This window comes from Sinohyriopsis cumingii, unplaced genomic scaffold (assembly GCF_028554795.1).
Source record: "Sinohyriopsis cumingii isolate HCF-2022 unplaced genomic scaffold, ASM2855479v2 utg001923l, whole genome shotgun sequence".
NCBI lineage: Eukaryota > Metazoa > Mollusca > Bivalvia > Unionida > Unionidae > Sinohyriopsis > Sinohyriopsis cumingii.
The window spans coordinates 8,978-153,156 of NW_028316083.1; the positions used below are offsets into that span (position 1 = coordinate 8,978).

Sequence of the window (144,179 nt, forward strand, 5' to 3'; positions counted from 1 at the left end):
AGATTGGTTGATAAGATCAGAGATGACACATAAAATAGTGTTAGGAACTGGCAATTAAACACCAACAATTACAGAATGGAGTCAGTTTATTATAGTCCAATTTGATATTGGAGAGGTACAGCAGCAATTACAAAATAGGAAACTCGCTGATGCACGAGCTGTAGCCATAGATTGGTTGTCATGATAGTCCAAATGGCAAATTTATCTTCTACTTCCCAAAACAATTCAACATGGATGGTTTGATGTCATCACACCAAATGAAGTTCATCAGGCAAACAGCGCACATACAAATGTGTGCTGACTGTTGTAGATGTTGCAGGTAGATACAGAGAGGCTTAACCATTATCGACTAGAACAGCAACTGAAGTCGCAGCAGTGTTTGAATGAATGTATGCACGAGGACCATTGCACTGGCCACAATTACTACCGGTTGATCCTGGCAAAGAATTTCTCGGTGCAGTAACAACAATGATGCAGCAACAACATGTTAAGATCAAATGTGAACAAACCGTGATTCATCACGATCAGGCAATCACTGAGAGATTTAATCAAACACTTGCATAACAACTCTTTGGACATCAATATGCCTAAGAATTACTGCACGTGCAGGACAGATCTTGAGAGACTACATCATGTGGTGGCTGTGTTCAACAACGAGGTCACAAGCGGAATTGACATGAAACCTGTTGATGGATATTGCAACAAAAAAAAAACATACCATAACGAAAATCACCTGATGAGCTCTAACAACCGGTGTTGGGTAGTAAAGATACAGTGAGGTATTTATATGAACATGGTGATCTTGAGGGTAGTGCAGCAAGAGTAAACAATCCCTTGTAGAGTGTAGCAACACATCCAAATTTCAGCATGGTAAGATCTACGCAGCCACGAATGTATGGATTAGATTCAACAGCCCGTCAACATGAATTTGTGTGTGAACAATTACAGTAAATACTGAAAACACCCAGTTGCAACCAGATTGGATACAAACATAAGTAGGTTATTCATTTTTCAAAGTAATTGTAATAAAAGGCCATTCATCAGGACACACTATGAATGCTCACCCTGACAAATCTAATATTTTCTTGCTTTCTTTCAGCTTTTTTCATTGTTTGAATAAGCGACATATGATTTCTCAAACTGTAAAATTCAACTATCATCTTGCGGACATACAAATAATACAATAATGATAATAATAATAATAATAATAATATAGTGATAATAATAATAATAATAATAATAATAATAACAATGACAACAACAACAACAGTAGCAACTTATTTGGAACCATGGAAAAAATAAGTTTGTTACCTCATAATCAACATTAAAAACCAACAGAACTGAATCCAAATTTGGGGTCCCTCTAAGTATAAACAATATATATGACCCCATATTAGTGTAATATTTCCTTTGGTTTGGTTTAATAGCAAAGCAATTACTGCCTTTGGGTTCATGATGCATAACCATTCATCTTGTGGAATGACTTTCGGTTGGCATAGTTTCTCTGTCACATTTGTAAATCATGGTATACAGTTATTTCATTAGGAGTATTGCAAGCTTCACTTTAAACTAGGTCACTGTGTCTATAGGCCCATCTCCATCATAAGTTATCTTTTGAAATAAGCAATTCGTTTGTGAAATACTGAAAATTGTCCATGATCTAAAGATGTGCATATTGTAGAATCTCTTTGTTCCAGTGATTTTTATACTGGCCCCAAGTGGCTAAGTGGTCTAAATTTCTTGCCGTTATTGATCACTACCATCTCACCTCTGTCTGCATGGTTTCGAGTCTCAGATTCTGCTAATGTAGGTATGTGAGAAAGCTTGCCAGTAGCTTCTCCTGAGTAGGTATTTTCTTTCCTGGGTTCTTCGTCCACCATTTATACTGGCCACCATGTATAGCCTATCATGTGCTGAAAAAATGGCCTTAAACCGTACAACAACCAATTATTTTTATAAGATTACTGCTCTTTTTTACATCCAGCTGCATATAATTTGAGAGTTTTGTGAATGCATGGTAACTACTGACAGTTTTGAGTTTCATGCTATTAAATATAGATCATATTATGGTCAGCTTGAGAAGATATGCATGATGGCCAATCACTGTGCTAGTCATCATAGTGTAGACTATTCCAGTGGCCTAAGTGGTTAGAGCATCTGCCTCAGATGCAGGAAGTCAAGATTTTTTTTTATAAGACATTTGCTCCTTATAACTTCTAGATGTTGTTCATAATATGGTCAGCTTCATGAGATGTGCATGTTGACTGGATATTATTCTAATGCTATTTATCATGGGGTGGGGGGAGGAATGAGAGTGAAGTGGGTATATTTATGTAAAAGAACGTTCGTCAATCATATTTTTCCTTTTTTCTTTTCCTTGCAGAACCAAATGAGTATGTTTGGCAGTTATAGAGGCAATAAGAACCCATTGCAGTATAATCCACGTGCCCCATTTGTATGTTTGCTTTCACTTTTAGTTTTTATCTTGGTCGTATTTTATAAATGGGTCCATAAGTGATGCCCAAGTCAATACATGTGTAGAAACCTGCTATTCTCTGTCTGATCTGTACATAACAAAATATGTTTCTTGTTGATAACTGTTGACGACTGCCTCTTTCGAAATAAAATTTGCATCATTACTCTTAAGTCTGCACGAATTGAAATTATCTTATCAGTTACTGCTTTGGATTGTTACAATTTTAGCGCAAGCGTGTTGACTCTACCAATAAATTTCAATTATTTCCTGCCTGTGTATGCTTTATGTCCTTGTTTATTACCAAAATATCCTATTTTCATTAAACTGTTCCTTGCAATAATGCCTGTCCCCGTAAAGTTCCATGTTAAGCAACGAGGTCACAAGTGGAACTGACATGAAACCTGTCGATGGAATTGCATAGCAACCACATACCAGGACGAAAATCACCTGATGAGCTCTAACAACCGGTGTTGGGTAGTAAAGACACAGTGAGGTATTTATATGAACATGGTGAACTTGAGGGTAGTGCAATAAGAGTAACCAATCCCTTGTGGAGTGTAGCAACACATACAGTTTCCTGCATGGTAATATCTATGCAACCACCAATGTATGGTTTAGATTCAATAGCCCGTCAACATGGATTTGTGTGTGAAAAATTACAGGTAATTCCTGAAAATGCCCAGTTGCGACCAGATTGGATACAAACATAAGTAGATTATTCCGTTTTCAAAATAATTGTAATAAAAGGCCATTCTTCAGGACACACTATGATAGCTCACCCTGACAAATCTAATATTTTCTTGCTTTCTTTCAGCTTTTTTCATTGCTTTGAATAAGCGACATATGATTTCTCAAACTGTAGAATTCAACTATTATCACGCAGACATCTAAATTATACAATACTACTACTACTGCTGCTAATAACAATAATAATAACAACAGCATACAGTAGCAACTTATTTGGAGCCATGGAAAAAATAAGTTTGTTACCTCATCGGCATTAAAGACCACCTGAACTGAATCCAAATTTGGTGTCCCACTAAGTATACACAATATATATGACCCCATATTAGTGTAATATTTCCTTTGGTTTGGTTTAATAGCAAAGCAATTACTGCCTTTGGGTTCATGATGCATAACCATTCATCTTGTGGAATGACTTTAGGTTGGCATAGTTTCTCTGTCACATTTGTAAATCATGGTATACAGTTATTTCATTAGCAGCATTGCAACCTTCACTTTAAACTAGGTCACTGTGTCTATAGGCTCATCTCCATCATAAGTTATCTTTTGAAATAAGCAATTCGTTTGTGAAATACTGAAAATTGTCCATGATCTAAAGATGTGCATATTGTAGAATCTCTTTGTTCCAGTGATTTTATACTGGCCCCAAGTGGCTAAGTGGTCTAAATTGTTTGCTGTTATTGATCACTACCATCTCACCTCTGTCTGCATGGTTTCGAGTCTCAGATTCTGCCAATGTAGGCATGTGAGAAATCTTGCTAGTAGCTTCTCCTGGGTTGGTGGTTCTTTCCAGGGTTTTCCTGTGTTCTTCCTCCACCATTTATACTGGCCACCATGTATAGCCTATCATGTGCTGAAAAATGGCCTTAAACCCTACAACAGCCAATTATTTTTATAAGATTATTGCTCCTTTTTACATCCAGCTGCATATAATTTGAGAGTTTTGTGAATGCATGGTAACTACTGACAGTTTTGAGTTTCATGCTATTAAATATAGAGCATATTATGGTCAGCTTGAGAAGATATGCATGATGGCCAATCACTGTGCTAGTCATCATAGTGTAGACTATTCCAGTGGCCTAAGTGATTAGCCCGTCCGCCTCAGATGCAGAAAGTCAAGATTTTTTTTTGTAAGACATTTGCTCCTTACAACCTCTTGATGTTCTTCATAATATGGTCAGCTCCATGAGATGTGCATGCTGACTGGATATTATTCTAATGCTATTTATCACGGGGTGGGGGGGAGGAATGAGAGTGAAGTGGGTTTATTTATGTAAAAGAATGTTCATCAATCATATTTTTCCTTTTTTCTTTTCCTTGCAGAACCAAATGAGTATGTTTGGTAGTTATAGAGGCAATAAGAACCCATTGCAGTATTATCCACGGGCCTCAATGGTATGTCTGCTTTCACTTTTAGTTTTTATCTTGGTCATATTTTATGAATTGGTCCATAAGTGATGCCCAAGTCGATACATGTGTAGAAACCTGCTATTCTCTGTCTGATCTGTACATAACAAAATATGTTTCTTGTTGATAACTGTTGATGACTGCCTGTTTTAAAATAAGATTTGCATCATTACTCTTAAGTCTGCACGAATTGAAATTATCTTATCAGTTACTGCTTTGGATTGTAACAATTTTAGCGCAAGCATGTTGACTCTACCAATAAATTTCAATTATTTCCTGCCTGTGTATGATTTACATCCTTGTTTATTACCAAAATATCCTATTTTCATTAAACTGTTCCTTGCAATAATGCCTGTCCCCGTAAAGTTCCGCGTTTGTACTAACCCTCTATTTTGGAAGAGTGAGCGTATTTTCCTGCCTATAAGTCGATACTTTTTGACTTAAAAGTCAGGTCTTCATCTTATACTCCAAATCGACTTATATATGGATTATGTCATTGAAATTGAATTGACTTATATATGGATTACGGTACTCGGTATGCTATTAAAATTCCTCTATATTCGGCATAATCGAAAAAAGGTCGCATAGAAATACCAGTTCTTGTTAAATTACTTTGTCAATAAATTGTTATGAACTAATATGACTCCATTTATATTTATATGTTTTGTCATTATTTGGTTTGCATCCTGCGTGTATTTTTTTATTTCTCAAACATGAAATAAAAGAAAATGGCTACCGATAAAAAATCACTGGTCCGCATAGCACACTTACGGTCTATACTCTATATTGTACTGTACTAATTAAAAGCATATCATTTGTTCTAAAATAAAAAAGATATTAAATAATTTTGTTTTATTCATCCTTTTTAACCATACCTCATTCTTCCTGATCACATTTTATCAAGTGGATTAAGAACCACAGGAAATGATGCCCAGTCCCTTCTTTGGATGTAAGTAATGAATTTAGCCATGGGCACTGTTTTCGTTGCTGTAGTACTGGCACATTTTAATGAGCTAGGCATGTTTTGATCAATCTTTTCAGTCACAATCATTCATATAAATATCCAAGTACAAATCATACAACTTGTCTCACAATGCCTCCCATCAGATTACGTAAGTCTTACATACTGGCTTTTAAGCTGGAAGTTGTAAAGTTAACACAATAGAAAGGTAGGAATATGGCTGCTCACAGGAAATATGGTGTAAGTGAAAAATGTGTCCAGGATTGGCGTAAAGCTAAGGTTGCATTATGCTCTGAAAAAAACAAAAAAAAAAACAAAGAAAGCAGATTGTGGCAGCAAAGCAAGATGGATTAATGCTTCCTTTAATTAATATTTGTGTGTGTGTGTATATATATATATATATATATATATATATATATATATATATATATATATATATATATATATATATATATATATATATATACAATAGCCCATTTAATTCATTAAATTCGTTTTCTTTTAACTTGACTTGTCACATATCAGAAAAATTTATGTGTTGGTCTTATGTCTGTGACTCAGCTGTCCATAAGCACAAGTTTGTTATTACTACTATCACTGCACCTGCTAAGCTGCATGGAGGATTGTCAGGTAACTTTGTACACATGCTGATGCTTGGACATCCATTATGGTCACAACAGACCATGTTGAAAATGTGTTTTCTTGACTCCTAAAGGGATGGTCATAACAGGTACTTTACACTAAAATACTTCGTATGATGTGTATTTCTTCCTCATTGAATGTGGTATTCTTCTGATGTCCAAGATGGACACCACCAAAGCTGTGTTCAAGATACTGTTATTGCAACTACTGCACAGCAGAAAGTCTTATTGAAGTGATGTTTTCATTAAAAGACTTGTCATGAAATAATGCTGGCACTAATTGGTGCTAATCTGATGTCCAATAGGGATGCAACAGAATGGCCATGTTGCGAATCTTGATATCACTACTGAATGCAAGGTTGTGTCATGAGATTTTTACCTAAATACATACATTATATGATGTCTAGCTGGTCCTGAACAAAAATAGTCTTTAACTAATAAACTTATTAATCATACATGAAAGTGTACCACTGATACATCCAGTATGGCTGCCATCACAGCCATCTTGAAAATATTTCTCACCATAGTCACCCTGAATGATTCTAATAAAAATGGTGCCAATTTGGCATACTAATATTTGTACCACAGCACCACAGCAGCTAATTTGAAAATCATGTTATTGCAGATGAATATCAGAGATGGTTTCCATACTCAGAAGATGAAAGGCAGAAATGTTTTTATATAGAATTTCTGTACATTCTTTTTATCCAGTAGTGCTTGAGTCCCTTCAAGGGATGGTGAAGCAGTTTGTGCTTTTGAGTAGCTAATGTATATATGCCCATTTTGTGTCAGCACGTTTATTTTTTGTTGTATGCAGTTGCAAATGTGTTATGTAAATGTGGTTTGAGGAGTCCTGAAACACTCAGTGACCTATATTGTATCTTGTGTATTCAAAGTATCTTGTATACATCACTGTGAAAATTGGTATATATTACAGCCATGATCAGAAGACACACATATTAATAGACCTCTTTATTCTCATGATTTTTTATTAGATTTAGTTTAGCTGCATGTAGAATATAAAGATTCTGCTAGGGTACTACTGGTACTTTGTACGGTCAAGGATAGAAAATGTCACGAATCAACACCAAGACAGTGGTGTAATCCCTAGTCCAAGTTCCCTCTGACCCTTTCCACCCAATTTTAGATCTTTTGACATTAATGTTGTGTGGGGTCAGAGCAATTTGCCTATCGAAAAGTTGGAATTCATCGCCACCGCATCCTGGCACTATAGGGTAGTCACTTACAAGTGAGCTTAGCAAACTTAAATAACTCTAAATTGAGACAATCCTGCATTAAATTGATAGGAAGAAGATTTGTTTTCTCAGAAATTGCAAGTATAACATTATGTCTTTAATCCTCTGACAGACAGTACAAAACTAGTGTTGATGAAATTTGACCTGGTACTCACCATTTACATGACTAAAAAAAATGTCATAATCTGTGTGTCCATGAAATCAGAGGTCGAATTGTCATGTGATATAAAAAGAAAATGTTTCCCAATGTTGTTGTAGAAAAACATTCATAAATATTATATGAAAGTTACATATTGTTTGTCAAAGAAACTAAAACATACTTAATGTTCAGCATATTTATTCTGAGAACAACAACCAGAAACCTGTTGCTGCAAGATAACTGAATTTATCCAGCAGAGAGCATATATCACTGCGGTAGTCACATGATTCCGACTAAAACATCGCTGACACATGCTCAATGCAGTTTTACATAGAATAATAATAAGAAGATAATAATAAGATGAATAAGAGGGTAATCAATATGTTAGTGATAATGGCGACAACGATTCAGGATGACATAAATCATCAAATCATGTGATATGTGTTTCAATGTTGATCAGGAGGGTGATTTTCGTGCCTTTTTGTGGACTGTGGGATACAATAAATTTCATTCCTCATAAAAGAGATGAACAATTACCTCAATGGAGTCTACCTTAGTGTGCTTCTGAGTACACAATTTGTACATGACCCCATACTAGTGCTGTATTGTCTTATAGCTTGGCTGGATAACAAAGCAATTCCTGTCTTTGGATTCATGATGCCTATTCATCCATCATATGTTAGCACTCCTAGCATAGTTTCTCAGTCATGCTTGTGCACAGTACACATCCATCCATCTTGTCTCAGCACTTTGTGTTTGCATTTAGTATAGTTACTCCGCCACATTTGTGTACATTTGCAAAACATTGCATGCACTTATCTCATGAGTATTGTAAAATTTAATTTAAACTAGTTTACTGTGGGTATAAGCTCATTAGGGTATATTGTGAATTAAGCATGGCTGTTTTGCATGACTTTGCAAATTAGTATATATATATATCATCATTGGCAGCTCATTCTCAGGAGACCATGCAAGGAGCGCCCTTCCAGTGTCGTCTGTCTCTAGGGTTTTGACATCGTCTGCTGTGGCCTTTGCACAAGTGACAGTCCCTATTGCAAGTGGTTCAGACGTACTGGGAAGTCTGAATTGCTGGGGTTACTGCCACACTCTTCTTTCTTTCACATTTTTCTGCTGCCAGCTGGCCTCTCCTCACATCAGCAAATGCTCTGCCCTTGTCGACCGTCAGTCTCAGTCCTTGGCCTGCACTTTCCAGCTGTCGGGTGAAATGTCACATGCCTTCATGGCCCTCTTGCACACATCCTTGAAATGGGGTGAGGGGTGGCTGACTCTTCTGGTGCCAGTGGCCAGCTGTCCATATAGGATGTCCTTTGGCAGCCTCTCATCCTCCATGCATTGGATGTTTCCCATCCATCGAAGGCTGAGTTTGCTCAGCAGGGAGTATATGCTGGCGATACTTGCATGCTGCATGATCACGCTGTGTGAGGGGCGTGGACTTGCGAGCTGATTTTCAGGATATATTTTAGGAACCTTACATAGAACGAGTTGAACCGGCGTTCTTTCCTCATGTAGGTGCTCCAAGTCTCACTTCCATAGAGGGTGTGGAGAACACAGGCCTGGTAGACGTGGATCTTGGTGTGCTCTTTCAGCATGTTGTTTTCCCACAGCCTCTTCATTAGTTGGGCCATGATGTTGTTTGCCTTTACAAGCCTTCTGCCCAGTTTCACATCAAGCGAGAGAGTGTTGCAGATGGTTGACTCCAGGTAAGTAAGTTGTTGACTGATTCCAGGGTGACACCATCGATTTTCTTTTGGAGGGGGTAGTGGTGGCATCTTGCATGCTGACGTTTGTCTTTTTCATGCTGATGGTGAGCCCGATCTGCTTGCAGGCATCAGCGAAACTGCCTCCCAGTCTCTGGATGGCATCCTTGGTGTGGTTCACAAGAGCTGCGTCATCAGCAAAGAGCATCTCCCTGGTAAGCACTGACCTTACTTTGGTCTTTGACCACAGCCTTGCCAGGTTGAGTAGCCTCCAATCGGACCTGGTGTGCAGATATATGCCATCAGTGGATGAGTCAAAGGTATAAGACAGGAGCAGGGAGAAGATGATCCTGAAAAGGATCAGCATCAGCATGCAGCAATGCTTCGTGGTGCTGTTGATGGGGAAGGAGACTGAGGAGGCTCCATCATACAGGACTGTTTCCCACATATCGGCATGGAAAAAATTATCATGCTGCAGAGTTTTGGGGGCAGCCAATCTTCCTGAAAAGTACAAATAGACCCTTTCTGCTGACCAGTTCAAAGACCTTGGTGAGGTCACTGAACATCATGTAGAGTGGCTGACCTTGCTCTCTGCTCTTCTCTTGGAGTTGTCAGAGACAGAAGATCATATCTGTTGTTGACCTGCCTGCTCTGAAGCTGCATTGGGATTCCAATTACACACTTTTCACCAGCAGCTGAAGCCTGTTGAGTATGATGCGGGCATACACTTTGCCAACAATGTTCAGGAGCAAGATCCCTCTGTAATTATTACAGTCACTTCGTTCGCCCTTGTTATGGTAAAGGGTCACAATGGTGGCATCGCACATGTCTTGGGGGACTGCTCATTCCTCCTAGCAGAGGTAGAGTAGCTCATGCAGTAGTTGAAGCAATGTTGGTTTCCCATGTTTGATAACTTGAGGTGAAATGCTGTCGCTACCTGGTACTTTGTCATTTGGGAGGGAGTTGATGGCTTTGCCGTGCTCCTCTAAGTTGGGCACTTTGTCAAGCTCCTCCATGGTTGGCAGTTTCTGTATACGCCTGAGAGCTGCATCGGTGACTGATGGTTCTTGGGAGTACAGCTCTGAGTAGTGCTCCACCCATCTGGCCATATGTTGCTCAAGGTCCGTGATCTTCTCTCCTGTCAGAGATTTCAGGGGGGAGACCTCTTTCACTGTAGGGCCTAGGGCCTTCTAGATGCCACTGTACATGCCTTGGATGTTTCTAGACTCAGCACTGCACTAAATTCTTTCACACAGTTGTTGCATGTACTCGTTCACACACTGTCTAGCGATGCATTGGGTGGTGCTTTGGGCACTTCTGAGGGCATCAAGCTTCCATTCTTTGAAGCAGGTTTTGTAAGTTATGAAGGCTTTTAATTTGTCCTCGATTATTGGTTCCATCCTCGACAGGTGTGTGTTGAACCAGTCCTGACTGGGCCGTTCCTTCTTGCGAAACATGGACATGACTGTGCTGTAGATGGCACCATTCATGGAGTTCTGATGTATCGTGCTCTAGCAGGTCCTGGAGAGCCTGGTCCAGGGCAGACACATACTCCTCCACCTTGGAGGGGACTGACGTCTGTGCGATGTTGCTGCGAGGGTGGCCTTTTGGTTTGGAACGGTCATGGGGGTTGGCTGTATGCATACCCTGCTGCTCACACGGGCGTGGTTGGAGTCGCAGTCTGAACTGCGGTAGCTTCTGGTGGAGAGGACACTGTTCAGAGCAGAGCTCTTAGTGATGACCAAGTCGAGCTGGTGCCAGTGATGGGAAATGGGATGTTTCCATGACACTTTGCGTTGTGGCTTACACATGAAGAAGGTGTTTGTAATGCACAAGTCATGGTAGGTGCACAGCTCCAGCAGTCTCTGACCATTTTCATAGGTCTTGCCATGATGACTGAGGAAGGTAGGCCATGACTCATGGTCTGCACCTACTTTGGCATTGAAGTTGCCGAGGAGGAATAGTGGCTTGTCTTTAGGGCATCCTTTGATCTGTTTGTGGTGGAGAAGATGTGGACAGGACCTGCAACAGTGGCAAGGTGAATGGGCAAGAGATGCTCAGTGCCCTCTGAGGGAGGCTAAACCGAGGGCAGGATGATGCTGGTGGGGCTCCTCAGGTTCTCGACCCTTCCAGAAGAATGTGTAGTTTTCCTCTTTGAGGGAGCCGCTTGAGGTGAGTCTGGTTTCCTGGAGGGCATTAATGCTGACATTTCGTCTGGTTAGCTCTCTGTCAATGATGGCAGTTCACCTCCCTGAGGTCATCAGAAATGCCTGTGCACATGGTGTGCACGTCTCACCTTGCAAATCAAAGGACTGGAGTATTTGTTGGTTTTTGTTTCTTGTGTCTGGTGTGGAGTTTCTGTCTGCTTGACAAGCTGAGCAACACACCGAGCTCCAGGCACCCATTGGAACAGGCAGAATGGGGGCAGTAGTCAGCCAGTGGGTCGCAATGATCCCTCCCACCATCAAAGCTGACAGGTGGGAATATAACCCATAGGCTGCAAGCTTCCATGTTGTTTCCTCACTCGGACTTCACTGGTTTGAGATCAGAGTTTCCTTCTCCTAGATGAACTGAATAACAAGGCTAACGAGCTCGATCTGCCTGGGTTTGGAGTCAGAGTTTTCCTTCTCTTAGAATGGCTGCCTGCCAAGGCTAATGATCCCAGTCTGCCCACCCAGTTATACTGCCAGGCACTCGGTTGCGCTACACAGCAGGCTCTGGTGGCACTCTACAGTTTCTTATTTTGCATAGGGTTAGGATTTTAAAGAAAAAGAATTTCCCCAGGTTTCCTCACTGGTTATACTGTCTGTTTAAAAAAGACCTTATATATCTTAGGTATAATGCAAAGAACCTTTAATTTCCTTTATTTTGGTGTATGATTGATCGATGTACTATGGGTTATAGAGTATACAGCTGGGCCTTACTTCAGATGTGCACCTTTCTAAAAAGTACTAGCTCTACTTGGTCATTTTCACTTCCTGAATTTCAGAGGTAAATTTAAAAACACTGCTAACTAAAATGACTGCTCCCTTGTGCTAAAAGATCAGCCTGAATTAGTCTAAAGAACACTATCCATAGCAGCTATTAAAATAGGGAAAATTAATTTTTCCAGACTAGACAATACCAGCTTCTGAAAGTGCAATGAATGAATTACCAAATATACAAAATGTAAAAAAAAGAGATCAGCTCTTTTTTTATACAATTTACCTCTGAAGTTCAGGAAGTGAAAATGACCAAGTGGAGCTAGCACTTTTTTCAAAGGTGCACATCTGGAGTAAGGCCAAGCTGTATACTCTATAACCCATATTATACCCATCAGTTATGCACCAAAATAAAGGAAATTAAAAGTTCTTTGAATTATACCTAAGATATACAAGGTCTTTTTTAAATTGCCAGTATAACCAGTGAGGAAAGCCAGGGAAATTCTTTTTCTTTAAAATCCTAACCTATGCAAAATACGAAAAGATTTGCATCATTCTTATATTTTTTCCGTAATTCTTTTAGAGCTATTGCTTTTTATGACTTGTAGTTGGGTGTAGTATATGACAGAATGTTTGGAATGCATATTATTTTAGTGGACTTAGTGGAAGTTATTGTTTGTTTTTGGTCATCTTCACAACATACACATGTTTACCAATCATTGTACTAGCACTATATTGTGGAAGAGTTGAACTATAGACTCATCTCCAGCTTAACGTATGTGGTGGGATACCAGTAAGATGGGGTATATTTTATGTCATTACATTGTATACCATTCCGCTAGCTCTTCTTTATTTGTAGAACAAGCCAAGTATGTTTGGTAATTATGGAGGTCACATTGTGAGGCCTGGTCTTCCTGGTGATAACATCCCTGGTCCAAGAAATCTGCCCCAATACAGTGTACAGACTCAAAGGGTAAGTTTGCCTTCAATTTTATCTTTGTATCTTAGCCATGTTCTGTGAACAGGGCTTGGGATTGTGTCCATAACATACATCTGTAAGTTCATGAGCCTGTCCAATTCAACATGGCATTTTTAATGTTTCCCACAGATCATTATCAGGATGGTGCTGTGTCTTTTCTTGTGCAATGTCTGGCCCTTATGTTGCACTATGCCTTTTTTCAAAGAACATGCCTTCTGTCATTTGTTAAATGTCCATTTTCATTGATCGTGTAGATAAACAGCTGCAGTTGAATTAGATTTGTTATGGTTGTAAGCAGCAATTTACCTGTCTTTGAGTAACACTGTGCTTTGCCTGAAAGGAGTTTTTTTGTTATTGGAATTGACTGCTGACTAATTGGATTTCATATCGTATGCTTATGAAAGGCAGATAGGAAAAGGTGAACATTAATAGTGGATAAATATCAAGGATAGGCAAAATTTGACTGGCTTGATTAATTTTGTTGTTTTACACCAAATCAACATAATTAGGTTCTTGTGGGGCCAAGGCAATTGGAGTAAAGCTCACCACCATGGTAGCTTACCCTGTCTAATCTTATCCACAGTGCCACCTTAACTCTGTGAACATTTATGCTTTAATTACATCACAAACATACAAGTTTAAAAAAAACAAAACAATTTCAAGTCATCTAATCCTCTTGCAGAGTTCCACAATATAAAATAACAATTACGATAACAGTAATAATAATAATAATAATAATAATAATAGTAATAATAATAATAATTATTATTAAATCATATTTGTAACAATAAGAACAACAGGAAGAGGACAAAAAATACATCTCTCTGATGGGCTGATTACACTGGTCTATAGGCTGATTATAGGTGATATGCAGGATTGATGACATATAATTATGGGAACAAATTTCACTCTGTATAACACTTTAAATACAGGCTTATGGAATAAAAGCACAAATTACATATTCAGCTTACGATTGTTTATGGTAAAAGCTATTTACTGTCTTGTCCATGTTTGTTTCGGATATGGGTTTCATATTAGATTCAGCGAAATTAGACAGGGAATCAGACAAACTTTACCAGAGTACCCCAGATGCTCTAAACAACATATTTTGTGGTGCAAAACATCTGTTTTTGCTTATTTTTTTTTACAAATGGCATGCAACCAGCAACAGGTCAGGATGAAAGGAACAATAAACTGATTAAAAACATTTAATAGTACAGACCAATAAAAGGAAATATACAGATTCTTGGGGAAGAAAGCAGAAAGGGCAGTAATTATATTTAGTGGATATGTGTTGATTTGATCATGTCACACGGTGGAAAAGATGCTTGCTGTCATGATGGATGTGATATTTTTTTGGAATTACATGATGTTAAGAGTTATGAAGAAGCTATTGAGTTCCACAGGGTTTGGAATTGCATTTTATGAAACTGTATTGGATGTAGTTAAGGTTCAATTAAACTTTAATTTTTTTTAGTTGAACACGATGTTCACTGTTGCTGCTTCTATTTTGAATCACATTTCTCTACTTTTAAATACATGTTTTCCAGCTTGACAAAAGTGGTACATATTTTGCTGCACCTTACTGAGAACTGGCCCAACTTAGGGAAAAAATTAATTGCCATGCTGAGAAGGCCTTGTTAGATTTGGCAGGTCTGGTCATAGACCAGAAAAGTTTATGTTAAGGTTTTTGTTCTATTGTCCAGTGTTGTTCTGTCCATTTATCATAGTACAAATAAAGTATATAAATAATGAGGTCAAGAAGCTTGATTATCTCTTACTTAATGTGAATTGTCTTTCCATATCTAGGATTATTGTCGTGAACTTGGTCAGAGATACTTGAAGGAAATCCGCACCTACCTAGAAGGCAAACCTACCATAGTTCACCTGGTTGATGAAGACTTTGCCATTGACAACACACTTATTGACAGCAAATTGAAGGACTTGAAAAGGAAAATTGTAGAGGTGGCTTCACAACAACCATACTGGGGAGAGCAGATACCCACTCGGTGGTTTCTACTGGAACAGCAGCTGATGAAGCTCAGGGATGCTGAAGTGAAGGTACACATTTAAATGCATGATTATCAACATCAGTGCCATTTCTGTGTAATCACTTTATTACAGATCCTTAATGCTGGACTTCAAGTTTTCTTATTGTTCAAGACAACTGAAATTGAATTTTTGCTGTTTATTATGATGATATAATTCTTTCAGTATATATATAAGGAAGATAGTTTTGATAGTAGACTGAAAAAGCACTGGGTATGAATTGCACGCAACTGCTTCGTTGATACATATAGGTATGCATAAGATGGGGTACTAATATTAGTACTAATGCTCAATAGAAAGAAAACATTGCATGCCAATCAACCCTTTTTTTGCAGCGCTGTGTTTTGCAATTAAATGTAAAAAAGTCAGAATAGAAAGCCAAATTAAAATAAAATTTGAAGTGCAATTTACGTTTGTTTCCGTCAACAGCTGAGCCCTGCAGGATCTTGTGCTACAAAACCAAATAATCCTATAAGGGTTAATGTAAATATAATAAATAAGAATTAAAAAATTAATATTAATTATTAAAGATATTTATTTGATAACAATTCATCTATCTGAACAAGCGGACTATGGCATTGATGAACTTAAAATACTAATACACCATTATTGAGCAGATAGTAAATCTAGCATGGTGATCAGTAAAGCACTGATACAAGAAAGTCAAACTTTGGCAGAGGTTATGTTAGTGAAAAATCTTATTTTGGAGCAGAATTATCCAAAGACTATACATGAGAGGTATGGTAAATTGTACATAACAACCATAAAGAACAGATAGTAAAATTGGTCTATCTGGCCTTCAGAAATGAATCACATCTGAACACTATTTTCAGCCAATTAATATCTGAAATTGTAGTTTATACCTGATTCCTTTACCTATTAATTGCAGGGCCTCCCTTGGAAATATTTTTCTTTGCCCAATGAAATTTGCCAAATTAAGAAATTTGAAGCCCCTTTTAAGCCATGGGAGCCATTTTTATGCCAAGATACACAGACTTAAATATGTGGGTAATATGATATTGGCCCTATTTTTAATCAATATAAACATGACAATAAAGCCGTATTTACATGTTTTTATTACATTTCGAATCACAGGAATAATTGTTAATAAATATAACAATACTTATATACACATGAAGTTCAGAGCATAGCATTTAAAAAACAATAAGAATAGTCTTAGTCTTTATGAACTATGTCACTGAAAATTCATCATTTTTCACCTCATTTTTCCCCCAGACCATTTTCTAAATGGTTTTCCGAAATCAAAATTCTCATAACTGTGCCCATCAATACAAATTCTCATTAAATTTTTCAGAGTAGATATACCCATAGAATTAAGCTTGTTTTGATGGTAGATTCTGGCAACTGAACTCACTCTCACAGTCTGCAGTAGAAATAGGGGCAACAAGTAACCTGGTAGCTGCCTTAGACACAGCTGGATATAAATCTTTGTTTTTCAGAGCTAGATTAACCATATTCTTTGTGCTTGATACAGATTTGTTTTATAAAGTAATCTTTTATTTTTCATTGATACAAAGGACATGATGACTAGCATCCTTGTAGCGGCATCCTGTGTTACTCAGTTAAGTTCAATCCACAAAAATGTGTTATCTAAGTAAATAATCCCGAAAAGACTAAGCAGTCCAAAGTGCGTCTCACACTCGCTGTTTGCAATAAACAAATTAACAACAGGTGCAAATGACACCGAATCATTTTGCCAACCTGTTCAACAATAAAGTATATTCCCCGGTCATTCCTTACTTCCTAATAATCACATTTAATTGCTTCTCAGAACTGACTAATAGCTTGCAGTTAGCTGCAATCATGTTCAAATAACGTCTTAGTCATCTTCTACCGACATGATACACTGACTGCCGCAGATAGTGACAACAGCTGTTAAGTGGCCTGAATTGCTTACATCAATGAAAAATTAAAAATTTAGTTACACAAATTTGACACCATCAACTTTCAACAGTCAGTAAAAAAATAGCGCCACTTTAAAAATTCTTTCGTATTTTTACGACAAATGTGAAGCCTAGCGAAGTTCCTGAATTGGTGTTGTTTAAACAGCCAAAAGGTTAGTTTTACATCAGTTCTAGTCGTGATTGTTTACCATTTATAAAGTAAAGGGCATATAGTTACATGTTTTTATCTTTCTATTTTCAAAGATTGATGAAAGGCATGTTTTTTTTTCTAAACTTGACAGTATTAAGGGTTTTGGAAGTATAAAAAATTGTCTTTTCAGCATGACAAGTTGTGTTATGTCAGGTATATCAGGAAGTTGAAAACAAATGTACGCGTTTCATAAGCACGTATGAAGGTTTCTCAGTCAAATTAGATTTTTTGCAACCATTTATAAAGTAAAGGGCATATACTGACATGTTTTTATCTTTCTGTTTTCAAAGATTGGTGAAAATCATGTTTTTTTTTTAAAACTTGACAGTATTAAGGGTTTTGGAAGTATAAAAAAATCGTCTTTATAGCATGACAAGTTGTGTTATGTCAGGTATATCAGCATGTTGAAAACAAATGTACGCGTTTCATAAGCACGTATGAAGGTTTCTCAGGCAAATTAGATTTTTTTACATGCCCCACAGGCACCTCACTTAGAATACAGAAGTGACCCTATCTAAAATTATAGGGGCACCAGGCATTGTGCCGTCAATTTTTTGGGTAGTGAAGAAAACTGAAGACAATATTGTTCTATTTTCCTCTTTTTACTTTCTACTTGGGCAGTGGCAAAAATTTGAGATGTTAAGTAACATACAATTCCCACTGTCTGTCTCAGTATTGCAGTAATTCTGATGCTGAAATGGATTTTAGCTAGGTTTGGTATTTTGGATGATTTACATTGTAAAATGCCTATTGGGAATTAAGCATGGGGTTAGGTTTCCTGCAAAAATGGGACATTTCTCACCATGCATTGGCATCACTCCCTGGGTTTTTCTTACCTATTGCTGAATGTTAAAAAATTTAAATACAGGATATTAGCATCAAAGTACTTCTGTCTCTCTTCTCACCGATACATACGGTACTGTTCTATTATCTCAAGCAGAAAAAGCATCAATTTATACTAAATATAATTGCTTTTCTTAAATTTGTAAATGCGTGCTGTTGGCATATTTTAATAGTTTCAAAAGCATAGTAATACATCATCCCATATATTTTATAAGTGAGCTGTTATTTAATACTTGAAGTTGTAAAATAGTTCCTGGCTCAGTGTGTGATATGAAATCACAGTCTAAACACCAGTAATGCATGCCAGATCATGTAAGATTAAATGGGTATGTAACAAAATTATATTTGTAATATTCACCATTAATTTGTAACATTGTCAAGTGCCTCCTATGGTGTTATTTCTAACAACGAATAAGGTGGACAAATAATATTCAAATAGCTCCAAGCCCCCAGTCAGTAATACCAATGGTCTAGTTGTCTAAATAACTCGAGGTGAAATGTATAACATTTTGATAAAATATACCAAATGTATTCAACAATTTCATCGATAAATTTCTCAATCGCAATTTCTTTGAACAATGACCTATTCACAGTTGTCAAATACTATCTCAACATGTGAATTTAAGGTCTTAATGAGAGTGTTTTCCTTCAGTGTTGATTATATTACTCATCTGTCTCTTTCTTGTTTCTCTTTTGGTACTTCCGGTATCCTTGACTGTGTGGTCTCCTGGCACTTCTGGTACTTCTGGTACTCTCTTCGTTTCCTTCTGGCACTGCACCTCCACACAAACTGCTGACATCACAATAGACCTCCCACATGCTCTCAACGTGTTTTCCCTCTCTTCGATCCTCGGGTGTCACCTCGCACCCCTACCCATAAAGCTTCCTCAAGAAGCCTTTGTCCGCAGATCCAAACTTGAATTTCACTACAATTCTTTCTCGCCTTTTAACGAGCACACAACAAATAGGAGTACAGGCTAATGCCTCTCAAATTATCCATGATCTACCCTTAGCGAGACTCACGTGTACTGACCAGAAAATGGATTTAGTCCAGACAAATTGCTTATTGAGACTCCTCCCTTGATTTGAATCTCTCCGTTTCTATTAGATACGGTCTGGTCTCTTTGAAAACTGCCTTGGGGTAATTTAGTACTACCTGTGACTTTCAGGGTTTCCGGTCCCCAAAAGCCCAAGATTGCTTCCAAGATAGTTGTAACATCATGACTTATTGCAAAACAAACAGAGGGTCTCTACCTGTTGGTAGAATTACCTTTAAATTTAACCATGAATGGGTCGTTGCATAATGGATTACAAAGGACAGGCAGTTTCTTTGTATCTAGAAACAGTCTAAAGTCTTAATCTTACATAATAATACGTATTGATATTATCCCAGGTGCTCTTAACTACAAATTAACTACAAGAAAATGGGTATATTCATGAAGCACGAAGCATTAGCAAATTTCCCCCACAACGTGACACAGCTAAAACCTTTATATAAAAAAGGTAATTTATTGAACTATTTTGTCACGAATAATGAAAACATGACATTAATATCAGTTAAGTCTTAACAAGATTCCTCTAGAATTCCTTTACATTCTTTATTGACTGAGACTACTGATCTACTGCTACAGTGAACAAGTAGCGTGGTACATAACACAAGAAAAAATACTGCAGTAAATTGGTATACACATAATACCATGCACTTGTAGTTTTTAGGTCTGGAAGACAACTTCATATATGCAATACCTGTGGCATGCACTGCTATCAAAGTTTAGAAACTGGTATTGAAATTAAACGTTCTTTGTGTGATTTTGAAATTATCATCATTTCTGGAAATTTTGATATTGTTATGCATCAAATACATCTAACAATGTGAACAGCTAAGTAAATTCTGTATATATTTTTTAATGTGAGGTTAACTAAATACATTTTACAGACCAGTAATTTACAGAGGTATTGATTGCATCTGGTGGTTTCATAAATGGCTGGACAGCACCTCAAAACTATGAAAAATTAAGACTGAACAGTGGCAAAAACATATGGTATTCACAATGAAGATGAGAAACATTTTAACTTAAGAATCATATGTCACTGATGTGAAAGAGAGAGAGAGATATATAACAACGAAGTTCTTGGTGAAGCTCTATAAGTTTCGACCATGATCAGTTGACATGAATGTATAGAGGCTGCTTGTAATAAATGTAATCTGAATTTCAGATTTTAGCCATTCACATGTCCATACAAAAACTTTTTCATTTTACTTACTTATATCCCTCCAAGTACTATATCAATCCATATGATTATATTCCTCAAAGTACTCCAATCAGTCCATCTAATCACATTTCCCTCCAAGTACTCCAATCAACCCATCTAATCACATGTCTCACCAAGTACTCCAATCAGAAGATCTAATCACATGTCCCTCCAAGTACTCCAATCAATCCATCACTATAAGCTGCCACTATGCAAACATTGAAGTGGTATGATTGAATGTTTTTTAAAGCTACATTAAAAATCCAAATCACACACACACACACACACACACATACTCCAATCAACCCATCTAATCACATGTCCCTCCAAGTACTTCAATCAATCCATCTGATTATATCCCTCCAAGAAATCCAGCCTGAACAATTTATATGTACACATGCACTCCAATCAATCCTTCTGATCATATGTTCCTTCAAGTACTTCAGTCAATCCATGTGATCACTTTTTCTCTCTCTCTCTCTCTCTCTCTCTCTCTCTCTCTCTCTCTCTATATATATATATATATATATATATATATATATATATACAATGCTCCCATCAAGCCACCTTCTGATCACAATATATCAATACAGATACTCCAATCAATCCATGTGATTACTTTATATTTCTCCAGGCACTCCAGTTAGGCAGCGTATATCCCTACAATACTATAATCAGTCCATCTGATCACTTTATATCGCTCCTATCAATCTGATCAATCAAATTGATTACTTTGTATCTCTCCAAGACTTCCATTTAATCCATCTGATTAATTTATGTCCTACTTGGTACTCAGTCTGTCTGATTATATCATCCAAGTATTCCAAGCAATCCATGTGATCTCCTTTTATCCCTTCAAGTAATTCAGTCATCCATCTGATCACAGTATGTCCCTCTAAATTATCTAATCAATCCATCTGATCCATTTATATCCCTCCAAGTACTCTAATTAATCTGTTTGATCACTTTATATCCCTCAGAATACTCCAGTCATTGCATCTGATCAATTTATATACCTCCAAGTGTTCCTATCAATCCATATAATCACTGTATATTAATCCAAAGACTCTACTCAATCCATCTGGTCACATTAATGTTTTGAGCAATCGATTTATTCCATCTGGTTATATTCCTCCAAGTACTCTAATCAATCCATCTGATCAATTATATCCTCCTATTACTCAGTAAATCCATCTTATCATCTTATCAGTTGACATCCCTCCAGGTACTCCATTCAGTCCATCTGATTATATCTTTCCAAGTACACCAGTCAATCCATTTGATCACTTTACATCCCTCCTAATACTCAAAGAAACCCATATGGTCACTTATTATCCCTCCATGTACTTCATTCAATCGATCTGATCATTTTATATCATGCAAAGACTTCCATTCAGTCCATCTGATCACTCTATATCCTACCTGGTACTCCACTCAATCCATCTGATCTGATACTCAAAGTACTCCAACCAATTGATATGATCTGGTGTTATCTCTTCAAGTATGCCAATCAATCCATCAATATGATCACATTATGTCCATCCAAGTACTCCAATCAATCCGTCTCATCACTTTATATCCCTCTAAATAATCCAGTCAATCCGTCTGATCAGTTTATATCCCTCCAAGTACTCTTATCAATTTGTTTGATCACTTTATGTCCTTCAAAATACTCCAATCAATGCATCTGATCAAAGTATATCATTCCATGCACTCCTATGAATCTCCATAATCACTGTATATTAATCTGATCCAAATAACTAAACCAGTACTGCGTGACATACCAGATGTGTCACCATCAAACTAGACCCAAATAAATTGATACAAATCAAAAGAGTAACTTTACGTAAAAGTGGCTATTAAATGATGAGTTAAGAAACACATTATACATGGGAAATACATTTGAAATGTCTACTTTAAGTTAAACATGCATTTGGGTAAGACAATGATTATGGAATTGGGAGGCAAATTATGAAACCAGTCATGTTTGTTGCTTTGTAAATGGCGAGTGAAAGTTATCAATAGGTTCCTTTTTTACTGGCAAAAATGAGTGCCTTGTCTGCAAACATCTGACACAGAAGTATTCTCATTTTAAAGGAGAAAGAGGTAAGTGGCTAATAATTATTCATGTCTGCTGAATATTATTAAATGTAATTTGGATAGGTTAAGTATCATTTTGTATTGATTTTCCTCCTCCTGTATCTATATGGATTTTAGAATGGCAAAAGTATAGATCCATCGATATGTCACTGAATCAATTCAGCCTAGCATTTAGATGTTGTTATTTCTCTAAATATTTTAGCATCTACTGGACATTAGCTAAAAGTATGATTCAGTAAAGTTTAACTTTGTGTGCTGTTTACTAATCATGGTAGGTTGATATTTACATCATGTTATATCAGATACATATAAATTATTTAAGCAATTGACTGAAGGACATATATCAAACTGTCATGAAGTATCAATGTTCTTAGCCATCTGCTGTTAAGGTAGGTTCTGGTACTGTTACACCGGCCGCCACGTAGATCATATTGTGTGTTGAAGATATTCTGACATTTCTGTTATATTATTGTAAGAAAAGAAATGGCTCTAACCCCTATAACTATGGTTATAGGGGTTATAGAACTGACAATGAATTATTTGTTTATTAATCCATGGTAAGGGATTTATAGGGTTATATGGGTGGTAGGATTAAAATTTCGCTCATAGTGGTTTCATTTCTATTTCACCTGCCCCCTTTTTTGACATTCTGACTTAGTGTGGGCACTGGTTAGTAAATGTTAGGATTGGCCAGCATGTGTGGCGTTGGTCAATATTTGTGTTCAGCTTAAATGGCAGGTTTAATATTGCCATTCCCCTCTGCTCATAGTGATATTTGTGTAATATTGAAGAAAAGAAAACAAAGAAAATAAATGCGAGCACCAACTGGAAATATCCTTGTAAGTTCATATTCAGGTTCCTTTATACTGCTACTATCAAATTTGTGTTGCTTCTTGTACCCATTCAGTCAATACTCTTAATACTATGGACAAATGCTAAGTTTCCGATGTGCTGAAACAGTTATTTTGACAAAATATTATTAACATAATGGACAGCAGGGCTGTAGAGGCCCTGTTTGGTGATTGTTAACAGACAATAAGGCAATTTATACGTAATGTGAATAATTATGTAAACTAAAACATAGCATGCATTTATGGAATACATTGCTAATTATTGCAATGTAAATTATGTAATTTATATAAAACATATTGCAAGGATGATAATATAAGATATTATGAAAATAATCATTTGTTAAATTTTTATTTATACATAAATAATAATAAAACTTTAACAAATTTTAAAAAATACAAAATTATGAGAGCCCCTTCAGACTGTGAGGCCCTAAGCTGTCGCTTATTCTAGCTTATGCCTAAATCGGGCCCTGACGGGCAGCAGTGATGATCAGTTCTGCTAGTGCCCATGATGTAATTATTTTGCCCTTATTAGCCTCCTATACCAATGACAAGTGAACATTACCTACTGCTGATGAGAGAATCTCCCCCAAATAACTGAAACAGGCTGATTCGGCCCAGACTTATTCGGTCCAAATTACAGGATGCTTCGAACCAGATTTCTGGGTAGTGCATACAATAAAGATGACAACAAGTCAGAACATCTCATTCTAAACTATTTAAAATTTCTCACATGTTGCTTTAGTAATAGGTAATGGAACACTCCTTAAAATTATAATAGACGACATAGGAATAATATACATTACGTGTAATTGGTATCCCTTTACATTCGTTTTGAGGATTGCAGTAGATGTTAACCTTGTAGGCTTTTACTAATTAGACATATATATGTTGTATTTGTTTTAACTGACGAGATATAATGCAAACTAGCTACAAGTTAAATATGTAACCTGGATGAATACATGATGATAATAATAATAATAATAACAGTATTGTTCATATTATTGTTGTCGTCGTTGCTATTTTTGATGTTAAAAGTAGTAGCAATGTATTCCATCTGAACATAACGTTCCTGATCTTTTGATGGATTAATTAATTGACATCCTGTACTCAAAGACTATCTTTCATGAACTAATATTTCGTATTAATAGTCTAGACTTGTGAAAAATAAAACTCGACACCAAAACGTTCGATGGTTCAGATGGTGGATGTCATCATCATTGGCGACTCGGTCTCGAAAGACCATGCGAATAGCGCCCTTGGGGTGTTGCCTGTCTCTGTTGGCAACGTCTGCTGTGGCTGTGCAGGCCTATACGTGAGTGACAGTCCCTACTGCAGTTGGTGCAGACATACTGGGAAGTCTGCATTACTGTGGTTGCTGTTGCGTTCTTCTTTCTCTTTCGTTTCTCTGCCACCAACTGGCCTCTCCTCGCATCAGCGACTCATATGCCATTGTTTACCACCAGTCTCCAGGTGCCTCGGTCCTCAGCCAGCTCTTCCCAGCCATCGGGTGAAATGTTGCATGCCTTCATGTCCCTCTTGCACACATCTTTGAAACGGAGTGAGTGGCGTCCGACTCTTCTCATGCCAGTGGCCAGCTGTCCATATAAGATGTCCTTTGGCAGCCTTCCATCCTCCATACGTCGGACGTGACCCAGCCATCGAAGGCGGCGTTTAATTAGCAGGGAGTACATGCTGGGGGTACTTGCACGCTGCAGGATCTTGCTGTGTGGAACACGGTCTTGCCAGCTGATTTTCAGGATGCGTTTTAGGCACCGTATATGGAAGGAGTTGAGCCGGCGTTCTTGCCTCATGTAGGTACTCCACGTCTCACTTCCATATAGAAGGGTGCTGAGAACGCAGGCATGGTAGACTCGGACCTTGGTGTGCTCTGTCAGCGCGTTGTTTTCCCAAACCCTCTTTGTTAATCGAGCCATGATGGTGTTTGCCTTTCCAAGCCTTCTGTCCAGCTCCATATCAATCGAGAGAGTGTTGCTGATGGTTGACCCTAGGTAGGTAAAGTTGTTGACTGCTTCCAGGGTGACACCGTTGATTTTGATTGAAGGGGCAATGGTGGTATCTTGCACACTGACATTTGTTTTTTCCAAGCTGATTGTGAGACCAAAGTGCGTGCAGGCAACAGCAAAACGGTCTCCCAGTCTCTGGAGGGCTTCCTCGGTGTGGGCCACAAGAGCTGCGTCATCTGCAAAAAGCATCTCCCTGATGAGCACAGCTCTCACTTTGGTCTTTGAGCGCAGTCGTGCCAGGTTGAACAGGCTCCCATCAGACCTGGTGTGTAGATATATGCCATCCGTGGACTTGTCGAAGGCGTAGGACAGGAGCAGGGAGAAGAAGATCCCAAAAAGTGTTGGTGCCAGCACGCAGCCCTGCTTCACACCACTGTTAATTGGGAAGGAAGTTGAGGATGATCCATCATACAGGACTGTTCCCTTCATATCTGCATGGAAAGAGATTATCATGCTGAGGAGTTTTGGGGGGCAACCGATCTTACTCAGAAGTTCAAAAAGGCCCTTCCTGCTGACCAAGTCAAAGGCCTTGGTGAGGTCGATGAACATCATGTAGAGTGGTTGACCTTGCTCTCTGCTCTTCTCTTGGAGTTGTCGTAGGGAGAAGATCATGTCTGTCGTCGACCTGCCTGCTCTGAAGCCGCACTGTGATTCCGGGTACACACGGTCTGCCAGCAACTGCAGCCTGTTGAGTATGATGCGGGCGTACACTTTACCAACAATACTCAAGAGCGAGATCCCTCTGTAATTATTACAGTCACTGCGGTCGCCCTTGTTTTTGTAAAGGGTCACAATTGTGGCATCACGCATGTCTTGGGGGACTACTCCTTCCTCCCAGCAGCGGCAAAGTAGCTCGTGCAGTGGTTTAATCAATGCTGGTTTTCCACGTTTGATAGCTTCGGGCGGGATGCTGTCACTACCTGGTGCTTTGTCGTTTGGAAGGCAGTCGATTGCTTTGCTGAGCTCCTCTAAGGTTGGCACTTTGTCGAGCTCTTCCATGGTGGGCAGATTCTTTATGCTGCTGAGGGCTGCATCAGTGACTGCCATTTCTCTGGAGTATAGTTCTGAGTAGTGCTCCACCCATCTGGCCATCTGTTGCCCACGGTCTGTGATCTTCTCTCCCGTCAGGGATTTCAGGGGAGCGACCCCTTTCACTGTAGGGCCTAGAGCCTTCTTGATGCCACTGTACATGCCTTGGATGTGTCCGGACTCGGCACTGCGCTGGATCCCTTCACACAGTTGTTGCCAGTACTCGTTCGCACACTGTCTAGCAATGCGTTGGGTGTTACTTCGGGCACTTCTGAGAGCAGCAAGCGTCCGTTCATTAGGGCATTTTTTGTAAGCTATGAAGGCTTTTCGTTTCTCCTCGATTTGTGGTTCCATCCTTGATAGGTGTGCATTGAACCAGTCCTGGCTGGGTCGTTCCTTCTTGCCAAACGTTGACATAGCTGTACTGTAGATGGCACCCTTCATGGCGTTCCACTTGGCTGTAGCGTCATACTCAGGCAGGTCCTGGAGAGCCTTGTTCAGGGCAGACACATACTCCTCCACCTTGGCAGGGACTGACATCTGTGCAGTGTTTATGCGAGGACATCCTTTTGGTTTTGTGCGGTGTAGCACGTGTGGCTGTAGTTGCACTCTGCTGCTCACAAGGGCATGGTCGGAGTCACAGTCTGCACTGTGGTAGATTCTGGTGGAGAGGACGCTGTTAAGGGCAGAGTGCCTGGTGATGACCAAGTCGAGTTGGTGCCAGTGATGAGATCTGGGGTGTTTCCATGACACTTTGTGTTGTGGCTTACACTTGAAGAAGGTGTTTGTGATGCACAGGCCATGGTAGGTGCATAGCTCCAGCAGTCTCTGGCCGTTTTCGTTGGTCTTTCCAGTGCCATGATATCCGAGGCAGGTAGGCCAGGACTCATGGTCCGTACCTACTCTGGCATTAAAGTCGCCGAGGAGGAATAGTGGTTCATTTTTGGGACATCCTTTGATCTGTTCGTCCAGCTGCCCATAGAACTGATCCTTCACGTCTTCTGATGACGTGAGGGTTGGGGCGTAGACACTGATGATGTTGACAGGATCTGAAGTAGTGGTGAGGCGGATGGACAAGAGACGCTCAGTGCCCCCTGTTGGAGGTTCAACCGAGGCCAGGAGATTGTTTTTGATGGCAAAGCCCACTCTGTGCTGACGGGGCTCCTCAGGTTCTCAACCCTTCCAGAAGAAGGTGTAGTTTTCCTCTCTGAGGGAGCCACTAGAGGCGAGCCTGGTTTCCTGGAGGGCAGCTATGCTGATATTTAGTCTGGTGAGTTCTCTATCGATGATGGCCGTCTTTCTGGTGTCGTCCACTTCTCTGAGGTCGTCGGAGATGCCTGTACACATGGTGCGCACATTCCAGCTTGCAAATCGAAGAGCTGGAGTCTTCTTTATTGGTTTCTTGTTTCTTTTGTCTGGTGTGGAATTACCGTCTGCTTGTCATGCTGAACAACACACTGAGCTCCAGACACCCACTGGAGCAGGCAGACGATGGCGGGTCAACACCTTATTGACCGGGGGCTGCCCGGCTTGAGGCGGGCGATAGTTGGCCAGTGGGACACGATGATCCCTCCCACCGTCAAAGCTGACCCGTGGCGCCCCTTCCCTACGCCAATCGGGTGGGACTTATAACCCGTAAACTGTCAGCTTCCGTGTTGTTTCCTCACTCAGTAGCGAGACTGGAGTGTCCTCTCCAGGGCGCAAGCCTGGGCGTGGAATATGGAGATCCTGGGCTGCCCAGACGTCAGGATCCCCCTCTCGTCCTTGCTGGTGGGGTCCAAAGGAATGCTGAGCATGACATTTGGCACCAGTTTGGATGCAGGAGCTGCCGGAAGGAGGTCGTAGTCGACCCCCAGCCGCCTTAGGGGCTCCACTCCTGATTTTCTGTCTGGGTTTACTCCCGTAGCCTTTCCTTCTCCCGAAGATATCCACAAGGCAGTGGAGCCATAATCCAATGGATGGGACTTGGTTGGTTTTGAATCAGAGTTTCCTTCTCCTAGATGAACTGCCTGACAAGGCTAACGAGCTTCATCTGCCCGGGTTTGGGGTCAGAGTTTCCCATCTCTTAGACTGGTTGCGTGCCAAGGCTAATGAGCCCAGTCTGCCCACCCAGTTATACCGCCGGGTACTCAGTCGCGCCACACAGCAGGCTCTGTTAAAACGGGGGCACCGCGTGAAGGTGCTGCTGTGGACACAATAGTGTAGGAGAGGCCATATGCAAGTAACCTCCTGCCCCGCAGAGCGAGACAGTGGTCCTGCGGCGATCACTACACCTGGGAAGGAGAGGCTATGAGAGACGCTTCACTTTCCTTTGGCAAGCGGGACGTCAGGCCCAGGCCACGCACCCCCCAGATGGTGGATGTATACTGGTGTGAATAGGCTTGCAACAGTATAGAAATAGCTCCTGTAAGGATGATAGATGGCCAGATGGGGGCTCGTCAATGAAATTGTATTAAGCTATATCACAATTTGCTTATCTCATCAGGGTACAAATATTATTTGGTAAAAGGCTGAACTGTTTCATATCTTGAATAATTTATTCTCCTTAAGCATATACAAAGAGAATTAGAAATAATGATTTTTAGTTAAATTGAGAGTTGTCTAATTATTTACATATAATTTATTCTTCAAATGACATTTGTGTGTCCGTCTGCCATACTTTACATATGCATGCATGTATCTATCTATATATCTACGTATATATGTACCGCTCCAGTGGCCTAGTGGTTAGAGCATCCGCCTTGGATGTGGGAGGTTGCGGGTTCGAACCCCGGCCGAGTCATACCAGAGACTTACAACAATTGTACTAACTGCTGTCTTGCTTGGTGCTCAGCATTAAGAGGTTAGTTTTAGGACTGGTCGGCCAGGTGTCAGGATAATGTGACTGGGTGGGACATCATGCTACATGTCTGCGGCATGATGCCCCAGTGCTAGACATCACTATAAACTGTCACACTGCAGACATCATAACAATATGACTGAAATGTTTTTAAAGCTACGTTAAAAATCTAAATCACACTCACACATATATATATGTACCTATATACCCATCTTTGTACCAGCAATTTAGGTAGGTAGGTAGGTACGTTTTTATATGTTCCATATGTTCAAAAAAATATAATATTCTTGAAATCATTGTATGGGGTGTAGTGCTGTGTGAACAGCGTTCCTTTACTTTTTTGCTTGTTGCCTTATTTTTTGTGCAAACCCCGGGAAGAACAACTGACCCACGAGAAGTTTGAATTCTTCAATTACAATTTTCAAGGAAAGTATGGTGTCAACATTAATCTTTATTTGCTTCCAGGTGGGCTTCACCCCCTTAGACCTTTTGCCTAATTTTCATATTGTGGTTTTTCCAACTTTCAACCGCGAATGCTTTTTAGTGCTGTATATACACAAAATTGCAATTCATTGTTTTGAGATTTGTGTGTGATATTTTTATAACAGATGCCTGATTCTGACATTGTTCAAATATGAGAATAGATAAGCTGATTCAGTTTTTACTGCTTGTTTCATGTTAAGGTTTTGTGTATTATTATAAACTGTCTGATGTCTTTTGAACCACCATATAATTTACTTTTCATCAAGTGTTTTAATCCCAAGATAAAGGTTGGCATGGAGCTATACTTACACAAGTATGGCCTTAGGGCAACTATCCTGAAAATTTTGATATGACTTCTTCTTGTTATGACACTTTTTAAGTAAGTTTTGGGGTATTATAAATGGAAGGTGTTACTGGCATGGGACTTTCAGCGGAAGTCTTCTAATGATGTTTAGTTTGTCCTAATTGAAAATGGTGCAGATTATGTATCCAGTATGGCCATCACAGTTGCTTATTTGAAAATCTTGTTGCTCAAAAATATCAGTTAAAAAGACGAAATGGTCTTTTCTTGAATTCCTGTAAATTGTTGTACAGTAAACTTCAGTCTCTTCCAGATAATTATGCAAAAACTATCAACTTCCTTACAAATAAGGTCGGCAGGTCTTGACAATATTAACTAATTTACTGAGAATGTCTTGTTATGGTTGGCCAGTTAAGAAAAAATTTCAGAAATTTAAAGACATGGTAAAGTGTAAACAACTTGATAAATATAATACCTGAGGTAGGCACTGCTATCAAATTTATGAACTGACATATATGACAGAGAGAGAGAGAGAACAACAAAGATCATGATGGTAAAGTACCAAAGTGTATGACCATATTTAATTTAATAATAACTGAATGTGTGTGCAAATATTCATTCAGAAATGGTTGACTAAGAATTTAAATGATGATGAGTTCATTTAGACAATTCATTTTAGTGTCGTAATGCACATGGTGCATAGAGGATTGTCTCAAAATGAAAATGATACTTTGCTCACACTTCACCTTCAGAGAGATGTTCCAAATAACAGATGGATTTCGGCAAAATGATATCTGCCATTTTTTATACTTTACTAGTGTAGAAAGATTTGATGAAAACAATGCTACCTATTATTTAATTGTTTTACTGAACCTTTAATGATTAATTTATGTCTGATGACGTGATATCACACTTGAACCTGAACATATTCAATGACCTTTAAACAGACCTTCCAACCCGTATTGGCTGCATGTCTTGCTGAAATTACCCTTTAATTATGGACTTTAAAAAACATATAAATGAACACAATAGGGTTGGTACATGAAACCCAGATATTTTAATGATAATCCGACCATGATTAACTCTAGAAATACTGCACTGTCATCAGTTATATTGTATGTGTGTGAGAAGGCATAAGCATCTCATTGCTGTTGATTCTTCGAAGGGTTTTCCTAGGTTCTTCCACTACCAGATGTGATATCACACTGTACACTGTACCAGATATACTGGCTGCCGTGTATAGCCAAGCTTGAAACTTGTTGTTAAGACCACAAACTATCACCACCTTAAATTCTGTATATCTGACACTGTAATACAGTAGAATTAGCACAATATGTCTTCCTTGTAAAGATCACAACCTAATTGTTCTGACTCTTTAGGAGCCCTTTAAAAAGACAATGATTAAGTTGATCTTAAAACTTCAACAACTTATAATGATGATAATGAAAAAGCAAATACTAATTAGGCCTAAGAAGGCCCATACAGTCTGTTGTCATAAATAACAAAACTCCCCACAACCAAATGATTGATACTAAATAAAATTAGCCATTGCAGTTACATGTCTTTACAGAAAACTTTTGTATCTGATCAGTTTATATCCCTCTAAATAATACAATCAGTCGATTACATTATGTCTCTCCAAGTATTTCAGTCAATCCATCTGATCACTTTATATCCCTTTGAGTAATTAAACCAATCAGTCTGATTATATCCCTCAAAGATATGTCCAGTCAGTCCATGTGATCAACTTGTATCCCTCCAGGTACTCCAGTCAATCCATTGCATCAATTTATATCCATCCACGTATTCAAATCAATCCATTTGATTATTTTATATCCATCCATGTACTCCATTCAGTTCGTTTGACTATTTTATATCCCACCAGGTATTCCATTCAATCCGTTTGATTATGTTATATCCCACCAGGTACCCCAATCAATCCGTTTGCTTATGTTATAGGGGGTTTCACGGTTGCAACGGAGTTACTGAGCATCTAAAATTACCTCCCTTAGCACCAATGTGAGTGCCCACAAAAAAATTTGAGTTCCGGATAGTTCACCGTTCTACACTTGGTTAGCGAAACATAAAGTCAACAAGGGAAGGTATCTTAGCTGTACTGCAGATCATTATGGTTAAACCAATGAATCAATTATATATGTCAAACATCTTCTGTTCATACTAGGAGAATAATTACAGACATTAAATCAGATAATTAGATTCAGTGTCCAAACTTACGATATATCAGATAATTAAATAATATTTACTTTCCATACTTAAATAATTTCAAATAATTAAATACACTGTCCATACCTGATAATATAAATTCATTATCCATAATTTCAGATACATTTGTAGGAACATTTCACTCTGCTCTCCGATTTTAAACATTTATTGCACATTTTTGATTATATAACTTTAACAAAAACAATCTCAACAATTTGCATTTTTCATATGCTGATATATCCTTCTTTCTCAATTTTTTTCGCAAGGCTAATAGTTCGTTTATAACACGTGTTAAGAAAGTTATAAGTTCGATAAGAAAATTATAACACGAATTCGATACGTCATCTGATTTGTAATGCTGAATATTTAAACCAGAAAAGTTTTTTTTTTTAATGGAACACAGTATTTTAATGTATTCAGAGGAACTTAACAAAGCAATAATTACATTAGCTATCATAACGATAAATGAGTGTAATTAATGCAGACGGAATATATATTCATATTTGGGTGTTAATATCGTACAATATTTAGATTAAATAACATGCCCAATGATGTTTTTTTGTTGTTTCATTTTCTTTTTGACTTTTGAAATATCAAATATTGGACAGTACCTGCAATAACTTTCAGCATGATTTTTCTTTGCTTATGCTGACACGTAATAACTCTCTAATTTGCTGGGGTCTTTAGACAACATTTCTGATTGCCACCAGCAAATTCATCTAGAACAGCCTTCTTAAAATTAGTTTAATTCTGTTTAACTTTCCTTGCATCAAATATGTAAGTTTTAAAGATCCAATTATTTCACAGATTCCGTCATGTTACTTTGGTTCGCCTTTTAAATCAAAATTGATCCACGTGACCGGATGTACAATTGCAAATAGTATGATTTAAAAAAAGAGACTGCTTATAAGAACATACTCTACAAGTCAATAATAAATGGATACTCACAAATATTCATATTTGTTGTCTTTATCTATCAGTCATTCTTTCTAACTTAGCATCATTTTATACTCGTTTTTAACCAGAGGTGTGTTTATGTAATATACGTATGCGAACACACATTCATTCGAGGATATACATACCCATGCACCAGATGAAAGAAGACAGACATACATACAGACATACAGGCAGACAGGTGAGAGCCACAAATGTCCAATACATGCATAGTGTGTCTAACATCGATATTTCTCCAAATTGTATGCTCTAAAATTTGCAACTGTTCAATGAAATAAAATTAAAATAATCATCAAGGAGACTCGTACGTGCACCTGTCTATTCAAGCGTGGTTGACATTTGTGCATTTTGAAAATACTCAAGTTATTTCATGAAAAATATAATGAACATTAATAGAAAAGCAACAGTCTAAATCAATAGTAGAAAAACTTTAAGATCTTATAATGTTTTTCTCGTCGTTCAGCCTCCATTAAATGCTCTGACTGAATCTGTACAAATAAACATATTTTCTATTTTCTTCAAGCAAGATAAATTGCAAGAACTTTTTAAGCAGCGATACACTTTCGCACAATGAAATAATACAAACTAGAGCATAGGGTAGTAATGAAGTTCTGAAATGGGCAAATAATATTTATTTGAAAGCTGGGAGCAGCGCAAGTTAGTGAAGAAAAAAAAAAGATGTAAAAATAATTGATCAAATATTGATAGAATTTCTTTTTAAGATAGTGAAATATCAATCCTGGTTGCATAATGTGAGCGGTCTGTCACATTTTCTTGATCTACATCTGCCATCTTAATTGATTGAACTATCCGGAAGTGAGTTGCACTGATATGCCCTCTAGTGTTTTCAAGGGGAGATACTAACTGTGAAACCCCCTATATCCCACCAGGTGCTCCAATCAGTCTGTTTGATCATTTTATATCCCACCAGGAACTCCAGTCAATCCGTTTGCTTATGTTATATCCCATGCATATGTTATATCCCACCAGGTACTCCAATCAATCCGTTTGATCATTTTATATCCCACCAGGTACTCCAATCAATTCGTTTATTTTATATCCCACCAGTTACTCCAGTCAATCTGTTTGATTATTTTATATTCCACCAGGTATGCCAATCAATTAATCTGATAAAGGTATATCCATCCATATACTCCAGTCAATTCAGCTGATCAATTTATATCCGTCATATCACACCAATATCCAGCTGATCAATTTACATCCCTCCATTTGCTTCAATCAGCCTATCTACTCAATATATATCCATCATGTTTTCCAGTCACTGTCTATCTAATCAATTTATATTCCTCCAAATATATCAACCAATCCATATCCTTATGGCCAATATGCATACCATTTATACTGGCTGCCATGTATAACCTATCATGTGCTGAAAAATGGTGTTAAAACCTATAACAACAACAACACACCTTAAAATGGTATTCCCATATTCCCATAGTAATATGCCAGAACTATTTGCTGTTTTATTCTCACATGTAAATGCATTAATTTATGGCATTTCACATATTCAGTGCCATTAGTTTTAAATTAATATAAATATATTTTTGTAATTGTAGTTTTTTATAGAAAGAGATGACATCCCTCAAAATAATATGCTTTCCCTTAAAAACTTCATATTAATTGATTTGTAAAAAAAATTACCTGCAAACAACCCAGTAAATTTCAGTAGGGAAATGGTGGCAATTGCACCCACATCTCTGAGCAACCATGACTACCCTTGTTGGGGATCACAGTGGTTGGAAAGTTATAACCCTAGGAGGGTAAGGATAGATTCAAGAATTCGAGGCTGAATACATGAATTAACTCCCCTTGTACTGTCAAGTAAGCGCATACTTACTTGAAGGTTGGGTTATGAACAGTTACTAAGTTGTGATAAGGGACCTAATTTCCATTGGGCAGGGAACACAAGGGCCAATGTTCATAGCATGATTAATAGCTCTTTCATGTCTTGAAAATTTTGATATAATATTTATTGCATTAAAAAATATATTTTATGACAATAAATAGTTTTGTTTTCCATCTGAAACATACAGATATTTCATTCAGCATCAAAAGACGTACAAAGTACAGGCCTTGGCAACTAATCCATTCATACATTATGATATCCCTACATCATACAGTGAAGTACAAGTACGTGTATTAAAATGCCATGTCCAGGCAAATAAACTTTTCTTAAAATAGTATGATATACATTATGTCATACGGTGAAGTACCATTATGTCTATTAAAATACTATATCGTGGCAACTACACCATACATACAACATTATAATATACATTCAGTCATACAGTAATGTATACAGAATGCCTGTTAAGATACCATGTACAGGTAACTATACCACACATACAACATTATGATATGCATTAAGTCATACAGTGGAGCACTAGTGTATATATTAAAATGAAATGTCCAGGTGCCTACACCAAACATACATTTTATGATATACATTGTCATACAGTAAAGTATCAGTATGTATGTTAAAATATCCAGGCAACTAAACCACACATGCAAGATGATACACATGAAGTTATACAGTGAAGTACCAGTATGTATATTGATGACTGTAAATTGCCACTGTTACTTGATATTTGTTTTTGTTTATTTAAATTCAGTTTGGAAGAAAATACAAGTGCATTTGAAGAAGAAAAAAATACCCTTTAAATATGAAACAACAGCATGCTTTAATGTTCCCTTTTGGTTAATACTAATTAATTAGTTAATTAATAATTCGTTATGGTAATAATAATTAATTAATAATCCACATACATCAACAACTTTAGTCCAATTTTATTCACAAAATGAAATCCATAACCTGTTTATGAGCAACGTTTAAACTAGAAATGCAAATGTTATTAAAACTTGTAACAAATTTGGCACAGAGCTTCATGTATATTAATCATCACCCTCGATTTAGAATCAGAAAAAATTACATGATTTTGGTTATGTTTCACAAATGAGTTGTGCGTATAATATGTATTTGATAACAAGGGTAGACAACAACTCAGCAATTATGCACAATTTTGTGTTCTGTTGGGGCATTCATCACTTTTCTTTTGTGAACTGTATCTAGAACAAAACAAATATCTTCTTATTGGCATATTATATGTTGCTGTTGATGGCTGTTTGATCTTTGACACCATAGCCTGTAGTGTGCACAAGCTCATCTTGATGGAAGAATTATGTTTGACACTGTAGTCTGTAGCATACACTTGCTATTATTGATGGATGTTTGATGCCAGACAGTGTTGTCTGAAACATACACATGATGTAGTTGATGGATGCCTGATGTCTGACACTGCAGTTAGTAGTCTACACAAGCTGTTGTTGATGGATGTTTGATGTCTGATAATGTAGCTTGTAGTTCACACATGCTGTTGTTGATGTTTGATGTATGACACTGTAGTGTGAAGCACACACATGTTGTTGGTGGTGGATGTATGACACTGTAGTATTTAGCATATGCATTGTCCTGTTGATGTTGGACAATGTAGTCTGTAGCATCAATGCAGGATGCATGACACATAACTTAGGTGATCAACCAAAGCTATAAGCTAGTTTTTTATATTGACAAGGTCCTCAGTGTTGGATCTGGCATATACATCCATTTGTTGAATGTTGGTAAACTCACCTGTGTAGCTTGTGACATATATGTCCAGCTGTTGATGGATACAGAATGGACAACTGAGCTGATTAAGCCTGCTCGTAAATTCCTTGAATAATGTCTACACATGCAGTGGCTGATGGATGCAGGAAGTACAACAGCTCACTTATGTGATCATGCCATGTAATAATTTCACTTGGATACTGGCAAGGTCATTAATGTAACCTCCTGCATACACATTCATTTGCTGATCATTGCAGAACTCGTTACTGATGTGATCCAGCTAAACTGTAAGCTAAGTCAGAAATCAGCAAAGTTCAGTGAATATACCTACATATATCTGAGTATTGGTAAGGTCAAATTACAATACCCATATCTAATTGAATACTGGCAAGATCAAATTAGAATGCATACATCAATGTAAATATTGACAAGGTCAATTATCATCCTATATTTTGTTAAGTGGTGGTTACATAATGTAATAACAGTGTCACAAAACGACATTTGTAAAGCAGTTGAATATTTTATTCATAAATTATGCATACTAAACAAGTGCGTTGTAAACTTGCAATTGCAGGTGATTTCTCGCAGTACCGTGGACGAGTTAAACAAGGGAGGTGCTGTCCAAATAAAAGAAAGTGAAGAATTGGATCTGTTTCTTAAATATTTGCATGAAACAGGAACAATCATCTACTTCAAGTAAGATTATAAGTCAGGTATCGGTATAATAATGGTATTAATGCTGCAAATACATGTTTGCAGTAAATTTTCTTATTAGTAGTTTAAGCCATCATTTCCAAACAGGATGCAAAATCACTGATACAGGTATTTTCATCGCACTTTATTAAAATTGTGGAGCACATTTATGAAACCTAAACACTTGCCAAAGCTGTAAACACGAACAAAATCTTTTTACAAGTATTTATTCTAGTTGCCTTCATTAGTGCACAGTATTGCTAAAGCATCGGTTGAAAACCTAACCAGGTCAGCTTAATTAATCTGCCTCAGTGTACCCATGGGAAAGGCATTTAACTTTAATTTCTTCAACATGATGTAACCAATAAAAACTGCCATTAAAATGAAGGAAAATTTGGCATATGAGTAGATAGTAATCTTTTTCATCCATACTGAGAGAAAGAGGATTGGAATCAGTGAGATAAGATAGCTCTTCCAAAATATTTAGACTTCAAAATTTCAGAAGAAACAATAAGCAAGTCTTACTAAAATTTAGTAGTTTGCAATGAAAACTTGACTAAAAAACGAGATGATTTGCTTTAGGATGAAAATTAGGGCATCAGAAACTACTGGTGTCCTAGATACAGTAAAATGAAAGTTACCAGGCCCCAACACTCCATCAGTAGCTAATATGTGAAGGGTACATAAGCATATGCTGCAGCATAGGTAGGCACAGGGTAGCGGGTTTCAGAGTGTGGTTAACAGTTGGGGTGAGGATGGGTGGCATGCTTACAACATGTTGTATACATGAGCATTCAGATCTCCTTGTCCTTCACAAACATTAATTTGATGGACTTTAATATGTATGGTTATGATGCTTGAATAAGTTAATGTCAATACCTGTGATCAATAATTGAGACCTTGAACACAGATCAAGCTACTACGCAGTACTCACAACTTTATATATAAATAGAATTAGAGTTGATCCCCTTTAAGCAAATACATTCAAATGAAAGCTTTATAATTATCATAGACTGCCAAAGCTCAACCCATCAATACTGGTTAAAGCTTTATAATTATCATAGACTGCCAAAGCTCAACCCATCAACACCAGTTAAGTTCTCAAGATCAGGACTTCACTTAATCGACCTGAAATTTTAAACAAAAGCAGCATCATTATGAAGGTTGCAGACTTTAGATACCATTCTAATGAGGGTCACTCACATTGCATCCCATTCAAATCAGGTTTGTACAAAGAGGGTTGTATACTTTATATCCCATTCTAATGAGGGCTGCACACTTTGTATCCCAATCTAATGAGGGTTCCACATTTTATGTCCCATCCTAATGAAGTTTGCACATTTTATGTCCCATTCTAATGAGGGCTGCACACTTTATATCCCATTCTAATGAGGGCTGCACACTTTATATTATACCTGTATGATGTAACTGGCAGGTGGAGGTGTTTTCAGAGTATAAGTCTTCAAACTGTTGAAGTCATTTTAGTCAAGCTTTGCACACATATCATCAGATATGGTAATTGCTACTATAAACACCAACAAAAAATTAAATGATTTTTCTGAAACTGCTGATCAGAACCAACCTTGAAAGAAAACACCTTAGGAATGAAAAAAGCAACCAAAATACCAAAAACAAATGACATCTTCTCCCAAAATAATGAATACAGTGCTCCAACCGTTGAGTGAAAACATGGTCACTGATGCAAAGAAAGAAATACTGATACCTTTCAACAACTGCTGAAAGACTCCTGAGTAGGACTGGACTATATCTGACAGAAAGCATCCTGGCATGAATACCTTTTATTTATGAAATACATCATTATAATAAATAGACAATCTTGTAACAATTTCTTGCTGAATGTCATTGAATTTAATTTGACCATACTTGATAAAAAAACATACATTAATTACCAATTTTTCTTTTAAAAGCAGAGAAGTATTTTTTGATGAGGTCTGTTATGAATTGCAGAATTTTTGCTAAATTATCCCTCTTAAAGAAAAAAGAAAAATATAGTGTTCTCATATACGAGTCATAAATTGCAATAAAATAGATATAAATTAGCAAAATAAAACTTCTTAGGGAATTGAACAATCTCTAGTAATCAAGCTGAAAAATAATGCATCACATAACAAGTGTATGAAAAAATAACAACAAATTAAGTTAAACCTAACCATACTTGTTCATTCTGTATCAATCTTTAATTCTTATTAGAATAAATAGAAGCTATACATATTTAGATAAGTGCAATATTAACAATGTTTAAAGGATTTTCTTAAATTTATGCCCTGACTATATTGTTTCACTCATACCTAAGATGGTTATTAATCACACATGATCCAGGAACATTCGCTACTTGATTAAGGCTGATGAAAGTTTGGGACTTACAATAACATTGTTACAAGCAGAAGTCCCTAGTCTTAGCCACTGTTCTACTGCTGCTCCCTTTGAAGGGATCACAGTGGTTTCCACAGTTACTCAATTATAAGTGTCTGAATTGGGCCCAAGGGTGAGGAACTGGATGGATCCATGGTAACTGCAAAGATTAGCTCCGCTTGTAATATAATGTAGTTGTTTAGTTTTAAAAGCTTGATTAAGACAAGTCTACAACTCAGGAGCTAATCACCATGAACCGGAATACAAAATATGATGTGGGTACATATGTGTTATGGGTGTGGCTAATAACATTGTCGATGTGTATGAGTTGAGAACATCTCTCCAGGGTCAGGTACAGATCAAAATATAATGTAGATGTATACACTTTAAGGGCGTGACTATGAATAGTGTCGAAGTGTTTAAATCATCACCAGGGGCAGGAAGAGATCTGGAATATAATGTAGGTGTATATTCTTTAAAATTAACAAATCAAGTCACCTGGTTGCATACATTGTCTCTTTTATGCAGCGAAAGTAATCATATATATATATATATATATATATATATATATATATATATTAATGATCATAGCAGTAATAGACAACTTAGCAGCTTTGTATTCCAATCTTTCCATTCTTCCTGCACAGTTTCATTACATTTGTGAATTTGCATTCACAGCTGGACATATGTCACACAAAATAAGTGTCACTGTGAATGCAGAAGATATTGTTTCAGCACAGAAACTTTAGTTCTCCATATTAGTTACCAGACTTTAGACTGACTTTGACTTGGCATAAGGAAGAAACCTATAATAATTGACGTTGATGACAAATGGAAGTAACCTCCCAGTTTTGGGTTCAGAAGGTTAAATATCAAATGTCTGCACAAAAGATGCGGTTAGTTATGAGCATATAGAAGAATCTTAAATTCTAGGAATGCAAATGTTATCTGTACATGACAGAAAATATGTTTTTGAATGGCATTTAGTTTAATAAATGATGGTACAGAGTAATAAGAGTGGCCATGAATTTAAATTATTTTTACTCAGATCATAATGTTGTTAAAGCATGTAAAGTTGTGAATAATTTATTCTGATTTATGTATCAGAAAGAGAACTTACATAAATTTATTTAATTGATCTACAGTGAACATAATGTATGTAGGTAGGTAGGTATAAGTATTAATTGTTATTATCCTTTCGGAAAATTGAAGTCAGAAACAGAAGGGCAAAACAAAGATCAGCTCATTTGACTTAGTGACTTAAGCATGAAAGTTAGGTTATATCACATGAAAGAGTCATTCCTTAATTCCATATCATATGACATGCTAATAATTTGTTGTATACAATAGAAAAGATATCATATGACATGCTGTTAATTTGTTGTATACAATAGAAAAGAGTCATTCCTTAATTCCATATCATATGACATGCTAATAATTTGTTGTATACAATAGAAAAGAATCATTCCGTAATTCCAAATCATATGACATGCTGCTAATTTGTTGTATACAATAAGAAAGAGTCATTTCTTAATTCCAAATCATATAACATGTTGCTAATTTGTTGCATACAATAGAAAAGGGTCATTCCTTAATTCCAAATCCTGTGAATTACTGCTGTTTTTAACTAACAGAATAATCATTACCTAATTCCTAACCAAGTGAATTATAACTTGTACATAGAGAAGAATCATTACTTAATTCCACATCATATGAAATACTATTTTTCAGCATTGAAGTATTGAGAGACAATATTGTGTTGGACCCAGAGTGGTTGATTGATGCCCTGAAACTCCTCATCAATGCTCATCCTAACCTGCCAGAAAGTCATGCTGAAAATATTCCTCAGTCAAACAGCCCTGCTGACATTGCCGTCACACAGAAATGGTCTGACTTCAAGGACAAAGGAATTCTTACCCCAGAGCTTGTTGGTTTGTCCATTTGTTATTGTTTGTGGCCTCTTTTAAAAGTATGAGTCTCATTGTTATCTCCTCACCATTGAAACTGTGAGAGGGATATATCATTATTTTTCATTTATTTGTTCATCCTCAGTGTTACAAATTATATTTCACATAGATTCATTTAACTTGTATGTGCAAGTCAGCCATACTAAAAGGTATACAAAATGAACAATGTGATAGATAGTTTGGTTCTAGCGGTATTACTTAATGTTTCTCTGGCCTCATTTCAGAATACTTAAAATAGATTTAAAGAACACACATCACAAATAGGTAATTTTCAAGAGATGACTAGGGTAAGGAGCTTGTCACATAAGAAATATATCACTGAATAAAACAGATTTAAAGACCACATCACAAATAGGTAATTTTCAACAGATGACTAGGGTAAGGAGCTTGTCACGTAAGAAATATATCACTAAATAAAATAGATTTAAAGACCACATCACAAATAGGTAATTTTCAACAGATGACTAGGGTAAGGAGCTTGCCACGTAAGAAATATATCACTACAAGTTTAATGAGGAAACAGTTACTAGAGTATACCGAGTCTGCCAACAAATTTTTAAAGAGTGAGTTGGCAATGTAAAAATTTTCCTTCATGATACAGCCCTGGAAGTGCAGATAATAGTCTCTGAGGTATTTCAAATCCTGTGCATATTATTGAAAAAGCTAAATATCTTAAATGTGCATGAGGCTATATCATGTTTATTCATTTCATCGTGGTTGAGGTCTGTTATAAATATTAGTAAATACATATTCTGTTTTAATAGCATATATATTGCGTACCAGTGAATGTGTTAAGAAATTTTAAACATCTTTGACATGTATGCAATATGTGTCATTACTTGCTGAATGAAATTAAGGGATACAGTATATGGAGTTCACTTAACCATCTCTGGAGATTAGATTAATTATTTCATAAATGTTATTGCATTAACATGTTGACTTACTGCATCACCTTTTTGGGGCCCTGAGTGGCCGAGTGGTCTAAAGCGCTCTTCGTTACGGATCACTGCCATCTCACCTCTGCCTGCGTCCGTTCGAGTCTAAGATTCAGCCAATATGGGTATGTGAGAAAGCTTGCCAGTAGCTTCTTGTGGGTCGGTGGTTCTTTCCGGGGTTTTCCCGGGTTCTTCCTCCACCATTAATACTGGCCACCATATATAGCCTATCGTGTGCTGAAAAATGGCGTTAAACCCCACAACAACAACTGCATCACCTTGCATAACAACATTCGGAGATCATTTCTGCAAAGAAGAAGTCCAATTCATATCTGAACCCATGGTTGCATTTAGCAACATTAACAAAGATGCACTTGTCTGTATTACAGTTCTTGGGCAAAGACAAGAATGAAAATTTCAGACATTATCCAATTGTGTAATTAGTATAGTTTTACATGAATCTAATGTCACACCACAAGAATGCACAATTGTCAGAAATGTAAATACTTCCCAAATATATATTATCTATGATCATACCAGTAATAATGAGCAATTGGTTGGAAGTGTGTGTGTGTGTATGTGTGTGTGTGTGTTCACCTGATCAGGTTTGGCTTGTCAAACATTAATACTATTCGATCACATTATTATTATAAAAATTATAATGGACTCTCAGTATTATCAGTGTGGGAAAATAACTGAAGCTGACCAACAAATCCAAGATGAAATCTCAAAGAGAACCACACTACTCAGGAAATACAAATGCATGTGTGTGGTCCCAGAAGCTATTTGCAGAGTTGTTGCAGCAGCCACTGTTGTTTTGATTGTAGTATAAATCATCACTGTGTCAACTAATAAGAGTAAACCAATTAGAATTGTTGCTGGAACAACATCAGTAATAACCATTGTGACTGACGGCGGTGGTAAAGGCATCTCATTATGGGTGCTTTCATGAAAACCTGTCTATTTAGGTCTTACAACAGTACAAAGAAGTTTCATTACAATTAGTAAACTGTGGTTGATGTTTATAGGCAATAAAATAATTAACATGATGGAGATTAAGACTGTTGACAGAAATGGAAAACACCGTCAGCTCTGAGCGCAGATCTGGAAGTGGTCGTAGTAAATTTACAGCCAGTAATAATCAGGTAAATGTTTGCCGATGTATGTGCATTTGAGGATATATTTGTGACTATTCACATTCCAGTCTGAAAGGTGTGTATTCAGGTTATAATAGCAGCTTAGTTGACTACTGTTGTTGGTCAGAGTTTTGACTTTTTTTTTTGAAGTTGTATTGCTGTATTCCTTCCCAATGAGTTTCCATTGTTGGAGGGCTCAAGTGACTGAATAAAAGTCCATGATGCGCCTGTGGAAAATTCATATAATTTTCTCAAACTTGGATTTTTACTTGCCACATTTTCAAATAATAAGGTCTTATCACGAAATTAACGTTTGCCTTAGCCCAGAGTAAATTATAAAATCAAAATCTTAACACAGAACTAGTGTGGGCCACATTAACTGGAAATATCTCCGTGCGGTAGACAAACACAATCATCTTCATGTTGCCAGACAAAAGAACACATTGGTGACAATAAATCTATCGAAATTAGAGGTGACTGTACTGGAAACAACCAGCAAAATATTTCCATTCTTCACAGTGATTTAGGCATTGTTAGCAGCTGGGGCTCCTACTTTTGCATAAATAGTTATGTTAGGAGTTGTCATTATAACATCCGGGATGGCCCTCAGAAAAGCGGTTGGCAGCATTTTGAGAGGAGCTTTTCTATTACCTGGATTGACTAACCTCATACAGATGTCTAGTTTATGCTGTATTATTTTCAATAGACCACAACATTAATCAGTCTCGATTTGCTCATTAACTTCAATCGAACATGTCCAAAGTGTCTTTATCCTGGATGAATTCGTAGCTAAAGGCTCTCAAGGAATGATACTTCCGCAAGTTGGTAACTGGCATTATTCATCAAGAATCAACAGGACCCTGAATTCATTTGGTTGCATACATGATAATACCTCAACATCTTTTGTATTTTGACACTTACAGGCTTGCACCACTATTTTAAGTTGTTGATTACTTAACCCTAGGCCATGGGTGGCATTGACTGTTTCATACAAATCCAATGATACAAGCTCAGTTGGACAGGTCATTATGTGATGATCTTTATGAAGCACTGCATGCACTTGATCATTCACCAACTGCTCTTGCCCTTGTTGATTTGGCATTGTTACTTAGAATGTACACTTAATATCATACAAAATGACTGCTATAATATTTAAGGTTATTATACAGCCTGACATGGTGTTAATGTAGATCTGAAGATATTGGACTGAGTTTACCATCCGCACAGTTGCTGATGTCGACAGAGGAGAGCTGCAAATGTTTTAGGTACACCAACTGGAATTGTTGTTGGAACTATATCAGTAGTAACCAACAGGTGTGATTGGCAGAGCTGTAAAATCATATTGTCATGGCTTGTTTGCAGATATGTGGGTTTTTTTCAGAACTTCTCGCAGCAGCACAAAGACGTTTGAGTACAGTTGTAATCGGTGTTTATTGAGGATAAAATATTTAACATGGTTTAGTTTGAGAATGTGTTGGCAGATATCGAAAACCACCAGCAACTCCAAACACAAAAAATGGGGGATAGTGGATTTGCAGGCAGTAAAAAATGCATAAATGTTTATCAGTGCAAAAGTGGATAGATTTGTAATCATATTTGTCATATCACAGTCATAAATACATGTATACCAGTAGTGTTATAACAGAGGTTTTTTGTCATTACTGATCTTGGTCAAAATCTTCCATCCTATCTGGCTCTCCTTTTGCATGGGTGCCTGTTGTTAACAATATCACGTAAGCATGTGCTCATGATATGAGGAAAATGTCATGGGGAATGGGTTCAGTAGTAGGCCATAACTTTGATCAGTAAAAAAAAAACATGGAATTATATGTCTCTGTTTTAAATCAATGTATTCTTAAAAATATCTCACGACCTATTTATTATTATTATTTCTCAGATGGATCTACAATTAGTTTTGTTTGTTTTAACACAGATGCCATCTGGACAAAGGAGAAACATCCAGAACTACATGCCAACAAACATCACATCTTGCGGATAATGGAACAATTTAACATTATTGCCAAGCCGAGGTCATTTAGTGAGATTGGGGAGAAGGTCAGTTGATATGAATGTTCCAGTTTTCTTCTTTTGTTTTATTTGCACAATATCCATGTTGTTAGAACCTTAAATTTTTAATATGGAAAGACATATTAGAATGAAAACACTGCATGTGTATGAATAAACATCCTAAATAGTAGCTTAAAAATATTAATTGGCTGAAAAGTGGTTAGCATGTAAACAAATGTTAAATGCATAAATTACATGAAAATATATTATTTCAGTATATCCAGAGCCTGGGTGTTTGTAACTATTGAACCTCTGCTGCCCTGTATTTTAACTTCCAAAACTACTAATAGATGCATTTACCTTAATCTCTTTACAAAGCTCACCATTTCCAAAGTTCTGCTTCTAGTGTGGTAGAGGCCTATATATGATTTGCAATCCATCTGTCTGAACTATTTATTTTTTATCTTTACTTTTATCCATTTTTTTCTATTCATCTGCCATTCCTTGTCATTGTACTGACATACATCCATGCTTTTGTGCATCTGTCATTGTTCCACACCATACAACCTTACATCCAAAGATTACATTTTGTGATACAGTTAGCCTGTGTTGCAAGTTTGCCTATGGGCAAACCATACATTTATGTGTATAAGTGTAATACACGTAATTTGAAAATAAGCCATCATTATCTTATTGTTCTGCTTAGGTGACATTGGCAGCAATTTTATGAAAATCTATTACTTCATATAAAGAATTATAGCTAACATCGTTCTTTTTTATCTTTTATCTTGTATGACTTCAGGTTTACTTTTGTTTGCAAAGGATTAAATTGTTTTGAAATTTGTATATTTACATTTTATGAACTCAAATTTTATGTGACACTGCATAGCCAATATTGTACAGATGTGACATTTAATGCTAGACATGGAAAACGACATACACAGTATCCCCTAACAGTGGGAACTATTTTAACTCCGCCACCTTAGGCCACTCAATGTATGATTTCCAGGAACATTTCACCAATATAACTGCACCCCATTTGCCACCAAGGCAACATAAACAGTATCTGCCGATGTACACCACTAGATTTTAATATGGACTATGTTACTCCAAGATCATTCATTTGGTTTGGACCTGAATTCACTACTAGTTAACCATGGCATCATTTAAACTCACTAACACTTCACTCTGTGACGTTTGCTCCTAGTAATTGGCTAATTATTTCTGGCTAAGGATATTTCCATTGCGCTGAATTACAATAATCACACAACTAGTCACACAAATCTAAAAATTCCTTAAACTGGGCGCTATAACCAAATATGCATACTCCAACTTTATTACAATATATATGCAGTATTGGTAGATAGATAATATAGCTTGGAAAATGCAACACATTTTAATGAAGAAGCTGTTACTTTGACCTATTTTCTTGTTTAATCGACTAAAGTGTTTGGCTCATATGAATGTCATGTCTTATTGCATTTGCCATGATGTACACAACGTGTTACTGAGAAGAATGTTTGTTTCTAGTAATAGGAATGTTTATATATTGTATGTGGGGTCTTTTGGACTTTGTAATGTCAGCAAACATATATTAAGAAATAACACTATCTGATTATGAGAGTATATTAAGCAGTTATCCCCCTTCATAAGTTTGATAGTGTCTAATTAGTGATTCAGAGAGTAGATTAAAGCAGTTGTCCCCCTTCATGAAATTTTTAACTTCTAAGTAGTATTCAAAACAATTGAATAATTTCATTAGAACGTGTTCATGTGAGGGTTTTGTTAAATACTTTCTGAAATATTCTATGCATTGTTATTCTTATGGCCAGTAAAGGAGCATTATTATTTGACAGTTTATTTAACTTTTCAATTACATAAAGAAAAGATAGAGAAAGTTAACCTGAAGCTCTCATCCTTACACTAAGGACTTCTTCAGCAGACTGATGAGATCCCTACTGACTGTCAACATCGCTCAATGGAATGGTGAGAGATGTTAACAGATTGTTCCTGTCCTTGTTCATGGTCATTTTGTGTGCACAGATGTAAATCAGTTCTTTAAACCCCAGCTCTAACCATGCTTATTCTCGATCTACGATTTATACAGAGTTCCAGTTTATAGTATGGCCACGGGCAAACATTGTGGATGTGTCGTGATACCTCATGCCAGCTTATTCTTTCAGTATCCCAATATGGTCGGGATGGCACTGACTTTCACCCTCTTCTTTTTCACTTAATATAATAGATAGGTCCACAAATATCTCTCTTATCAGACATATCCTGATCGCTCCGTTGGCCTAGTGGTTAGAGCATCCGCCTTGGAAGCAGGAGGTTGTGGGTTCGAACACCTGCCGAGTCATACCAAAGACTTACAAAAATGGTACTAACAGCTGCCTCGCTAGATGCTCAGCATTAAGAGGTTAGTGTTAGGACTGATTGGCCTGGTGTCAGGATAATGTGACTGGGTGGGACATCATGCTACATGTCTGCAGCATGATGCCCCAGTGCTAGACATTACTATAAATTACCAAACTGCGGGCATTGTAGCAATATGACTGAAAAATTGTTAAAGCTATGTTAAAAATCCTAATCACACACACAGACTTATCCTTATGATAAACTAACATCTGTCTTAGGGCTTGGTATGGTTTGAAATGTACATTAATTTTGTGTTATTGGAACATGTGCTTCAGGAATTTAGAAGTCCCTTTTACGTATGGTAGGACAGTATTGCCTTTCGAAACTATTATTCCAGTTGGTCTTCTTTCCACAGAATTGTCATTCAGAATATTGTTACTTTGTCCTATTTTGTTGACTCTTGAGGGCAGAATTGACATGGTCTAGTTTTTGTTTTAAATCTGTTGGATCAGATATGGCAACTTTGGCACTGTGACGTAATGTTCTGGCCACCCCAAGTTTCTTGCCTAATGTACTGGTCAGTTTTTGTAGGTTTACGATAAACCGCAATTTTTATCGTGCCATCATAGTTTCTGACAGTGTTTGTGTCGAGCAATGTTGACAGTCAGTAGAGATCACATCAGTCTACTGATGACGAGAACTAAAAGTTAGCTTTCACCATTGTTTTGAGTATGGAATTGAAAAGTTACATACATTATTGAATATGAATATTGCTATACAGTTAACATGTTCAACAAAGCATGATTATCAATTTAAATCAATAGATTTTCATCCCATCGGTTGTGTGTACCTTAACCCTACAGTCAGTCTGTACTGTATAATGAAAAATACATGTTCCTGGATATTCTGTTATTGATGCTATTCAATATTATTGGCACTGATGTTTAGTCATTAGTAGAATATGTAAAGATGACTGTCACAATCAATCAAATGATAAAAATAATAGCATGGATGGAGACAAACTGAATGTCAGCAGGTACAATAAACCTCTCACCAGTGGTAAATAAATGACAGAACAACACTGGCATTAAATGATTGAAATGTCTAAAATCATTATCAGATTTCAGGTTAAGTTGCAATTCTTCTGAAACATCACTCCATGGAATTATACCAAATTTGACAAAAAGCAGTCTGGCATGCAGAATCTTATAATTTATGACAATTATGCTGATCATTCTTAACAATGCTGGACACAGTCCATTGTTGTAGATGTGTTCATATATATCTATGATCTTTTATGTTAAAAATACTTATTCTTCTTCTGGCAGTTTGAAAACTATTACAAGATAGTAAACACCGTTACGGATCACTGCCATCTCACCTCTGTCTGCTTGGGTTTAGTTCTTGGTTCGGCCTATGTGGGTATGTGAGAAAGCTTGCCAGTAGCTTCTCATGGGTCGGTGGTTCTTTCCGCAGTTTTCTCGGGTTCTTCCTCCACCATTAATACTGGCCGCCATGTATAGCCTATCTTGTGCTGAAAAATGGCGTTAAACCCCACAACAACATCAACAAGAAGATAGTAAAGCAAATTGACTTCTCAAAATATACAGAAATAACTTGGTCAGAATGTATAGCAAACTCTCGACCTTGAAGAGCATTCAGATAACATTGATTATGATATCCCATTGATTATGACATCCCATTGATTATGATATCCAATCAAAATGAAGATTGGCTATGTAATGCAACAGCCAGAAGTTCTTAGAAAAAAAAACCACAGAATGTCAACATTAAAAATAACTTGGCATATTTGACTTTTAATTAGTTCACAAAAAGATACAAATTTGACATCAGAAGTGGCTGGCATTTATAAAGAGTTCTAAATTTTAGATGTTTCAAAAACACTTCAGACATTTTAACCATTCTTGACAGAAAGAATGCAATAGTACTTTTATGAGTTTAGTTCACCTGGTCATAAGGTCTCATGATCTTTATGGTATGGCTTAACAACATCCATTTTTGCATGGTGTTTGATCTGTATGTCAACAATTGATCTTTCAAACTTGTCAAAAACCATCAGACCAGTTTTTACCTACTTTGCTACAGAGCATCCTGGAATGAAGGGTCTTCAGATTTATACAGGTTATGCCAGTCTGTTATCAAATATAGCCGCCATTTATAAAGATTTTTTTCCAAAGCTTCAAAAACTGCAAAACAGAGTTTGTATGATCGGATTTGACCATTGTAGTTTCCACAGTGGATGTCAGTCAGCTTCCATATATTCCGATATTACCAGACATAGCAAAGACTGTACCAAAGTTCATTGCACAAATGGAAACATTGTGTTCTAATGTCCCTACTATTTGGAATGTGAAGTCATTTAGAAACAAATTGTCAAAAAATACCATTAACTGCATTGGTTATATTCCTCATTGCAAGAAATATTCCGTTTTCGAGCATTATATGATTTTGGTCTTTGTGAGTTAACATTGTTTTTTTTCCATGTCCACTGTTATGGTCGTTGCAAATAATGCAATAGTCTCACTCACAATCATCAGTTAAAGGTATATAATGACGGAAAATTATCATAAGTTGTATATATTAATACATCGATAATGCTGGCACCTGTTATTATTATTAGTTCCTGTCTTGTGCCTTCCATACTTCGATTCAATTTCTTCATGCCTGAAAAACCATTCCCATTTATAAAGAAGTGATATTGGAAGTATGAGTCTGTATTTTTTACTTCCTAGTAACCTAACTTGGAAATAAATACAACAGTATTTTCACTGAAGATTTCACATTGTCTTCTTGATATTTTCTGTCAAGGATCATCAAACCTGTGTTACAAGTGTGTGCCAAGGCTAATCAAAATTAGTTAGCCATTTCTACCATTAGTGAAATAGATCACCTTATGTTTCTATGGCAATGAACAAACACTATTCATTAGCTTAGAATGTATTCAGTTGAATCTAATATAAACATTAACAACCATTTATATTTATTTCTTGGGATCTTTTGTGTATGGCGTATTGGAAGTTTAAAGGGAATGTTCTTCTGAAAAAGGTGGAGAATGGGACATTGGCTTATGCACCATTAAACATAGCTACCATTCTTAAAATATATAATTATTAAATTATTTCTTTATAGCAGAACTTAAGTAAATATTACCAAAAGCTTCACTTTGGAGAGTGCTTTCGGTGTTAAAAGATGCCAGATATTGTCACTATTACAGAAAATGGAGATATTTTTAATGAAATCTTTCTTTTTAAAGTAACAAAACTTGACCAAATTTTAGAGAAAATGTTTTGATTTCAATAGTATTTAAATTTTTAGAAGATTCTGCGAATCTGCTATCAAAATATAACATTGAAAGAAATTTACACCGAATGTGTCCTCTTATCCCAATTTATTGGCCAACTGGTCTTGTATTTGGCTCGTTTGTAGATGTCTGCCATGTGAGGAGCCTCAGGCCCACTTAGGAGTTTATGCTACAGATTAATGCCAACATATTAATAACTATGGCAGTTGTTAATATAAACACCTTGAAAAACGTCTTCATGAAAGCATTAGAAAAGACTTCCAAAGAAGTAGACAAAGTATCCAGGCAGGAAGAGATTGCACATGTTTACATTATTAATCCTGTTTTTGCATTAAATGTGGACGAAGTAATAAAAAATAATGAAAAAGATTCTCTTCAGAAGTGTAAATAGCTGGCAAAATTTGGTGTCATTCCGTCATTAAGGGTTTTCATGTTTATACAAAGATGCCTCTGGCATCAGATATAGCCACTGTGCAGATATTTTCACTAAATATATCTCCTTAAAACTGCACTATACAATATAACCAAAATTCACAGAAAGCATCCTGCAATGTCAGGCCCAATATAAAAGTTGCATTTTGTAACGAAGCGATTCCAGATTTGCAGGGCATCTTGTTTATATTACTTAAATTTATCATATATGTTAGTAACTTAAATATTTGTAATGACACCTGCTTGAATTATGGTTTATCCTGTCTTGACCCTGTGTATATGTTTTGTAAGTTACTGATTGGATTAAATGTTGCCTTGTAATTCTTTGAGGGTCTTTCTCACGGGGCACATTTGTGTGGCAATTCATTTTAAGTTTTATGACATAAGATTAAAAAAATAAACTGAATTTGCAAAATTCATGCATTACATTTTCAATCCTTCCTTATTTCTGTATTAAATCATTCCAGCATTGAATGTTCCCATTTTCCTCGTGATTTTAGTTTATACAAGCAAAACTAAGTGAGCATACAGTATATGGTCTTTTGTATGATATCCGTCTTGCACTGTCTGTTAATCAATACTTGCTTGTGAATGCAATAGAGGTTTCATTTCTGGTCAGATTTGATATGTAAGCCTAAATGATCAAGACCTTTGATATTAGTTATTGGCACATCTTCGTCTATTAATGAGGTGATAGTGTTTCTGATTTGCTGAATTTATGAACACTCCATCAGTCATGCATCTAATCAGGATATGACCAGATAGCTGACAAATAAATAGTGTCCTTATTGTGTCATTAGCAAGTGAATCCCAGGATATCTGGGTATAGTGCATGGTGTTGGAAAGTACAGTGTGTGAACCAGGATATCTGGATATAGTGCATGGTGTTGGAAAGCACAGTGTGTGAACCAGGATATCTGTACACCACATGATGCTAGAAAGCACATAGAGTGAACCAGGATATATATTGTGTATAGTGCATGAGGCTGGAAGGCACAAAGAGTGAACTAGGATATCTGTACACCACATGATGCTAGAAAGCACATAGAGTGAACTAGGTTATCTGTGTATAGTGCATGATGCAGGAAGGCACAAAGAGTGAACTAGGATATCTGTGTATAGTGAATGATGCAGGAAGGCACAAAGAGTGAACTAGGATATCTGTGAATAGTGCATGATGCAGGAAGGCACAAAGAGTGAACTAGGATAACTGTGTATAGTGAATGATGCAGGAAGGCACAAAGAGTGAACTAGGATATCTGTGAATAGTGCATGATGATGGAAGGCACAGAGAGTGAACTACAGTATCTATGTACACTGCATGATGTGCTGGAAAACATCACAGAGTGATCCAGGATATATGTGTCTATTTCATGATGCTGGAAAGCAGAGAGAGAGAGTGAAATAGGATAAATTGAACTAGGATATCTGTACACTGTATGATGCTGGAAAGCACAAAGAGTGAACCAGGATATCCATGTATACTAGTTGATGGTGGAAAGCACACAGAGTGAACTATGATATCTGTGTTTAATGCATGATGCTGGAAAGCACCAAGAGTAAACTAAGATATTTGTGAATGCTGGAAAGCTCAAACAGCAAGCAAAACAAAACATAAACACCACTGGGAACAAGGTGGTGTAACATGATTAAATAGTTGCATAAAACATTAAATAAATAGCAGAAAATGGATAAAATGCATGGTGAGATCTAAGTTATGATAGTGCTCGGCCTTGTAATGTCATAATAGTGCTTGGCCTTGTAATGTTATGTTAGCGTTTGGCCTTGTAATGTTATGCTAGTGTTTGGCTTTGTAATGTTATGATAATGCTTGGTCTTGTAATGTTATGATAGTGCTTGGCTTTGTGATGTTATGATAATGCTTGGCCTTGTAATATTATGTTAGTGCTTGGCCTTGTAATGTTACGTTAGTGCTTGGCTTTGTAACGTTATGTTAGTGCTTGGTTTTGTAATGTTATGATACTACTTGGACTTGTAATGTTATGTTATTTTCTGGCCTTGTAATGTTATGTTAGTGCTTGGCTTTGTAATGTTATGATACTGCCTGGCCTTGCAATGTTCTGTTAGTTTTTAGCCTTTTGATGTTAAGATAATGCTTGGCCTTGTAATATTATGTTAGTGCTTGGCCTTGTAATGTTATGATAGTGATTAGCCTTGTAATGTTATGATAATGCATAGCCTTGTAATGTTATGATAGTGCTTGGCCTTGTAATGTCATGATAGTGCTTGGCCTTGTAATGTTTCAGGCTCCAGATTCGTGCCATTCAAACACTTCTCATTTGTCAAATAGTTATCAGCATCCAATGTTATATTGTTGGTATGATTTCATCATAACATAAAAATAGAACATTTAATGTTGAATAATATTGTTTGAGTGATACAGAAAGAGTCTTAGCTTTAAGATGTGACCACAGCGTGTAGACTCAGGTCCATTTTGCCATCCACACTCCATCTACTTTTGACTCTTAAGGTCCATCAGAGTTAGAGGTTGGTGGTTGGGCATGATCACTCATGCTCCATTTGCTATCCATTCACACACACATTGCTTGATTATAGTTTTGACACTTAAAATCCATCAAAGTTGGAAGTTATATTTCAGTTGGAGATGGTGACATGCTCACTCATTTTCCCATGTTGCCACATACACTCACACACACACACACACATTGCTTTATTCCAGTTTTGACACTTTTAACATCCTTAAACGTTGGAACGTTTACTTAAATTTTTAGGAAGGGTGTTAAATATTAAAACAAATATCAATAAAACATTTTGAAATTTTTTTTTTTTCATACAACTTTCACTGTAACTGATAGATATGGTGAGAAGTCATTACTGTTCTGACAAAAATTAAATGTGCCTTTCACTGGACATTGATTGTATTTTTGAGTAAAAATTGGACTTGGGGCTGTATTTTCATTACACATTTTGTCAGAGAATGACAAATGTCCCTGATCTTACAGTTTATTTACTCACCATCTATAAATATCCTGTTGATCACTTGTAAATGAAATGTACATGAAGCATAACATAATATTGCTTTCACTTGTACTGTGTTTATATCGAGAGATATTTATCATATTTCATTATGCAAAGTAAAAGTAACTTATAAGGGACTTAAAAGTCTGATAGAGCTTATATCACTTTTATAAGTTGGAATAAGTCATTTATGTAAGAGATAAGCTATCATGATTTGACAAAGGGTTGAGAAGCTTACATTGTTTAGCCACATGCCTATAAAGAGGTGATGTCACTCTTGCCAATATAGAACTCTATATGTCAAAACACACATCTAACAAAATCTCCGTGAACACATGCCTGTGTTGACAGTGTATCAAAATGACCCAAGGAAACCTTTGCACTCTGTGACAATCATTACAAATCATGTGTTAATCTAAATTACCTTCAAAGATGACTTCATGGTGAAGTTCTTGTCAAAGGTTGACCTGCTCTTTTTTGAGATGCTAGACTGTCAACAGAGCAGCATGTAAACAGAACACAGATTTTGCTTCCGGATCATAACCAAGGTCTTATTACCCACTGTGCACTGTCGCCGAAATACACACGGACAACCACACCCTGAGTTCATATTCTCAAGAATAAACAATTACCTTTAAGTCCCTACCAAAAATGCATAATAAAACTCTTCTAACACCACCAAAATGAGAGAGGAAAAAATGTTTCAAAAATAGACTAGAACTACATTCGTGGGTACTGAACTGGAAGTACTAATCGTGACCTGATTCTACCTATTCATACAGGAATCATGTGACCTTTCTGGCAGGGTAAGGGTAGGTAATAGATCTTCATATTGTAATCATGTTAGCATACTGGCTGTGCAAAGGTAGGTAATAGCTATTCATATTGCAATCATGTTATTCTTCTTTCATTGTTATGGTAGATAATAGCTATTCATATTGCAATCATGTTACCCCTCTAGCAGTGTTGTGGTAGATAATAGCTATTCATACTGGAATCATGTTACCCTTCAGGCAGAGTAAAATATTTAATAGATATTCCTATTGGAATCTTGCTACTATTCTGGCAGTGTAAGGGTAGATAATAGCTGTTCATATTGCCATCATGTTACCCTTCTGGCAGTGTAAAATAGGTAATAGCTATTCATATTGGAATTATTTTACCCTTCTGGCAATGTAAGGGTGGTAATAGCTATTCCTATAGGAATAATGTTACACTCCTGATTATTTGTGGATGTTGCTGAAATTTTAGGGTAAGTTTTGTCTTTCAATTCACATCCTGAAATTTTCAACATATTTATATATTTTGACATGGTAACATGATGGTGGAATAAAGACTATTGGATATAAATCTATAAGATGCCCTCCAGAGACTTCACACCACTCATTTTAATGTTTCTTATCTCTGATGTCTTAAACCATTCCTCCCCCCCAAAAAAAAAAAAAAAAAAATAATTATGGTATATTTTGTACTGATTTCCATTTCACGAATTATTCTTCTGCTGGAATAATAGCATGATGTAGAGTGGCTGATAGGGGAAATTGGGTGCATAAAAAGTCGCCATAATAAACACATGCCACCTGCATTTTATGTACATATTGTGCATGCATAAATAGATGACAAATATGTTGCCTTTAGTGTGATTAGGTTTACAAGTTCACCAAGAGTCAGCTCACATATATAGGGAGATTGAAAGGATCTTTGTCCTCTGGATTCCACTGGGATCTTTCTCTGATTTTCTCGAGTCTAATAAAAAAGGAAGACTACTCGATGTCAGGAGTGGTGGGATCCTTCTCCTAGCCCTTAGGAGCACAGTGAAAGAAAGCTCATTGTTCCCAGGAATTTATGAGACCTCTCTCTTTAGGGAAATAGTACAAGACCCCTTGGATCCCTGAAATTACTCTGACAGGAGGGTAGGTGTCCTTCTCCTGGTCCTTAGGGGCACAATGAAAAAACTCATTGATGGGTGGTCTAATTCAGTCAGGTCTTGCTGGTGTTTGTTCCAGGATCCCGTCTAAAGATGGAATCACACAAGTAACAGTCCTCGTCAGTGTGAGTCGCATTAGCAATATAGGGATAGTGTACATGTTGATACCCCTCCTCAGTCTCCACTCTTCCAACTAATTGTGTTCAAATTTAAAAATTGATTTCTTTGGGTGGGGATATTGATTGGATTGACAGCCCCATATTCTATGGTACTTTGAATCCCCACAAGATGTGGGCAAATACGTTTCATGGAATTACTAGCATACTGGTTTACCAATTTATTGAATAATATGTCTTGAAATCCAGTTAAAGGCAAGCTAATTAATTGCTGAACCCAAGGAAACAATTGAAGTGTATTGATTTCGGTTTACAATTAAATGGTGATAAGTACAGTTGAGTAAAATTTACATACATGTTGATTCTGTGACATTAACATAAGCTTGAATATGTGTAGTATTAAAGGACTAGTGTATAAGTTGTACAAGAAATGAAAATACATTAAAAAGAGACAAATTACCTACATAACATTTAAGACTTATGCTATATATATATATATATATATATATATATATATATATATATATATATATATATATATATAATTTTAGGTGGAGAACTATTTCCTTACTCCTTGTATGCTTCGTCAGGAATCTCCCAGAGACGTTATCTCCCCTGAACAAGATCCACACATGGTGAGCACACCGGTCTTGTGCTGTGTCTTTAGGGGGAAGTATCTACCACCTCCCATATTTCACAGGCTTATTGCAGCCTGTGTAGCTCGCTGGCCAGTTGCCAAGAAGAAGGAGACATCAGAAAATCTCATTTTCTGTGGTTGCTGCGTTTTTGACATTGGCCTTTTCCACAGGTTGACCTTGCACTGTAGGAACCATATTGTTTTTGCAAGAATAACGAGGATGGTGATCGATGAAGTCAAGACTCCTGATGCAAAGTTGTGCACCAGAGTTAGAAAGTTCATTTCTCTGAATCTCTCCAAGATTACGTCTTACCTTGGTCAGAACTTACAATTCGAGTTGCGTTTACAGTACCCACTATCTCAAAGTATCTCTGAAGATGGCATGGTTTGTTTTTCACCACCATTTGAGATGTGGTTTGCAGATGAGGTGAGTTGTTCTTCAATATTACTAAATGTAAGGGACAACTATTATATTATTGCCTTCTCCTAATGTACTGCTCTAGTTTAGTTTTGTCTCATTGTTCAGTGTACATGTGCTCAGGTCATAGGTGACGTTTCATTACCTCACCGGATCACACTGTAGGAGAAAAAGATCAGTTGGAAAATGTAGTAATATAACTTAAACATTACGTCATGTAATGTGATATCATGTGATATTTGCCTTATGACTTGAGCAGGTGTAATAACCATTATTTAGGACTTAACACAGAGTGTACGGGAGATAATTAATGTAATGAAATACATTCCTGTTTTTAGACCTCAACATGGGAATTCTACTTAATGCTTTAATGACCTTAAAAAAATCTTTAGTTAGGCTTTCTGAAATTGGGAATGTATCATGCGATACACTTATTTAATATTGACCTAAACTAATTTTGTGCAATTAATTATGTATCATGTGATCCACTTTATTTTTATTTACCTGAATTGCAGTTTATCAAATGATCTACTTACCAGTAACGTGAATTGACCCAAAATTTGGTTACACAGTCTCTTAACTAGATAATGGATCATGTTGTCTACGTTGAGACAAATCATTGACAATGCTTTGAAGATAAATGTGAAGCGAATCAGGTATTCATAATAAAAACATAAAGTTGGTCATGAAAGTGACAATTTGGGGGTATATTTTATTAACTTTAAAATGTATATTTTAATAAAATATTGATATATATTTCCATTAGCTGACTATTAATTTAACATAAAAATGATAGTAAGAAAGTGTTCTTGTTTAAAATATGTACTTGTCAATGTAATGAGAGAAAAATTGTAAACCACAGCTATATCCTAGAATATATCATTGGACCTTAACTGTGACAGTTTTAGCAAATTTACCTCAAAGGCTGAGGTATGTTTATATTTAATTTAATAATATTGTCGAGTTTCACATTTTGACATTGATATTTCAGCAATCAGAAGGTTTTGAAATGTCCACATTTTGTGGCTAATCCTCATTGTAAATTACTTGAAAGATTGCCATGAAAATTTTTATACACATATAGCTCTAGCTGATCTTAAATGAAATTGGTGCTGCTTTAACATCAAGTGTGGTCATCATAACAGCTATCTTCAAAATCATGTTGTTGCTACTTTTCTACACCAGAGGTGGTCATATCAATTGGCCATATTAATACAGGTTGTCAATAAAAGTCTTCTTCTGATATCTAATTGGTTATCAATTAAAACGCAATATGGTTACCACAGTGGTGTTTACCTTTACATCAGCTATGAATGGATTTTCTTCTTCAATTCCCAGTTTGTGGATAAATAACTTAAATGGTGTTTTGATGTCAGGTTCAAGGCCAGAGAAATTTGCCACTCACTGTATTGTCATATTCTCAATAAGCAAGCTCAGACCTGTAATTTGTAACATTATACACCGGAGATAGATTTATAAAATCTCACTCTCCGCAATTACTAAACAATGTTTTTACTTCTTTTTATTGGTGTAGTAATGCAGTCATTAAATAACATTAACATAAAATGGAAGCAAAATCCAAGTTAATGTAATTTTTCTCAGTGGCATATGCAGTAATATTGTGTTCTTCATCTAGTGTGCTTTAGCACAAGATTGGCACTGCCGCTTGTCCTAAACTTGTAAAAGGATTGCATTAAACTTACAGACATATTGGTCAAAGGGTCTTTTTGGTCCTAAGTGAAAATGGTAGCCCTTGGACAGCTATTTTGATTGTTGTCATTGCATCTAATTGAAGAGTCATATTAACATTTAATTTTACTAAATGACTTTGTATGTCTGATTGTTTCTAAATGAAAATTGTACCCTTCTGATATCTTATGTGTCTGCCACAGCATTTTGCCACTGCATTTTGCCACTGCTACAACTAAATAAATGGCCCTATAGACACTGAAAGATCATTTTGTAATGTCTAGTAGGTTCTAAATATAAATGATGTAAATATGGATGCTATGAAGGCCATCTTGAAAATATTATTCAGGTTTTCACTGGGGCCCCGAGTGGCCGAGTGGTCTAAAGCGCTCTTCGTTACGGATCACTGCCATCTCACTTCTGCCTGCGTCGGTTCGAGTCTAAGATTCAGCCAATGTGGGTATGTGAGAAAGCTTGCCAGTAGCTTCTCGTGGGTCGGTGGTTCTTTCCGGGGTTTTCCCGGGTTCTTCCTCCACCATTAATACTGGCTGCCATATATAGCCTATCGTGTGCTGAAAAATGGCGTTAAACCCCACAACAACAACAACAACAGGTTTTCACTTGAAGATTTATTATGATGTCATGATGTTGATTTGGTCCTTAATGAAATTGTCATTGAGCGATCTGACATCCTCTATAGCAGCCATGGTGATTTGCACTTAATGCCATTTTTAAGCACATGATGGGCTATACATGGCAACTGATGCATGTGTCTTTGGTTGAGGAGGAGCCTTGGAAAACCTTGGTAAGAATCACAGATCCACAGGAAGCAAGGGCTTCTATAGTGACCATCTTGTCATGTGGTATTTATTAAAAGACTTCTTAGGTCATCCAGTTGGTCTTAAAATGAAAATGGTTCCCATCCAACATCCAGTATATCCACATTGTTAGTCATCTCAAAACTCTTAATATCACAAATCCATCATTAAAAGACTTCCAATTGTATCTAGTTGTACACTAAATAAAAATGGCCTTGATCTGATTGGTTGAGTTTGTTACCACTCAAAAGGCCATGTTTCTGATCCAGTTTTAGTTTTACTTGGTAAGGCAATTACGTGAGCTCAAGGATGTGAAAAGATGTACAGATATTAATGAGGTGACAATAGTCCATATATATATATATATATATATATATATATATATATATAGATGCACAAACATTGATGACTTCAACTGTCTTACACTTACAGAAAATATCACACAAATACACTATCACACACATAGATACATACAAACAGACAATTCCATACTTAACATACACTGTATATTATACTATCAGACGCATACACTATCACACACATACATAAATACATACAAACAGATAATTAATGCTCCGGTGGCCTAAGGATAGAGCGTCCGCCTCGGAAGCAGGAGGTTGTGGGTTCGATCCCCAGCCGAGACATACCAATGATTTACAAAAATGGTACTAACAGCTTCCTCGCTTGGTGCTCAGCATTACGAGGTTAGTGTTAGGACTGGTTGGGCTGGTGTCAGGATAATGTGACTGGGTGGGACATCACGCTACATGCATGAGACATGATGCCCCAGTGTTAGACATCACTATAAACTGCCTCACTGCAGACATCGTAGCGATAGGACTGAAAAATTGTTAAAGCTACGTTAAAAATCCAAATCACATACACACACACAAACAGATAATTACATAAACTATATATTACACTGTCACACACATACATAGATACACACAAACAGATAATTACAGACACTATATTATACATACACTATAACACATACATAGATACAGACAAAAACAGTTACATAACGAATATTACACACTGTCACACACATTCACTATAATGCAAATTAAGACACATCACACACATAGAAAAACTAGATGCATACAAAATCACAGCTAAGAAATAGTATTTATCTATACACATACATTTACAGGCACTATCTGACACATACATACACTGTCACATGCACAGATACATGTGCACACAAACCCTATCACATACATACATACAGATATGCATGCATGAATACACACATACATACATACACTATCACAGCTAAGAAACGGCATTTTGCCCTTACCTCAATTCCATTTGAGTTTATATTCTGTCACAATAATGCTTGTAATGATTTATGACTCTACCCTGTTTGATCATATTCATAGCATTAAATCATATAGTTAAATACGTGATGTGGAATCTAGAGACTTTCCTTTCAATTTTGGAGAGTGTGTGTGTTCATACCATGTAATAAAAGGAGTGTCAGTATACCTTTCTTACTGTGAGTCTTGTAAATTGATGTCATATAAAGTGAAAGTTTTAAACAAATCACTTCCTCATTGTCTTTCTTGCCACTACAAAAATTGATTCTCCATATTTGAAATGGTAGGTGAAAAGTGGAGGACATATCATGAAAGACATCCGACTCTAGTTTAAGAGTGGTTTGTCTTTTGGAAAAGTCCATGCTCATTGTAAGTAAACTATATATATATATATATATATATATATATATATATATATATATATATATATATATATATATATATATATCTGTCAACCTAGTATCATAAATCTTTGCTGCACATAGTTTCTTGGATATTAGCATTGAGTTCCCATAAATATCCATCCTGATACTCCTTGCAAGTCCATCCTGATGCTATTTTTGTATATCACTGTTGAAAAATAAGCAGATCCAATATGATTTGCAGACATTTCCTAACATCAAGCACTGAATGTATGCAGTCAAAGAGAAACCCCATTCTTTCATTCCAACTTGATATACTATAATCATCATTTTATGTGATGATCATCAGAATTGTCATTGTTACAGTATGTTTGTTCAGTGATTGAATCTTTTAGTAACATTGACCTTCTTCTTACTTTAGGGGCATGATCCTGATACACCCATAACACCAGAGCACATGAATCATTCTCGCCTCTGTGTTGCTCTTGTAACTGTTTGTGGAGATGCCATGAGACATGTCCTCCGCACCCAATTTCCTGCACCACACAAAGACATCTACCAGGCAATCCTGGCCAATAGAGTCAACCTGACCAGGAGACAGGGAAGACCGCTCCTTAACCCTGATCAAAGTCAGCTGGTGTTTCCAGATCCCCAGGGGCAAAGGACAGGAACATTAGACCAGTTCGATCTTTCCTTGTTATATACTCTAATCAGAAATGTCAGCTCAGTCCTGGCTCCATCAACAGGCTGGGGAAATGATCCATTAGATCAACCAAGGGACAGATCTCTAGGAGCTAGTGTGGAGCGAATTCGTTCCTATAGGAATCATATCAGTGGTCATTCCCCAGATGGAAAGATGAGTCATAAAGCTTTAGAGGATTACTGGAACAAGTTTGAAGCTGTGCTTCATGACATAGAAGCTGTAATTGGCGGACAGGTATACAGCCAAGAGTTGGAGAAGCAAAAGAGTCAGGTGATATCCATCTATGAAGCATGTTAGCTACAAATGAACATCATGAAGAAAGAGCAACAGGTACAAAGTATAAGTGATTCTGATGTGATTTTGATTTTTAATGTTGCTTTAACAATTTTTCAGTCATATCGCTATGATGTCTGCAATGTGCCAGTTTATAGTGATGTCTAGCACTGGGGCATCATGCTGCAGACATGTAGCATGATGTCCCACCCAGTCACATTATCCTGACATCAGGCCGACCAGTCCTAACTCTAACTTATTAATTCTGAATGCCAAACGAGGCAGCTGTTAGTACCATTTTTGTAAGTCTCTGGTATAACTCGGCCGGGGATCGAACCCACGGCCTCCCGCATCTGAGGCGGACGCTCTAACCACTAGGCCACCGGAGCGGTATTAAGTGCAGTATGCATAATATGATGGCAGCAACAGCAACAATGTGTAAGTGTATGTGATCTGATGGCAACAACAGGCACAAAGTGTAAGTACTATGTTTGTAATATGATGGCAACAAGAGGTACAAATTATAAGTATAGTGTGCGTAATATGATGGCAATAAGTAAAAACTGTAAGTACAGTGTGTGTGATATGAAGTCAGCAACAGGCACAAAGTATAAGTACAGCATGCGTTTTATGACAGCAACAGGTACAAAGTATAAGTACAGTGTGCATGTTATGGCAGCAACATGTACAAAGTATAAGACAGTACAGTGTACATTTTATGACAGCAAGAGGTACAAAGTATAAGGACAGTGTACATTTTATGACAGCAACAGGTACAAAGTATAAGTTTAGTGTGCATGATATGGCAGCAACAGGTACAAAGTGTAAGTACAGTGTGCATGTTATGACAGCAAGAGGTACAAAGTATAAGTACAGTGTGCATGATATGGCAGTAACATGTACAAATTATAAGTAGAGCATGCATGTTATGGCAGCAGCAGGTACAAAGTATAAGTACAGTGTGCATGATAGGCAGCAACAGGTACAAAGTACAAGTACAGTGTGCATTTTATGACAGCAACAGGTACAAAGTATATGTACAGTGTGTATTTTATGACAGCGATAGGTACAAAGTATATGTACAGTGTGCATTTTATGACAGCAACAGTTACAAAGTGTAAGTACAGTGTGCATTTTATGACAGCAACAGGTACAAAGTATATGTACAGTGTGCATATTATGACAGCAACAGGTACAAAGTATAAGAACAGTTTACATTTTATGACAGCAACAGGTACATAGTATAAGTACAGTGTGCATTTTATAACAGCAACAGGTTCAAAGTACATGTATAAGTACAGTGTGCATGATATGGCAGCAACAGGTACAAAGTACATATATAAGTACAGTGTGCATTATATGGCAGCAACAGGTACAAAGTATAAGTACAGTTTACATTTTATGACAGCAACAGGTACAAAGTTTAAGTACAGTGTGCATTTTATGACAGCAACAGGTTCAAAGTACGTATATAAGTACAGTGTAAATGTTATGGCAGCAACAGGTACAAAGTATAAGTACAGTGTACATTTTATGACAGCAACAGGTACAAAGTATAAGCTGATCTCGCATGATACACCAGCAAAAGGTACAAAGTATAAGTACAGTATGCATGTTATGGCAGCAACAGGTACAAAGTAAGAGTATAGTGTGCATGATATGGCAGCAACAGGTACAAAGTACATATATAAGTACAGTGTGCATGTTATGGCAGCAACAGGTACAAAGTATAAGTACAGTGTACATTTTATGACAGCAACAGGTACAAAGTATAAGCTGATCTCGCATGATACACCAGCTAAAGGTACAAAGTATAAGTACAGTATGCATGTTATGGCAGCAAATGGTACAAAGTATAAGTACAGGGTACATGTTATGGCAGGAACATGTACAAAGTGTAAGGACAGTATAAATACAACTTACGATAAGTGGGGTTCAAAGGTTGGTTTCGACTTAACGGTCATGTTATTATGAGGTTTAAAATTTAAAGCTTTTCTGGATGAAATTGTAGAACATAAATATTGAGTGTGAAACATGTGGATACCTAATGGGAGTATTTAATATTGGTATATGAATAATGGGTGTGACACTTGTAACATTATTTGTTGTCAGTAAGAAGAATATCCCCATATATTAAAAAATCTAAATACAATGTCATCTTATGCACATAATATTGCATCACATTTGTATCAAGCGGTAATCCTAATCTATTCTACTGTATGATAGAAGCTTTTATCAATTTTATTGTTAGAGAGTGAATATTTAAATTAAAACTGCTAATTTTACCTCACTTAGAGCTGCTGATGACATTATTGTTACAAGAACATTTGTTTAATGTCATGTAATCTGTGTACCCTTTTTTATACAGTAATTAATATAAGATTTGCTATTTTGTCAAGGGAACATAAACATCTCTTACCAAGACATACTCTTGGCCATTGAGGCTTTTCCAATGATATATGTTTGATTTTGATGTTTAGAAGTGTATTCTTTGACAAATGGTACAATGACATGTACATTATGTTGATGTCTGTGGAAGTGGGTGTTTTACCAAATGGTACAGTGACATCTACAATAGTTTTGTCTGTGGAAGTCGATATTATGTCAGCTGGTACTTACATCTACATTACTTTGGTGTCCGTGGAAGATATTATGTCAAATGGTAATATGACATATACAATACTTTCTAATGGCTGTAGAAAAGTCGATTATGTCAAATGGTATTAAGGTATATGTACATGAATTGAAAGTGTCTATGATAAGTGTTTTGGGATCCCCCAGAATAATAGTTTAAAGAGACTGTGTAAATAATGAGACTGTCTACATATTTTATTTAACATTGATGAGGAAACAAACCTGTATTTCTAATAAAATCAAATAAATTTATAGAGTTTATTTTAACCTACATACTTGTAAGATACACCGTATTAAAGGTATAGTGCTTATTTGATGTGGAAAATTCAATCTAATTTTTTTTTTAAGTTCAGGCATTCCATTGTTTTTCTAAAGAGGCATCTACGACAAGATCTGTATGCTTTTTTCAGATTTGGCCTATAAGAGTTGCTACAGATGTGGAAGCAGAATGTTTGATCCCAGGCACCAGCAAAATGAACTCGGGATATACAATCCCATGCTGAAAGTCACTACACAATATGGCTATATTTAGGATCCAGCATTATACACAATCCAGTGACACTAATGTGTGTGGCTAAGGACCAAGCAACATGCACTATCCCATGTCAAGATATACTTCTGTGTGTGGCCATAATTAGAAACAAACATCATGTATAATCCCATGTCTAGTAATGTGGCCATAATTCAGACCCAGGATCGTGCATGATTCCATCTCTGATAGTAATACTGTATATGGTAATAATCAGGGTCCAGCATTGTGATAGCTGAGCTCTCAAGTTCTCTGAGAAATGTGTTATATTGTTTTGTGACTGTTTGATTGGATGCGTAAGCAGTGATTTGTCATTTGGACAGGCAATTGGTGAGCAAAACGACAAAACAACTATAGTGTTGTCTTTGTGACTTCCTGTTTTTTCTGAGAAATAGTGAATTAATGGTGGTGTGCTCACTGAGGACAACACATTAAGACTGTTCCTATTTTTGATAAATAGTGAATTATGGTGGTGCACTCACTGAGGACAACAAAATTAAGATTGTTCTTGTTATTTATTTTAGAAATAGTGAATTATGATGGTGCTTTCACTGAGGACAACACATTAAGAGTGTTCCTGTTATTTTTGAGAAATAGTGAATTATGGTGGTCCACTCACTCAGGATAACACATTAAGACTGTTCCTGCTATTTTTGAGAAATAGTGAATTATGGTGGTGTACTCACTGAGGATAACACATTAAGATTGTTCTTGTTATTTTTGAGAAATAGTGAATTATGGTGGTGTACTCACTGAGGACAACACATTAAGATTGTTCTTGTTATTTTTGAGAAATAGTGAATTATGGTGGTGTACTCACTGAGGATAACACATTAAGACTGTTCCTGCTATTTTTGAGAAATAGTGAATTATGGTGGTGTACTCACTGAGGACAACACATTAAGATTGTTCTTGTTATTTTTTAGAAATAGTGAATAATGGTGGTACGTTCACTGAGGACAACACAAATACTACCATTCAAAGTATAAAGTATTGCAGATTGGACAATTTCATTACATTTTATGACATCTGTTTGGTCCATTCACTAGCTGCTTTTGGTAAATATATAGTCATAGTAACATGAGGTTATAAATGAAATACTTATATTTGGTAAATATATAGTCATAGTAACGTGAGGTTATAAATGAAATACTTATTTTTGGTAAATATATAGTCATAGTAACGTGAGGTTATAAATGAAATACTTATTTTTGGTAAATATATAGTCATAGTAACATGAGGTTATAAATGAAATACTTATATTTGGTCCCAAATGCAAATGGCAGCAATTAGAGAGGTGTCTTATGAAGATGCTAACTCATACAAAATTGGTTTTGTTACCAAAGTTGATTTGCCAGTTTTCAGAAGATTATGAGAATTACTGTTAATATCCAGCAGTTAGAAAAGAATAAGCTGACGTGTATGTCATTTTTTAATTCCTTTAGTAATGTAGAGCATCGATCTATTATAGGAACTTTTGTTTCATAATATCTGATTCAATTATTGTTTTTAACATTGTCTAATTTGTATTTTGATGTGATTGATTTGATTTAATGTTAGGCGTCTATCATCCATATATATTTTTTTTCCCCTATAACATCCTTGTGAAACTCAGTAACCTCAAAACTCCAATTAATTGGGACCCTGTACCCTACAAAAGTCATGTCATATTTGTTAACAATTATGATGGGCAACTTGCAGATATATTTAGACACGTGAATATAGTTATACTGTATACTGTACCACTAAAATGATATTGGGCATTTCTACCTTGGGGTTTATGTTTGCTCTTTGGTAGATAAAAAATAAATTATGTAAGCCAAAAGAAAACTCCTTAAACTGGCCAAGTGAAAAATTACAATTGTTTGATTTCAAACACACCTAATTAAACAAATATGTGTACACATATGGTTTTGTGTTGTCAGATTTTATGGAATAGGCTATATTTATATTTGTATAATAGAGTATAGGTATGTTTGTATAATATACTATAGATATGTTTGTTTAGCAGAATATATATATATATATATATATATATATATATATATATATATATATATATATATAATTTCATGGACTATTGAAATATTTATTCTCATGGACTATATGTATACAGTCCTACCCATTTATGTCGACATCCTTGGGCCCGAGGAAATATTTTCAACATAGGCGGATGTCGAGATAAGTGTTAGGAGGAGGCGGGTCTGGAAAAAAAAATACAAGTTAAATTCGTCAGTAAGGGGTGACCTGTTGTCAGTGAGTAGAACTTACACTTTGAGAAAACAAACAATGGAAATATTGAGTACATAAAGACAAAACCAATGTGAGTTACACTTGTATATTGACAAATTACATTTTGGTTACCTTTATGCAATAAAATCCACAATAAAATATTGCATCGGTCACATCCTGATATGAAAAACTTTCACTACGATATTCAAAGTCGGTATCAGCACATGGTTGCATAGTTGTTATTTACATGCTTCAAGTACATGTACTTAAATTGTCCTAGATTTTGGTCAGTCTGTTCCCATCTTATTGAGGCTACCAAGGGGATGGGGCTATTCACAGGGAAATGAAAACATGTCAACAAGTTGGTTTAAACAGTATATGTATTTAGTTACAGAAGTCATCGTGAAAAGTACATAAAAGTGAACAAGAGATATGCGGCTGATATGATTAATGAAGGCATAATATTGTATACATTGACACATGCTAAATAAAGTTAAAAAGGAAACTGTCACAGCACAATAAACTTGTTTTAATCACCGATCACTTTGGAAAATGCAAGAATCCATCAGATTTCATTGCCTTTATTTAAGTCGCCGCGAGAGGTCAACTTTATAGGACCAAACAAAAGCCTGGGGTTTTTGTTCTCCGACTGCCTGAAGCCTGTCGGCAAGATCAACTAATTGTTGAACAAAGAATGGGTCGGAACTGGCAGATTTTCGACATAAATGATTAGAAAACAAAGGATTTATTCAAGCTGGGACCAACGGCTTCTGTCGACATGTACGTTTATTTTTTTATTCGATGTCGGCATAAGCATGACAAATTTGGTAGTAATAGTAGACCAAGGGACCGGGACTTTGCTTTTTTGTCGAAATAGGCGGCTTGTCGACATAAGTGATGTCAATATAAGTGGGTAGGACTGTATTTGTATAATAGACTACAGGGATATTTATATAATAAACAATTTGTATTTTTGTTTTTGTTATTGAGTTTAATGCCATTTTTCAGCATAAGATAGGCTATACAAAGCGTCCAGTATAAATGGTGGAGGAAGAACCCGGGAAAACCCTGGAATGAACCACCGTCCCATGAGAAGCTACTGGCAAGCTTTCTCACGTACTCACATAAGCAGAGCCAGAGCCTCAAACCCATGTAGACAGAGGTGAGATGGCAGTGATCCATAACAGTGAGTGCTGTAGACCATTCGGACATTCGAGGCCCCTAGGAATATCTGTATAATATACTCTAAGTATATTTGTATCATAGACTATATGTATTTTTGTATAATAGACTACACGGATATTTGTAATAGACTATAGGTTTATTTGTTTAAAAGACTACAGGGATATTAATATAATAGACTAAAGGTATATTTGTATCATAGAATATAGGTATATTTGTATAATATACTGTATATATATTTGTATAATAGACTTTAGGTACATTTGTATAATAGACTGCATGTATATTGGTATAATAGACTGTATATATATTTGTATAATAGACTTTAAGTATATTTGTACAATAGAATTTTGATAACTGTTCTTGTTACACCAGTAAGCATTGTGCTGATATTTTGAATTTATGTAAATAAACTGTGCTGTGTAGCAATATCTTGCTTGGAGGAAATGAAAGGGAAAGTAGTTTTCAATCGATATTTCTTTATAAAGTGTTCATTATTTTTTAATTGTTTAACATGTATAATTTTTTCTTTTAAATTTTTTTCAGTTGGTCACAACACCAAATGAGCCTATGATATGGCCCAGTTCCTGTTACATGTATATGTTTCATCTGTAACATGTCCATCCATCAGCAAATGCTGTGTTACCACTTGGGAGCTATATTTCTAATCCATTTTAAAACAAACTTGGAATATTGATTTTATAATAAAGTCATTAATGACTTTAGTAATGAGCAAACTCATGCATATTAATGATGAATTGTCATGCATTAAGTTAATAAGCTTTATTACCAGTCTGGAAGCCATATTTTTGATCCAATTTTTAACAGACTTGGAATATGTACTTATATCATTAAGGTCTCATCTGGAAGATGTCGGTATTTGGTTGAAAAAGCACAGCCTATATAAATAATATGACCGCTTTAGAAGTAAGGTGTTATTTTTTTCAACAAGGTTATCAAAAAGCATTAAAAGACAAGTTAAATTCTGTTAATTCATTGATCGCGAATGTGGTTGTCATAAACAACACTTCTCTTTTCCAATGAACACTGTTGGCAGATTTCATGTTAGTCACATAGAGTTAATTGGTTGATGGGGTGTGAATCAATTTTGTTTTCTTTTTTCTTTTATTTTTCACATTTGTTCTTTGTTTCATTTTTTCTGACAGAAACTAATTCCTGTATGTAACGAAGCCTCTATCTGAGATTTTAACTCTAACATACAATCATTCCAAATCCAGTTCTAGTACATAATTCCGATGTTTAGATATATAGCTTCACAAAATTTTAATATTTAAGTTATTAGAAGAAAAATCTAATTGATGGTGCTTTAAAGTTGAAATTGAAGCAGTGCTGAACTTAATAGAATTGACAGTACCATTGTATGCTTGTCTGAAGTGTCTTATTTGACACTTTACAATAAATAGTTTCATTAATTCATTTATATTATTTATGTTCAATTACTCTTACAGTTTAAAAGAAAACTTGGCACTGTTATAACAAATCACAATACATGGAAATGAAGCTAATGTTTTAGAACAAAATTAAGAAACTTATCGTGAAGCCAATCTTACAGTTATTTCTACATTGAAATGACACTATCCATATCTAAATAAAAGTAACTTTTTAGGTGATCTAAGTGAAATGTGTTGGTTATTTTTCATTGATGCTTTAGATTCTTAATAGGAAAGTTACGGTAAAGGTTCTTAGTGTCATTGGTGGAGGTCATAAACATGCAAGTAGTTAGTAACAACATGGTCAGTTGTGACTTAGTATCCTAGGAACCATCTCCACAAAATTTAAGCACAATCATACTATAGGCAGTTTGAATTAAACATTGTTGACTTGACCTGTTTCAATTTTGTCTATGTGCATGTCAGGTTCTAAACCTTTGGACAGTACGCCAATATTTGGTATGTTCATGATCTCAAAAATATACATAGTATGTAACATAATTGCAGCTTACATGCCATCTTTGATCACTTGAATAATTTACATAATGAATGCACTACAACCTTCTTGAGGCGAGATATGTTAGTTTCACAGTGAAACTGATGTTATCTTTAGATTGAACTTTGTTTTGTTAGGGTCTGTTCAATTTAGTATGTACACACTGTGCAGGTGAGGGGTTTGAAGTTTGAAGTATGTGGGGATTGGTTAATTATTCCAAGTGGTATATACACACCTATTGCCTTTATTATAGCTACAATAAAACCTATTTCCTTTAACCAAAAACAAAGAACCTATAGTATTTGCATACCTTTCAATTTGTTTTTACTCCCTTGCCAATTTTAAAAATGAAACGCATGAAGGAAATAAATTATAAATAGGTGTATTGTGAGAGGGCAGGCATCCATTCTGCACATTGCACTTCCTTACTAAGCATGCGGTGATTATTGCCATATAAGTTGTGCAAGAATGGAGAAAACTGTCCACCTTTGTAGTTTCATATGAATGATAGGTAAACTGTAAGCAAGAAAAAGAACCCCTTCTGTCCTTTTCTGGTTTCCAGGATGATGCATTAGAGTAAAAACTGTTGTCTGCATGCAATATTTGCATTGTAATTTTATTATTACTCCTCCAAATGTGTGAAGTTCCAATTGAATATCAAACAATATTTATTGAATCCCATCATACAAGTAGTTTGTTATCGAAATTAAAAATTAAGTTTTGTTCAAAACAATTATTAATTTGACAAGAGACACGGTTTAAAATATTTGTATTATATTTTAAAATTGTGAACACTCACTGCGCTATATTACTGTATAAGTTTGAAAATGGAAAAATATTGCCCTGCAAATCAATGGTGTTTGCTTTTAAAAATATAGAGCAAAATCACAATGTACATTTGTTTGAGTAAATATAACAAAATATTCCATGAGTGAATTGGAAACATTTTCTGTCATCCCGTTTGGCATTGCCACTTGTGACAATAAAATGCTTCCACTTCTCGTAAAATGTTGCCTTATATCAACTCCTAATAACATAGGTATCCCTTATGCATGTCCCAGGTGAATGAAAAAGCTCTGTTGAGCTCCCCAACCCACCGATCCCCTTCCCCAACTCTATCAGGTGATAATAACAATGTTGGTATAGGTTAGGACCTATAAATGTAATAATTATATAACACAGTATCTATATCAAGCATTACATGTCCTTACAAACAAGTATGCCACAGGTCAGTCAGCATTCGGGTTGTGTAAAACAAGGAGAAACATGACAAGACCAAGGAATAAAATAACATTACACTGAAAGAATTAAATAGAAACTAGCAGTGAAGCTGTTAGAACTCATTTGATCGATATTGTGGCAACTATGTGGGTAACAGCTATAGGCCATACAAGGGCCATTCAACAATAAAGCATGAATAATTGACAACGATAGCGACAAATTCTTTATTACACTACAGGTTACAATATGCAACAAATGCGGAAAATATAATAGTATCTAACTTTGAATGTGTGTACATCAGCCATGGACAATATATTATTTCTCACAGTAAATGCAACTTAAATCAGATTGACAGCATTGTTACATTATTACAGTCATTACGTCAGTAGAATAAGATCATGTTGAAACTTAGTTACATGTACATAGATATTAGTATATTCGTGAAGACAGGGTGTAAGTTACTAAATATAGAACACAAATTCATATCTAGCAAACTCGTTACTTGAGAGTGATGAACATATGGTACTTTTATCTTCCTCCAAAAAAATAAAAATAAAAAGAAATAAATAAAAAAGAAAAATAAACACATCGAGAAAAGATGAAATGGAATTTTGATGAGATGATATCAATCATTTTAGAGAGATTTTTTAAAATATCAAGTTTCTCAAAACCTAATAATTCTGTAAACTTTGGTATATTTGGTCTTGTAAAGTGCTTGGGCATTAGTTGCTTTCTTTGGTCTCTCAATTGGCTAAATAGGAAAGAAGCACGTCCAGGACAATATTATAAATGAAAACAAAATAGAAGACTATAATATAATAGAACTTCAAACAGAAATGGATGGAAAAGAGAAATGGAACCGGGTATTATGGAAAATTAATTACAATACATGTATATTGAAAGATTCTGAATACCTAGAAATGACAAATGACCCAGGAGATTAAATAGTAAGCGAAGGGGAAAGAATAATCAGCAGCAAAAATGAAGTGTTAGAAAGTGTTAGGGCATAATATCAACTACTTTATGCATAACAAAATCCAGGAGGAAAATATCAAGACCTATTTAAAAATTGAAACTGGGAAAAAATGCCAGAAGAAATGGACAACGTTTTCAAGGAGTTCATACAAGGCAAAGAGGTAATTTTGCCCACATACTTATCAAGTTTAGGAAATTGAATGGAAAACTGGAATACATTTGGGAAGTATTGTATATATATATATATATATATATATATATATATATATATATATATATATATACATTTATGCCGCATACATTGAAAATAACGTGATATTTAAAGTGTTGGTATAAAGCAAATTGATATACCAATAGTATTGGTATATCAAATTGTGATCCACCCATGGCACAATAATTCGTATATATAAACAGTCATGCAAATGCATGCCTATAGATGAATGGTGAATTTATACTCATTCATTAATCATAACTAACATATGAAAATAACGATAAAAAGTATTAATAGTCCCTGTTTTCTAAATGAAATTAAAATGGTACACAATTTCATCGGAATCCTTTCTTATTTCCATTCCCCTATTCCCTCTTATGCATAAGGGACAAAATAAATAAAAAAATCTGGATTGAGAGAGAAAAATGTGCTGGACGAAAGTATTAAAACTGAACTTGTGCCAAGTAACCTATAGTAATCTAGTTCGTCGTAACTGTATGTTTACCCTTTCCTTGGGATCCATCTACAGTGTTCATAATATCAATGATACTTAGTTGTAATAGCCAGTTAGTACTAGGCCTATATGTTAAATTTGTTGGTTATGAGGCACACATACTGGAGCGTATTTAATGCATTGCTGTTGTTGTTTCTTAAACCTATTATAATGTTCCAAAAATCGATTAATCATTATTTCATATAAAAATGTCCCAATGGCTACCCCAGCCCCCCCCCCCCCCCCCCCCCCCCCCCGGTCGATTATCGTAACTAGATATGGGCAAAAATCCATGAAAATACGAGCATTGGGAATTTTCACTTGTGTCATACAATGATGTCTCGGGATCTATGAATGATGGTAAAATTTAGTCAAACCACCAACTTAATATGCAAGAGGGATCCCGCTGATTGGAATACTGTCCTCTCATTGGTTCAAAGTAAATGACTTCCTGCATTTATTTATAACTTATTTTCAGTTGGTCAATGAGAAGTTAGCATTCCATTCAGCGCGTTGTTCTTGCATATTAAGCAGGCACGATCACCTTCAATCAGGGACAAAGGTCAAGCATACAAAATATATTAAATACGCATAACAGTATTTTTCAAGAAGTATATTATTTTTCTAATGACACTAATGACAACAAATAAAAAATAATGTAAAAGGAAAATACATGTAATGGGTGCAACTAGATCATCAAATATTTAGGCCATTTCTGTGATAAACGAAAGTAAAAATTTCAAGTTTCACCTTGAAAGTGTTTCAGTGGGATTACAATATGGACTTACTCTTAATAAGTAGATGTAGCAGGTACCAATACAGTTTCATTGTCTGGTGACCTTGGAAATACCAGGTCCAATTATATTTAGCGAAGCAAATCATCTCCTGCTAGGGAGTATTATCTTTAGACACGATATATTACGAACGATGTTCTTCCCATTCATATATGTTATATTTGTAATATAGCTTTAAGTCCACAAATTTTGTCTGTGTCTGCATGCTTTTGTTGTCAGAGATCTCGGTTTAGTCAGATTGACAATTTTTATCACATAAAATGTCCCAAAAATCAGACTGGAATCCCATAAGTCATGAGGAAATAATTCTGGGCATTGTCTCTGCAAAAATCTATATGTAACAAATATATGAAGATCATACATGAGATGATATGTTTTATAGTGATATTATAATTACAGACTTGGTTTGCTGCATGAAAGCTGGCCACACAAAAAATGACCGGTGGGTGGTTCAATAACAAACGCTTACTTCATGGTGAATGTTTCCTATATTTGATGTTAATCACGACATGAACATCATCTTGATTCTGTAAACGCGATTCTCTTTTCTCTTTAGATCTGTTAATTAAAATTCTTGTCACTTGCTTTTCTCGACCAGGTGTGTATGTCAACGTGAATAACACGCGGAGATATACATGCATATATATATATATATATATATATATATATATATATATATATATATATATATATATATATATATATATATTAGCTCCTGGTCTCAATAACACCAATATATGGTTGTGTGCCATTGTATTTCAGCAGTGAAATTGAGGACGACACCCAACAGGTAAGTAACATCGCCAAGGATATCATCTATCATGCTGAACTAAGTAACAACATTGCTGATTTCTCGCGTAGATATTATCAGTAGCACAAAAGCAAAGCATACATCAAATCAATTTATGGAGAAAAATAAGTTCGAGATCGCCAGTGTATATGCGAAGAAGTGTTGGAAACGACTTTGATTCTTGCGCCAGAGTGCCATAGATGTTATTAATGTGTGCGTCCGTTAAACATCATTAGCATATTGGCACTGTCGTTGTCGTGGATGAATTTCCGGATCCCTGCATACTGTGGAGTTACATAGATGTCATAGGTGTTTTGATTATCCTCGGGGGAGATTATATGTAACAATGTCGGCGATGGTATGGAAAACTTAACCGTGATAGAATCTGATTGTGCATTTTGCTACAAATTGCAATTCAGGCAAACAGGCTTGTGTGTTGCATTTCATCTGCTCAGTAACGCAACAACGTCTGTGTTTATCACATTCATTTATAAATGATATGTCTCTTATTAGCAACAGGGAACGCCGCTAGAGGGCACTGGCGATCAAGATTAACGTTTTTCTCAAAACATCAACCTCATTACACCCGGTACTTTCTCCGCTTTAATATGTAAAAAGCTGACATTATTACATCCGAATGTATTCATGGTTGTAAGGTCAAATGTCTATATTTAGCGTATATGACATTGGGCCATTTCTACAACTTCTTCTGCGGAAAAAAACGAAAACCGAATTTTTCATAACGCTGAAAAACTACACAAACGATCATATACGCTCACCTACGCGTATTTTTTAAATACTTTGGAGTTCTTTTTACGAGAATAATGGTAAAATGTGTGCGAATATTTGCGTAAAACCCACAAATTACGTCTTTTTCAAAGGTCACCCTGCGTGCAAGAACGGTAACTCTTCCCGGCACATGGGTACGTACAAAATGTAAACAATGACAACCAGACAACATAATTTGGGCTCAAAAACACACGAAAACTTGATTGTATGAAAAGGCAGACAGTTATAGCAAGGAATCGGATTATACAGACGTGCTATCATTCATTATACCAAACTTATTACAAAATATTTGTACAACTTTTGTTGTGTAATATATTTTTGACGTTAGAGACTCAACGGGAGTATCACTTACTGACTCGGTGATACTATAAGTATTGATAACATGTATGTGATTTTGATCACTGAGATATTATCAATGTCAGGTCATCTGTTCTAGGTACGATTCTTAACTAGAGACACTGGTATTAAAATTAAAATGTTCATGTTTAGTTTTGTTTGTTATTTTGTCATTGATTTTATTAGCAGCAGGGGATGATTTTTTCATAATTATAGAATATATAAAAATGGAATGTTTTCTGCGTAATTTGAGTGTGCAGATTTTAAAAAATGAACCCATCTTTATGATATCTTTTAAAATTAATTCACAGGAAGCATTCAAACACATGTACCTTCCACCATTTTTAATATTGGTCTTTGGCAATTTTTGAAAATTATTGACCTCATGTTATTTCATGCTGAAAGTTGCATATTTTTTACATATGGTTACATACAAATGTGCTGTGAACATTCAGCTTCAAGAATAAATTCACTTTTTCTGTTCCATGTACTTCTGAAGACTTTCTGTGCCTTTTTATCACACGCCCCCTAACATTTGTGCATGAAATAGCATAATCATGAGTCATACCAAGTTGAAATTGTATGTTACTCTTAAAACCAATAGTGCACATTTATTACAGTGTTCTTGTACATATATACATGCTCGATAATACTTTATCACACTATCACGCAATCGCATTACGTGATCAGACGCTTGCTCATTTATCACATAAATACCACACACGATTGCAGTAACTGGATACTCATTCTCGTCATAACGTTTATCAATACTGGTTACATGCTCTTATTTTGACCCAAGTTTATTACTTGGCCACCATTGTAAAAGTCCATAGTGATACATAATTTTTGTCTGGAAGTTTCGTGACAGCTAAAGTGCAGAGCATTCAATAATCAGGATTGACTAGACTTGGGTTAAAGAAAAGCAGTGTTAAATTTTAAAAGAAAAATTTATATTTAATTAAAAATGAGTAAATGGTGGCGCTCTACAGTCTCCTATTTTGCATTGGGTTAGAATTGTCAAGACAAAGAATTTCCCTGGCTTTCCTCACTGGTTATACTGGCCATTTAAAAAAGACCTTGTATATCTTGGGTATAGTTCGAAGAACCTTTCATTCCTTTTATTCTGATGTACGACTGATGGGTGTCATATGGGTTATTGGGTATACAGCTTGGCCTTACTCCAGATGTGCACATTCAAAAAAGTGCTAGCTCCACTTGATCATTTTCACTTCCTGAACTTCAGAGGTAAATTGTATAAAAAGAGCTGATAACTTTTTTTTACATTTTATATATTTGGTAATTTATTAATTGCACTTTCAGAAGCTGGTATTGTCTAGTCTGGCAAAATTCATATTTTCTATTTTAATAGCTTCTACGGATAGTGTACTTTAGACTAATTCAGGCTCATGTTTTTAGCTCAAGGGAGCAGTCATTTTGGTTACCAGTATGCTTAGATCATGTACAATTTCCATACGTACAATATCCATAGAAATGTCATCCACATTACATTAAAATAGCATAGAGGGATGCCAACATTCTCTCAATTGTGCATGTTTTAAATGCAAACAACTCAACCTTGCATACGTCACTCTCTCAAAAGTACATGATAACTGGTGAGCACCCCCAGCATACATATGTGACACATGTGACTTGTTAAGTTGTACAATAGCCTAGTAATTGAAGTGCTTAGTACAATATATATATATATATATATATATATATATATATATATATATATATAATGTTTTATTGAAGAAAACTACCTTCCTTAAATTTAAAACCAGTGCATTAGAAAACACACATTTTTTTTACCTCACAGCAGGTGCCACATGCCATCCAGTAAACAGTTTCATACAAGCTGAAAGAAGGGGTATCAACAGTTATTCACACCTGACTTGTCAAAACAATGAAAGAGTATTCAAGTTAATAAATAATGACAATAGTTAATCTTTCCTTACATATTTTGCAGATTTTGAAATTGTTGTGCATGTTTTCGGTTACTTGTAAAATTCCACACTTTATATGTGTCCTGGAAATGCATGGAAAATGTACAAGCGTTTGTAGGAGGCTTTTTTCATCGCAGAAAATGGTAAAACTTACACGGGTGAAATTAGCATAATGCAGGAAATCAGATATGGCAATTTCTGCTTTTGAGAAATCTCGTATATTGAGAACATTTTCTCAAAGGATAAAACTATTTAATGGATAATGACAAAATGTTAGCAGCTGTAGTGATGTTTACCTCATGCTTTTTGTTCTACAGTTTGTGTACGTTCATCTTTGTTTTCTCTTTCATCCTCAGGCTAAGGAAGGAATTTAGTTACATTTTATACAAGAAATCAGAAGTCGTCAGTGAATGATTTTGTCATCAAAGCATCAGCCCTTGCCAGTAGAAAGGTACCAGAAGCCAATTTGTCATGGATGGGTGAATTCGTTAGACAGTACGTACCAACTTAAGTTTTAAGAGACACGAAACGTTCTCTTTTATTTCTGAGTTTATTACTCTGGTATAATCCTTCTGTCATTCTTATGCCAATTCAGATTGTCCATTTTCTTTAGGTTTGTTCATCTGTCTGTATATGGGTATATATATCTCTCCTCCAAAACCTAACTGATTGCATTGTACAAGTCTTACTGACCAACATAATATACAACAAATGGCACATTACCTTTTGTCACCAAATGCATTGCCTGACCACTTTAATATTAGGGAATTCTTCCTCCAAATATGGCATGCCCTGAAAGACATAAAAAAAATGTGTCTGTCTATTCAGCTTATAGCTCAAGGGAAGTAACTTATTTATGTCAACTCCCTTGTTATTGCAAGTTAGCCACCACTGTTAAGGCTGTAACCATTTAAACTTTGCTTGCAATTTTGAAACATTACCTCCAACACTCCCTTGAAACTTGATATATATTTACCATTCATCTTTTATTTTCAGTGACATGGTAAGCCATAACATTGTATTACCTTGCGTATGCAACATTTGCATTGTTCCTGGTAAATTTATTCACATTTGTCAATTTTTTACCACTTGTTATTGGCAATATGATGTCAGTAGGTAACACATTACATGACAGATGCAGCTATAGATTGCTGGATATCTTTGATATTGTAAACTAGTGGGTATAGATACTGGTCATATTCTGTTGATCAGTTTTAAAAAATCATTTCAAGGTTTTTATCTTTATAGTAATGGTGACCATATTTTATGTCATATCTGCATTTTGTGTAATATTATAAAGGGTTTCATGTTACTAAAATATTTATCAAGATTGGTTCACTTTTTTCAACAGATTTGGAAAAGGGAGTAATTCCCAGTTTACTTTTTATTCTCTCCATTTTTTTGAATGATAGCTATATCTAATGGCAGTTCTGACTGATTTGTATCAATCTGAAACATTTTCATGACAGAATGCTTTTTGTCAAATATCAAATTCTGTTCAGTAGTTTTTGAAATGTGAATTCAAGGTTTCTCCATTTTTTTTATAACAGCTGTGTGTTAATGCACAAAATCTACTTTTAGCCTATGCTTCCCCGGTTATGATCTTGACAATTACGTCTGAAGAACTCGACAAAGGTGTGAAGCCCAAAACTATCATAACATCGTTGAGCCCATTTCCTGTAAACATTGTAGACAATGATATGATATCAATCTTACTGTTACATGTACTTTAGTCAACACTTATTTCAGTAATGGAAACTTGACAGACATGTATCGACGATAGAGATAATCTGATTACTTACCTTACATCACGTTATGAATTAATTACTAGTTCTGGATACATTTGAAAATAAAAGTGGCCACTCATGAGGGGAACAATGACTGAAACGTAAGATCCGAACAACTTGAGTCTGTAGTTCAATAATAAGTATGTTTCTGGAGTTAACAATGCACTGTGCAACAACATACCCAGCAATCTGCACCAAATTTACCAAAATCAATATTTGTTTTTGCCACCAAAATTAAAACGCATCACAATTTATATTAACGATAATTACTGCAGACTCAAGGTTATTCGGAATTTACCTTTCGGTCAGTGGTGAAATCCAAGAGTATCCGAATGCAAATGGCACTGCCATATGGTGGTACTTGTCCAGACGTCAAAATTGCCGTACAATTATTGCATTTTCTCTAATATGTCACAAACTAAATAAAGTGTGTCATGCTGTTTTGAAACTTGAACTATTCTTGATTACGAGTGGCTTAATGTTGGAAATCAGAAGACCCAATTAGGATAAACTAACAGGGTTGGAACTACTGAGGGATGCAGCCTGGTGTCTTCCCTTGTGTTATATTGTTACAGGTTAGAACCTCCATCCCTTGATTCATGGACAGATGCTCCAAATTTTCTTTGTAATGAAACCCTGTGCTACTTTGCATTGTCCCATACATTTCTGTCCTTCATAATTTGCATTTTAAAGTTGAACCTTTAATAAAATAATACGTAGGCTTTGCTTTCAATGAAATGTTTATTTTTCTGAACATATTTACCCGATGATATACGAAAATGGACAATCTAATAAACTGGTACATCCCAGATTTAGTGGTGTCCACTATTATTTCCCATTAGGCCTACTGGTTCACTTACAGTTTCAAACTAATTTTGTGATTAAATAGTGTATAAGAGGCAGTTAATATATATCCAGATCACCGATTCTGATCTTAACACACAAATGTCTATTTACACATTATTGTTAAAGTTTCGAAACACAAGTTTGTATATTTTTATCATCAAAGGATAGCATGCAAAAATTGGGCAGTGATAGTTGCTACCTTACTCGGGAAATGGTTAATGGTCAGTCAACTATCAAAACACATGCTTGTGAATGGGCAAGAGTTTGTCAACGTAATTGATATAAAAAATAAGCCAAAGCTCGTAAAAGCTGGACATTATTCAACTTCTTCATAAATTCAGTATTAATTCATTACCCATATAAAATCCTCTATTTCTTTGGCATGTCTCTCTGAAGTACTTCACACAGATAAGGGGTGCACAACCCCGGCCTGCAAGCCTGATTCGGCCCACAAACATGTTCTGTCCAGCACTCAGGGCAAACTAAAACAACACAGAAATCGGCTTGTGAACAATAATTCTATTAAAGACATTAGTGTTTGTGGCCCTGAAGTGGTCTTAGAAAATGTAATCTGGCCCATGGCCGAAAAAGGTTGTGCACTCCTGACATAGATGAATTATAAATTGGGTTTTTCTACTTTGTATACTTTACCTATGCAAATTAGTGAAACTGACTCTCCCACAGCAAAATTTAACTTGACATATTACCATACCAGGTATAGCTATTGTCAGACAATTAAATAATCTCTGACAGGTGGTTGTTCATTTCAGACCACCATACCTTTTAGTTGCCTCTATTATCGGCTGTCTGCCTTGAGGGCAGGCTTAGCTAATCATTCAGCAGGACTGTTTACTTATTACAGCATAATTTATATCATAGTGGTCATAAAACATTGGGGCTGGGGTTTGTTGTTGAATGACTTTGCAAATATGATTCCTAAAAATCATGTTTTCCATGTGACCATGTTGTGGGTTTGGGAGTCCAAAATCATGTTTGTCATGTAACACAGCCTGCTGTGGCAGGTATGAAACAGTCTGTATGCATAAAACAATGTAAGAACAGCAGCAAAAACTAAATATATATATATATATATATATATATATATATATATATATATATATATATATATATATATATATATACAGTATTTTTATTGATTCAAATCATACAAGCCAAATAGTTGGTTATATGTTTAAATCATGTATCCTCCTGTGCATCTTCAAATGTACACTATCAATAAACATTTTTTCACACACTTCACATTCGGACAATTTATCTGAAGAATGTATCCTTCTGTGCCACTTCAAATCACTTCTCAGTGTAAACATTTTATCACAAACTTCACATCGGAATGGTTTGTTTTTAGTATGTATCATCATATGCCTATTCAAATTACATTTCCACCTAAACGTTTGATGACAATATTCGCATTTGAATGGTTTATCTCCCACATGTATATGTCGCTTTAAGTTACAATTCATTGTAAACATTTTATAACAAACTTCACATTTGAATGGTTTATCTCCAGTATGTATCCTCATGTCTCTTCAGATCACCCCTCTGCCCAAACATTTGATCACAAACTTCACATTTGAATGGCTTATCTTTAGTATGTATCATCATGTGCCTCTTCAAATTACTACTCACTGTAAACATTTTCTCACAAACTTCAAATCTGAATAGTTGATCACCAGTATGTATCCTCGCGTGTCTTTTCAAATCACCAGTTTGTCCAAAGTCTTGATCGCATTCTTCACATTTGTATGGTTTATTTTTAGTGTGGACCTTCATGTGCCTCTTCAAATGACTATTCCATCTAAACATTTCATCACAAACTTCACATTTGAATGGTTTATCGCCAGTGTGTAATCTGATGTGCCTTTCGCCCAAAATTTGTATTACAAACTTCACATTTAAATGGTTTATCTTCAGGAAATAATATTCTGTATATGTTTGAAGCACCCTCTAGATAAATAGGTTTTTTAAAAAATCGCTTTGGAATGGTTGCCTCCGGTATGTGTAGTCCTGAGCGGCTTGAAACAATCTGTAAACCGCCAAAATACTAGATCTAAATACCACAATACTGATCCGAAATAACGTCAGCTACACAGAATAAATGTATACAATTAAACGAAAATAAAACAAATCAAACCAAAATTATTATTGTCTCTTGATAAAGTTAACCACTTCCTGCAGGACATACGGTACTAATTATACGGAAGAACTGTGAACCAGTCTAGAAATGGGTAAACAAATACTAGAGTATTTACGGGTTTGGTGGTCCATAATTTGTTAATAATGAAAATTAAAATTTAGTAAAAATATCTTTTGAGAGATTATCCTATATGTAATTTTAAAAAAAATATATAGACAAAATTCTATTTATGCAGTTTTAGTATTTTTACAGGCTTAACTCAGGAGTACTCAATAATGAAAGTAGCACCTGATTCATTTGGTACAGAATCAATAACATGTGTTTCATGCACATGTAGATGAACAAAATGCCGCGGCCCATATTGTGTTCTCCACACATAAGCTTGCACCAAGGATAGTTGTGCATGGAGAATTGTAGGTGTCATCAGCAGCACCCACCCAGAATTATTAAGTCATTGAATTTTGAATATGATAGTGTTTCCATATGTTTACTATTGAAGTTGAATCAGTACCGTGAGTCCTGCATTGTCTAATTATCGTGTAAGATCGGTTGAGTTTTTCCCTTTGTTGCTCTGGGGCTTCATATGAAATACGCCATTTCTCGAGAAATTGCGCGCAACAACTTGGAATTCCTCATTAATAGGCGTGTGTATTAAGTATGAGAATAAAAACTCTTTGTACATTCCAAGCACTTTTCTGCTATTCAATTATTTCATATTAGTTTTCAAAGATTTATATATTTTTTAAAAATTTTTAATTTTATTTAGTCTGATTATATTTTTCATTGCATTTTTAAATAACTGTACTTGCTATGTTTTCTAATTTCTAATTTCATGGTGTTTGTTTTTATAATCAGAGCATTATATCTGTTTTTTATCTTATATGTGTTGTCTGATGTTGTACAGTGCTTCAAGCTTCTAAAGATTAGGCGCTATACAAAGTCCTCATTATTATTATTATTATTACTTGAAATATGTTTCAAAAATATTTGTATTTGAAAATATGTTTCAAAAAGTATATGTACTTGAAATATATGTTTGTAAAAATATTGAAAAAAATAATATATTTAAATTTTGTAGTATTTCTTCTTTCTTTCTTTCTTGCTTTCTTTCTTTCTTTCACCACTAATATTATTTATTTGTATTATATATTTGTAATAAGTTTTATTTGGTGTTGCTGGATAAGACTGAATCAAAACATTTTGTTTAAGAATGGTGCACAAAACTTTAACAGATGAAACCTTTTATCTGATGCTAGAGAAATATTTCATAGTAATTAAGCTTACACCTAACTTTTCAATGATCTCTTAAAGGAAATTTTCAGATTTTAGTCTTAAAAGAATAGCTAGAATGTAGGAAAGACTTAATTGGACCATTGCCAAGTTTCAACAGTATGAAACCTACTAATGTTGCCTGATGTCCTAAAGAAAGACGTTTCATGAAAAGTATATATGAAACGTATTAAAGATCTAAAGAGATTGTCACTATCCCCCAAATATATATATTTCACAGTCATGAAGATTTTTCATGCTTATGCATGGTCCCTGCATTCCATTTTTTGGAAATTTAATCATTGAAAGACCATTTTAAAGCTAAGAAAGATATTCAAGGGATTTGATGCAGAGAAGGAATATACGTAAGGTATAAAAAGTCTAAAGGGATTTCCAACATTGCCCTATAGAGTTATATTTCACAGATGGGAGATGTTGCATAACATTAATAGTAGGACGATATTAAATGTCCAAAGTAACTTTAACTATTGACCCATAGACTTTTATTTCACAGTTATGGGAGTTATTTCAGTGAATGCTGTATCATGCATACACGCCATTTTAACAATTAATAATTTTAAATACTAATGTAAATCTAGAAAAGGGAGATTTTGCAGAAATATAAATTTTGGAAAATATTGAAGTTCTAAGGATCTTGTTATTATTGTCATACTGAACTTAATGGAGTTATTCCAAGTTGTTGCATAATGCTTTCACGCAGCATTTCTGAATTTAGTAATGGAATGATGGATTTTAAGGTAGGAAAGGTCTCGAGTGGAGATGTAACACAAAATTAATATTTGGAACAGATTAAACATCTCAAGGGACTATTACCGTTGCCACATAAGGTTATGTTTCATATCCTAGGGTATTTATTCCAATTTGTTGCATTGTGCCGGCATACCTTTATTTTCTAAATTTAGTTCCGAAAAGACTATTTTCAAGGCGAGGGATACTAAGAGGGGAGATGTTTCATGTCATTAATAGTAGTACGATAATAAATGTCCAAAGTAACTTTTGCTATTGACCCTTAGACTGTTATTTCACAGTTATGGGGGTTATTTCAGTGAATGTTGTATAATGCATAAATGCCATTTTTTAAAACAAAAATTAATCATTTAAAATTGTATTGTAAAACTAGGAGAGGTCTTCAAGAGAGTTGTTGCAGAAATAGAATATTTGGAAGATATTAAAGGTCTAAGAATCTTTTTACTATTGTCCCACTGTACTTATTGGGGTTATTCCAATTTGTTGCAGGATGCTTTTATGCACAGTTTTGGAAATTAGTCTTAGAAACACTGATTTAAATGTCTGAAAGGTCTTAAATTGAGTCCAGGATCAATAGAGCTAATAAAGTATGCATGTAGATGTACCAAGAAACTGAAATAGAAACTTGTGGGTTTTTTTTTTTTAAAAGATACAACAAATGAGTATAACATATTCAGGGCAGTAGAAGGTAAGGCATCCATTCTTACAAATGGGTTACAGGTGAGAAATGTCTAAAAGAAATCTTATGCTGGCTTAAGGTATTGTCGTTTTATACGTGGTACAAAGGATAAAACAACACCTATGTGATGATTTTAAGATTTTTGTTTGTGTTCGTATTTACAGTTTTGTAAATATCAAACAATAAATCCACAAGACCTGCTGAATGGGGCACATCATTGGCTATGCTAAATAATCAAAGTTTACAGAGATAAACATGTTTTCATACAACGAGTTTGATATGAGCATGGATAAACAACTTCAGGAAATCAAATTCGCAATTCAGTATTATGGGTCACACCTCTTAAACATCAATTAAGGTATACACATATCAAAATAAATGTTCTGCTGACAACTGTCTTGAATGAGAACTTCAGCCTCAAGTTAGGAGATTCCTTCAACAGCTACCATCGGGTGTATCAGTACCTTGAAGTAGATGACGAAATATTAAACAAAAGCTGATGAGAATTTAATCTAAGGTATCCAATTACTTTATTTATAATATATCAATATACCTGCCAAACGTACAGCGAGTTATTTCCCACCCACCCCCAAACACAACTTGATATTTTAATAGGTAATGGAAAGCTTATCACAAAATGGTTGAAATTGCTAGGAAAATGTCCTTCAATACAACTAAACATTGTGTAATTTCATTCAGCATGTAGATAACAATATGCAAAAATAAAGTGGTTCCATTAATGTGGTTCATTCTTTGTTGGTCTAGGAAAAATAGTAAATATAATTGCTTGCTTTGTGTCTTCTTTACCTCAGGAAACAACACTAAGTCGATTATTTTCGTGTTAATCAGATTTAGAAGCAACTCTTCTATGAACTTTCATGTGACTATAAACTGGAAGCAAAACAATTGTATCATTCACTTAAGTTCAGTCTTGTAAACACAAGGTAAGTGAGTGAAAGTCATGAAACTACTTTTAAACTCATTTTGCCCATCCAGAATAACACGATTATTTACAAAATGATGGGTGAAAGCTATTATTTCATTACTGTGCTTGGTTGATCCCTGCCATGTATATTTTATTTTGCCATTCTTATTGCCTTCTAAAGAAGAGAGTAAATGACTTATCACTTGTATGTTATTTGTAAGGACCTTATCTTGCGCCTGTTATATACTGTAGCTAGCCTAAATCTGTAACATTGTATTAACGCGGAATGTGCCAAAACAGCTGGTATGTGGCAGTCCACGAAACATCTGTTTTAGTTCATTCAGAAACAAATTTAAACAAGCACAACGTAAAGAGCCTCTTATGCGAGTGTACATGATTTGTGTACAAATCAAAAGTACTCCCGTCTGTGTCCATTGTTTGTTTACAATAGAAAGTAGTTCCTTTATGCACGTGAATGCCATATGTGTATTGTCGCGCGAGTTCAGTATCGGGTAATACTGAACGATTCTGACAATGTAAAGTTAAGGGGGAAAAAAAATGAGCATATAATAATATAATTTACTACTTGATTTATGACAACTATTTAAAAAGCAGTTTCACATCATCAAATGCACTATCATGACACAATGTTATCAACATATCAACTTTCAATATTTGAAAAGCGTCAATACAAATTCCGTCAGTATAAAGCTACATCCCTTACAACAAAGGTCATTTATATGATTCCCCTGTATAGTGTTATGTAGATTATAGTTTGAGCATAAGTCGCTGTGATAATATTATGTTGAGGGTGTGCATTTTCAGCATCTTGTGGATACAAGACAAATACTGGCTTGAGCAGAATAACCAATTTGTATAATCACTAATACATGTCATAGCAATACAAAATTATGACCCAATGTCAACAAATTGTGTTACCTACCTTGAGTTGACTTCTCTGCTTTTTTCAAAAATACATTGATCAAGGGTGTATTATTGAACAGTGGAAACATGAAAGTTACAAGAATGTAGCTATTTCACATTGCTACAGTAACTGATATATCAATCATCCTCATAATCATTATCATCCTGAATTTTCTGCATGACCAATATATTGGTATTATGCAAGTAATGTTTTGTTCCCCAGGTAATACAACTTTGTAAAACAATTTTATTTTAGAGTATAATGCAATATACAAAAATATACTAATGTGATTTACTGTTTCCATGGGAATGGATGAATTATATTACATTAATTTTCAAACTCTTACTAATCTCAATTACAGTTCCAACTGAAATGGACAGATTTTATTACATCCACATATGAATTACTTTTCTTGGTAGTGTTTAAAGCTGTGTGTCTGCCTATGCAGGCGCAATGTGCCCACCGACAGCAAACAATAAATGCCACCCATACAATGCTGTCATCTTCATTGCATACTCTAAAAGATTCACAGATGCACATGTCCATTACATACTTTGTTTGGTGCGAATGGTATGGCTGGTACCAGGTGACTGAGCCTGAAATTGGGAATGGAATCAAGCATACATACACTACCATCTATTGTACACGTTATGTGTCATAATATGGGCAGTAGTTGGTTGAATTAATAAAAACATACAACTAAAAATCTACGTGATACAAATATTAATGTTAAAAATGTTCAATTTCATACAGCAACAAATTCATATGTTATTGAAGATAGACTTTGTTTAATGGAGTAGAGTAGTGTTATAGAAAAGTAGGTGGAGACAGTTTCACCATTATTCATGATGGAACTGAAAATCCATTTTTAATAAAAGTTCTACAAATTGTATAGGTTTACGAATACCTAATGTTCCCATCGACAGATGGCAACTGTACTGGTACTCTAAGCAGGGGGATATCTTCTCCAAGACCAAATGTTTCTTGGGGATAAATGTCTTCATTATAGTTTCTAAAGGTGAGCGTTTTCATGAGTAACCCAGTCAAAGCCATGAACTGTATCTGGGCTGTAAACAGAAATCAGTTTTGGCTTAAGTGATAAAAAGTAAGACATGTTTATTATGTTTTTGTTTATTCAGGACCTAATGTTCATTGAATATATTGTCATCAATATTTACTATAATTTTACATGGATTCATGGGGCCCCAAGTGGCCGAGTGGTCTAAAGCACTCTCCGTTACGGATCGTTGCCATCTCACCTCTGTCTGCGTGGGTTCGAGTCTCAGACTCGGCCAATGTGGGTATGTGAGAAAGCTTGCCAGTAGCTTCTCGTGGGTCAGTGGTTCTTTCCGGGGTTTTCCTGGGTTCTTCCTCCACCATTAATACTGGCCGCCATGAATAGCCTAAAGTGTGCTGAAAAATGGCATAAGCCCTACAACAACAACAACATCATTCAGAAAACTGATAATTAAAACTAGCCAAATAAGTGCCTTCTTTTACTCCTCCAGCCCATTTGTTAATACGTTTTCAACAAAAGATGCCAGCTTAGAGGAATGTCCATTATTATTAGCTCAATGTCCCTCTGCATTAAAAAGGTATGAAAATGGATAAACACCTAGCTTGGATTGCTATATCAATGAATTCTAGACACTGCATTGGATAGACCTTGGACATTCTGTTTAAAGAGTCCTTAATTATGCCTGTGGAAATAAATCTTCATCTGTCGAGTTACTCGTATTCAGACAGAGGTAAAACAGTATTATCTGAAAGACTTTTACTGTTTATCAAATAATTTACTCTTTAATCACAGCTATTTCTATTTTACCAAATGTCAGTTTGAAACTCATGCGGGTTTTATCAAAGGCAGATATATTGGAGATTGTACATGTCTGTTTTATGATCTGATTGAAAATAAAAACAGATGCAGAAGATATCTCAATAATAGTTGTTCTAATATGTAATATAGAAAACCGATGAAGATGATATCCCAATAATATTTGTTCTAAAACGTAAACTATGAAACAGACAAAGAAGATATCTCAATAATGTTTTAAAACGTAAACTAAAAAACACGAAGAAGATATCCCAATAATATTTGTTCTAAAATGTGAACTAAAAACAGATGAAGAAGATATCCTAATAATGTTTGTTCTAAAACATAAACTAAAAAACAGACGAAGAAATCCCAATAATATTTGTTCTAAAATGTAAACTAAAAAACACGAAGAAGATATCCCAATAATATTTGTTCTAAAACTCAAACTAAAAACAGATGAAGAACATATCCCACTAATATTTGTTGTAAAACATAAATTAAAAAATAGACAAAGATATCCCAAAATTATTTGTTCTAAAATGTAAACTAAAAAACAGACGAAGATAACCCAATATTTTTTTCTAAAATTATCTTAAAAAAAGAAGATATCCCAGGAAATTATGTTCTAAAACTTGAAAAAAAGCTTTTAATTCTTCAGAATTCTTTATATTGAAATAAGTTTTTAACTTTTGGGGGTTTGGTTTCTCTATCTGTAATTGTTCAAAAAAGTTTCATCATGATATTTCAAGTTGTGTTAGAAATTGTTAATACTTCAAATTGTAATACCAGTATACTGAACAATGAGTCAGGTAAGGTAATCCCCTTTCACCCTATGCATTTACTATTACAGTGAATTATTAAATGCTGCCATTACAAAAATCCATTAAGTAAATGGTAAAAAGTGTGATGATTCTGTTTCCTTAGCTAGCAAGTATGCAGGTGATTGTGCCACTGTTCTAGCTGATAATACTTTTCAGAAAGCTTGAACCTTACCATCACTGAGTATCAGAGTAAGTTAAGTCAATATATTTTGAATGCAAGGAGGGGAAAACTGGAAACTTGGTACAATCAAGAAAAGACTGAGGGAATGCTTATACATCATGGAATGTCTGGAAAGAGTGTATAGACAAAATCTTGTCCATATACAACCCACAAAGATAGAAGTATGCAATCAGGACGCTTTACCTTTATGTGAACTAGAGAACAATGACATACCGACAAATAGCTAGAAAGATCAAACTGCAATACCTGGTTAATCAAACAGCTCCAGAATTCTAACTCCAGAAAATATTAAAGATGCCATAGTGCGACATTCGGATGTAATGACAATGACTGTACCGATAGTAAGACCCTAGAGAAACATTGGAAAGCCTGCTTATTCAAAAGACTGCATGCTACAAGTCAACTAGAAAGTCTTAACATGTAGGTCCTAGTCAGTTGATTTACATAGTTTGCATAGTGAAATATGATCTGAGAATTGATTCAGACAGCAAAGATTTAAGGTCTACTCTAGCTTTCACTGTGCATTTTGTGTCCAGCATATCCCAAGGATTTGGATTTAATCACTTAAACAAATAAAGAAAACTGGTTCTTTAAAGAAAATGGAAGGTCAAATAAAGTTAAGGTAGCATATTTTAAGCAGAACAAAGTAGATCCATGCAGACTTTTAGTGTAGTCACATGACTGATGTCTATTATTAGACTATGAGGGAATGTGTAGTGAATGTTCATGGGAACATAAATAAAGTTGTACTGCTCTGAACATGACTGATTTTATCTGCTCCTTAAGTAGCTGACTGACAAACACTATTAACCAGTAATATATATAAACTGACCCAATGCATTTATTGATTTTCTATGCAATTGTGTTTCTTTACATTATGTTTACAAAAAAATGTATAAAGAATTATTGTTGAGTAAAGCAAAAAGTATAACACATTTTTCCGTTGTCATGAAATTTTCATCGATTTTTATTATTGCATAGGATGATTGATGGCCCTGTAGAAGTCCTGCACTGCAAAATAAACTTCCACCTGTCAGCAACTTAAGTTGCGTTCTTTCATTTATGGACCACATTAATTTCTCCATTGCTACATTATATAAAGTTATTTTAAATAATATAATGCTATTTTATATTTCTTCTCTTGTACAGTACCATTTTCAATAATAATATGCATACATTTTAATAAGCCATTATAAATTCAGCCAATGAAAATCACTCACAGTGCTCATTGTTTTTGCATAGTGGGTTTAATTAGCATAAAGAAATATTTTACACAAATCTATTTTTTAAAGGCATTAACATACTCGGACCAGAATATATTGACGAAAACAAAATTAACTATTGATTAAACAAATTAACTATATTGATGGTTTTAAGTTTTAGTAGATTACAAAAAACATTAATTAATACACTATAAACTGATACACCATGAATTCAGAGAACAAATATTAAACATACAGTGCATTAGATAAAGATATTTCATCTTATGAGTTCCATACAATTATGAGAATATAGATGTATGATACTGAAGTGTGATATTGCAAGGAACTAAATCATAAACTTTTCAATTTTTATTTTTTAATATACAAATTATTTGACATTAGACTACAGTACAATACACAATAAGACGACAGATTCTACATCAATCTAATAAAGACGCTGCAATACCCAGAATGCTATCCATACCACGAAAAAAAAATGTAAGAAAAGCATTAAGAGACACTAATATATATATATATATATATATATATATATATATATATATATATATATATATATATATTCTTTTCTTCAAGGCAGATTCATTAAATGCATTTCAGCTTTCAAGAGAGAGAACGCCACCATTTTGGTTCTGTTAATCATTTTCTTCATTTGAATTATTTAAGGGTCCACAATTTTATCAGAATATAGATGTATGATACTGTATTAAGTTAAATCTTAAACTTGACAGGACACCATCAATTTTTTTAGTATATACGTGTCATTTACCACTAACAGTATTAAGTACAATGTAGAGGGATAAAGATTAATTTGAAATAAATCTAACAGAGGGATTAACAGATTCGAACCAGTAAGCATAGACAAAACAAACATACTGCATGACCCCTGATTGCATGAAATTTGTCAGTGTTTGTAATTTTATTATTTTTCAATAAAATAAAGTATTAAAATCTTGCACAATGAGCTACATGTACTTTAAAAAAAATTTAACTATTACAAAATTTAAATTTCTGATGCAAGATAAGCAGTCTTATGTTTCATTATGTACAATAAATCCATTATTATGCGTAGAGTCATGGTTTTGTTTCCTTAAATGCAGATACTGCTCACAGTATCTGGAAATAATGAGAAATATCGTGTACTGCTTCTCAGATAAATAAACTATTAATTGCAAACTTCACATTTTAATGGTTTATCTCATATGTATCATCACATGTCTCTTCAAATTACCACTAGCCCTAAACACTTTATTGCAAACTTCACATGTGAATGGCTTATCTCCAGTGTGTATCAGCTTATGTTTGTTTAAAGTACTATTATGCCTAAATACTTTATTGCATATATCACATGTGAATGGTTTATCTCCAGTATGGATCATCATGTGGGTCTTTAAAGCACAGTTATGCCTAAACATTTTATTGCATACATCACATGTGTACGGCTTATCTTCAGTATGGATCATCATGTGCGTCTGCAAATTATTACTGCACCTCAACAATTTACCACAAACTTCACATTTGAATGGTTTATCTCCAATGTGTATCCTCTTGTGCTTCTTTAAAGCACTACTTTGTCGAAACATTTTACTGCAAATTTCACATGTGAATGGTAAATCTCCAGTATGTATCCTCATGTGCCTCTGCAAATTACTATTGCGCCTGAACATTTTATCACAGACTTCACATTTGAATGGTTTATCTCCATCATGTATCCTCATGTGCCTCTTTAAATCTCTATTTTGGAAGAATATTTCTTCGCATGCTTCACATTTGAATAGTTCATCTCCAGCATGTAACATCCTGTGCCTCTTTAAAGTACTGCTCTGCCTAAACATTTTTTCGCACGTTTCACATTTAAACGGTAAATCTCCAGTATGTATCAGCATGTGCTTCTTCAAAATACTATTTAGCCTAAACATTCTGGCACAAACTTGACATTTGAATGATTTTTCTCCTGTATGTATTCTTATGTGCGTTTTTAAACTACTACTTTGCCCAAACAATTTACCACACACTTCACATTTGAATGGTTTGTCTCCTGTATGTATTCTCATATGCATTTTTAAATTACTACTCTGCCTAAACAATTTACTACAAAATTCACATTTGAATGGTTTGTCTCCAGTATGGATTCTCATGTGTATCTTCAACCCACTATTTAGCCCAAACATTTCGTCACAAAGCTCACATTTAAATTGTTTTTCTCCAATGACACTCTTGTGCATCTTCAATTTTCTACAGTGCGTAAATGTTTTCTAGCAAACATCATATTTGAATGCTTTATCTTCAGAATGTTTCACCATGTGAACCTTCAAATTACCTCTTTCCACAGGGTCTCCCTAAACACAGTAGGGTAACATGGTCATATTCCGACCAGTAGGGTAATTCTGACCGTGGAACTACGTCCTGCTGTTTACAGCAAAGATATGCAAATTGCTTGATGTGTTCTTTGTTTTTATTTGTGCACATGCGTATGCAAATTAGTAAAGATGTTTCCAGGAGACGAGGGAATCGTGTGACAAAATGACGTAATCGCCCCAATATTATCTCTTCCGCGCGGGTTCAGAAACGGCATTCGTGATGGTTTTTTTTTTCAGGCCCCTAGTCAGGCATCAAGCATCCAAGATATGTATAGCTTTCAATAACAAATAACATAATAATTATGTTATCGTAGCCTTAAAATAATACTTTGTCTCTCTAAAAAAGGTAAAAATTGCACCAGTTTTATGACAGATAACAATAGTATGCAATGTTCTGTATAGTGGTCGGATTTACCCGAGGTTCTTTATCATAAGAGAGCAATTCTGTCCAAGAACATAAGGTTAAAAAAAATGTAGAATTATAATTAGCTTGTATTGCACTTTGAAGAAAAAATACAGGAATACATATGTAATTATAAACAATAAATAAAAAGATAATTGTATAGGTCTAAATAAAAATAAAATGTTACTTCTCTCCAAAATTACCTCTATAACAGCATCCACAATTATCTATATAACACTATCGCTTTCTATCTGCTATCTCTCTATCTGAAAAAATACACAAAAATATAAAGCTATTAAATCTGTCAAGATAAACAAAATCTTTGTATTTTAATAGATGAAACTTGTATATGTACGGTCAATATATGGTGGTCGGAGTTACACATATCAGAGGTCGGAATATGCCACAATACGGTCGGATTTACACCCTGTGTATATAGGCATAATAAAATCAGTTTAAAGTAAGAAGACTCAAATTATATGCCTTTTGAATAGTGAAACTTGTTGCAAGAAGCCCAGTTGACTGCTTCCCGTATCGTGTTTAGGTACACAGTAGTCGGCTTCTATAATGAAGATGTCGATCTCATGTCAACGACCTCAGTGGTCGGAATATGACCAGATTACCCTAATGTACATTAAATTCAGTAATGGACAGTAATGAGAGTAATGGACAGTAATGTGGACATAAATACAATATTGCGAAAGAAATTATAGTAATGTACACTAAATATTATGATTTCTGTTTAACGGACTTTAATACATAAATCATAAATCATACATAACGAATGTTTTTGTTATAATGTTTTAGTTAGTTCATAATATACTTTAATTAAAATAATGCCAAAAATTGGAACAACACTGTCTGTCTGTCCCCTGCCTCTCTCTCTCTCTCTCTCTCTCTCTCTCTCTCTCTCTCTCTCTATATATATATATATATATATATATATATATATATATATATATATATATATATATATATATATATTCTTAACTAAGACTGTCCAGCTTGTGATAATGGACAAGAGTTTGCATGGCACTGAAGTATCGGAAAATCACATCTTTGTGGCCTTAAGTCATCGGAGAAGCAGAAAGTCTAACATAAAAGAAGGAACAAGATATTTGCTACTTTTGCGTAAATTACAGCGCCACATCTCGTGGAAGTAGCAGCAGAGAGGGTGAACAGACCACTTAGGGGAATGGTCACCCTTGTGTTTGACCAAAAAAAAATAGTGACCCTTCATAGAGGTCAATTACCACGTCTACGATTATTGTTTGTCCCAAACAAAATTGTAGACGAGCCCTCTCTGCTGCTATCAGTCTTGGGAATCATCATCTGAATCATGGAAATCTTCATCTGAATCTTCGGAATTTGTTCTATGTTTCAAGTAATATTCAAGTTCTGATGGTGGTTTTTCTATTTTGGGATTTATGTTCTTTCTTTTTCTGTAATAGTTCATCAAACTTCTGTATCGATCTCCACCGCAATTTTTACAAATCTGATATAATCCTCTAACGCCGTTGTTACAACCAACACAACCTCGTGGACCAGCATGAGGGTTTTTCTTTATAAGATAATTATGTTTCTTGCAATATTCTCCACGGCATTTTTTATTACAATTGTTAGTGGTTCCTTGACGTAACCACGCACAGTTGTTCATTATATTAATGATATCTATTTAATTAAATTTAATTTTATCATCACCCCTGTTACCCAAATATTTTATCAATACCCACACGATATCTTGTTCTTGGATCATGTAAATTTATTGTTATAAATCCATGCGGGGTAGCTTGCGCTCGTGAGAAGAAATTTTTGAATTTAATTATATCCATGTCACCACCACACCAAGTTTGATGAATATTTCGCAACGTGTGTGTGTCTACGCCATTAAACACAACTAAAATGTTGCAGTTGTCTCTGATCACCTTCGGAATTTGTGTATATCGTTGAGTAACATAGATCACGTCTGTATTTTTGTGTCTCCCTCGGGAAAATATTCTGGCTGGATTTGATTGTTTATCTAGCATCACATCGTCGTATACAACTAAATTATTAATAAATCCGTCTATGGAATCTACGGATGGTGCTTCATCAATATCGGTTATAAACTCTATAACATCATTATCTTCATCCAGTAATCGCGCGTTTTCATTGAAATCTTTAAGTACATCATAACATCGTTGATCATCAACGGATGGTGCTACTAAATACAACTTATCCCATTTCAACCATCTCATTATCAGATTAAGTAATAATTGCGTCTTACCCAATCCAGATGGTCCTATGATAATCATTCTGATGGAGTTCGGTAGCGCAGGATGATGCTTAACTGGCTCTCGCTGCCGAGTTGCTGAGAAATCAATTATATCCATATATATTATAACATGAATTTATATTGTTTACGCTGTAGAGTTAAAACTCCAACTACTGATTTAGCCACGGTTATAACAAAAAACAAAAAAATAGCATACGGTGTAAAATGTTCTATATGCGGTAGAAAGAAATTTTCGTTTTTACCTAATAAGCGCGGTGGTGATATTGCTAATTTGATGTCAAAGTTTCCAGGTGCTCCATGGGCTAAATACAGCGGAGAAAAACATCTACCAGGATATAATTATTGCGGTCCTGGTACCAGACTTGATATCAGGCTCGATGATCAAGATCAACCAAAACCAGGCGAGGAACCAATAAACGCTATTGATCGAGCTTGTCATGCTCATGATGTAGCTTATAAAAGTCAAAATCTACAAGATAGGCATATTGCAGATGTAAAATTAATTCATTCATTAAATTCTATAAAAAATAAAAATATTAGAGAATCATTAGCTAATTGGTTAGTAAGATCCTCGATGAAAGGTAAATTAGCGATTGGGGTTGGTAATTAATAATGGAATCAATTTATTATTCGCCGAGAGGATACTGGAGAGGCAAAGCAGCAATTGGTAAACTCGCTGATGCAGCGGCGGTTAAACATTCTACTGCTAAAACGTGGTTATCTAAACAAGCAATATGGCAAATTTATCTACCACGTCCTAAACAAATTCAGTACTCGTATTTCGATGTCAGTGTTCCTAATGAAGTTCATCAAGCTGATATTCTGTTTTTACCGCATGATACTGTGCGTGGAAAAACGTACAAATACGCGCTAACCGTAGTTGATGTTGCAAGTAGATATAAAGAAGCAGAGCCGCTATCAGCGAAAACATCATCTGAAGTAGCCGATGCGTTTGAACGAATTTATCAACGAGGTGGTGGACCACGAGGTGGTCTACGATGGCCACAGCTGCTACAGGTTGATCCTGGTAAGGAATTTCTTGGTCCAGTATCATCGTTGATGAAACAACATAATACCAAAATACGACGAGGTCATACTGCAATTCACCGTGATCAAGCAATTGTTGAGCGATTTAATCGAACACTTGCTGAACGGTTATTTGGATATCAATACGCGAGGGAATTTATTCAGGATAAAAGATCTCGCGAATGGGTTGCAAGATTACCAATCGTGATAGCTGCATTAAATAATGAAATCACACGAACAACCAACATGAAACCCATTAGCGCGGTCACAAAAAAAAATATACCAACACAACGAAAAGATGCTCGAAAACAAAAAATATTAGGTGATGTCACAGTCAGATATTTATATGAGCCTGGTGAACTTGAAGGTGGTAAAGCGAGAGCAACTGATCCTATTTGGAGTGTTACCACACACAAAATATCTACCGTGACAAGATCCACTGGAAGAAATGTAGGCGTTTCTAGACCTGCAATCTACAGATTAGATTCGGCCGCTCCTCAACGTGGATTTACACGTGAACAACTACAAATAATTCCCGCGGATACACAACTACCACCGCGATCACTCCGGTGATTTCGATCACTTAACTAGCACTAGCGCCAAGGGTGCCTGCACCCCGACGTCGATTACACTCAAGACAGGTTAACATGGTATTTTCTCGTGTATGACCGCGACTATTATCTTTTCTATCTACGGTGAATTGTCTTGAATCATTACTCGAATACCGCCATAACATTATACAATTACAACTGGTGCAATGATTGTTCTGCTGCTGTTTTAACTCAATAATAAATTCAACATCAAGATCAAAGTCACGTTTATTTTTTTTGTCATTGTTTGTATCCGATTAATTTTTTTCTTATTATATCATCATCGATGATGTTAAATTTATCAACGATTTCAGGAATTATAATTCTACGTAATTGAGATATATTTCTGACCCTCGATACCGCCAAATAAACTAAATTTGACCACTAGATGCGATCGTCTACAATCCAGACTCGTGTATCAGAAATAGTTAATCCCTGAGACGAGTGGATTGTCATAGCGTATCCCAACACCCATGGAGATTTGTCAGCGTGTATTGCATCTTCGACCACACTGATATCAACGGCGACAATATCATTTAATACGAGATTCTGTTTCCTTGACTCTGTCAAGGGTCCTGGAATATCAACATTAATATTCTGTTTTCGTGTATCTGATGGTCTATAACACAACGGAACGGGTAATTCTGAATATTGTTCTTTATGTAGTTGAAATAACTGTTCTTGTAAAGCGTCTCTGACTATTTTTCTACTTGCTACGATCAAATCGGTGGGTCTCCATGAGTTCAAAAAATCACTCATTGATGTCTCTGAGATCACTCCACGTATTATTTCACACTGAATTTTGTTTGATTGTAATCTGATTAATTTTTTAAACTCCTTCAAATTTGCATCAAGAGCCCTATGATCATCATCTATTTCTTCGTAATAATCAACGAAATTTTTTAACCAATCATGTGGAGATGGTCCAACAAAGGGCGGCGGTTGACCATGATCGCCACACATTATTATGGCGGTATTTTTCGTCAACAACCAATCAAGAAACATTTTTAATGTATCCAATGACACCGTACGTATCTCATCCCAAATAATTATTTTAGGTATATATTTTTCTCCCATCCGTTCAGGAGTCCATGTATCTCCGCGCCACCGAAAGAAACTATGATACGTACACGATTGTACTTGCCGCTGTTTCATCTCACGTGCGAGTCTATGTGTGGGTGTCAGCACGATTATATCTGAATTTCTAAAAACATTAATCGTTCGAGTTGTTTTGCCGCATCCACCAGGTCCATTGAGATATACTGTCTTATATCTGGTTATTGGATCACTCAACGATGGTGCCTTCGACATTTCTGATATTTTATTACCCTCACGATAAAAATCTCTCACTGGAACATCTGCTGATTCTACATAATTGTGTAATAGTTCCTTTTTTATTCTCCACGAACCCCATCGTTCATCATTACTTGTAAATTTCATAACAGATTCTAAATATTTACTTGAAATATAAAACGAATCTGTTGCGACTCTGACTGCGGTCTCAGGAAATCTATTAATCATCGATAATAAATTTATAGAAACATAAGCCAACATGGAAGATCTTAGATGAGTATATTGTGGGGATACGTCATTTATGTAACTAACGATCGTACCCAATTTTGTTCCGTCGGATAAATAAACACTCTCTCGATTTACAAACGTATTTTTCGCCGTTGTATCAGCGATTATAAAATCGTACTCGGCATCATCTAGAATTAATCGTGCGTGATGTCTTTTATAATCATATGCACCACCTTGAGTAAATTTACCTATAATTTTTCTACCGAGATCTTTTGCGGTTTTGAGTTTATTAGGAATATCATCTTCGGAAATATCAGGATATTTTTCCTTAAACTCGCTGATAACTTCAGAATCTGACATGGGCAACCAAACTTTGGTCTGTGCATGATATGATATAATTGCCTCACTGACCACCAACGATGTCAGTATCATACAATCTAGCATATATCGCAACAAAACTATAGGTGCCCAACGTTTTTCACAAAAATGTCTGCCAAACCAAACATAACAAATCTTGTGAAGATTTTCGTTAAGCTCGAACGATTCAATACAGGCGAATCCAGTCAGATCAAAATCAGGTAATGGTCCATTAATTGCCACTCGCGTCATCTCGTTTGTAGGGTGACCAAATCTTTCAAAGTACACAGAACAATCTCCGTATCCCAGAAAACTTCCTGGATAACATGCAACCATATCAACCGAAATAACATCATTGTAATTGTATTTGGTATTCCATAATCCGCCATGTCCATATTCGACGCAACTTGCGCGTACGTCCTCGAGTAAATCAAATCGTGTTGGTTTCCATGAATTTCGTTCTCTGGCGAAATGAGACGCAACAGATGGAACGGTAAAACAATTAGTTAGTAATTTGTCAGTATTTTCCGCGTGCTTGCACTGTAAAAACGTCGCAAGATTTTTCATCTCGTCATGGAGGGATTCTGTGCGATATATTTCACCGTTCGGTTTGACAAACTGATCAAATTCACCCTCCTCATTACTTTTAAATAACCATACCTATACAGGATCGGTTTTACTTATTTCGTTGATAAAATCAAACATACTATCTGTGTGATAAAATCTAACAGTTCGATCACGTGGAAATATTGTTACTGCGTTAGTCCATGCGTGCGCGTTATGATCGATAATATTTATTGGAGCTCCCTTCGATTTATATTTCGACTGGTACAGTACTTCTCCCGTTATTGTCGCCACAGTTATTGGAAATTTTAATATTTTTCCTAACTCAGCAACATCTTTTATTGTAGCACCGGTATCCTTAACTGAATCAGCCCACGAATTTATTTTTTCACGCCTTAAATCAGTTAATCCATTTCCACGCATCGCGTTTGTAAAGTGTTCTATTACTCGTTCGGCCACACAATTTAACCTTGAAAATTTCATCGGCGCTAGTTTATCAACGTTAGGTTTTTTATTTATCTCATAGATTCCATAAATAACTGCTGTTACAGGATATGCTCGCTCATAATACGGTTTGTCAATACCTGTCAGTAGACCCGGTCTGGAATTTTTACTTAATATGATAGTTTTATTATTACCAAGGACAGGATCATATTTGTCACGGATAATCCAACTACCTGTTTCTGTTAATACAATAAATTTTACTCTGAAGAAATATTTTTGATTGCCCTCGTATTCAGCGATGTAGTTAATGATAGTTGCCGCTCGCTTGTCGTTCATTGTAGCGTCCGTGACTTTGTCGACACTGACTTTGCCAGCTTTCTTGACTACGTCAGTGCGTATAATCTTGAACGTTGACCATGTATGAGATGCACCATCCGTGTAAAATTCTTTCTTGGCGTCGTGAATTTTCGAGATCAAACTTTTATTTTTCGGATCAACCAGATCTCGTACTGGCAAGTCAGAAGATAATCTGTCAAGGTTGAATTTATATTTAACAGGCCTAGTTTGGGATAATCTCTCAAACTCGTTCATATAATTAAAACAAATATTTAAATAAAGAAAATTATATATATACAATGTCCCAATGCAGATGGTTGATGATCGGCTCGGTAAATCGATGCAACAAATCCTGTAGAAAGGAATTTTGTTGGATGCACTCACAAAACATACGACGAGGAAGTCTAGGACCAATACCATGTCTACGGTGTGGTATTGGAGTGCGAGGAAAGACATAATTATGTGGGAAGTGCGGCGGAAAACGGTTCAGAGAACTTAAAAGATATTATGACAAAAAAAATAATAGCGGCAAAAACGCTATAAAATCCGTGAGGGATTATATATCAAGATTTCAGACAAACAATGATTTAAACATATAATATTAGTATAATGGAGCAAAATATATTTGTCCCACATCCTGTCATAACAAACTATGAATCAAATATTAATGGTATCATCAGACACTGTAGGTTAAAAAAACCAGTTGGTTGTATTAATAATCATGGTTATCTAAGGTTCACATGCAAGGGGGGAAAGAAACATTATCTATGTCATAGATTTACATACGAGTGTCACAAGGGTTTGATCAATGACGGTCTTGTTATTGATCATATTGACGGGGACACTCAAAATAACTCCCTACACAACCTTCGAGTTGTCACTCGAAGCGTGAACTCTGCACGTGGTAATACAGGAAAGATGTAAGACAGTTTCTAGAAGGGCGGTAATTTCCACAAACATAGAAACTGGCAAAGAAATTATGTTTCAGTCTATGAATGCGGCTGCGACATATTTTGATATTGACTCGCGTGTGGTAAAATACGTCGCAGAAAATATAACCAGATCTACTTTCTCGAAAAAATATAAGCAGAAAATTATCTTTAAGTATCAATAACTATCATCACCACATTATTAACTATCATCACCACATTATTAACTATCATCACCACATTGAATTAATTTTTTTAATTTATGTCACAGTAGGTCCTCCATACACTACTGAATTTTTGATTATATAAGGGGAGATTACTTTGTAATATATAGTTTTCTTCGTAGATTTTTGTTTTTTTTTATGATCGTAATTAGTCAGTTTAACTAATTACATCGTAACTAATTACATCGTAACTAATTACTCGTAGAAGTATTATTTATGTTTTTTAAATATTTCCCCATCATACAACATTACGAGAGATCATGATAATGTTATTGATCCGTAGGAAGCTGTGTGTGGGAACAGAAACCGTTGTCATGGTAATCGACCTGCAGTTGTGTGTTCATGCCACTGTTATTATTGATTCTCAGTCTGCTTAGGAAAACTGCTACAAATACAGAAACTGTTATAAATACAGAAACTGTTATTATTCAGAAACCGCTACAAATACAGAAACTGTTATTATTCAGAAACCGCTACAAATGCAGAAACTGTTATTATTCAGAAACCGCTACAAATACAGAAACTGTTATTATTCAGAAACTATTATTCAGAAACTGTTATAAATACAGAAACTGTTATTATTCAGAAACCGCTACAAATACAGAAACTGTTATAAATACAGAAACTGTTATTATTCAGAAACCGCTGTTTAGTGTAAATATTGGTTCCTTAGCTATATAGCTAGCTATATAGCTAGCTATATATTAACTTCCGAAACATATGTTCGTAACAATGTTTGATAGCTCAATCAGTATGGTATTGGACTGTGACGCTCGCGGTCCAGGATCGAATCCCCATGGCTGACAATTTGTCGGTGGTGTACGCATAATTGCGATTTTTATAATAGTGGGGGGAACCGCAAAAACCCCCCCGCTCAGCAAAATTCCCAACCACAATATTGACTTGTGGTTGATACATATTTTCGTATCACCCGCTGGATTAATTATTGTGGGTGGGTTTTTGCTGAGCGTACATGTTTGTACTGTCCTTAGTTAGTGCCGTTTCATTCATAATCTGAGCTCGCTAATACACTCGATAGGGGCTCTTCATTCATTGTATATAACCATTTCATTGTATATATGTTATATGTATATCCTCTAAACTTGGTAGATTGCGGTGGCAAGCTACGAGTTTAATGAGGATTGTGCTGTCCTTAGTTAGTTATATGTTATGTGTATATCCTCTAAACTTGGTAGATTGCGGTGGCAAGCTACGAGTTTAATGAGGATTGTGCTGTCCTTGTGCTGTCCTTAGTTAGTTATATGTATATCCTCTAAACTTGGTAGATTGCGGTGGCAAGCTACGAGTTTAATGAGGATTGTGCTGTCCTTGTGCCGTCCTTAGTTAGTTATATGTTATATGTATATCCTCTAAACTTGGTAGATTGCGGTGGCAAGCTACGAGTTTAATGAGGATTGTGCTGTCCTTCCTCTTGGGCCTCTAGACCGTTGTTTGGCGGGTTAGGGGCTCTCGTAGAGGGAATATTTGCCTAATGAACTTGGTAGATTGCGGTGGCAAGCTACGAGTTCTTGGTTGTGCTGTCCCTGAAACATCCCGACGAACTCGCTAATACACTCGATAGGTGTTCTAGGGATATTTTTTTTTATTTTAAAGATTTATATATTATATAATGAACCATGAAAATATCAATGATGTAATTGTCGCTATTAAAAAATTAAAAAAGATGGAATTAATATATCTGATGAACTTAATCCTGAAAAAATAGTTTCTGACTTTGAGATTTTACAAGAACGTAAAACCATGGGGGCACACACACTATCATCTGAATACAGGCTCATGAAACGGATTCAATCGGCAATGTTTCAGTCGCTAGCTACCGTAGAAGATGATCATGTGAAGGAGTTCGTTCCTCTTTCTACCGCCGTAGAAAGAATTAAATCGTTATTATCCCACGAGTATGAGGCAAAGAAAACGATTAGTACCCGTATAAGACTATTAAGAAAAATAATGTCAGAAGGTAACTTCGTTACTGGTGAAACGATCCAGAGTAACCTCGTTACTGGTGAAACGGTCCAGAGTAACCTCGTTACTGGTGAAACGGTCCAGAGTAACCTCGTTACTGGTGATAATGAAAATGAAAGTTTTGGTAACTGGGGTCCATGTCAACGCTGACCACGTGTATTGGTAGTCAAAATCAAGAAAGTTCTAACCTTGTCAAATTTGTTCCTAATAAATTTTATTTATTATAAATTTTATTTATTATAAATTTTATTTATTAATAATATTATTTTTACTGAGGATTTATTTTTTTTTTACTAAAATCAAGAAAAATGCACGAATTACTTGATTCTGATGGGGTAGTTGGTAGTCAAAATCAAAGAAAAATGCACGAATTACTTGATTTCTGACGGGGTAGTTGGTAGTCAAAATCAGGAAAATTGAGCAATTTCGTTGTATTTTAGTAAAAAAAAAATAAAAATCTCAGTAAAAATAATATTATTAATAAATAAAATTAATTTATAATAAATAAAATTTATTAGGAACAATTTGACAAGGTTAGAACTTTCTTGATTTTGACGGGGTAGTTGGTAGTCAAAATCAAGTAGTTCGTGCATTTTTATGTTTCTGAGGGGGTAGTTGGTAGTCAAAATCAAGTAATTTGTACAATTTCAGTAAAAATCAGGAAAATTAATAAATATTATTTTTTTTTGTGATAGAAATTTTAATTTTACTTTCATCGACTAGCTTTTTTAGTTGCCTAGGCCGATTATTTTGTACCAAACACAAATTTGTGCCAGTAATAATAAAATATTTTTTTAAGTTGATCGAATTTGAGTCTGATCTCTGTTACAAATGTTCTTCTAACTGTTAAGAAATCCTCGCGTGTAAAAACCCTCCATTACATAAAGATCTACGACAAAAGTCCTTAGACAGAAATCCTTAAGACAAAAGTCTTACGACTTTACATACAGATTTATTACAAGCTCTTCTTCACGTATGTCAATCAAGCGATTAAGGTGGTCTGTGAGTTTAAAATTGATTCGCGTTAACATATTATTGTGACACCGCAAATACACGGGATTAGTTGGTTCTTGCACGATTAAATTTCCAGGGGGAACTTGTGGTGTGAACGTGTACAGGATGTATCCTTGTTGAGCTTGATTTGATCTTCCGAGATCTATTTGATAGCTGCCATCGATTACGTCACAAACCAGATTGACCGCGACCGTCGGTGTTATATTAACGATCCGCGGAGATACGTGTCTTCCACCGCCGTGTGGATCATTATCATACCTAAGAACAGCTGCTGGTGGAATTAATTTTCTCCATGCATCGAGTAGTTTAGGAAAAAACTCATCAATGACATCATTGATAGATTTTCTTAACTCGGTTACACTATACCCGGGAAATTTATAATTTGGTACATCGGCTTCTGTTAATTTATATTTTTCTAACCATTTATATACATCAGGATTTTCAGATGATTCTAAAAGACTAACCATCGCCTGAACTATTCGGTTATTAATATATTCCATATCTGATATAAGCTGATTTAATATTTCCACACGCGTGATGATTTTTTCACGCGATGACGCTGATATGTCAAAAATATGTTCGTTAAAATATTGATTTAGTTGATCTAGTTGTTTTTTACATTCTTGATTGATTTCCTGAAAATATTTAATAATATTCTCTCGATAAAAACCACTAAAACTTCCTGTTTCCCCCGGATTTTTAAAAGCCCATACCTCAATTTCACCGAAGAAGGAAAATCTGTGAAGCATTGATTTATTTTTTAAAATACGTAGTTTTTCCCCGTATGATGGATTAATTTCATGATATGATTGTCTATCCGTGACATAATCAGACTTTTTCGGTTCTGGTGGTATCGGTGTTATCGGTGGTGATATTTCAGGCCAACCTAGTACGGATCTTATCGTGGATTGATAAATATCAACGGCATAATCAGGCGAGTTTATTTCAATCGTCGAGGACAGGGTGGGTTCATGAACATTAATTGATATTTTTGATTCTTTTCCCGTTATTGATTTTATTCTACGCGCAAATTCCTCACTGATCTCTTCAATCTCGTAACTGCCGGTTGGTATACCAACAACAACCCAGTCAGGTGTTCCATCGGGTTTGTTGTTGTTAGTAAATACGAGCGAATTATTTGCTGGTGTACCATTAAATGATTTTGATCTGATATTTGGCCAGCTGTAATATACTCGTAATTGTGCTAGTGCTATTTCTTTTACTGGAATTGCAGTAGGAAAATTAACACTAAATTCAGGATTAATTGAACTTACCGAGATCATCGTTATCTTTGGCGGAGTTGTATTGGTCACGATCTGCTGGAGTAATTCTGTCATTATTGATACTTGTATCTTTAATACCTTCATCGTATATTTTGGTTATCATTGAAAATTCGAAATCAGATATAATTCCATCACTGAGACTCGCTGATAACAACGAGGATAATTTCGAGTATGCTACCGTCGCTGTATGTAATTTTATTTTGTAATCGGATAATTTTTCGTTCGTACAAGTACATATTTTTTTTGTGATGATACCAAGCACACCTGCAATAGTTGTTGCTGCTGAAATACAGATAGTTACAGCTACTGGTGCCATCGTTGTTAACGCTGATAATATTACACCGGTTCCAGCAACAACAGCGGATACTGAATAAACAATCACATCAACGATAACCAATCGTCGTCGATATTTTTTTACTTTTACTGTATATTGATCGACTTGATCTTTTAGCGCAGCCTGCCATTCACGCGCTTGATTGTATCTGTATTGTGCACCGTCCATATATAGTTTTATGCCGTAACCAATTGAGGTGTTTCAGCTACAAATTCCAAACACCACCAGAAGGATGTTGCGGTTAATTTCTTATCAGCTGCTTCCAGAATAAATATTTCTTCGGTTCCGATATTTAATACAACAGATACAACCCCGGAAAACCTGTCGGTGGAATGACGCCATGGAAACGTTGTAAATATTTCAAATTTTGCAGCACTAAACACAGACAACCTGTACACGCCAGTGACTGTTGCGGTATATTTGATAGTATTATTTTGCTGCGACCATGTTGCAAATCCCGATGATACCGTGCATACGATGTTTGTAATATGCCCGGGAGTTATTTCAGCTGGAATTTTAATCAAATTGGTTTTGCTGACAATCTCAGGAATTCCCGCTACGATGTTTTGCTGTTTTTGTTTGATCGTGTCTAGGTCAGTTTTGATATCAACGAGTTTCATGTCAATGGCGCGTGGAGTACCGAAGAATTTATCTATGGTATCATCGATTTTTTGAAAATTTCTTCGAAATCTTCCAAAAGCTCCTGCGTGAACGTCATACTCAGCCCGTAACGTGGATAATTTACCGTCTACGGTGCCATAGTTGACATCGACGTATTTTTTTTGTTGCTGCGTCTTCGTCAGATGTTGGATCTTTTAAAACTACTATTTTGTTCCCGTTCATGCTGAGTTCACCTGTCATTGTGTCACCGGTGTTTCTCACGCGATTAGCAACACTTTTTGCAATTTCATCTCTGATGGTTTTAAGTGACATACTTGAATCTCTGATTTTGCCGCTATCAGTAAACACGGGAATATTATCTGTAACTGCACCAAGTACTCGCCGGACTATATCATTCCATTTGATATTGCTGGTTTTTAGTTTACCATATCGATCTTGAAAAATAACAACCTCATCTGGATCAACTCCAGCAAGGTTCATGATATCAGCGAGGTCATCTTTAGTCGCATACTTTGACAGATCAACGTCGGATTTTATTTTCTTACTAGTAGAAGATCTTCCGTAGATGTCAACCTTTATAATAAGATCCGTTGTTTAAAACGCCTTACGCGCAACAAATCGGTTGCTTGTATAATCGTGCACGACTTTATGTGGCGGCCTGGATGATTTTGATATAGCGTCGAGTACATTAATTACTTCACGGCCGCATATTGGCGGATCTGTCATTGTTTGTGTGGGTAGCGTTGAATACCAAACTTTGGAACCTCTGGTTGTTGCGTGGAGTGGTGCGACATACTTGATAAATTCAACAGGTGGAGCTAACCCGTACGAATCAAAATAAACAATTCCACGCGGATCAACCGCGTATGATACCCAATGAGTACCGGGTCCGGAACGTTTGTCAAGATTAATAATACCTGTTTCTAGTTTGTTTGGTTGTTTCGGTAATTGATCTCGCATAAAAACACCTCTAAAGGCGGATATTTTCAATTTTTTAGCAGCATCAAGTAAATCAAAATTTGATGCTGGAACGTCTAACGAAATGATCCTGGAAGCCTTAGGCCTCTCCCCCAACGAGATCCCGGTAATCTTAGACCGCGTCCCTTTTTTTTGTATCCCTTTCCTGTTGCTTTCTTTAGTGCCATTCCAGCGGCTGTTCCAACAGCACCTAACGCGGCTGCTTTTGCTACGGCTGGAGCAGCTGCAGCTATTAATGCCGGAATGGCCGCAAGTAGTGGAAATATACCACCCGTTTTAACCATGTCTTTGATGGCGCTCGGGGAGAGATGGAATTGAACTCCAGTTTTTGATTCTAGGGCTTTATTGAAATGTTTAATCTGATTATTTGTCAACGATAATTTGTTTGGACCACCACTAATATGATCTCGTTTTAGTGATATTTTAGTTCTGCATTTGTTGGCGGTTTTTGATTGAAGCTTTTTTACCTGACCAGGAGTCAGAGTAACATTAACATGACTGTACGACATTTTTATATAAATAATATTTTTCTAAATAACACGATTAAAGATTTTCCACCGGTGCATCAACGACCCTCATTCGACCACTGCCACCTTCAAGTAACATGGCTTTGTCGCTAAGTATGACCGCGATCGCTCTGTAAAAGGCACCAGCACCTGGCGGGGCAGTAACATGAGCTCGAAAGTGTATATCAACAACAGATTGTTTGGATAAATCAAGATGTTCTAGTGAAAAATAATAAATCGGATATAGACCTGTAAAATCTAGTTGTGATATTTGCAACCCGGTATCTATATTTTGATCACGTCCCATGAATGACATTAAACGATGATATGCGCGCGCTACATGATTTTGTGCATAATTTAGTTGTATATCCTCGAATGGTTCTTGATGTCCATTTATCCGTAAGGATACTTCACTAACTCCAAGGTTATCAAATATCATATGTGATTGTTCTTGATCATTTATCCGGTTAATATTTTGCAATGCAATAAAAATATGTCGTGGTGCAGAAACACCCTGTTGTGATGCTATATGCCATGTAAATAAACCATTAATATTGCTTTGAGCAGCATCTGTGGTTACTGTTAACCATGATAGCAATGATTTGCCTCCTTGATCCATAAAAGATAGTAATTTTTGTTCATCAGTAATAGATGGAGTCATTACTGGCATCCATAGTGAAAGTTTTGATATATTTACTTTACCCTCAGCAACACCAGCACCTCGCCAGATTGCATCATTATCATCACCTTTTCTTACGAGCACAATTGTGTGTTTAGCTCCAAAGATGACTTTTCTAACATTTCTGCAAAATCCAAAGATGTGAGATAATGGAATTGCACACAAAAAATTTCTATCATTTCCCAGCAACATATTTCTACGTGCTGCAAATCCCAGGTTGTAAGTCGCATTAACGCTTTTTATAATATCATAATCAGCACCTGGTCTGTCTGCGTGCTCAAAATCAGCCGTTTGTGGATCAACTGAAGTAGCTCGTGTTACCAGTACTTTGGTATACTGAACATGATCAGCGTTGTCAGTAATATCCTTGGCAAACATCATTGTTGGACCAGCCGATCTTGTAAAGTCGTCAGAATATCTCGCCAGACCAATTATTGTTGTAGCAACGTCGACATCATTCTGAACTGATTCAATATTTTTTCCATCAATCATGTATGTGGCGCCACTAAATAATGCCATGATCCCGTTGTTGACAAAACCAACACGCAAATTAGCAGCATATGCCGTATTAGCTACAACATTCGTTACAAGTCTACCTTCTACTTCAATAAACGCCTCAGCGGGCAAGAAATATCTACTTGTATCATGAACCTGTAATTCGATTCTCCCCCGCTGATTTGGTAGTCTTGCGTCATAAGAATAAAATTGATAATCACGTACCGACTCGTACTTAAGGACAGGTGCCTCCATATCAAATGCTGGGTCTCATTCGCGCCTGAACATTTTTATTATAGTTACCATTTTTCCAAATGATGATCATCGTCGACGAAGACCACTTCCTGCTATTAAATTTGCTGTTATATTTTTTTCTGCTTCTTCAGATATCGCCGCTAGTTTTTGATTTGCAGCCTGATTTATTATTTTACTTACGTCTGCGGGCATCACCTCAGTACTTGCCAGTTTCACCGGTGGTTGTTGTTTTCGTCGCAATAATCGTGCTAGTCTTTCCTTGATCGCCGAGAACGCCTTACCAGCAACACTGACAATTGCACCAGGAGGTTTATCACGAACAATATCAATAGCCTTCATCGATAATTGTTTTGCAACAGGTGCTACTTTGGGAGCTATCCTCGTGAATAATCCCCGAATGACATCACCAAGTCCATTTCCGTAAATAACACTATAGATTGGTAATCGTGAGTTTACCGCTCTAACCTGTGTGGGTTTACGATGATTATCATGCACAATCATCTTATTTTATTTACCATTTATCTAACAACTAGTCATCAACGAGCTCATCAATAAGTTCTCGGTAAACGCCAATATCCATGATACCACCTTGAAATAGTCGCCGACAAATATCAGCTGCTTCATTGGTTATTTCTGGTGAATTATTTCCAGCTCGTTTTCCTCCTATGAGAACTTCTAACCGTGATACGTCATTGATGATATTATCAGGACATAAACCACGTCCTGTTTTAGGTTCATCTTGAGGTGGTGGTTGCATTACCGGAGTAGGTACTTCAGTGGTGTCCGGGGATGAGTCACCTTCTCGAAATCCATGTGGCGAACCTGTCGGTGTAAATGTTACATCCGGTGCAGAAATTTTATGTAAAGGTGAAGAAATTTTCTTCGAGGGGGGTGATTTAAGTGACTCTTTAGCCTTTTTAATTTCCGACATCAACCTTTGCTGTGGCGAAGAAGATTGTTGTTGTTCTATTTGTTGCAGAGGTTGAGGAAGCTGATACTGGGAGGACTCTCCTTGTTTTGGTTGTTCCCGTCTCCTTCTAAGTCTATTTACTTCTTCATTAAATCTTTTAAATTCTTGACCTCTAGCTTGTTTTTTATTGTAATATACGCGATATATCCATTTAATGAAATCATCATCAGTTGTTTTTCCATAAAAGGGTTTTAAAAAATTAGATTTATTAGATATATTTTTTGATATCATCTCAGGTAATTTCTCTCTTTCAGTGTTTCTAATTTCCTCAACAACTCCTTCGTTAAATCTTGCAATTAATTTTAAGCTCTCTCCTCCTGATTTGGATTTAGATGCAAGTTTTTTTCTCACATCGGCGACTTCAGTACGAAGTTCTCCAATACCCTCAAGTATTTCCTCACCAACAGGTGGAGGCTGAGCTGCGGCTATGTCAGTTGGAAGGTCTCGTAAAATCTTCTTTGCCTGTTTAGTTCTTCTTGCTATTTTTTCTGATACCGGAAGAAGATCTTCTTTGATGACAGTTGTAACTTGTTCAGTAGCCGCAGTGACGGGCTTAAACAGTTTTTTAGTGTCTTCTTCAAACTCAACTTTTGCTTCTTGCCGCGCTTGCAGATTTTTTCTGAATGAGTCTCTGACAGGAAGAAATTTTTTAATTATTTCTAATCGTTCTCGTGCTGTTCTTGCAGTATGAGATTCTGGATGTACCATTTTATTATAACATAATAATTTAATTAATATCAGCAGAAGAGGAGCAGCAGAGAGGGCTCGTCTACAATTCTGTTTGGGACAAACAATAATCGTAGACGTGGTAATTGACCTCTATGAAGGGTCACTATTTTTTTTTGGTCAAACACAAGGGTGACCATTCCCCTAAGTGGTCTGTTCACCCTCTCTGCTGCTGAAGTATTAGTAAATCTACGGCAGAGATGCTACTTGTACAAAAAATGGGAGTCAAACTCCCAATTACAGAAAGCAAATCAGAGGACAATAAATTTAGAAGAACCAATACTGGGGAAAAGAAAAGATGAATGCAGATCAAACTAGAAAACCGAAGACGACAAATATCAAAGTTGGATACAGCGTACAAGTCAACAAACGAAACAAAAATAGAGACAAAATTTCAACGCCTAAAACATAGGAAATTATCAAGAAGAAAGGACCAGTCAAAATACCAGGATGAGAAGACCCTCAGATCACTAGAAATTCATTATTTTGTAAGACAGGATAGAACTCACTCCACATTCCATCATCTGACGACTAGACATGTGATACAATAAATGTAAAGAGGGGTAGAAATGCATATGAAACAAATTCAACAATCGACTTAGTATTAAAAAGGTCAACACAACTTAATGTTTTATTATCATTATGATTTGGTCGAAATTTACTGAACTGATTTTTAAGTTAAAAATACAAATTACAATTCAGAAAAAGGAGGGATCTAGAAGCGATGCTATACAATATATAAATATTCCTCATTGTTGAACAAGCAACCTAGAGACCAGAGAGAAGGAACACACACACACACATATATATATATATATATATATATATATATATATATATATATAGTGCTAGATCTGATGAGTGGGTAAGTTGAAGTATGTATTTAATAGATAAAACATATGTCTGTCGAAACGTGGTTTTCCCCCTTCATTACAAAAGCCAAAAATTATAGGTGTTATTTTGTGATCCTAAATGATTTTGTGCGTTATGTATTTGTAACAAATCCAACATCAGGCTTATCATTAAGACGATCTACACGAGTCAGAAAACCACCAGACTACGTGAAGGATAGTGTGTTGGAAAAATAATCCGAACCTTATATAAACCTTACCATTTACATTGCTGTTCTGATATTTTGGCTTATAAATAGTACAGTATGTTAGAGCTTTAAACTGTATTTTTGATATAGATAATTAATAACAATGACATATGTACCTAGTCATACCACAATTCAGCTTAAAATGTTGACCTTGTCATACCACAACTCAGCTTAAAATGTTGACCTAGTCATACCGCAATTCACCTTAAAATGTTGACCTAGTCATACCGCAATTCACCTTAAAATGTTAACCTAGTCATACCGCAATTCACCTTAAAATGTTGACCTAGTCATACCACAATTCAGCTTACAATGTTAAACTAGTCATACCGCACTTCAGCTTACAATGTTGACCTAGTCATACCGCAATTCACCTTAAAATGTTGACCTAGTCATACCGCAATTCACCTTAAAATGTTGACCTAGTCATACCACAATTCAGCTTACAATGTTAAACTAGTCATACCGCACTTCAGCTTACAATGTTGACCTAGTCATACCGCAATTCACCTTAAAATGTTGACCTAGTCATACCGCAATTCACCTTAAAATGTTGACCTAGTCATACCACAATTCAGCTTACAATGTTAAACTAGTCATACCGCAATTCAGCTTACAATGTTAAACTAGTCATACCGCACTTCAGCTTACAATGTTGACCTACTCATACCGCATTTCAGCTTAAAATGTTGACCTAGTCATACCGCAATTCACCTTAAAATGTTGACCTAGTCATACCACAATTCAGCTTACAATGTTAAACTAGTCATACCGCAATTCAGCTTACAATGTTGACCTAGTCATACCACAATTCAGCTTACAATGTTAAACTAGTCATACCGCAATTCAGCTTACAATGTTGACCTAGTCATACCGCATTTCAGCTTACAATGTTGACCTAGTCATACCGCAATTCAGCTTACAATGTTGACCTAGTCATACCGCAGTTCAGCTTACAATATTGACCTGGTCATACAGCAATTCAGCTTACAATATTGACCTGGTCATACAGCAATTCAGCTTACAATATTGACCTGGTCATACAGCAATTCAGCTTACAATGTTGACCTAGTCATACCGCAATTCAGCTTACAATATTGACCTAGTCATACCGCATTTCAGCTTACAATGTTGACCTAGTCATACCGCAATTCAGCTTACAATGTTGACCTAGTCATACCGCAATTCAGCTTACAATGTTGACCTAGTCATACCGCATTTCAGCTTACAATGTTGACCTAGTCATACCGCAATTCACCTTAAAATGTTGACCTAGTCATGCCACAATTCAGCTTACAATGTTGACCTAGTCATACCGCAATTCAGCTTACAATGTTGACCTAGTCATACCACAATTCAGCTTACAATGTTAAACTAGTCATACCGCAATTCAGCTTACAATGTTGACCTAGTCATACCGCAATTCAGCTTAAAATATTGACCTAGTCATACCGCATTTCAGCTTACAATGTTGACCTAGTCATACCGCAATTCAGCTTACAATGTTGACCTAGTCATACCGCATTTCAGCTTACAATGTTGACCTAGTCATACCGCAATTCAGCTTACAATATTGACCTAGTCATACAGCAATTCAGCTTACAATATTGACCTAGTCATACAGCAATTCAGCTTACAATGTTGACCTGGTCATACAGGAATTCAGCTTACAATATTGACCTGGTCATACAGCAATTCAGCTTACAATGTTGACCTAGTCATACAGCAATTCAGCTTACAATATTGACCTGGTCATACAGCAATTCAGCTTACAATATTGACCTAGTCATACAGCAATTCAGCTTACAATATTGACCTAGTCATACAGCAATTCAGCTTAAAATGTTGACCTAGTCATACCGCATTTCAGCTTACAATGTTGACCTAGTCATACCGCAATTCAGCTTACAATGTTGACCTAGTCATACCGCAATTCAGCTTACAATGTTGACCTAGTCATACCACAATTCAGCTTACAATGTTAAACTAGTCATACCGCAATTCAGCTTACAATGTTGACCTAGTCATACCGCAATTCAGCTTAAAATATTGACCTAGTCATACCGCATTTCAGCTTACAATGTTGACCTAGTCATACCGCAATTCAGCTTACAATATTGACCTGGTCATACAGCAATTCAGCTTACAATGTTGACCTAGTCATACAGCAATTCAGCTTACAATATTGACCTGGTCATACAGGAATTCAGCTTACAATGTTAATCATGATTCAACCGTGGAAACTGTCAACCTTCTTTACCCACTTCTAAGTTGATGATTTTGTCCTATTACAGAAGACAAAGAAGAAAAGTGATTATGTTTGCAAGAATCTATTTTATGATTTACGGTTGCTTGAAAATGTTTAATTATGATTATGATAAGTTCGAAACATACAGAACTGATTTCCTAACTGGAAACATAAATTTTAAGTCTGAAAGAAAATTATGGATGTAGTGTTCTACAACCAGAGATTTATGTTAATACAGGTCTTTTTTCTCTGCTGATTCTGCAACCTAGAGATTAGGACACCCCGTCGTAAGCGCGCTGGTTAAAAGCGCGCCGACAAATGTGCGCCGACAAAAGCGAGCAGCAAAATATGCCCGTCAAATGCGAGCCGTCAAAAGCGCGCAGCATAAACTACAAGCCCAAACTATAAGCCTGTAATCTTATTATGACTTTGATTGATAAATATCTTATTTTGAATGAAATAAACTAATAGTTTGAATCACTGTTTCCAGTGGACACACTTAAAAGTGTGTACACTCTTAATATTAAGAAGAAATAAAGTACTGGTTTCAATCACTGTGTTCATTGAGCAGACATCAAGGTGCGTATTTACGTGGTATAAGCCTAGAAAACTACAAATACCAAATTCATTTTGTAAACATTTAAAAATCATATCTAACCATGGAAAAGACTTGAGTCACAGAAGGAGAAAGAACATATCATAACTGATGGATATCGATAGATAAAAGACCGAGTAAATGCCGACGGCAGTGCATCGTGGAGATGCTGTAAACGTGATTGTAAAGGGCTAATTAAGGTGATCGCAGTGGACAGACGCCTGTAAGCGTACCCACGGTCCACTTTGTAGAAACCTTACACAAAGTTCCCTCTTCTTGCAAGAGGTTTGTGGGTTGGCTGATTGTACCTTCTTTCAAGGTGTCGGATTAATTTAGTTCTCGTTATCTAGAGGTTGACCACCCTCTATGTTATTGCCCGGTTCGAGTAGATATAAATTTAAGTGGTGAAACGTATAGGTGAATTAGATAGAGATCTAAGCAGAGATATAGAACAGACCAACACGAGCCCCCGTACATGTAAACAACTATTTAATCAATTACATAAAACAACTGTGAGAATTCATTGCATCAGGATTATACTCTGCTTCTAGAAATAAAACTTTCACCGAATTACAAAACACAAATATAGTTAAATAAAGTAGCCGATCTGTTTTACTGACATATTTAGTTCATCATAGGATCGAGTGAACAATTGAAGTCAATGCCTTGTACAATTGCATATCCTGTTTCTCCGTTCACTCCACTTCCACTGTAGCTGTTCCTTCGACTTCCCTCTGTTTTGCCTCTTTCGGTCCTCAGCTCTATGCGTAGCACGTAGATTCACAGATAGATACCTGGAGCTCAGGATAAGTACGTCTCATTATACGTCTCAGGATACGTCTCAGAATACGTCTCAGAGATAATATATCACAGGATACGTCTCATAGATAATACGTCGCAGGTGCAATTTTCTCCCTTTTAAAAAGTATAAATAGAGACAACCTAAATTTTATGTTATTTATGATACAGGGGCTTTCACTATCTCCTATCGTTGTCAGATCTTACTCCTATCGTTGTCAGATCTTATTAAAATAATTACATTTTTTAAAAACAGTATAAAGAGGCACCATTTGTATAAGAAATTAACCTGAATAACTCAGTCAAAATCTTACAAGCAAGATTTCAACAAAAATCATTACTTTACGTGACGTAAAGCTTTTCATGCACCTAATTCTCGGTTACCGTTGCATCTCTTGCTATCGCTGATTGCTGTTTTTAAAAAATGTGACGTGTACAGATCATTATGGAGAAGTGAATTTCCAAGTTTGTAGTGAACTTCAACTTCCTGAATTGTGACTAAGAGGTTTGCTCAAGGATGTTGTTGTTGTAGGGTTTAACGCCATTTTTCAGCACACGATATGCTATACATGGCTGCCAGTATTAATGGTGGAGGAACAACCCGGGAAAATCCCGGATAGAACCACCGCCCAACGAGAAGCTACTGGCAAGCTTTCTCACATACCCACATTGGCTGAATCCGAGACTCGAACCCACGCATACAGAGGTGAGATGGCAGTGATCAGTAACGGAGAGCGCTTTAGACCACTTGGCCACTCGGGGCCCCTGCTGAAGAATGGGCAAACATTTCACTAATACAATTGCAGCATTGGTATTTGTATTTAAAAAAAATTCAAGATTAGACACTGACAGACATCCGCAAATGAAATGTACCTTTTTATGATAAAAGGAAATCTTGTTTCGCAGTGAATCAACATTAACGCTCGAATATATGCACATTCACTTGCAAAGATTAGTGGCATAATACATGTCATGTGTCTCGAAATGTCAGATGCTGGTAATCTTGTTAATAAAGTTAATTAATACAGAAAAGTAAATAACCTCATTAGAAAAATCTTTTTATTGACAATTATTCCCAACGTGAATATACTTCGAGTATTGAACTTTTTAACAGCCCCTCCCGTTATCAATGTCGATGTCCATCAAGACGGCATCCCTTATCAATGTCGATGTCCATCAAGACGGCATCCCTTATCAATGTATGTCCAATCAAGACTGCATCCCTTATCAATGTCGATGTCCAATCAAGACGGCATCCCTTATCAATGTCGATGTCCATCAAGACGGCATCCTTTATCAATGTATGTCCAATCAAGACTGCATCCCTTATCAATGTCGATGTCCAATCAAGACGGCATCCCTTTGTAAGTATTTTGTAGAAGTCTCTTGGCAACTCGTTGCCTGCTCAAAATGTGGTCTGTTTTTGACCGCATTGTGCTAAAGTTATTTAAACATCTCGTTAAACATGTCAATTGAGATGAAATGATTAATCAATACATCAATGATGCAATACTTTTTCCATATCAATACCAATATCGATACATGATGAGACGTATGAATAAAAGAATGATATTGACCCTATACAAGTAACTTTAATCTTCAGCCGTCATGAATAATTGTTAATCATTTGCCATATAAACTGAGAATTCATCTGAGAGAAACTATTGGCAACTCACTCGCCATCTACAAACAAACACAAAGTGACATTGTTTAAGGGCTACACTTCTGGGGATCTTTTCACTAACACTGGCATAACTTAAGCACAAAGTAAGAATTTACGCACGCCGTAACTTACGCACAGTGAGCATTTCTCGAACGCATACGTAAACCCGATACATCCTAGCAACTTACGCACCTGCCGTGTATTTATTCCTTTGCTCTTCAGGAAACAATAAAGGTATCTCAAAAACAGCTTGGATGACAACTATTTTCAGTTGCATCAGCCTGTTTGGAAAAGGGCTGGTGTTTTCACTGTGAGCATCACATGGTGTCAAAAATGACCATCGGACATGAAAATTAATGGTAGAAATCTGCGGTTTGGGTGCATAAACTTCTTCTTCTTTGAACTGCCATTTCCTTCTTTGGTCAAGTGGATAATCTTCGTATGCTTTGTTTTAATATGGGTATCCAAAAATATCGAACCTTTTTTTTTTACCTCACTTGTGTATTTGATTTTTTAGGATTTTTTTTTTAATACTAAGTCGCTGATTGCGACATTAACTTTGTACATAAAAACTGGACCTTGCCCCCTCAGTATAAAAAGGCACCATTTGTATAAGAAATTAACCTGAATAACTCAGTCAAAATCTTACAAGCAAGATTTCAACAAAAATCATTACTTTTCATTTTGTATCTTTAATATAAAAATTGTATTCTCGTTTTTTTTTTTGCATTAGATGATTGCCGAAAGTGTCCAGTGAGACATTAACAGTACAAGTACGCAACCGATAGAAATTCTAAAGGGGGATAACTCTTAGGACAGTGGCGAACTCAATTTAATCAGATTTTAAAAACCGTTTAAATGTAAAGTTTGTTAGCGTTCACTTGTCTTAGTCATTTGAAGACACGTGTGTTGATAGATACATGTGATACATTAATTAGAGGTCAAGATTATGTACCAGGAGTATATTAGTCAGTTGAAGAGCCACACGATGATACCTACTGGCGAAAAACCGTTCAAATGTGAAACTTTTAATCACATGTCGAGGCGCAGCAAGGATTGGAAGATGCACACGAGGATACATACTGGGAATAAACCATTTAAATATCAAATTTGTGATGAAATGTTTACCTCTAGTGGTTGCTTGAAGCGGCACACAAGAGTCCACACCGGAGATAAGCAATTTAAATATCAAGTGTGTGATAAAATGTTTTCAACTAGTAGTCACTTGAAGAGCCGCACGATGGTAGACACTGGAGATAAGCCGTTTAAATGTCATGTTTGTAATTACATGGCAAGGTACAGGAGTGCTTTAAAGATGCATATGATGATACATACTAAGGATAAGCCATTTAAATGTCAAGTTTGTGATAAAATGTTTGGGCAGAGGGGTGATTTGAAGAGACACATGCCAGTGCATACTGGAGATAAAGCATTTAAATGTCAAGTGTGTGATAAAATGTTTACTAGGAGTAATCACTTGAAGAGACACATGATGATACACTCTGGAGATAAACCATTTAAATGTCAAGTTTGTGATAAAATGTTTACCAGTAGTAATAACGTGAAGAGCCACATGATGGTACACAATGGATATAAACCATTTAAATGTCAAGTTTGTGATAAAATGTTTACCTATAGTAGTCGCTTGAAGATCCACATGATGGTACATACTGGAGATAAACCATTCAAATGTCAAGTTTGTGATAAAATGTATACCAGTAGTAATAACTTGAAGAGCCATATGATGGTACATACGGGAGATAAACCATTTAAATGTCAAGTTTGTGATAAAATGTTTAGTAGGAGTACTTACTTGAAGAGCCACATGGTGATACACACTGGAGATAAACCATTTAAATGTCAAGTTTGTGATAAAATGTTTAGCAGGAGTACTTACTTGAAGAGCCACATGATGATACACACTGGAGATAAACCATTTAAATGTAAGATTTGTGATAAAATGTTTAGCAGGAGTAATTACTTGAAGAGCCACATGGTGATACACACTGGAGATAAACAATTTAAATGACAAGTTTGGGATAAAATGTTTACCAGGAATAATTACTTGAAAAGCCACATGATGATACACACTGGAGATAAACCATTTAAGTGACAAGTTTGGGATAAAATGTTTACCAGGAGTAATTACTTGAAGAGCCACCTGATGATACACACTGGAGATAAACCATTTAAATGACAAGTTTAGGATAAAATGTTTACCAGGAGTAATTACTTGAAGAGCCACATGATGATACACACTGGGGATAAACCATTTAAATGACAAGTTTTGGATAAAATGTTTACCAGGAGTAATTACTTGAAGAGCCACATGATGATACACACTGGAGACAAACCATTTAAATGACAAGTTTGGGATGAAATGTTTACCAGGAGTAATTACTTGAAGAGCCACATGATGATACACACTGGAGATAAACCATTTAAATGACAAGCTTGGGAAAAAATCTTTACCAGGAGTAGTCCGGTGAGTGAAGAGACACTTGATGGTACATACTGGAGATAAACCACCTAAAAGTGAAATTGAGCCAGAATTGTTGAAGGGCAGCAGAAATTTGACAATACATAACTGGTGATAACAAAAATGTGACTCTTGTAATAAAGTCTTTTTGAACAGTAGTACCTTGATGATACACAAAAGGATGCACACCGGAAATGAACCATTCAAGTGTGAACTTTCTAATAAAATGTTCAGTTCCAGCAGTACCTTGACGATACACAAGGGGATGCACACCGGTGATACACCATTCAAGTGTGAACTTTGTAATAAAATGTTCAGTTCCAGCAGTACCTTGACAGTACACAAAAGGATGCACACCAGAGATGAACCATTCAAGTGTGAACTTTGTAATAAAATGTTCAGTTCCAGCAGTACCTTGACGATACACAGAAGGATACACACCAAAGATAAACCAGTCAAGTGTGAACTTTGTAATACAATTTTTAGTTCCAGCCATACTTTGAAAATGTACATGATGATTCATACAAGAGATGGGCATTTTGGATATCAAGTTTGTGATAAATTCTTTACAGCCAACAGGAATATTCTGATACACAAAAGGATGCATATTACAAATAATTCCTTAAAGTATGAAGTTTGTGATAACTTTTTTAGGGCTACAGGTATTTGACGTTCTTACTGAAACTGAAGCATATTGGTCATAAAGCATTCATATGTTAATTTTCAGATAAAATGTTTACAATCCAGTCATTAGACGAGGTATATGATGACACATACTGAAGATCAACCAGACAAATGTGAAATTTGTGATAGATTATTTTGGGACAACAGTGATGGACCAGAAGATACATAAAGATAAACCAGTCAGTTTTGTGACTATGTTTACCAAAGTCATTTCAGTAGGAGATTAATAGAATGTATGTTGGTGATTGCACTGAGACAATCAAATCCCAGTCATTGAATTACATTATTTGCATTCCCAGAAGGCTCCAGGTCTTGGTACAATCACCAGATTATTTTTCTCACCCACATTTTTCCATTAAAATTAAAATAACCCTGCACTTTTGCAATAAAATTAGGACATGGAACATGTAATGTATTAAGAGATGGAACATGTATTGTATTAATCATGTACTATTACTGCCTCACATTTATGCAGCATTTATATGTAATATTACTGCCTCACATTTCTACAGCATTAATATGTACTATTACTGCCTCACATTTCTACAGCATTAATATGTAATATTACTGCCTCACATTTATGCAGCATTAATATGTAATATTACTGCCTCACATTTCTACGGCATTGATATGTACTATTACTGCCTCACATTTCTAGAGCATTGATATGTACTATTACTGCCTCACATTTCTACATCATTAATATGTAATATTACTGCCTCACATTTATACAGCATTAATATGTACTATTACTGCCTCACATTTATGCAGTATTTATTAATCATGTACTATGACTGTTTCACATTTCTACAGTATTAATATGTAATATTACTGCCTCACATTTATGCAGCATTAATATGTAATATTACTGCCTCACATTTCTACAACATTAATATGTACTATTACTGCCTCACATTTCTACAGCATTAATATGTTATATTACTGCCTCACATTTATACAGCATTAATATGTACTATTACTGCCTCACATTTCTACAGTATTTATTAATCATGTACTACGACTGTCTCACATTTCTACAGTATTAATATGTACTATGACTGCCTCACATTTCTACAGTATTTATTAATCATGTACTATTACTGCCTCAAATGTTTTATACAGGTCATCGGATCTATGTATGAAATCTGATAATTATTTCAATAGAATATAGCTGTTTCTGTCACTCTAAGAAAAGTATTTTTTTTTAAACTGAAAAATATTTTGCAAGTAAGCATCTTGAGCCATGACATGATATTTGGTACATGGCTTTAAGAGATTGTATAATGACTGATACGATTTATATGTGTTGGATGATTCATGGAGAATTAGAGATCTTTGGTAGTATCAGATACAACTCACTAAATTTACTGGAACATTTTATATTTTAATTTTTATAGATAGAGGACGTCTATCCAGAAATATGATAATTATTTTAATAGAATATAACTGTTTCTGTCACTCTAAGAAAAGTATTTTGTTTTTAAAAACTGAAAAAAATCAAAATATTTTGCAAATAAGCATCTTGAGCCATGTACTATTGTTTGTAAACAGTGCTCGTTAATACAGATATGTTAATGAGAGCATTGGGGTGACCTGGCAACCGTGAGTACATAAGTGAAAATAGAACCATACAAATATTTTATATTATTACTGTATTATCATATTTAATCAATGGATGTCATGAAAATGACAATAGTTAGTTATAAAATATTTTTAAAGGATAAGTTTGAACTTTCATTTGTTCTAATTTGGAAAAGTTCCTTTGTAGCCAATGACATGATATTTGGTACATGGCTTTAAGATTGTATTATGTGTTGGACAGGTATGATTTATATGTGTTGGACTGTTCATGGAGAATTAGAGATATTTGTTAGTATCAGAAAGAATTCACAAAATTTACTGGGATGTTTGTTCTTTTAACATTTATAGATAGAGGGCATCTATCCAGAAATATGGAGTTAGCACATGTTCTTGGTTTTTCTTTCTTTGTGTTTTTTTATGTCCTCTCCTGTCCTTGTTTTCTTGTGTCTCACTTTAAAGCCAGAAATTTTTAAGTTTAGTTCACGATCTTGCTTGAAACTGATCTCTCCCTGCTTGATATTTCTGCATTCTTCACCCCCTCATTATTCAAGAGTGCAATATAATGTTAATCAAAGAATGAATAAACTTGATGGTGTGTTCTGGCTCAAGAGCAATGAACCAAACAGTTTATTCATGTGATGAGCAAGTATGGCTGTAACACTTTGGGTCATGTGATACACTTTGGGTCATTTGATACACTTTGGGTCATGTGATGCACTTTCACTTCTGAGCTCTACCAAATAGCTACACATTATGTGTGTATGACTCTCTGTCTCACACATTGTTTAGTATGATGTTTTATCAGAGCTGGAGAGATCATAAGTTGCTGCATGAATAAAGTTCATTTTGTTATATGTCTGTTGTATTTGTTTAAATTTTTTTTTTTAAAATCTCTGTCAGACCCAGTAGAAGCTAACTAGTGTTCCTGGCCCTGAGACATAGTTCATATTGGACATCTTGACTGAGACAACTGGGTTGAGACAACTATACTGAGATAAGAGAAGTAAGATTAGCAAATCAGCGAGGTTTCTCTGTCACATGGATGAGGATAACCATTAAAATGTGAAGTGTGTCATAACATGTTCAATTCCAGCATCAGGTTGAAGAGATATATGCTGATAACCCATTTAAGTGTGAAATTTTGATGACTTATACCAAAGACAAATTAACCATTTAAATCTGAAATTTGTGATACAGTGTGTATATGCCAAAGTTATTTGAAAGGGGCATGAATAATTATACTGAAGATAACCCATGCAAATATGAAATTTGTGATGAATTGTTTCTGAAAGCAGTTATTTGAAGATGCACAAGAGGATTATCCAAGATAAACCATTCAAATGTGAAGTTTGTAATAAGATATTATCTAGCGTAGTCTCCTAAAATGATAAATAATGGTACATAATGGTACTAAACCATTTAAATATACCTTTATGATAAATTGTTTACGGAGAGGAAAAAATTTGATGATTCACAAGAAAATGCCTACCAGAGATAAACCATTCAAATGTGAAGTTAGTGATTAAAAATATTCTCATCCTGTAGTCATTTGAAGAAGTACATGATGATACATGCTCTAGATAAATCATTCAAATTTAAAATTTGTCCTAAATTGTTATAATGATTTGAAGCTGCAGATTATGGTACATTCTAAAGATAAACCATTCAAATGTGAAGTTTTTATAGTATTTACTTGCAGTAGTCATTTAAAAAGGCACATGATGATGCAATCTAGGGATACACTATTTAAATGTGAAGGTTTTAATAAAACATTTCTGTACATTTGAAGATGAACAAGAACAATACTGCATAGGGGCCATCCATTTAGTATGTATGCAAAAATCTGGCAAAGCTTGCCCCTCCCCCCTCCCTGTACACATTCATACTTTTTAGACACACACCTCTGCATATGTATGCCTGACGCACACACACACACACACCGGAATTCTATAGCATGGCATATATTTAATCCATGCAGAAACGATCAAGGATTAATAATATTAATGTGTTTAATAAAACAGATAGACCACCAAGGTTGAATACCTGGCTGCATCAAACAAATAAGCTGCGTAACTTTAAAACATTTGTGTAGTGTCTGCTAAAATTCAAACACCGACTGAACCCAGTCGAACAGGTTATGTATTAGACAAATTATTATCAAGGTTTCACACACACACATATACCTGTTTCCTATGCGTATGTACATTATCAGTAGATCCCCCCACGCAAGCGTATGCATTTGGGTTAACCCCCCTACCACCTCCATGCATACTAAATGGATGACCCCATATCAATCCATCCATCAATCTGAATTTATGTATGCCAAAAAATAATGTTTAATATTTTAGAATCCTTACATGAATATGGGAATGTGAAGAAGATGGAAGAGGTCCAGTGATTTGTAACTGTCATTTTCAGAATTCTGGTATATGTTGCACAGCTACTGAGGAGTAAAATTTAATGCTGTTCTGATTCCTATACTTTGGCCACTAACATGAAGTCCTGTGTTAGAACTGTCCATGGGCAGTAACAACAATAACATTTTTAGAAGTGGCTGACCTCAGTTGGAGTTGGGCTATATTGGGATAAAATTGCACTTGCCCCTGCCCCCATTTGAATAATAATGCTAGAAGTGTCTCTAGTTTTAATACGAAGAGGGCACTTTGCCCCTCACCCAAATGCAAATGGTAACATTAAATTTTTTTTAGGTATTATCACCCCCCATTTTTTATTACTTTCCTAACACACACACCTATAACCAACACACTATGTGTAGTGACCAGCATACAGTCATCTATTTAATACCTAGCATTATACCCTCTGCATGATGTGTGACCAATGCCCACGTGTACTATCCAGCACACTCTGTGCAGTGACCAATACCCCACACTACGTGGCCCATTATTATTCCATCCACATTCACTGTGAAGTGACCAATACCCTACATTATCATGTGTTGTGACCAATATCTAAGATAAATGCTATCCAACACACTGAGTGTTGTTAGCATTAATTAGTCATCGAATGTGTTGGTGGTGAAAATGTAGGTGAAGGAGCAGTAGTAATTTTATCAACTCAACCAGGAAAATATTCAGAAAGAAAAAAAAATCACTTCATTCCTGTGAAGGTGAAGAAGAAGACGACTGGGGAAAAGAGTCAATGAGCCCATTTTCAGGCTGTGGTTTCTACCAAGACAACTTGATTCAAGGAAATGCAGTCAACAGTGGCAAACCCAGGAGGTGTAGAGGCCAATAATTAAGTTTATTGGTATAACCCAATGGCATCTTTCAGGGCCAATAACTACGTTTGGTGGCAGAGCCCAATGGCAACTATCAGGATTACCAAAATCATTAGGAAAGAGAGATGCTAATAATTTTCCAAGTGTTTGTGTTTGAATAGGTTTGTTATTGTTTTTATTGACAATTAAAACTTTAAACACAATACCCCTCTCTTAGGTTTTTATGCATGTGGATATCATAATTTGTCTATAAACACTTCCAACCCTTGTGTGATTAGTATAGCATGCTTGTGTGCAAGTGTTTGATTTTACCCCGTTATTTGACACGCAAACCCCCTCTTGTATGGTAGCATGATTGTAATGATGCATGTTTAAGATGTGTAAATATATAGTTCTACCCTTTTTGTTGGATAGTAGGGGTGTGTGTTCGGATAGTAGTCCAAGAGTGGGTACTTGAGAGTACCGCTAGTGTGTGTTCAAATAATATATAAAAAGTGGAATGATATTTAAAATGTTTAACATTACTACTCCCATACGGAGTAGGAGTGACTTCTCCACGTTATACGTCTATACAATTTACATTACGATTCAATAAGACGTCCAAAAAGCCGTTATTACGAATCTATGGTCTAAAGTAAGGGGTCATCCATAAAGGACGTCCGCAAAGATGGGGGATGGGGGTTTGTTCAAATGTGGACAACTGCGGACAAAGGGAGAGGGGGTATTCTTTGACCTTGCAGACGTCCACAAGCTAGTATGTTTTGTTATAGTATGTGTTAAACAGCTGCTTTAGGCCTACTGCGTGTATTCCAGTATGTTTTGCGGACGTTCTTTATGGGTGATCCCCAAGCTGAAGTGGCAGATGTCGGCGCTTTGGAGCCTGAATCTGGTAGCACTATTCTGTCAACTGCATCATCAGTGCCGGACTAAACTCCGTGGAGGCCCTTAATCCCTTAGGCATTCAAAATATTTCCCCCCACCCCCCACAAATTATCTCCTAATACGATTAATCATTATTTTGATCCGTTGTCGCGGGCCCCTAGGCCGGTGCCTACTCTGCCTAATTGGTAATTAGGCACTGTGCATCATCAACTTCCGCAACTGAAAGCAGTGATGATGGTCTGCCAGTTGTTCACAACTTGTTTGACTGGCTACAGCCTGCGTTTGTTGAAGTGATGTAAGACATTGACAGTCTATCGAATTTACCTTTCTGTGAGATGACAACTTTAGTTCTATGTCCTGAATCAAGACTTTTTAAAAAGAAAGAACTCTCTAAAAAAATTCTTTGTTTTGAGCTACATGTGTGATTAGATCAGTGAGCTTTGTATTTTGAAAGCACCATCTATTACACCGCCAAACCATAGGACAGTGTATAATGCTAGATGGGAACGTCTGCAGCCTTGGGGGGGGGGGGGGGGGGGGGGTGTAAGCCACATGCGGACAAAAGCGGACAAGGGGGAGGGATAGGAAAACAGGTATTATCTGCGGACATCCTTTATGGACAACCCTTAATAGAACAGAGCAAGCAGCAGAGAGGGTGAACAGACCATAGAATTCCGACAAAACAAATAAAACAAACAAATAAAACATCTCGTAGAAAGGTCAAGATTTTACAAATGAACTTTTCCTTGAGATGTTTTATTTCTGTAATGGACGATTGTACTAATAAAACCTCAGTTCGAAATAGTATCTGAAAAAATAAAGTACTCTACGTGTTTATTTATTTCTTGTTTATATTTTTGACGACCAACGTTGGTAGGTACCCTCTCTGCTGCTCCTCCTCTGCTGATATTAATTAAATTATTATGTTATAATAAAATGATACATCCAGAATCTCATACTGCAAGAACAGCTCGAGAACGATTAGAAGCAATTAAAAAATTTCTTCCTGTCAGAGACTCATTCAGAAAAAATCTGCAAGCGCAGCAAGAAGCAAAAGTTGAGTATGAAGAAGACACTAAAAAACTGTTTAAACCCGTCACTGCAGCTACTGAACAAGTTACAACTGTCATCAAAGAAGATCATCTTCCGGTATCAAAACAAACTGCGGCGCAGACTGAAAAAATAGCAAGAAGAACTAAACAGGCAAAGAAGATTTTACGAGACCTTCCAACTGACATAGCTGCGGCTCAACCTCCACCTGTTGGTGAGGAAATACTTGAAGGTATTGGAGAACTTCGTACTGAAGTCGCCGATGTGAGAAAAAAACTTGCATCTAAATCCAAATCAGGAGGAGAGAGCTTAAAATTAATTGCAAGATTTAACGAAGGAGTTGTTGAGGAAATTAGAAATATTGAAAGAGAGAAATTACCTGAGATGATATCAAAAAATATATCTAATAAATCTAATTTTTTAAAACCCTCTCATGAAAATACAAGTGATGATAATTTCATTAAATGGATATATCGCGTATATTACAATAAAAAACAAGCTAGAGGTCAAGAATTTAAAAGATTTAATGAAGAAGTAAATAGACTTAGAGGGGGACGGGAACAACTAGGACAAGGAGAGTTCTCCCAGTATCAGCTTCCTCCACCTCTGCAACAAATAGAACAACAGCAATCTTCTTCGCCGCAGCAAAGGTTGAAGTCGGAAATTAAAAAGGCTAAAGAGTCACTTAAATCACCCCCCTCGAAGAAAATTCCTTCACCTTTACGTAAAATTTCTGCACCGGAAATAACATTTCCACCGATAGATTCACCACATGGATTTCGAGAAGGTGACTCACCCCCGGCCACCACTGAAGTACTTACTCCGGTAATGCAACCACCAGTATTTAAAACACCTCAAGATGAACCTAAAACAGGACATGGTTTATGTCCTGATAATATCATCAATGACGTATCACGGTTAGAAGTTCTCATAGGAGGAAAACGTGCCGGAAATGATTCACCAGAAATAACCAATGAAGCAGCTGATATTTGTCGGCGACTATTTCAAGGTGGTATCATGGATATCGGCGTTTACCGAGAACTTATTGATGAGCTCGTTGATGACTAGTTGTTAGATAAATGGTAAATAAAATAAGATGATTGTGCATGATAATCATCGTAAACCCACACAGGTCAGAGCGGTAAACTCACGATTACCAATCTATAGTGTTATTTACGGAAATGGACTTGGTGATGTCATTCGGGGATTATTCACGAGGATAGCTCCCAAAGTAGCACCTGTTGCAAAACAATTATCGATGAAGGCTATTGATATTGTTCGTGATAAAGCTCCTGGTGCAATTGTCAATGTTGCTGGTAAGGCGTTCTCGGCGATCAAGGAAAGACTAGCACGATTATTGCGACGAAAACAACAACCACCGGTGAAACTGGCAAGTACTGAGGTGATGCCCGCAGATGTTAGTAAAATAATAAATCAGGCTGCAAATCAAAAACTAGCGGCGATATCTGAAGAAGCAGAAAAAAATATAACAGCAAATTTAATAGCAGGAAGTGGTCTTCGTCGACGATGATCATCATTTGGAAAAATGGTAACTATAATAAAAATGTTCAGGCGCGAATCAGACCCAGTATTTGATATGGAGGCACCTGTACTTAAGTACGAGTCGGTACGTGATTATCAATTTTATTCTTATGACGCAAGACTACCAAATCAGCGGGGGAGAATCGAATTACAGGTTCATGATACAAGTAGATATTTCTTTCCCGCTGAAGCGTTTATTGAAGTAGAAGGTATACTTGTAAAGGGGGATAATACGGCATATGGTGCCAATCTGCGTGTTGGTTTTGTCAGCAACGGAATTATGGCACTGTTTGATAGCGCCACATACATGATTGATGGAAAAAATATTGAATCAATTCAGAAGGATGTTGATGTTGCTACAACAATAATTGGTCTGGCGAGATATTCTGACGACTTTACAAGATCAGCTGGTCCAACAATGATGTTCGCTAAAGATATCACCGACAACGCTAACCATAATCAGTATATCAAGTTATACACGCCAAGGGCTACTGCAGTTGATAATCAGGCAGAAGCCGCCAACCCAGACCGTGAAACTAGACCAGCTGCTGAATTTGAAATCATAAAAGATATTGCCCCGACTTACAACTTAGGGTTTGCAGCACGCCGGGCGGCGCTGTCGGGAAATGATAGAAATTTTTCGTGTGCAATTCCATTATCTCACATCTTTGGATTTTGCAGAAATGTTAGAAAAGTCATCTTTGGAGCTAAACACACAGTTGTGCTCGTAAGAAAAGGTGATGATAATGATGCAATCTGGCGAGGTGCTGGTGTTGCTGATGCTGGTAAAGTAGATATAACAAAACTTTCATTGTGGATGCCAGTAATAACTCCATCTATTACTGAAGAACAAAAATTACTATCTTTTATGGATCAAGGCGGTAAATCATTGCTATCATGGTTAACAGTAACCACAGATGCTGCTCAAAGCAATATTAATGGTTTATTTACATGGCATATAGCATCACAACAGGGTATTTCTGCACCACGACATATTTTTATTGCATTGCAAAATATTAACCGGATAGATGATCAAGAACGTTCACATATGATATTTGACAACCTTGGAGTTAATGAAGTTTCCTTGCGAATAAATGGACATCAAGAACCAACAGAAAATATACAACTAAATTTTGTTCAAAATCATGTAGCGCGCGCATATCATCGTTTAATGTCATTCATGGGACGTGATCAAAATATAGATACCGGTTTGCAAATATCACAACTAGATTTTAGAGGTCTATATCCGATTTATTATTTTTCACTAGAACATCTTGATTTATCCAAACAATCTGTTGTTGATATACACTTTCGAGCTCATGTTACTAACCCACCAGGTGCTGGTGCCTTTTACAGAGCGATCGCGGTCATACTTAGCGACAAAGCCATGTTACTTGAAGGTGGCAGTGGTCGAATGAGGGTCGTTGATGCACCGGTGGAAAATCTTTAATCGTGTTATTTAGAAAAATATTATTTATATAAAAATGTCGTATAGTCATGTTAATGTTACTCTGACCCCCGGTCAGGTAAAAAAGCTTCAATCAAAAACCGCCAACAAATGCGGAACTAAAATATCACTAAAACGAGATCATATTAGTGGTGGTCCAAACAAATTATCGTTGACAAATAATCAGATTAAACATTTCAATAAAGCCCTAGAATCAAAAACTGGAGTTCAATTCCATCTCTCCCCGAGCGCCATCAAAGACATGGTTAAAACGGGTGGTATATTTCCACTACTTGCGGCCATTCCGGCATTAATAGCTGCGGCTGCTCCAGCCGTAGCAAAATCGGCCGCGTTAGGTGCTGTTGGAACAGCCGCTGGAATGGCACTAAAGAAAGCAACAGGGCAAGGATACAAAAAAAAGGGACGCGGCTTAAGATTGCCAGGATCTCGTTGGGGGAGAAGCCTAAGGCTTCCAGGATCACTTCGTTAGACGTTCCAGCATCAAATTTTGATTTACTTGATGCTGCTAAAAAATTAAAAATATCCGCCTTTAGAGGTGTTTTTATGCGAGATCAATTACCGAAACAACCAAACAAACTAGAAACAGGTATTATTAATCTTGACAAACGTTCCGGACCCGGTACTCATTGGGTATCATACGCGGTTGACCCACGTGGAATTGTTTATTTTGATTCGTACGGGTTAGCTCCACCTGTTGAATTTATCAAGTATGTCGCACCACTCCACGCAACAACCAGAGGTTCCAAAGTTTGGTATTCAACGCTACCCACACAAACAATGACAGATCCGCCAGTATGCGGCCGTGAAGTAATTAATGTACTCGACGCTATATCAAAATCATCCAGGCCGCCACATAAAGTCGTGCATGATTATACAAGCAACCGATATGTTGCGCGTAAGGCGTTTTAAACAACGGATCTTATTATAATGGTTGATATTTACGGAAGACCTTCTTCACGCGTTAAGAAAAAGCTCGGCGACGTTGATCTGTCGAAGTATGTGACTAAGGATGACCTCGCTGATATCATGAACCTGGCTGGAGTTGACCCAGATGAAGTTGTTATTTTTCAGGATCGATATGGTAAACTAAAAACCAGCAATATCAAATGGAATGATATAGTCCGGCGAGTACTCGGTGCAGTTACGGATAATATTCCCGTGTTTACTGACGGTGGTAGAATCAGAGATTCAAGTATGTCACTTAAAACCATCAGAGATGAAATTGCAAAAAGTGTTGCTAATCGCGTGAGAAACACCGGTGACACAATGATGGGTGAACTCAGCATGAACGGGAACAAAATAGTAGTTTTAAGAGATCCAACATCTGACGAAGACGCAGCAACAAAAAAATACGTCGACGTCAACTATGGCACCGTAGACGGTAAATTATCCACGTTACGGGCTGAGTATGACGTTCACGCAGGAGCTTTTGGAAGATTTCGAAGAAATTTTCAAAAAATCGATGATGCCATAGATAAATTCTTCGGTACTCCACGCGCCATTGACATGAAACTCGTTGATATCAAAACTGACCTAGACACGATCAAACAAAAACAGCAAGACATCGTAGCGGGAATTCCTGAGATTATCAACAAAACAAATTTGATTAAAATTTCAGCTGGAATAACTCCCGGGCATATCACAAACATCGTATGCACGGTATCATCGGGATTTGCAACATGGTCGCAGCAAAATAATACTATCAAATATACCGCAACAGTCACTGGCGTGTACAGGTTGTCTGTGTTTAGTGCTGCAAAATTTGAAATATTTACAACGTTTCCATGGCGTCATTCCACAGACAGGTTTTCCGGGGTTGTATCTGTTGTATTAAATAGCGGAACCGAAGAAATATTTATTCTGGAAGCAGATGATAAGAAATTAACCGCAACATCCTTCTGGTGGTGTTTGGAATTTGTAGCTGAAACACCTCAATTGGTTACTGCATAAAAATATATATGGACGGTGCACAATACAGGTACAATCAAGCACGTGAATTGCAGGCGGCGCTAAAAGATCAAGTTGATCAATATACAGTAAAAGTAAAAAAATATCGACGACGATTGGTTATCGTTGATGTGATTGTTTATTCAGTATCCGCTGTTGTTGCTGGAACCGGTGTAATATTATCAGCGTTTACAACGATGGCACCAGTAGCTGTAACTATTTGTATTTCAGCAGCAACAACTATTGCAGGTGTGCTTAATATCATCACAAAAAAAATATGTACTTGTACGAACGAAAAATTATCCGATTACAAAATAAAATTACATACAGCGACGGTAGCATACTCGAAATTATCCTCGTTGTTATCAGCGAGTCTCAGTGATGGAATTATATCTGATTTCGAATTTTCAATGATAACTAAAATATACGACGAAGGTATTAAAGATACAAGTATCAATAATGACAGAATTACTCCAGCAGATCGTGACCAACACAACTCCGCCAAAGATAACGATGATCTCGGTAAGTTCAATTAATCCTGAATTTAGTGTTAATTTTCCCACTGCAATTCCAGTAAAAGAAATAGCACTAGCACAATTACGAGTATATTACAGCTGGCCAAATATCAGATCAAAATCATTTAATGGTACACCAGCAAATAATTCGCTTGTATTTGCTGACAACAACAAACGCGATGAAACACCTGACTGGGTTGTTGTTGGAATACCAACCGGCAGTTACGAGATTGAAGAGATCAGTGAGGAATTTGCGCGTAGAATAAAATCAATGACAGGAAAAGAATCAAAAATATCAATTAATGTTCATGAACCCACCCTGTCCTCGACGATTGAAATAAACTCGCCTGATTATGCCGTTGATATTTATCAATCCACGATAAGATCCGTACTAGGTTGGCCTGAAATATCACCACCGATAACATCGATACCACCAGAACCGAAAAAGTCTGATTATGTCACGGATAGACAATCATATCATGAAATTAATCCATCATACGGGGAAGAACTACGTATTTTAAAAAATAAATCGATGCTCAGCAGGTTTTTCGTTTTCAGTTATGATGAGTTATGGGCTTTTAACAATTCCGGGGAAAAAGCAAATAGTTTTAGTCTTCATCGGAGTGATATTATTAAATATTTTCAGGAAATCAATCAAGAATGTAAAAAACAACTAGATCAACTAAATCAATATTTTAACGAACATATTTTTGACATATCAGCGTCATCGCGTGAAAAAATCATCACGCGTGTGGAAATATTAAATCAGCTTATATCAGATATGGAATATTTTAATAACCGAATAGTTCAAGCGATGGTTAGTTTAGAATCATTTGAAGGATATGATGCAAAAAGATGGTTAGAAAAATATAAATTAACAGAAGCCGATGTACCAAATTTTAAATTTCCCGGGTATAGTTTAACCGAGTTAAGAAAATCTATCAATGATGTCATTGATGAGTTTTTTCCTAAAATACTCCATGCATGGAGAAAATTAATTCCACCAGCAGCTGTTCTTAGACATGATAATGATCCACACGGCGGTGGAAGACACGTATCTCCGGGGATCGTTAATATAACACCGACTGTCGCGGTCAATCTGGTTTGTGACGTAATCGATGGCAGCTATCAAATAGATCTCGGAAGATCAAATCAGGCTCAACAAGGATACATCCTATATACATTTACACCACAAGTTCCCCCTGGAAGTTTAATCGTGCAAGAACCAACTAATCCCGTGTATTTGCGGTGTCACAATAATATGTTAACACGAATCAATTTTAAACTCACAGACCACCTTAATCGCTTAATTGACATACGTGAAGAAGAGCTTGTAATAAATCTGTATGTAAAGTCGTAAGACTTTTGTCGTAAGACTTTTGTCGTAGATCTTTATGTAATGGAGGGTTTACCAACTCACCCATCAGAGTTATAAATAAATAATAATTCAGAAATAAAATAATAATTCAGAAATAAATAATTTGTAAAATTAAGAAATTTGTATAATTTTATGTTTTTGATGGGGTAAATGGTACTCAAATTAAGAAATTTGTACAATTTTGTAAATTTGATGGGGTAAATGGTACTCAGATTAAGAAATTTGTACAATTTTATGCTTTTGATGGGGTAAATGGTAGTCAAAATTAAGAAATTTGTACAATTTTGTTAAATTTCAGTAAAAATAAATAAATTAATTCAGAAATAAATAAATAATAATTCAGAAATAAATAAATAATAATTCAGAAATAAAATAATAATTCAGAAATAAATAATTTGTAAAATTAAGAAATTTGTACAATTTTATGCTTTTGATGGGGTAAATGGTAGTCAAAATTAAGAAATTTGTACAATTTTATGTTTTTGATGGGGTAAATGGTAGTCAAATTAAGAAATTTGTACAATTTTATGTTTTTAATGGGGTAAATGGTAGTCAAAATTAAGAAATTTGTACAATTTTGTTAAATTTCAGTTAAAAAAAACAAATTAATTCAGTAAATAAATAAAATTAATTTATAATAAATAAAATTTATAATAAATAAAATTTATAATAAATAAAATTTATTAGGAACAATTTGACAAGGTTAGAACTTTCTTGATTTTGACTACCAATACACGTGGTCAGCGTTGACATGGACCCCAGTTACCAAAACTTTCATTTTCATTATCACCAGTACATTCAAAGTCAGTTAAAGTGCGCCAATTACAAATATCGGGGTCACAGACGTTTTTTTGATGACCAATAGTATATTTTTGATGGGAATTTGACTTTTAAGTTAACCCCTAGGCAATAACGAGTTGAAAAAATAACAATAACATTCTGTTTGACTCATTTATTGGTCAACACGGACTCATTTTGAAGCCTACACAGTAAAAACCATTGTGTCACAAATTTGGGGTACTAAATTTATTTACATGGCAAGAAAATTTGTAGCGAAATAAATAAGTGAAATAAGTCTTCTATGATAGAGAATTGTCTGAATTTTGATAAAAACACTCTGTTTTTATGTCAGTATATTTGGAATTTAAAAAAAACAACAAATTATTTGTGTCCCATAAAATGCTGTGAATTACGTTACAATTTTATGATAGCCGTATTGCAAACATATTTGATTAATACAGTAATGGTACCAGAACAAATATGTACATTAATGCTTCGAAATATTTATAAATCATGATTTAAAGGTGTAGGAATAATTTTGTCCTAAAAACCAGTCTTTGATTTCAATTTTTAATTTTTTGCATTTAATTGTGAATTACATTACGGTACCTACCTCATAATAAGTATATGGTATATGCGTCAAACACTGTGAGTTATAAACACACTTATGTTAACCATAATTGCCATATAAACATTGCTTTTAGCTGTTGTAACATTTCTCATATATTTGAAAATGCTTATGTCCGTGAATTACGTTGCGGTGAATTACGTTGCGGTATATTCAGTAAACATGGTTTAAAACTATTTCCTAGGAACAAATTACCTGGAAACATTATTTTCTGACACCGCCTAACATACGGGCGTTTATTGAAAAACGGAAGTTGCCAAGCGGGAGACATTTAAAACATTTTCTGGTGTAAACATTACCATCACTCGTAAGTACACATTTATTTAACAAGAAGAACACTTAGTATATAACATCAATTGTCAGCGAAAATCATTATAAAACGACAAAATATATAATATACCGAAGAACTGTGAACATGGAATATTGATTCCATTTGTATTTACGTCACGTGAAGGCACACTGTTTAGTGTAACGTAATTCACTATTGTGTAACGTAATTCACCAACATCTAATGATTTGCATATTTCGTTAACTGCTTTCAGGAGATGACTAGAATGAGCAATGCTGAACGGCAAAAAAGATACAGAGAGAGGAAAAAGGAAAAAGAAGGCGAAGAATACCTAAAAAGGGAGGTACAAAGAGTGAAACGATATTATGTACCAACAACAGAACTTTCTGATCGATCATTGTCTAAAAGACGGAAGAAGATACGACAATGCATGCGAAAACATCGTCAAGGGAAAAAAAGCACACAGCACCGCCAGCAAGATCAGAACGAAACAGAAATGAGATCTAACGAAGAACCTGGACCATGTGACTCAACAACAGATAGGGAAGTACCAAGCACATCAACCACTGGACAGCCTTTTTTTTGTCAAAATGAATTTCAACGAAAAGAAGCGTAAAAGGAGAACAAATAAATCTCTATCAAGAGCAAACAAGAAGATAAAGACTTTAGACATGAAAGTTAAGACACTAAACACAAGAAATGCTACACTTAGAAAGAAAGTACAACGATTGAATAGAAAACTCAATAAATCTTCATCACGTGTAGATATAATTAGAACTCCACAACCAAGTACTGACACTGAAACAGGTGTTCCTAGTACTACCACACCGAAAAGTCGAGCTATTACGGAAGTAAATCAACTCAAAATGACTCCAAGATCAAGAAAGAAAGTACGACAAAAACTCCTTTTTCAAAATTGTTTAGTTGGAGACACTGAAGAGGCAGCACAGAGATTGAAAGGAAAAGCTAAAATAAGAACAACATTGGGAGTTATATGTGGTAAACTTATTCACCGATACAGAATGGGCAGGCAGATTAGCCGAAGTCTTGGAGTACATAGAAAACAGTTGCTTAAAGCAAGGGTAGGAAAGAGCATTAAAAAACAGCGACTTAATGCTGAACGACAATCAATGAGGACAAGAGTTAGGCTGTTTATGGAGAGGGATGATAACAGCACATGTCTGCCAGGGAAGAAAGATGCCAATAGAGGAGACGAACACCAACAGAAAAGAACATTGAATGATTATATTTATAACTTGCACAGAAAGTTTTTAGCGGAAAACAGCGACACAAAGATAAGCTTGACAACATTTAGAAGAATGAGACCTAAACATATTAGCGTTGTCAAATTTAGTAACAGAAAGACATGTTCATGTCAACGACACCAAAACATGGTTTTAAAGTTAAAGGCACTTAAAAGTTTGGGCATTCCGACCTCCGAAAATCCAGATGTTTACGTTGAGCAAAGGTCAGACGAAGAAATCGTCGAAGGAATAGAAAGTATCAGCGAAGAAAAGATCAAGTTTTCAGAATGGAAGAGGGTAGACGTTGAGAAAAACGGAAAGTTCTTTAAAAGAATGCAAATAGTATCAGTGGAGAAAAGTAAGACAGACTTTGTTGCACTTTTGAGATCAGAACTGACAGAAATTAGGAAACATATTCACAGAGTCAAAGAACAATACGGTCAGTCAAGACGTTTGAAAGACATACTGCCGACAACACATGCCATATGTCACATGGATTTCGCAGAAAATTATACTTGCGGGTTTGCGGAAGAAATCCAGTCAGCATATTTTGATAAGAATGCTGTCACGTTGCATCCAGTTGTAATTTATACCAAGGATAAAGAAGATGAGGTAAAGGTAAAGCATAAATCACTAGTAGTAGTATCTGATGAGTTGTCTCACACTTCATCGACAGTCTTTGCAATCATGAAGCATGTTGTAAAAGAAGTGAAAGCTGTATTACAGAATGTTGAAATGGTTCACTATATGACGGACTCGCCTACGTCACAGTATAGAAACAAGCAGATTTTTTCTATAGTAGCACATCATGATACGATCTTTCCCGGTATTAAAGCTTCCTGGTTATACTTTGAAGCTGGACACGGGAAAGGCCCCTGTGACGGGGTCGGGAGTACTGCCAAACGACTAGCTGATATGGCCGTCAAAAGACACTCGGCAATAATTCAGTCAGCAGATGATTTTTTCCAATGGGGGAAAACACAGGAAAATAGCGCACTTAAGTACATATTTGTCCCAAAGTCTCAATGTACAGTAGCCCATGAAGAACTCTCGAATCTTGTCGGAAAGCAAGTGAAGGGTACTATACAGGTACATGCAGTTATTCCACTTGGAGAAGGCAGCATTGCTGTGAGGAATACGTCATGCTTTTGTGATAAGTGTTTCGTCGACGGTCAACCAGTACCAGCATGTGATGGATGGACAGTACATCAGATGAGCGAAACCAACATAGTCCAAAATTCAGAAGCTGAACAAACAACAGGACATGATGAAAGTGAACAGCAGGCTACAGAACTAATGGAATGCAATAAAATAAACACAGATGAACTTTATCAAGTCAACACATACGTAGCAGCGATTTATGAAAGCAGGTGGTACGTTGGACAAGTTTTAGAATACGACGAAGACGACCAGGAATATAATATTAATTTCATGGTGGCTGGAAAAAACTCTTTCAAATGGCCTGCGAAACCAGATCAGATTTGGATACCAAGTTCCGACGTATTGTGCTCATTGGATGAGCCGATAAAGTAAGGAAAGACCCGCAATATGTTTAAATTCTCAGGACGAGACCTTGAGAAGGTCAGAAATCTATTTGACAGACTTTGACTGTACATCATGAACATGCAACAGGATATATACTGAAGCGACCATGTGCAGTAAAACGTTAGTGAATTACGTTACAGCATCATTTGTGTTTTATACAAGCAATATAACAGTATTGAGTACACAATAATTTGTTCCAAAACATTTAATGGTGTAAAATGATCATAGCCCATTGTTTATCTTTGTTCAAACCGTTGTGAACAGCACAATTCCATTTGTGAAACTTGGGATTTTTGAATATTTCTTCGCGTTGGGAATTTAATGTAACATTTTAAAAGATTTTATGTTTTATGTGTTAATATAGTTGCAAAGATATTGCAAATCATTGTAACAAAAAATAATCATAACCCAAACGTTCTTTTTTTCTACAATGGTTCCAGTTTAAACATAAATAACAAGGATATATATTTTATGGACTTTTGTGAACTACGTTACAAATAGTACTACTTCTGTAAAGTCTAATAAATATCTGTTTGGTAAAGTTTCAAGTCATATTAATTGTTAAGTATTATCTTAAATGGTTAACAAATGCACAGATTTAATTAAATGGTCTTTAGACTTTAAAATAAAAGGGTATCAACATTGAAAAATAGCCACTTTTTCTTAAAAGCGTCTATTTTCCTTTTTATTGTTTAAGTATAAATGAGTTGACCGATATGTTTTAGAGTTGGTTAGTGTATTGTTTCTTAAATGTTTTATTTGGTAAATCAATCATATATCTATCATATAAATGTGTTTTATACGCAATTGTGATTCTTTTTACGATAAAATAGATTTGATATGATTACAGTAGTAAGAAGTAACGTAATTCACCATCCAAAATACCCCCACATGTATATTCATGTTTTTCTTGGTGTGAATTTGTTATTCAAGAGCTACCTTTTGTGTTTTCTAATTGGTCAAATATAGTTCTTTCAAAATAAATACATTTGTCTTGTTTTCAAAGCCGAAAATCTTCAGCCGTTTTTCGTGTGCAAATGGCGCACTTTAACTGACTTTGAATGAGTAACGAAGTGACTTTGGACCGTTTCACCAGTAACGAGGTTACTCTGAACCGTTTCACCAGTAACGAAGTTACTTTGGATCGTTTCACCAGTAACGAAGTTACTTTGGATCGTTTCACCAGTAACGAAGTTACTTTGGATCGTTTCACCAGTAACGAAGTTACTCTGTGACATAATTTTTCTTAATAGTCTTATGCGAGTACTAATCGTTTTCTTTGCCTCGTACTCGTGGGATAATAACGATTTAATTCTTTCTACGGCGGCAGAGAGGGGAACGAACTCCTTCACATGATCATCTTCTACGGTAGCTAGCGACTGAAACATTGCCGCCTGAATCCGTTTCATGAGCCTGTATTCAGATGATAGTGTGTGTGTCCCCTGGGTTTTACGTTCTTGTAAAATCTCAAAATCAGAAACTATTTTTTCAGGATTAAGTTCATCAGATATATTAATTCCATCTTTTTTCAATTTTTTAATAGCAACAATTACATCATTGATATTTTCATGGTTCATTTTATAATATATGAATCTTTAAAATAAAAAAAAATATCCCTAGAACACCTATCGAGTGTTTAGCGAGTTCGTCGGGATGTTTCAAGGACAGCACAAACATATAACTTAACTAAGGACAGTACAAACATGTACGCTCAGCAAAATCCCACCCACAATAATTAATCCAGTGGGTGATACGAAAAATATGTATCAACCACAAGTCAATATTGTGGTTGGGAATTTTGCTGAGCGGGGGCGGGGGGGGGGGGGGTTTGCGGTTCCCCCCACTATTATAAAAATCGCAATTATGCGTACACCACCGACAAATTGTCAGCCATGGGGGTTTGATCCTGGACCGCGAGCGTCACAGTCCAATACCATAATGATTGAGCTATCAAACCTTGTTACGAACATATGTTTTGGAAGTTAATATATAGTTAGCTATATAGCTAAGGAACCAATATTTACACTAAACAGCGGTTTCTGAATAATAACAGTTTCTGTATTTATAACAGTTTCTGAATAATAACAGTTTCTGTATTTATAACAGTTTCTGAATAATAACAGTTTCTGTATTTATAAACAGTTTCTGAATAATAACAGTTTCTGAATAATAACAGTTTCTGTATTTATAACAGCGTTTTTCCTAAGCAGACTGAGAATCAATAACAACAGTTTCTGTATTTATAACAGCGTTTTTCCTAAGCAGACTGAGAATCAATAATAACAGTGGCATGAACACACCCGCAGGTCGATTACCATGACAACGGTTTCTGTTCTACACACAGCTTCCTACGGATCAATAACATTGTCATGATCTCTCGTAATGTTGTATGATGGGGAAATATTTAAAAAACATAAATAATACTTCTACGAGTAATTAATTACGATGTAATTAGTTAAACTGACTAATTACGATCATAAAAAATCAAAAATTTACGAAGAAAACTATATATTACAAAGTAATCTCCCTTTTATATAATCAAAATTCAGTAGTGTATGGAGGACCTACTGTGACATAAATTAAAAAAATTAATTCAATGTGGTGATGATAGTTAATAATGTGGTGATGATAGTCATTGATACTGAAAGGTAATTTTCTGCTTATATTTTTTCGAGAAAGTAGATCTGGTTATATTTTCTGCGACGTATTTTACCACACGCGAGTTAATATCAAAATATGTCGCAGCCGCGTTCATAGACTGAA

At 35.8% G+C, this 144,179-nt stretch overlaps 2 protein-coding genes across 3 annotated transcripts; both read left to right on the forward strand.

Annotated features, from left to right (window-relative positions):
- Positions 1-13,104: 13,104 nt before the first annotated feature.
- On the forward strand, positions 13,105-74,688 carry LOC149771360 (uncharacterized). 2 transcript variants are annotated; one of them, XR_016418310.1, is made up of 9 exons: positions 13,105-13,236; positions 15,052-15,303; positions 37,509-37,630; positions 41,732-41,931; positions 45,972-46,093; positions 57,752-58,264; positions 62,865-63,476; positions 66,464-67,667; positions 67,824-74,688. XR_016418310.1 is itself a non-coding variant. In XM_089948552.1 (8 exons), exons 1-7 carry the CDS (start codon positions 13,135-13,137, stop codon positions 63,441-63,443), a joined length of 1,890 nt encoding a protein of 629 aa, XP_089804678.1. In that variant the 5' UTR covers positions 13,105-13,134; the 3' UTR covers positions 63,444-63,476; positions 66,464-74,688. The 2 variants fall into 2 exon arrangements, 1 of the variants encoding a protein (XP_089804678.1); XM_089948552.1 differs by having other exon boundaries at positions 66,464-74,688.
- Positions 74,689-139,505: 64,817 nt separating this feature from the next.
- Positions 139,506-141,594, forward strand: LOC149771361 (uncharacterized). Its single transcript, XM_089948546.1, has one exon. The coding sequence runs from the start codon at positions 139,650-139,652 to the stop codon at positions 141,402-141,404; it is 1,755 nt and encodes a 584-aa protein (XP_089804672.1). The 5' UTR covers positions 139,506-139,649; the 3' UTR covers positions 141,405-141,594.
- The last annotated feature ends 2,585 nt before the right edge of the window (positions 141,595-144,179 follow it).

Excerpts from the sequence above, each read along its gene's own strand:
- LOC149771361 (XM_089948546.1), top strand. The coding sequence starts at position 139,650 with ATGGGCAGGCAGATTAGCCGAAGTCTTGGAGTACATAGAAAACAGTTG.
- LOC149771360 (XM_089948552.1), top strand. The coding sequence starts at position 13,135 with ATGTTTGGTAATTATGGAGGTCACATTGTGAGGCCTGGTCTTCCTGGT. Across the intron at positions 13,237-15,051 it reads ACAGTGTACAGACTCAAAGG|GATTATTGTCGTGAACTTGG; the intron begins GTAAGTTTGCCT and ends TTCCATATCTAG. Across the intron at positions 37,631-41,731 it reads GGAACAATCATCTACTTCAA|CATTGAAGTATTGAGAGACA; the intron begins GTAAGATTATAA and ends ACTATTTTTCAG.